At 41.8% G+C, this 143,852-nt stretch overlaps 7 protein-coding genes across 10 annotated transcripts; 5 read left to right on the forward strand and 2 right to left on the reverse strand.

The window, feature by feature from the left end:
* Nucleotides 1-44,570: 44,570 nt before the first annotated feature.
* On the reverse strand, nt 44,571-46,715 carry tmem53 (transmembrane protein 53). Its single transcript, XM_086273199.1, has 3 exons — nt 46,396-46,715; nt 46,064-46,167; nt 44,571-45,917 (listed from the first exon to the last, which is right to left on the reverse strand). The coding sequence occupies exons 1-3, from the start codon at nt 46,448-46,450 to the stop codon at nt 45,216-45,218; spliced, it is 861 nt and encodes a 286-aa protein (XP_086129325.1). The 5' UTR covers nt 46,451-46,715; the 3' UTR covers nt 44,571-45,215.
* A 1,418-nt stretch (nt 46,716-48,133) lies between these two features.
* On the reverse strand, nt 48,134-51,777 carry toe1 (target of EGR1, exonuclease). Its single transcript, XM_086272184.1, has 9 exons — nt 51,630-51,777; nt 51,403-51,550; nt 51,245-51,285; nt 51,047-51,143; nt 50,666-50,824; nt 50,209-50,322; nt 49,715-49,863; nt 49,137-49,299; nt 48,134-48,941 (listed from the first exon to the last, which is right to left on the reverse strand). The coding sequence occupies exons 2-9, from the start codon at nt 51,514-51,516 to the stop codon at nt 48,186-48,188; spliced, it is 1,593 nt and encodes a 530-aa protein (XP_086128310.1). The 5' UTR covers nt 51,517-51,550; nt 51,630-51,777; the 3' UTR covers nt 48,134-48,185.
* A 175-nt stretch (nt 51,778-51,952) lies between these two features.
* LOC147308984 (uncharacterized) lies at nt 51,953-56,766 on the forward strand. The gene is made up of 4 exons (XM_086272185.1): nt 51,953-52,410; nt 52,651-52,810; nt 53,251-53,426; nt 53,612-56,766. The coding sequence occupies exons 1-4, from the start codon at nt 52,261-52,263 to the stop codon at nt 53,993-53,995; spliced, it is 870 nt and encodes a 289-aa protein (XP_086128311.1). The 5' UTR covers nt 51,953-52,260; the 3' UTR covers nt 53,996-56,766.
* Nucleotides 56,767-58,046: 1,280 nt separating this feature from the next.
* selenop2 (selenoprotein P2) lies at nt 58,047-62,528 on the forward strand. 2 transcript variants are annotated; one of them, XM_086272125.1, is made up of 5 exons: nt 58,047-58,146; nt 58,759-59,017; nt 59,719-59,931; nt 60,250-60,358; nt 61,526-62,528. In XM_086272125.1, exons 2-5 carry the CDS (start codon nt 58,791-58,793, stop codon nt 61,796-61,798), a joined length of 822 nt encoding a protein of 273 aa, XP_086128251.1. In that variant the 5' UTR covers nt 58,047-58,146; nt 58,759-58,790; the 3' UTR covers nt 61,799-62,528. The 2 variants fall into 2 exon arrangements, with proteins under 2 accessions (XP_086128251.1, XP_086128252.1); XM_086272126.1 differs by having other exon boundaries at nt 58,065-58,146; nt 58,763-59,017.
* Nucleotides 62,529-64,019: 1,491 nt separating this feature from the next.
* elovl8a (ELOVL fatty acid elongase 8a) lies at nt 64,020-83,852 on the forward strand. Of its 3 annotated transcripts, XM_086272124.1 has the most exons (8): nt 64,020-64,138; nt 66,964-67,030; nt 67,128-67,303; nt 68,074-68,154; nt 68,842-68,898; nt 68,988-69,102; nt 69,220-69,347; nt 71,079-72,712. In XM_086272124.1, exons 1-8 carry the CDS (start codon nt 64,133-64,135, stop codon nt 71,244-71,246), a joined length of 798 nt encoding a protein of 265 aa, XP_086128250.1. In that variant the 5' UTR covers nt 64,020-64,132; the 3' UTR covers nt 71,247-72,712. The 3 variants fall into 3 exon arrangements, with proteins under 3 accessions (XP_086128250.1, XP_086128249.1, XP_086128248.1); XM_086272123.1 differs by lacking the exon at nt 71,079-72,712 and adding an exon at nt 75,291-83,852 and having other exon boundaries at nt 66,964-67,303; XM_086272122.1 differs by having other exon boundaries at nt 66,964-67,303.
* Nucleotides 83,853-85,660: 1,808 nt separating this feature from the next.
* LOC147308987 (gastrotropin-like) lies at nt 85,661-118,152 on the forward strand. The gene is made up of 5 exons (XM_086272128.1): nt 85,661-85,781; nt 116,809-116,924; nt 117,033-117,208; nt 117,313-117,402; nt 118,019-118,152. Exons 2-5 carry the CDS (start codon nt 116,858-116,860, stop codon nt 118,067-118,069), a joined length of 384 nt encoding a protein of 127 aa, XP_086128254.1. The 5' UTR covers nt 85,661-85,781; nt 116,809-116,857; the 3' UTR covers nt 118,070-118,152.
* On the forward strand, nt 104,117-115,246 carry LOC147308988 (uncharacterized). The gene is made up of 12 exons (XM_086272078.1): nt 104,117-105,905; nt 106,552-106,630; nt 106,936-106,980; nt 108,393-108,437; nt 109,233-109,310; nt 110,166-110,210; nt 111,006-111,050; nt 111,846-111,890; nt 112,686-112,730; nt 113,666-113,795; nt 113,995-114,089; nt 114,292-115,246. Exons 1-12 carry the CDS (start codon nt 105,781-105,783, stop codon nt 114,301-114,303), a joined length of 789 nt encoding a protein of 262 aa, XP_086128204.1. The 5' UTR covers nt 104,117-105,780; the 3' UTR covers nt 114,304-115,246.
* Nucleotides 118,153-143,852: the final 25,700 nt, after the last annotated feature.

A 143,852-nucleotide genomic window follows, 5' to 3' on the forward strand; every position in this document is an offset into this window, starting at 1 on the left:
TAAAAAGAAACACTAGGTACGAGATACATGAGTACCTATGATACGGTGATACTTTTGGTAAACAACCATTTGACTGACATGTGTGTCTCACCTGCTCTTGTTCCATCTCTGTTCTGTCCTCGTTCTCCATCTCCCTCTCTGTTCCTCTCTCTCCCTCTTTGTGCTGATAATCATCAAATATACAGTTGAAACCAGATATTTATGTACTCTTCAGATTAGGGCTGAACGATTATGGAAAATAATCTAATTGCGATTTTTTTTTTTGCCCCAATATTGCGATTGCGATGCGATATGCGATTATTTTTTAAGGTCTTTGTCTTCTGTATTATTAAACAAAGACAAGCAATACATCATATAGTATGGCCAATACTATATTACATTAATTTTAAACTGTTCTTTCCTGGAAGACAGACCTCTGTTATGATGACATGAGGTGATGCATGAATTGATGACTGACATTTTTATTTAACTTCTTCAATCACAACAGTATATTTGAACATACACAATAGTTTATTTTTAGCTTACAAACATCTGAGCATAAAGTGCTGACAAGGAACCCTGGTGTAAACATTAAAATGAAAGTCAGTACAATGTGCAGATTGCAGAAATACACATAAACAAAATCAGTGGCTTTACCACACTCAGTTTTTCGACATCTGTGAACTACTAGACAGTCATTCAATTAAAAAATAATATTAAATAAATAAAACTAATAAATAAAAAATACACACAGCTTACTGATCTCTGCAGTCAGTAACATTACACATAAAGTGCAAACATAATAGCAATTGTATAAACACACACACAATAAAGGCGTGAAATTGGACGGTCTAGCCTTCTGATTAGCTAATCAGAACTAGCCTTCTGATTAGCTAATCAGAAGGCTAGTTCTGATTAGCGTCACCGCTGTCTCGGTGGAGTTTAATAAACTCGGCCGTCTGCTTCTTGCTATCTAAAATATAACCAGACACTGGTGTAAATTCTCGACTGTCTCATACTTCTGTTTAATAAGTTTTCTGTTTGACGTTTAGTCAGCTGTGTGAAAACCAAGGAGGAACCCACCCGGGGGATTAATAAAGTTTTATTTTATCTAATCTAATAACTTTAATCTCAGCCAAACCGATTTACTCACGAACAAACAAAACACTGAAAAAAGCCCAACAATAACATTTTTAGGTTGTCTAAGTGACTTATATATTACGTTTAACCCGAGCAGCGAAACTCCGCGGTGATCTGAAAATGATGTGCCGGGAGTTGTGCCGTTCTCGGCCGCATCAGTAACCCTCGAGCTCCCGGCTAGCTGTCGAGCTGGTGGGTAGCAGACGCCTCTGAAAACGTCGAAGCACTTTTGCAAATATGGGATATATTGATAAACCGAGCAGATATTTGATGTTTACACAACTACTTTCTCGCCTGAAAATATGTTAAAAGTTTATTTTGTGACCCAGAAAGATTAGTATGAGTAATTTTAAAACTTAGTAGCGGCCGCCATTGTTGGAAACTGGAGTTTGGCTGGGCCGCGCTATGAATTCTGGGATATGGTAGTAATTTGGACAGCCTTCGGCGCGTCGCTGTGACGTAATCGGTCTACAAATGCGGCCTCAGGAGGATGCAGCCCATGAATTTGGACATGTCCAGAGTATAATCGCAGCCTTTGCGGTTAGAAAATTGCACTTGATCATGTCGCGATATTATCGCAAATGCGATATATCGTTCAGCCCTACTTCAGATCAAAACACAAACACTTTTTTAATTGTAACATCAAATCAGACTAAATGTTTATTTTTTTAGATTGATAAATATAAAAAACATATTTGTTAACTTTAAGAGTAAAGAGAGAAACTGTCTGTATTTCTTAATTGCAAATGGCACCAAATTGTATTCAAACTGAGCCACACTTATGGAGCTCCATAGTTCTTTTCCTGGTGTTTTGGTTGACATCTCTTGATTTTCCCATGTCAAAGAAACAGGCTCTGTGTTTTGCCTTTATATGCATCCACAGCTGTGCCACCAATTTACTCACATGGACTCTACGAACCTATCAGAAGCTTCTTCAGCTCAGAATGGAATCGTCTGGAGTTTCTTATTAATTAACAAACTTAGTGTACATGTACTCCTAAATTTGATCAAAGTGATAAAAATAGACAGCTCTGTCTCTCTTTATTCTGACATTTAACTAATTCAAAAGATATTTCAATATTTATCTAAAACAAAAGTTTACTCTAAATTGATGTTGTACAGTAAAAATGTTTTATGTTTTCTCCCTAAAGTGTATGTAAATATCTGGTTACAAATGTGAATATCCTGCTGTGTACTGAAATCCCTCTTGTTTTGCATAGAAATATACTGAACAACATACAAAGCATAATATATAAAATAACATTTACCTGAGTTTTTTCTTTGAAAGAAGCCTCTAATGTCCATTCTTATATTTCAGTACATAACTGAAACCGATTTAGTCGGGGAGGGTAAGAACTGAAAATATGAAATAAACACACGTAAGATAAGACTCTATTTAAAAAAAAAAAAAAAAAAAAAAAAAGCATTTGTTCGGCTTTTCATTTCGCCATTTGTTGATTCACTTGAAGAGCGAGTAACGTAATATTGGTCAAGTGATCAGTTTGATATCAATCTTTCGTGATTCACCGTCATATTTACATTATTTGTACGGTATGAATGGTTTGCTTTGGTATCTGGTCAAACTTAAGCTCTCCTTAGTATGGCTGGCTCCGTTTCTCCAACAGCGCACTCACAGGCGGCAGCTGCCCCGCCCCTTCGCTCAGTCGCTTAGTGCCTGAGCTCGGATCATACCAATATCAGGGGGGATTCACCCACAGTCGTAAATTCCCACAGTGTGCACTATGTGCTTCGAATATTGTCTGTACTTTTTGTTTTATACAGTTGTCAGCCAGGCATCTAACTATGAAAAAATTACACTCCAAAAGACTCCGGGCTTCTGACAAAACAACCCGGGCTTAAGCCCAGTAAGCCACCCCCACGCTCCGCCCCTGCGGAGCAGTGGCATATTTGAGATTTAAATCGGCAGAACATGAGGTCCACACTGCCTTTATCATGGCCAGATCACGTGTAGCTCCCCGCAAGAAACTGTCAATTCCCCATTTAGAGCTGTGTGCCGTACTGGCTGGGGCACAACTGTCTAGACTCCTCCTCAGTGAGCTTACTCTGCCCATTAGTGAGACTACTTTATGGACCGATTCTACCACTGTGTTGAACTGGATCCAGTCCGAGTCCTGTCACTATAAAGTGTTTGTAGGTACTCGTATTGCCGAAATACAGGAGCTGACTGAGGCCGCCAGCTGGAGGTATGTCCCCTCGGCTTTGAACCCAGCAGATGACATCACCCGGGGAAAACCATTACGTGAGCTGTCAAAACCTAGCCAGTGGATGGATGGGCCCCCCTTCCTGAGACAAGCATCTGAGCAGTGGCCAGCACGACCTACTGTGAGTACAGACACTGAAGATAATACTGAGTTAAAGAAATCAGCTTTCTGTGCCTATGTCACTACAGATTTGGCACAGTCTGATCCTGCATACAACACCTGGGCTGATTTGGTGCAGGCCACCCACCTGTCTTCTCACGGGGCGGCTGGCCTCCCTATGTCAGCAGCACAACGACTAGAGACAGAAGTTCAAATTCTCAAACAAGAAAGCTTCCCTGTTGAAGTACACACCCTTAAATCTGGGAAAGAGGTGTACAAAGACAGCAGACTGAGCAACCTTTCTCCCGAATATGACAGTCAGCTTGGCCTCATACGAGTAGGTGGACGTCTCCGGCGAGCAGAGCAGATGGATGTTGACACTCTGCATCCTATCGTGTTGTCACCAGACCATCCTACTACTCAGCTCATCATCAAAGACTATGATACACGTCTCCTGCATCCTGGCCCAGAACGTGTCTTTGCCGAATTGAGACGCAGGTATTGGATTTTAAGAGGCAGACAGGCCATAAGGAAGCATCAGTATCGCTGTTTGGAGTGTAAGAAGTGGAGAGCCAAGCCTGTTTCACCGAAGATGTCTGATCTCCCTGCTACCCGCTTGCGATTACATCAGCCGCCATTCTGGTCCACAGGAATTGACTGTTTTGGCCCTTTCACTATAAAGATAGGCAGGAGACAAGAAAAACGGTGGGGCATTATATTTAAATGCCTTACGACCCGCTGCATTCACCTCGACCTTCTCACTGGTATGGACACTGACTCCTTTCTCATGGCTCTGCGCAGATTTATTGCTCGAAGAGGAAAACCCTTTGAAATACTGAGTGATCAGGGCACCAATTTCAGAGGAGGAGACAGAGAGCTGCAGGAGGCATTCAAAGTGATGGAGCCACGACTGCAGGAGAAGCTCAGTGAACAGAGCATCACTTTCCACTTCAACCCTCCGCATGCTCCACATTTTGGGGGAGCCTGGGAACGGGAGATCCGTTCAGTCAAATCTGCACTTCAAGTTGCCCTCAAAGGTCAAGCGGTGCCAGAGGATTTGTTGCTTACTGTTCTTATTGAAGTAGAGGGCATACTTAATTCCAAGCCACTGGGATACGTTTCCTCGGATATTGCAGATGTTGACCCGATCACGCCAAATATGTTGCTCATGGGGCGGCGCGATGCTTCCCTTCCCTTCCCCAGGCAGTATATGGCACCAGAGAAGAACTTGGAAGGCGAAAATGGCGTCACAGCCAAGTCATAGCGGACCGGTTCTGGACTCAGTTCATTCAGCGCTACCTGCCTGGACTGCAGCCTCGCCAGAAGTGGAACCAGACTACTCCACCTTTGAAAGTGGGACAGACTGTCATGGTGGTGGACTATCAGCTCCCACGGGCTTCCTGGTCCATAGGACGGGTAACACAGGTATTTCCCAGCCCGGATGGACAGGTGCGAGTTAGGGCTGGGCCATATTATACCGTTCACGGTAATACCGGTATAATGTTAGGCAACGATAGGAAAATGAAATATCGTGATAGAATGGGAGTAAAACGCGCGTGCGCAGTGCCTTTGTTTTCATACGCACATGGCCGATTGTTGAGTGAAACAGATGAACCAGAATTGGTTTGTAAAAATGGTGCAACTTCCGTGATGTGGAACTGGTTTGGTGTTTGTCCATCAGATACACAACAAAGCACATTTTTTTGCAGAACATGCAAGCGGCCGTTGTTATTGTCGTATTTGTCGGACTAAGATGCTCTTAAATCTGGGAGTAATCTGGGTCCTAAACTCCGTATGCTTCAGGTCAAACAACACTGCAGCATCACTTAGAGTTAAAAACTGTCTAAATTCTTTCATCTTTAATAAAACGATCAGCATTGCTGCTTTACCAGGTGTAACTATGAAGTTTAACTTCCAGGCATCCATGAAAACAAAAGTTATTACATTTAACGGAGTTAGAAGTTAGCAGGAAGCTAGCGGAAGTTAGCTCGCTAGTTTCGCTAGTTACCTAAGCATGATATTGCATGTTCTGACTGAGAGATTTCTGAAAAAAATCAAACGTACAGCTCTGCTATCACTTCCAACATAAATGAAGACGGGAAACTAAACAGCAGTGACGTTTGTAGGGTTACTGAAGTTGGGCTAGCTGGTATATAATGATGTGCTACGTGATCGCTAGCGACACAGCTATGTTAGCATAACATAAACAGTGAAGCTGGAGGACGAACACTAACACTTTTCCACTTATAAAAGTTAACGTGAAGGTTCTTCATGGTTAGAGACAAATGCAATCGCATGGCAGGATGCTGTAAACGGACCAAACTTCAGTCAGGAGAACAACTGAGATAATCCATCCACAATACGAGGTTAGTCATTAATATACTGCAACAACATGGGAATAGAGCAGCTGCCAGAGAATTCAACATTAATGAATCAATGGTACAGAAGTGGAGGAAGCAAGAAGAATGAGTTTAATAAAGTTTGATTTATCTGACTGCTTTGTTTCGCTTAATGTGCCTTATAATCCCGTGCACCTTATGGTCCGAAAAATGCGTACTGCACACTGCAGTTTAATGTTGCAAAGCACCTCTTTTTAACTTCAGTGGATATTATACATGGTTATGCTCAGGATATGTCAGCCCATTTCTACTGGAAATGCCTTTTGGTTAAACTTTCAGCAAGGAATTTGCATTTGCACTGTTATATTTTTATAAAGCTTTAATGTACATAAAAACCAGCTTCTTGTTTAAGTGAAAATAAATGGAAGGTTGTCTTTTTGCGCTAGTAATGTTGTGGAGTTGTATTTTGTCTCGCATCAATTATATCGTCGGTTATATCGTTATCGCAAATTTTCAAATATATATCGTGATAAATATTTTTGGCCATATCGCCCTGCTCTAGTGCAAGTAGCTGAAGTCGCCATTGGGGAACATAAATACCAACGGCCTGTGTCAAAACTTATCACGTTACCTGAACTGTCAGCTAAACGTCCTTAGTTATATTCACATGGGTTTTTGATGTTTACTAATGTGCTATACACATTAGGGGGCGGCTGTAGAAAACCCCTGTGATTTGTGTATATAGACTGTTCCACGGACCCCCTCTAACCACTGCTAAGATGGTACATTCCTCCCATCCTTTGTTTGTGTTTGCGCTGGTTCACCGTGATAGCGCTGGTGGAGCTGGGCTGTTGTACTGAACATGTGTCGTGCGTGTGCGTGAATGATAAGTAAGTGCCTTGTATTTGTTTGTTCTATGGTTGTAACTTATCATACACTTGCCTATCTACATTGTGTGATGCCTTTATAGAGTTTTCCAGCGGTTTGTGTAGCCACGAGACACTGTATATTCACGCTGATTTGACCAAAATGGCGCTACCCTTGTGAACTGAGCTGCCCAAAGTAAAGATGGAGTCTATCCCTGTGCAGCAGCCCATTTGTGTCCACCAGGGGGTGGTGTTTAGTCATTTCTGTTCAACCCTTTCTGTATTATTTAGACCAGTTTGGTTGACTTTAATTGTTTGCTAATTGTAATTTCTGTTATTTTACAGAACCACACACACATATACATATACTCACACGAATTCACTTCTGGAGATGTTTGGATTAAAAGAACCCTAATTATCATTGCTGTGGACCCTCTCTTTCATCATATAAGTCACCTGTGCCTTCTGACCGAGAATAGGAAAATCCTGCTGTAATTTGCCAGTCTATTAAGCACACACATGTCCAGTTCAATATAAGTTATTTTTGGTGCTTAAATGTGAAAAGAAATAGAGAACTATATCCTGTTGCTAGGTGGTTGCTAGGCCATTGAAGTTTTGCACATATGTGACCACTAATCACTTAACTTATTCACAGTTTTGGATGTGTGAAAATTTTTGTGACAATGGAGGATCAAGAGATAAGTCCCCAATCACATAGGCCTATAGGGAATGGTCCAGCAACCATGTGCCAACCAGGGGCAGATCTAGAGAAATTTTCCTAGGCTGGCATGAAAGTGGCATGGAAATCAAATGGGGTGGAAAAGTCAAAGCCATTTTTTACCCATGCTGGTGTTACCTCCTGTAATGTCCATTTTATATGGTTAAAATACAACCAAATACAGTAAGTATACACATGTTTCATTTAAATATAGTCTGTAACTTTATTTTCTTTAGCCCAGATAATTAAACAATTCAGTTACATAAAACATGTGAATTTTGATGTATGTACTGTATAGCCTGTAAAATAAATAAGTATTTAGGTAGTGTAGAATCCAGAAAGCTACACAACATGGAGCGGTTCATTTGGTCCAAACCAGGGCCGTGCAGAGATGTTTAAAGGGGCCAGTGCTTAAAGTTAAAAAGGGGGCACATAGAACCTAGCTGAAGAAGAACAACCCACATTCATCAAAAATCTAAAATCACATCAAACTATATCACTGGTGGGGACAATGCAAACCAAATGTAGCCTATGTTTTACCTGATGGGGTACAATGTTGCAGTTGAGGGGTTGCTGCTGCTCCTGTTACTGATAGAGCTGAAAGGCAGGGCTGTGGTGATCTGAGATTGTAGACTGTAAAAAGTCCATAGGAGAGATGGTAGCTGATTAAACATGTGTTATGAGATAATAATAAAACACAAAGATTGGTGACAGCGCTTGGAACCATAAGGCAACAAAACTGTGAGAAATAAACTAAGCTCTGCCTGTGAGCCACTCTTTGCCTCTCTTCCTCCTTCCATCTCTTCATCTCATCTATCACTCTCCACATGGCGTCCATCTGAGAACAAAGTACAATTTGCTATTGCATTAATCTATTATTTAATTATCCACACTTAAAAACTCTTGCACCTAATCCATAATAAAGTAATAATAGAAAAATGTTATAGAACTAAAACATAGTGTTTATTTTTGTTTTTATACTTGAATACCTCTGCAATGCATAAACTGGTACATGTGTTATTGTTACCTGTGCTCTTTTTAATCCAGCTGCTGAGGGATCCACTGCCTCACACAGCTCCTTTTGTCACTGTTCCTCCTCATGTCCTTACAAGGCATGTCTGGAATATGTTATATCATGAGTAATAATTAAAAAAATCTATACACATAAAACACGCACACACGTACACACAGTGACATTTTATACCTTCTCCAGAATACTGTATATAATATGGCCGCAAGTTTGCATCATGGTGCTGATCCAGAATCCTTCCCTTATTATTTATTCATAGTGCTGTAATAATAAAGTAATTCAAATAAAAGAAAATTAAGTAATAAATATAAAATAATGTATTTATGATGATTCAATTTGTTATTCTGCTTCTTAATGATTTTTTTAAAATACAGTGTTTTTTTCATAATATCGTAATTATAATAATCCATAATTATGTGGGTATGCAAATCAGATAGTTTTTACCTCCAGAAAGGCAAAGAAAAGCCCTGTAACTTATGTCTGTGAAGGTTCTCAGTCATCCAGGTCATCGTAGTCAAAGGAGCTTGCAAAGAAAAGCGTCTGGACTTCTTTAAGTTGCTTGAAGACGTTTCACCTCTCATCCGAGAAGCTTCTTCAGTTCTAAGGTCAAATGGTGGAGAGTCCCAGATATAAACCTAGTGGGAGAGACCCCCCACAGAGGGACAAAAGGACCCCCTAATGATCCTCTAATCGCCTGAGCCAAGGTGGGAAACTGGGCGTGGGTCCCAATCAGCCAGAGTTTCGGGTGTGTTCATTGTGAAACCTGGCCCCACCTTATCATGCGAATTCCTGAGGTCAGATGGCCCAGGATGTGAGTGGGCGTTAAGGCGTCTGGGAAGGGATCTCAAAACTGGATTATAGATGGCAGAGAGTTGGTGTAGTAAACCCCCGCCTCTGTTCAAAGATGGTCGCTCACAGTGGACATAGATGGCTTCTTTCACTCCTCTATCAAACCATCTGTCCTCTCTGTCCAAAATGTGAACATTGGCATCCTCGAAAGAGTGTCCTTTATCCTTAAGATGCAGATGGACTGCTGAGTCTTGTCCTGTGGAGGTGGCTCTTCTGTGTTGTGCCATGCGCTTGTGAAGTGGCTGTTTGGTCTCTCCAATGTAGAGGTCTGAGCATTCCTCGCTGCACTGTACAGCATACACCACATTGTTAACCCTCCTGCCATCCTTTAAAAAACTCACACCCATCACCCTAGGGACCATTCTCAGCCACGCCATAAAAAGACCATATATCCATATTTTATTCCACTTTAAATTAGCCAACCTTGTAAAACCACCTCTCCCTGAAATATTCATGTAAAGTTTTAATTATATTTTCGTTGTTTTAACCCTTCAAATCCCAGTGTTATTACATGAGCGCCCTGTGTTATAAGCCCCAAATTCCAAAAAACGAAACTAAATATTTCCACAAAAAACCAGTTGAAGTAATATGTGATTGTCATTATAAGTAGGCCTTTAGATGGACCAAAGATTGGCACCAACATACATTTTGACCTGCCATTATTTTTTTTGCATTTTTTTTGCAATTTAAAAATTAAAACTTCAAGGCCCTGAGTCTTCATTGACATCCAAGAAAAGAAGAAAAAATAAAATCATATGATGATAATTTGGGGTTGAAAAATAGCGTTTATAATGGAAGTCAATGGGCAGAAAATGGTCCCCAGGGTGATGGGTGTGGGGATTTCTGCTGCTCAGCCATTTTAGGCTGATTTAAGGAATTCACACTGGAATATTAACATTGACAGGTAAAAACTATCCTGTGGCAAGTTTGGTTATATTCCACTGAACACAGTGGAAATGGCAGCCATTTAACACATAGCAGTGGCACAAAAAGGTCCCAAGAAGGCAGGAAGGTTAAGTTTGTGTTTTGGCGTTTTGTCTTTCGGGTGAACCAGTTTCTGTCTGAGCGTGTTGCTGGGTCTGAAATACACTGGGATGTCATGCTTGGAGAAACTTGAAACCTGTAACTTACAGTGGGGCAAAAAAGTATTTAGTCAGCCACCAATTGTGCAAGTTCCCCCACTTAAAATGATGACAGAGGTCAGTAATTTGCACCAGAGGTACACTTCAACTGTGAGAGACAGAATGTGAAAAAAAAATCCATGAATTCACATGGTAGGATTTGTAAAGAATTTATTCGTAAATTAGGGTGGAAAATAAGTATTTGGTCACCTCAAACATGGAAAATCTCTGGCTCTCACAGACCTGTAACGTCTTCTGTAAGACGCTTTTCTCTCCCCCACTCGTTACCTGTATGAATGGCACCTGTTTGAACTCATCATCTGTATAAAAGACACCTGTCCACAGCCTCAAACAGTCAGACTCCAAACTCTGCCATGGCCAAGACCAAAGAGCTTTCTAAGGACACCAGGAAAAGTATTGTAGACCTGCACCAGACTGGGAAGAGTGAATCTACAATAGGCAAGCAGCTTGGTGTGAAAAAATCAACTGTGGGAGCAATCATCAGAAAATGGAAGACATACAAGACCACTGATAATCTCCCACGATCTGGGGCTCCACGCAAGATCTCATCCCGTGGGGTCAAAATGATCATGAGAACGGTGAGCAAAGATCCCAGAACCACACGGGGGGACCTGGTGAATGACCTGCAGAGAGCTGGGACCAAAGTAACAAAGGTCACCATCAGTAACACACTACAACAGCAGGGAATCAAATCCCGCAGTGCCAGACGTGTTCCGCTGCTGAAGCCAGTGCATGTCCAGGCCCGTCTGAAGTTTGCCAGAGAGCACATGGACGATACAGCAGAGGATTGGGAGAATGTCATGTGGTCAGATGAAACCAAAGTAGAACTTTTTGGTATAAACTCAACTCGTCGTGTTTGGAGGACGAAGAATACTGAGTTGCATCCCAAGAACACCATACCTACTGTGAAGCATGGGGGTGGAAACATCATGCTATGGGGCTGTTTTTCTGCCAAGGGGACAGGACGACTGATCCGTGTTAAGGACAGAATGAATGAGGCCATGTATCGTGAGATTTTGAGCCAAAACCTCCTTCCATCAGTGAGAACTTTGAAGATGAAACGAGGCTGGGTCTTCCAACATGACAATGATCCAAAACACACCGCCCGGGCAACAAAGGAGTGGCTCCGTAAGAAGCATTTGAAAGTCCTGGAGTGGCCTAGCCAGTCTCCAGACCTCAACCCCATAGAAAATCTGTGGCGGGAGTTGAAAGTCCGTGTTGCTCGGCGACAGCCCCAAAACATCACTGCTCTCGAGAAGATCTGCATGGAGGAATGGGCCAAAATACCAGCTACTGTGTGTGCAAACCTGGTAAAGACCTATAGTAAACGTTTGACCTCTGTTATTGCCAACAAAGGTTATGTTACAAAGTATTGAGTTGTATTTTTGTTATTGACCAAATACTTATTTTCCACCCTAATTTACAAATAAATTCTTTACAAATCCTACCATGTGGATTCATGGATTTTTTTTTCACATTCTGTCTCTCACAGTTGAAGTGTACCTCTGGTGCAAATTACTGACCTCTGTCATCACTTTAGGTGGGGGAACTTGCACAATCGGTGGCTGACTAAATACTTTTTTGCCCCACTGTACTTTAAAACAAAATATGTTCCCTAAAACGGTGGACAGAGCTACAGACCCACGGCACCCTTACCCAGTTCTAGCAGCTAGGACCAGAACTACTTGTGAAGTTAATAAAAGTAATGTTTGTCGATCTGTTGCACACACAGCACGCTCAGTTGTTTCAATTCGTCAGTTGTCACAAGACAACTTACCAACGTGTACATAATAAGCTAATACTCCTGTGTGCTATAGACTACAGTGTACTCTGTACACCTACTTACTGGTTTTTGTTTCATCAGTCTGCGTCTCCCAATTGTGTTTATCCTACAGCTCCGCACCGCTCAGACGGCAAAATAAACGCGCATGCTCTTTCCGAGCTCGTTCCCGGCTCGTAACCAGCGCGCTCTGACGGAAAGGGAGATCATTGGTTAATGGTAGTCATGTGACTGATGCACGCCAGATTCTTTTATTGAAACTGTGATTAATAGTGAAATATTATTGTTGAGGGACACAGGCACGACTTCACACGCACACACACATAAAAAAAATTAAATAAAAACAAAAATTTGCCTGAAGAAAAGGGCACTTGGGGCACTCATGAGGAAAGGGGCAGGTGCTCAAGCCCCCCCGCACGTGCCTTTGAGGGGTTTTTTTGAGATGAAGATGCAAAGAACGTACTTTCTCCCATTTGGCTCCAGCAGGCAATGAGGTGCGCTTACTGTGTCTCTGTCAATTTGAGTTTCATGAAACCGTGATAAACAGGTATTTATGTTTCTACACTTTTATTTGCTGGATTTATTTTAATTGCAGTGTTATTGCAAACCATATCACATGATGGTTTAAGTTATTTAATTTCAGAACTTGTCAGTGTGGTGACTGACGGGAGTAAAAGCGACTCGTGAGATAATTAACAACTAAAAAATACATCTATATTTGAACAGTCAATGGGGGACTAGTCCATTGTTCTTCAATCGGGTAGAGAAGCGTTTCTTTCTTGATCCCACAAGCACCACTGAGAGTCTGCCTGCTGCATAGAGCCGACTGGAGGACCTGTGTCTGTCAGACCCCGACACAAATCCCCGCCCCAGCTCTCAACTCCGCACTCAACAGTTTCCTTGTTTCATATACTAATAATAATAATAATAATAATAATAATAATAATAATAATAATAATAATACATTTTACTTATTTTATTTTTTTTTTTATTTCTATTTTTCAGTTTTATTTCTCAAGATTTTGTGGATTGTCTTTTGTTATAACTTGGCCTACCCTTTATAGTTTTGTTAATATTGGCAATATTGAGAAGTACTATTGTTGCACTATTGCTGGGTTCGAATAAACTTAATATAGGCCATCCAATTAAGGTAAATGTCGTGTTTTTAGTTGTTAGAATCTGATGAGCAATATTTTATTTTATTGTTTGTTGTTTTGTTTTTCAGTTTTCCCCCTGAGGGATTGCCACCTTAATGTGGTCAGGGGGTTTGCATGCCCCAGTGGCCCTAAAAGCTAGATCAGCAGAAGCTTAGCCTTCAGGTGGGGCACCCAAGTTGGTCAGGTCTTAGGGCAGAGGCCTGACAAAGTGCAATCCAATTACATGGCAAAAACAGTTATCCAGAGCACCCCCACCCCTTTTCCGCCTCCATTGCCACCATGTGTCTGTGTTACATTTCTGCCTGGCCCTTCATATACAGTGGCTAGCAAAAGTATTCGCCCCCCTTGAACTTTCCCACATTTTGTCACATTGCAGAATTCCACGTGAAAGACCAAAACAAAGTGGTGTACACGTAAGAAGTGGAACGAAAATCATAAATGATTCCAAACATAGGCAGCACCTTGGCACGGTGGTTAGTACTGTTGCCGCACAGCAAGAAGGTCCTGAGTTCAATTCCACCATCAGGCCGGGGTCTTTCTGTGTGGAGTTTGCATGTTCTCCCCGTGTTTGCGTGGGTTCTCTCCGGGTACTCCGGCTTCCTCCCACCGTCCAAAGACATGCAGCTTGTGGGGATAGGTTAATGTATTAATCCAAATTGTCACTAGGTGTGAATGTGCGAGAGAATGTGAGTGTGAATGGTTGTCAGTCCCTATGTGTTAGCCCTGCGACAGACTGGCGACCTGTCCAGGGTGTACCCCGCCTTTCGCCCTATGACAGCTGGGATAGGCTCCAGCGCCCCCCGCGACCCTGAAAAGGATAAGCGGAAGCGAATGGATGGATGGATGGATGGATTCCAAACATTTTTTACAAATAAATAACTGCAAAGTGGGGTGTGCGTAATTATTCAGCCCCCTTTGGTCTGAGTGCAGTCAGTTGCCCATAGACATTGCCTGATGAGTGCTAATGACTAAATAGAGTGCACCTGTGTGTAATCTAATGTCAGTACAAATACAGCTGCTCTGTGACGGCCTCAGAGGTTGTCTAAGAGAATATTGGGAGTGACAACACCATGAAGTCCAAAGAACACACCAGACAGGTCAGGGATAAAATTATTGAGAAATTTAAAGCAGGCTTAGGCTACAAAAAGATTTCCTAAGCCTTGAACATCCCACAGAGCACTGTTCAAGTGATCATTCAGAAATGGAAGGAGTATGGCACAACTGTAAACCTACCAAGACAAGGCCGTCCACCTAAACTCGCAGGCCAAACAAGGAGAGCGCTGATCAGAAATGCAGCCGAGAGGCCCATGGTGACTCTGGACGAGCTGCAGAGATCTAGAGGTTCTGTCCATAGGACAACTAGTCGTGCACTGCACAAAGTTGGCCTTTATGGAAGAGTGGCAAGAAGAAAGCCATTGTTAACAGAAAACCATAAGAAGTCCCGTTTGCAGTTTGCCACAAGCCATGTGGGGGACACAGCAAACATGTGGAAGAAGCTGCTCTGGTCAGACGAGACCAAAATGGAACTTTTTGGCCAAAATGTAAAACGCTATGTGTGGCGGAAAACTAACATTGCACATCACTCTGAACACACCATCCCCACTGTCAAATATGGTGGTGGCAGCATCATGCTCTGGGGGTGCTTCTCTTCAGCAGGGACAGGGAGGCTGGTCAGAGTTGATGGGAAGATGGATGGAGCCAAATACAGGGCAATCTTGGAGAAAACCTCTTGGAGTCTGCAAAAGACTTGAGACTGGGGCGGAGGTTCACCTTCCAGCAGGACAACAACCCTAAACATAAAGCCAGGGCAACAATGGAACGGTTTAAAACAAAACATATCCATGTGTTAGAATGGCCCAGTCAAAGTCCAGATCTAAATCCAATCAAGAATCTGTGGCAAGATCTGAAAACTACTGTTCACAAACGCTGTCCATCTAATCTGACTGAGCTGGAGCTGTTTTGCAAAGAAGAATGGGCAAGGATCTCAGTCTCTAGATGTGCAAAGCTGGTAGAGACAGACCCTAAAAGACTGGCAGCTGCAATTGCAGCAAAAGGTGGTTCTACAAAGTATTGACTCAGGGGGCTGAATAATTACGCACACCCCACTTTGCAGTTATTTATTTGTAAAAAATGTTTGGAATCATGTATGATTTTTTGATCCACTTCTCACGTGTACACCACTTTGGAAGAGTTCAAGGGGGCAAATACTTTTGCAAGCCACTGTATGTCTGTCTAGACTTGGCCCAGGGTATACATAGGTTTAAGAGATAGGTAGGTATATATATATATATATATATATATATATATATATATATATATATATATATATATATTGGTTTTTTTTTTAAAAGCTTCAGATATTTTTGTTTAAACTTTAATACCTTTGAAGAGCAAAGACTCTTAACTACATTACCAAAAGGGCTTGAAGTTTTCATTATTTGCACAGCCAAAATAATGATGAATCATGTCATGCAGTCTGCTCTGTGTGTGGGTCATCTTTCAGTATTTCTGCCCTCCATGTTGTCTGATGCCAGCTGCCTTCTCATCTTCCAGCAGTCTACAAATTTGCATACAAATGAACATCTAAACGGGCTCAATGACATAATTGACTCGCAATTAAAAATTTTCTTGAGCTGGTCACTTTGCACTGGACGGACCAAGTGCACAAAATGAAGAAGGACACATACACACATAGGAGAGAAAATTGCTGCTATTTTGCATATTAATGACAGTCATTAGATGTCGCTTGGCAATAGCTGACAAGGGGACTTATTTATGCCCTGGCCCTCAATGCCTGACTGGGGGAAAAGTGTCCACTTCAGCGACCAGCGCTAATTGTTTCTGAGCATGTTGTCCGGCCGATCATCATCATCATCATGGGAAATTAGGCTTGCTTCAAAAAGACGACTTGGCTGACGTTGAGCATGGCCTTTTATGATAACTCTGTGTAAGCTTTTAACTTCTGGTGCTCTACAAGAGCCAAGCTTTTAACTTGGACCCATTAAGGGCCTTGTATCTTGCTGTTTCACCCCCAGTAACAACTATTGAATCCAAAAAGCTGAAAGACGAGCCAGAACAGGAAGCCATTATGCTAATATTTTGATAAATCAAAGTGGGGACGTTGTATGACTTCCTCAGTTCTGCACAGAAAACAAGCAGAGTGCAAATATGTTAACTTAGACTGTTTCAAATCAAATACTCTGGTGTTAAATCTCATTAGACTGCTACAAAAAACCTCTCCAATCGATTACTGAAGTCCTTCACAACAAAATGATGCTGTCCATTTGCTACCTGCCAGCATTCATGACAGCCCAGCAGAACTCTTCTGTGACATCTGTCAGTGATTTGTTTCCATTCAAAATGGTATACTAAAAAGGACTTTAATAATCGTATGCTTGAAAATAGGATGAAGACCAAAATAATCCCATATTATGGCAGTCGTTTTTAGCACTGTGTCATGGGGTTCTGCTTTTGCACTAAGAGGGTAAGTAGCAGCGAGATATTGATAATCAAATGAACTCAATTGATCACCACCGAGTGTGATCACCTTTATGAAAGCAGACATTTTAGCAGTTTGCTGGTCTGAAGCATTCAGGTGTGTATTAACACAAATGACAGAGTCTTCCCAGAAAATTAACATTTCACGGATTTACCCCAAAGTTGGACCATGCAACGCTCAGAAAACTTGCAAGAATAAAAACAAAAAAAACCCTAAGTGAGCATGTTAAAAGTTAAAGTCCTTAGGTTAACATTAAGTTGTTCTTTATACCTAAGAAAACATGAATATGAAGCCATCTATCTGAAAAACATTCCTCTACAGTAATGTCAGAGACTGAAAAAGTTATACAGAAAACAGTCACTTAATGTTAAAGGTGGTTCTACAATTGAATGATGAGGTATACTTAATTTTTCATACACATGAGTCCTGTCAGATTATTTTATTGCTGTACATGAAACGAATAAGCCCCATTGTCTTGATTAAGGCGTATCATCATGCTCCTTCCTCTTTCCAGTATTGTTACTTCATATAAAAATTTACTTTAGCTGTTCATCCATGGAAGAAGGAAAGTGCCTCTTGAACCTAGCATGAAGACATACATGGTCAGGTTTATTGCATTCTTTTTATCACGTGGATGAGTAAATCCAAAATGTTTAAAGCAGGCAGTTATATTACATCAGACACAAATTTATAATTAAAGAGTAATTTTTCATGAAACTGCCCCTCAATTTGCAATCCAGTTGTGATGAAAAATATTTCATTAATTCATAAGAAACTCCTCAACATTTCTGATTTGATTAGATTTTGACCCTGTAAGTCATCACTGGCCTCTTGCAGTATTGTAGCGCGAATAGGCTTCATAAATCCACTGTGACCATAAATTGGATAAGGGTACAGGATGGACAGATGAATGGATTGATGGGTGAATGGAATTCATCATAGGTAGAGTACAGGTAGGAATTGCCCTAATCCTACTCTACCATAACCCTGATATTTTTGGAGAAAGGCTAAATGGAATGTCTTCTGATAGTCCAGGTTAAAAGGCAGCGCTTGGCGCTACTGTCAGTAACAAATGGCAAAAGCCAAGTTTCCATTTCCAGCATGCAAATACTTATATTGTTTAATTGGCATTCTAGATATATGGCTCTTTTGCTGTTTTGTTGATACTCAGCCAATCAGGTATGTAACAAAAACTAACTAATTTGGACATGTTACATTAGTGCATGCAGATTGTAGTGCTAAAAACACTCGTGTGGCAAACAGAATGTCACAGGTTTGATTCCAGACATAAACTCCCTTTGGGGTTGTGTCAAGAATTGTATCTGATGCCAAATAAAACATCTGGAGCTCCCAGCTTTGGTGACCCCTTATGATAATGGAGCACCTTTTTTAGGTTATTGAAACTTGTCATTGGCATTTTCTCTATTTGTAAAAAAAAAAAAAAAGTAAAAAGATGTATTGATAAAGTCAACTAAGCCCCTGTTCTAATACACAAAATATATCCAGACTTTCTTAGCTTCTTATGATCATTTTTATTGTGTATGTATATTATCTAATGTCTATCTTACAATGTGTACTATGTGTGCCTGTATATCTACATTTTAGAGGAACCACTAACATGTAGGTTTACAGGCTGAAAAGGTCTCTTTCCTCCTCTGTCTCTCTCAGCTGGAGTGCCAGGCAGGCTGCTCTGCAGCGACCCAGAGATGAGGAGTGTGACAACAAAGAGGTGGAGGACAAGGAGGTTTTAATGCACACACACACACGCACACACATACAGCAGTGAGCAGTAGTTATGGTCTCGACAGCTTTAGCACCCCCATATTGTAAACAGAGGGGTGGTGACCGCCTCCCTGTGCTTGTTAACATCATCTCCGTCATTCAGCAGACGCGGCACTGTCAGCACCTTGCTGTGCCCCGACACAATCAACATTAACTATGACACACACACATACTTGCACAGACACACTGACTATGTACATTGATACAACAATGCATTCAAATTTACACACACACACTCCCAGCAGCAAATTTGTCCACGTATACTGTGATAAATTTACACACAAATATTCACACACACACACAGAACTGCATATATGGCAGACCCCATGCAATCAGCATTATCCATGTGAGCTCTTTAATGGGCACCTCGTAAAACACACGACAGCTCTGCTACCAAGAACATCCACAGGAGAGACAAACTACCTGTGCTGACACACACACACACATGCAGCACAACTGTGTGTATATTTCTGTATGTGTGTTTTGGCTATCATTGTTGTACTGTAGTTACACTACTACGTTGTTAACCGAATTTAAAACCTTTCGATAGCCATATGTTCTTCTCATCTTATCTCTTTTCACTGTGTGAAAGGTACTCGAAAGGACCACCATCAGTGGCAGTGACAGGTAGTGTTGCCAATGTTCCCAAATCTCAGTAATAATTTTGGAGAGAAGTGGTTGATCCGGCAGTTAGTACTTATTTTTTTTAGATTATTTTTATTGTGACAAGGCAGGCATTATGAAGCCTCTTTTATTTTATAATCAAAATAATAAGTTTTGTTTTCATGGACCACAGCAGAGCATTTTGAGACAGGCAAAAATGATGATTATCAACTAGTAAAAAGTACACTTTTAAAATGTGTTGTGACATTCGCTTTCCCACAAGCCAAAATTAAAAGGCGCAGGAAGGACAGAAAGTCAGCACCAGTGATGCACTTCAAGGCCCAGCTGAGTGGAAGATGCTATCAGGTAAAGCTGGTCCAGCACCACCTGGTGTGTGTATGCTTGTGTGCTATGATTACTTTGACATCAAAAGGAAGTATGCCACCCATGTCAGATATGTTGCCCTTTTTGGTAACGGCTCCAGAGGCCAAAGAGGCTAACTGCCGTTACTGCCCCCACCTCTGTCACCCACAACCGCGCATAGCCTCAATCCCATTGTCCAATGCACACTCACACACTGAGGCATGCTCAGGGCTGGCTGCAGCCCTCACAGTGATGGTCATTCTGTCTCCAGCCAGCTAGCGGCGACGCTTTTGCCGCAACTCAGAGTGCATTTGACCTTTATCCTTCCAGCCCTAATCAGATTGTGTCCCTCTTTATGAAATCAGACGCTAAAGGTCAGCAGGCTGTTTAACATGGGATGGAGGCCCAGAGCTATGGAATTTGCCTTGGCAGTAAATTACCTTTATTATGTTTGGTCCGTGTGATTCTATACCCTCCCAAAGGCCGTAGGGCTGTGGATGTGGCGATACATGGAGATGAGTTACATGGCTGCAGTTTTCATCAAAACCCCAAAGAAAGACTTCACAACAAAACCCGAGCTTGTGTTTAGAGTGGTGATACACAGTGGCTTACGACACACTAATTGAAATATATTCTTTCACTAATAATTACAATCAACAAGTTAACAACAATTTAGTATTGTAAATGTAGCAGCTAATTATATGACATCACTCCGGGAAAACTCCAAAGATGGAAACTTTCAACAGAGATCGATGTGGACCATAGACTATATAGAAGATAGGTGTAGCCATCACTGGTTTGTAGACTACTATTTTTAACCCAATAATTCCCTGCTTTATCATTCATTCATGTTAAACAGGAATACTGTCTATTTGTTTTGTTTTTTGGAACACCCTGCTCTATTAACTAAGATTTTTAACTAGATCAAAAGCATAAACTCATGAGGGCATTGCTTGCTGTGAATTTAAATCAAGTGAGAAGGAGTTTTCTTTTCTCATAGGCTTCTATAGATTGAGTCTTCATTTTGCAACCCAAGAAGTTGCTCCCTGCATAGAATGGATGTTTAAGGAAGCTTTGGCTTCATTTCTTCATGCTACAATTGTTAGTCTGTGGGCCTGATGTCATCTTAGCATAGGAGATGGATGTTTGATTGGAATTCCAAATTATTATTAAAACAGTTAAAGTAACTCCCTGATAAAAAGCCACACAGTTTGCCCAAAACATTTGCTTGAAAGTGTTTCATCAGTAATAACGTAGAGGCTATAGGTTAATTATATACCTAATGTTTTAAATGCTGTTTAACAAAGCTGCCAACTTCCATTGGATCTGCTTTATCATATATTAGCACTTGCTATCCCAAGACTAATTTGAAAAGAATCCTCCATTCACCAAATTTCACATTAAAAAATTCCATTTCATCCAACAATTTTTTCTTTAAATACTAACGTGACCTGCCATCTTTTCTCACACTCACATAGAAAGTTAATTGATATAAATGAATGAATGGATCCTGGATCATGGCAGCCACATGTGCAGTCTCTGTGGATTTTGTGGACCTTTTGTTCTCAAGCATTGCTCCCCAGAGTTTGCAGACTATGTTCTCTAGACAAAGTTATGTGCCACCGACCCTTCCCTCACATCAACTCTGAAACCTCACAGTCATTAGCAGCCGATTGATGAGGGAAATGGTATTAGTCTGGAAACATTTGCAGCTCATCCTGAGAAGGAGCCATTTTTACAATTGGTTTAGGGGGTTATGAATGTGCACATGTTCTGTTTGAAATAGGCAATATTCATTTTTTATCTGTAATTGTTTCTGTAGGAGGCTTTTAGTGAGAGATGAGTAAAGATTCTATTATAATCCACTATCTGCTTTCTTTCTTTCTCGTGCTCTTTTTCTTTAAAAAAAAGAACAAGAAAAGCCCAGTTCTTTTTTACTAATTAACAAGATAAAATAACAAATATATGCATATACAACAAAAAAAAATCCAAATATAATTAAATCAACCACTGAACATAGGGATAATGATGTTTTACATAATAACTGTTGTCTTCGGTAATGCTCATCAGCATCTGGCTTCTTTTATGTTACTCACTGTGCGTAAAAGGCCTTGAAAAGGTTTCCGCTTTGATGTCTGCACGTATCGGTTTCATCTCCATCATCATTCTGTTAGTGGCCCGGAGTGCAACAAATGTCAACCTAAATATATAAACCTTATCTGTTCATTCGTGACACAAACACATGTATTGTGTACCACACACATACATATGTCCAGTTTAAGGTAGGTACAATGTCACGTGAGTGATGATCACCAGGCATGAAGGGATGAGGTATAAGGAACTGTCTTGTGTGATGGATCAAAGGGTTACATGACAACCAGGCAAGGACTTTCTGCTTCACGGGAACATTTTTCAAATGGACATCACGACAAATCAGACATGATGTGTGTGCATGTGAGAGAAACAGATCAGCCCCTAAAATAGACAGAGTCCAGTATCTGGAATGATGTGTTTTCTTCATCTCAGGTCAGTCTGTCTGTCTGTGTCTTCATCACATCTTTCCTTTTGTCTCTAAGTACAAATACACACATGTGTATCCCAGCACATTTGACATGCAAAACTGTCTTTTTGGTATCATTTGAAGGTCCATGTACTTTGCTGGTCAGCTGGACATGTTTTTAACCAGTCACTAATACTGCAAGCCATAAGTAGCCATGTGACAGTTTTATTTAACGGGGAAATTGCAAGTAGTTTGATCTCATGTAAGCCCTACAGTATGTATCATTTTCAAAAAGCTCTGATAAACAATCACAGTGAACATTTTTGTTTTCTAGCTTAACCTCTTAAGCACACACGCACCCAAAGATGGGCGGAAAAAGCGAGGAGATTGTGGAGATCAGAAACCGCTTGGGGCTTAGCAGGTTAAAGGGCGCCGAGTCCTTTTGGACAAATAAAACGATTAAAACCTATCTCTTCAAACCAACCTGATTCAGATGTAGGGGAACATTTTATCACCATTTCTGAAAAAAAAAAATCTGTCCACACTTAAAAATGTATATGAACATTCACACAGTGTGTGTTGGTGTAAATGGCAGTAGAGAATTGGTTGCTTTGTTTTAGAAATTACTTTGAAAGAAGAACAACAATAAAAAGTAAGGCTAGATTTTGACAACCAGATTTTGACAATGTAATTTCATTTCCAGGCCATCAAATACTGTCACTAAGGTGTTCTGTGGCTTTGGCACCATAACTACAATACTGGGTCGGTGGCACAAGATTGTCAACCATGAGGCCACCGTTGATGTCTTGTGTGGGAGCTTTGTTTTAGACATCCCAAAAATTTGATTCACATCATCTGGAGGTTGCATTTCCAGTGGGAGAAATTCATCACTCATCCAACTGACTTCTTTAATCTCAGCTCACTGCAGGTTTCCTCAGTTGGATAACGATCCAAACAGATACCATTTCATAACAATGAGCCAAAAGATCAGTTTCATGATCACTGATATGCAAATTGCCATGACCCATAGTTTGTATGGAAGATACCAACTGGGGAGTGGGGAGTGCAATCACTGTATTGTAAGACATTAAAACTGTTAGACCCTTTCCTCAATTCAGAGATAGCTGTTTCATTTTTGCCTAAATGGACTCCTTGACTCTTCGCACAATCTACCTTTACTCCCAGTCCAAGAGGTGTAGATCCTCATCACTGAAAGAGTGGCCTCTAGGTATAAATAGATGGCAGTCCTGGACAGTTACTTCCTCTATTTTCTCCCATCCACTTAGCCAGAGGTCGTTTGGTTTCCCCAGTTTAAAATTCACAGTAATCCCCTTGACAGTCAACTCTGTACACTATTTTGCTCTGTTTGTGTCAGGACCAGTTTCTAGTGTAGTGGTCACATGCCACATACAGGATTACCAGTGTTTTTTGTTTAGGCAGCGGTTGTCCTTCTTCTCTCCTGGATCATCTGGAGCATTACTTAGGAGTCTTCCCTGCTTTGACAAATGTCCAGCTGGGATAATTACATTTACAGGGCCCCTGAGATGACTGACTGTGCATCGCTTTACTTGCTGTTTTGTTCGTGCTTAGGCACTACAATTAGTTGGTTAAGTTTAGGAAAAGGGTTTGGTTAAAATGTTAACAATGCACATTGAGAAGTGACAGTAAAGAGTGCCATTTGCTTTTAGGTCATATCTAGGCTTTTACAAGGGCCTTTGACCTATTTTGCAAGTCCAACGGACAATCTTAAGACTGAAGAAATTTAAGGCCAAACTACATTTAAGGCGGTTGATTTAAAGGGTAACATTTTATAGTAGAAACTATGCTTATTTAATGTGTTTAATGTGTAAAGTGACAGAAGGTGAAAGCTTCTCATGGTGACAGAAATCCAAGATATCATGAGTCACTTATGAAAGACCAAACCATGAAGCCAACGTGTGTGTCCACACCACCATCTCCGGTTTCTGCCAATACAGGCTAAAATGCGTTCATGTTAAAGGTTTTCCAAAACAGTGTCGGCATCACTTCCACGAGTGTCAGTTTATTATGTCCTTCAATAGGACACCATAATAGGACACAAAATTCTAGCTAAGGTTATGTGTGGAAAAAATGAGTACATATGAAACTGGTCACAGAAGGTGATGTTGTCAGGGTCCTGGGTCCCCTGACCCAGCGTTTTTAGTTCTTTGTGATTTTTGTATTATTGTACTTGTGTGTGATTTATTCTATGGTTTCTAGTTTTGATCCCTTGCCCTTCATGTCTCTCTGTGTCCCCTCTGTTCTGTGTAAGTCTGTGTCTGCATGTTTGAGTTTCCCTCTGTGTCTTTTGGTTCATCGAGTCCTCTGCCTTACTGGTGATGTCTCTGTGTTTCTTAGTTGCTGTCTCCACCGTGTCAAGTTCGCGTCTCTGTGTGATACTTCCTGTTTTACTTTGAAGGTCTGTGTCTTATGTGAATGTGTTCAGTTTACTCTTCCTTGTCTCGTCAGTTCTGATTTCCTCCAGCTGTGCTCTCCTTCTGTGTCTCATGCCCCTCATTACTTCCCAGTGTATTTAAACGCTGTGTTTCTCTGAGTCAGTGTCGCGTCGTCCCTCATGCTGCGTGGATCTCCCTGTATCTTACTGTGAGTTTTAGTTTGTTGTTTCCCAGTTTAGTTTAGTTTAGTTTGTATGTCTTTTCCTGCCAGCAAATAAAGCTGTGATTTTGAGTTCATCCCCTGAGTCTGAGTCCTGCACTTTGAGTCCTCATCTCCTGCCTGCCACACAGCGTTTCATGACAGATGTCCCCAAAATCTCCTTGTGATTGCTTTAGTTGCTAGAAGATTGCCTAGCAGACTGTTCTCTAGACCTGTGCAACTGAGGCCTTAGTATGGTCATAACCTGAAACGATGGCTTCACCGAACCAGTCATCCCTGCAAAATTCAATAAATTACAAGATGCTTGGTTTTTCTCTCTCAGCACTTCACATACAAGTTCTTGAACGATCAGGCCCCATCACATCTTAAAAACCTCATAGGACCATAGAAACCAAATAGAGCATTTTAATGTCAGACTGCTGGCTTACTTGTGGTTCTGAGCATATTAAAAAGTAGAATGGGAGGCAGAGTCTTCAACTTTGTGGTCCCTCTTCTGTGGAACCAACTCCCAGTTTGTAATTCGCAGACAGACACCCTCTACTTTTAAGATTAGACTTAAAACTTTCCTTTTTAATACAGCTCATGGTTAGGGCTGAATCCAGTGACTCTGAATCCTCTCTTAGTTAGTCTGTTTTCTCTATTGTAGGGGCTCTACCTTATATTGAAAAGCACCTAGAGGTGATTGAATTGAATTCAATTGCTTTCAATTGAATTGAACATGATCTTTGCTTTGACTAGACCAGTGATTCACAGCCTAGTGCAGGAACAGCAAATGAGGCAGAAAAAGTTTGGCAAAGCACAACAAAACACTCATTAGTCTGTTTCACTCATAAAACCATAATACTCTAACTTGAATTTGAAAAAAGCTCATTTACACATTAAACACTCTACACTTGTTAAGCTTGGACTCTGTTATCATTACAAAGTCCACCACTTAAGCCTACAACATAAATACAACTACAGCGGGCTGTACAGTAGACACTTGAGTGCATATGCCTTCCATCAAAAATTTATTTGAGTAGCTTTGATAATTATACAAGGGCGTAAAATATTTAACAGCGAGTGGTGGGAGAGCTGTTTAGGAGAGCTAGGATGAACATCAACTTCATCCAGAACAATAATAATTACAAACTTCTGACTGCTCTCTCTTAGCCGCTGTGCATCTCACTGTGTCTCACTTATTCAGCTCTGGTTCTCTCGCTCTTTGGTTCTCTGTGGACATGACTCTTTCGGCACCTTTCTATTTGCATCTCCCTCCCGCTCTGCAGCAAAGAGGCGGTGGGTGGGGAAGGGAAGGAGATGATTTAAGGTAATGAGAGGAGTAAAACATCATTAGTGCAAATTAACTTTTGTCAGCTGAGGTGATCTTGGTGGGGGCACTTCTGCCACCGGCGGCAGCTCGGATAATGGCAATTTATGCATTAATGTGTGTTATAGTGTGTGCGCGTATGTGTAGGTGTGTGTGGTGACGGCCACCAAGGACGCTTTCAGTCTTAAAGGGCAAGTCCAATCTTTTCAAAGGCCCTTCTCAGACACCCTAAATGTTTTCACGAGAGTTTCTAATTCTCTAAGTATTTTCCACTCTGTTAGTTCCCATTTTATAATATCAGTATTCCTAAGGGGGCTTTTTTAAGTTTAAATATGTTACCTCCCTTCCTGCTCTCAGCACTAAAATGCCTTGTGAATTATTTATGTTACCTTACAGCACCAGTTACAAGCCAGCTCTTGCATTGCCACATTTTGTGAATATGAATCGTAAGCCGACACGGACTCATGCCTGCAACTTAACTTAAGCCAGCTTTAAGCCAACTATAAAACCAGCTGTAACCTCTGTGGCTAAAATGTGAAGCCAAAAACTGCAGTTCTTCAGTGGCTGCAAAGCAAGCTAATCACCATGGACTCGCATGTTAAAACGTCCAACCTAAGCCAAGCAAATAACATGTTTGCCTCTCTATGACACAGATGGTATACGTTTATACTTCACTTATTTAGATTCTGCTTAAAGTTTAAAGTTTGAGGTGTGGTCACCAGAGACCACTGCAGTGGAATTTTTTGTCATTTAATTTCTTGCTGTGTGGTACAACTTGTCCAAGAAGTTTCAGTGTTGGTAAGTGAAATTTTAGGAGTCTGTTATTTAGCATTTGCATCTTTGTATTATATCCGTTCAGCTTTTAGATGCGGTTTGCCAACTATGTCAGCTGATAGCTTATTACTCCACCCTCTAAATATGATCATTTCTGCTGCTTCTTTTACGCACTCAGTCTGCACAGTACAGTTGCCTGGAGAGAAAATACCTAAAATCATTATGCACTTCTGATATTCAGAATCAGTTGTTGGCATTTGTATTCCCTCTTTTACTGGAAACGTAACAGGTTCATGTAGTTCTGTAATGTTGCTGCTCTCTCTTGCTCTTGGTCTCCCTTACTCCCTCTATCTCTCTGTCTTCCTGGCTTTGGCAGCACAGGGGAGGCACGGTCATGTTTAATGCATGTAGTTTGTGTTGCACTCAGTGCTGGAGAATGGGCTCCAGTCCATTAATTAGTAACAAACGGCTGTTGGAAACAAGACAGGCCCAGCACAGGTCAACCAGCTCCAAGGTCTGGAAGGATGTGGACACTGATGTCCGCCCTGGGCCATCCACTGTCTGCAGCTGTGCTTCATAGCAACTCCTTAACTCAATAACTTACTGGTGCTGTATTCATTTGCGCATGTTTACACGCAGCGAACGGTTGAAGAGACGATAATCTGCTGTGTGTAAACCGAAAACAATTAAGTAAAATACCAACTAGGCTACACATACACAACATACACATGAAAATGTAGATTAGGTGAAATGGAGGGATGTGATGAAAATGACTTCCATCTACATACAAAGAGCAGGACTGGGGCATACCCATTGCTAAAAAAATCAAGTGATCAAACCTCTGCTTAAATATGGTTTATATGCTAATGTAGTCATTTTCGAATTTTTAAAATTTCTTTTCTGTTTCAATTTGAAATGGCCGTTAGGATCTGGGCTGTTACAATTAAAAGCTTTTTCTTTTGGCAAAATCCTTATTCACCCACTTGAATAGAGAAGGGAAAGATTCCTTTATTCAGTATTGTCTACAATAACCGAAACGCAGGGTCAAGATGAGATCATGTGACTGACGTGGACTTTGAAAAACATTTCTTTGTCTTGAGAAACTCTTGGGTTGTTTTTGCAGTATGCTTTGGATCAGTTTTGCAACATTTAGCTAAATTTGAGCAGAATGTAGACTTCAGTATTCATTTGGCTGCTTCTATCTATCAGCAGTCATATCAACAAAACACACTATTCACCTGATTGCGGTGACAGTCACACATGCCTACCATAACACTGCTGCCTCCATATTTCACTATAACACATATTACACATACCGTATTTTTCGGGCCATTAGGCCCACCGGATTATAAGGCGCACTGTCGATGAACCGGTCCATTTTCATACATGAGGCGCAGGCGCATTAACTGAAAAAAAAAACAAAAAACAGTCAGATAAGTCAAACTTTGCTCAACTCATTCTTCTTGCTTCCTCCACTTCTGTACCACTGATTCATTAATGTTGAATTCTCTTGCAGCTGCTCTATTCCCATGTTGTTGCAGTATATTAATGACTAACCTTGTATGGATTATCTCAGTTGTTCTCCTGACTGACATTTGGTCCGTTTACAGCATCCTGCCATGCGATTGCATTTGTCCCTCACCCTTGGGAACCCTCGCGTTAACTTTTATTGTGTGGAAAAAAGTTAGCGTTCATCCTCCAGCTCCACTGTGTTTATGTTATGCTAACATAGCTGTGTCGCTAACGATCACGTAGCACATCATTATATGCCAGCTAGCCCAACTTCAGTAACCTTACAAACGTCACTGCTGTTTAGTTTCCTGACTTCATTTATGTCAGAAGTGATAGCAGAGCTGTACGTTTTAATTTTTTCAGAAATCTCTAAGTCAGAACATGGTATATCATGTTTAGTTGGAAACTAGTGAGCTAACTTCCTGCTAACTTCTCTGTTAAATTTAATAAATTCTGTTTTCATGGATGCCTGGATGTTAAACTTAATTGTTACACCTGGTAAAGCAGCAACGCTGATCATTTTATTAAAAATGAAAGAATTTAGACAGTTTTTAACTCTCAGTGACGCCGCAGTGTTCGTTTGACTTTGGGACCTGAAGCGGACAGTTTTGGCCCCAGGTTACTCTGCGAGGCTCCTGACTACAGCAGCCGTAATGCTCCGACAATCCATCAAGAGTAGTTTACCAAAGTCATACTAAGATGTTTTTTGACAGATTTTTGAGCGCTGTGTACCACATAAAATCAATTTGAGGTCAGTAAGCACAAACAGAATTCATACATAAGGCACACCGGATGCACTGTCAATTTTTGAGTAAATTAAAGGATTTTAAGTGTGCCTTATGGTATATAGTGGCACATTAGATGTTTTCTGGCCTTGGGGTCTACTATTTATTTTGGCCTGTGTAGGCTGACCATCTTTGGCTAAATTAACCTCTGATTGGTTCTTTGATTGAGTCAATGCCTCCGTCTTTTTTAAAAGACCGTTTCTTTTCTTTTAAATTTTTTAATGGCTCAGGTTAAATCACTGAGCTGCCATAAATATCTAAATTACCATATATAACAAAACTTAACGTTCATACATGCAAGCACAGGTCTTAAGTTTTTACCCCAAATTTAACAAACATATCTCTACTCTGGGCTACAGAAAGTGTTTCCTTTATTCTCTACAAAGAACGTGGGTTCATTTACCAGTGAGAATAAATTATTTGTAATTATCACCACAGGAGCATCGTGCCGAGAGAGAAAGAGAGGGAGATAAAATCTTGCGTGTTAATCAAGCCATGATGAATTGTCCATGTTCGTACAAACACAGCCTCTTCATGAGTCCCCTGTGCATTCTTCACACACACACGTAACCAGTACAACAGAGTGGGCGGAGAGGACAGAATTAATTCTATGAAGTGAACTGGCAAAGAGACAGTGTATGTAGATAAGTGGCAGGAGTGTAGACTGCGTGTATACGCTTCTATATGTGTGTTCAAATGCAAAGAAAGTAAGGGATTAACTGAGCTCTGAGTGTGTGTCTGTGTGCGAGTGGGGAGAATGCCAAGCAGAACTGTGGCTGTGGACGATATATTCGGCAATATGTTACGTTCGGTCTGTGACTGTGTGTGTGTCTGAGAACATAAGGAGATGTACTATTGTCATCCTGGTCGCGGTGGCAATGACATATCTTAATCTACTTAGTTAGCGGCCAGGGGTCTTTAGCTAACGGATTATCAGCCAGATTTGAGTAATAGACTCCTCATTTAGCTTTAATGCGTTTTGCATAGAGAGCAACCTTCCCTCATCACTCTTTAAGATGAATCGGCTTCCTGGCTACAAGATTAAGGAAAAAAAAAACTTCTAAAGATATTAGTCTGCCAGCAACTGCATAAATCATAACATTTTGCTAATGCAGACAAAGTTAAAACTCTTACATAGCTTTTGTAGTGTACAAGCAATACAATATGGGAATTTAGGTATTTCCCAACCATAGAGTTCTGCCCTTATATACAGTCTCAAGTTAAATATAGCAGCAATGCTGGTTTTAAACTGTAATCTCTCTCTTAAGCTCTCACTGACCTTCCAGGTGAAAATCTCTCCAGAATCTAGCCTTCACTCCACAACTGTAATTATAAACTCTGAAATGAATAATTTGATATTTTTAGCTATATATATTTTTCCACTTTGATGCTCAGAAGATGCATATTAATTTGATATCTGTACAATTAATATACCGTAGGTCAAGGTTTAGCAGTAAGACTTCACCAAGGAGAAATAGCTAGCCTTACACTATCCTCTGTTTTTCCTTCATAGGAATCTACTGTAACGGAATTTTTTTAATTCTTTTTTTTAAATTGACAGCATTTTGTGCATTGAAAATATAAAATCTTAAGATTAAATGGCACAACTGGCAAAATAGTACTAAGCTAACAGGGGGTTTAATTCTGGCACCTTGTGTTGTGTTTGTCTTTTGAGGGGGATCGCCTGTGTTTCAGGGGAAAAACATGACTATGGCAATATTACACATATTAGAATCAAAGAAAAGAAAAAAAATACAATATTCTTGTAAATGTTGTGATCACATGTTTAACTTTTGAGCTTGTTTAGCTGATGTTTCTGATAAATCTATTAACGATACACAGCAGGAATTCAGGCTTGAGAGCCTGTAGGACGACTCTGGTTCCTGAATTATTCTAAGCAGGGATGCTACAACATAAAATGCACTAATGTAACTCTTGATATGAAAAAGCACTATCAAAACTAGAATAAGAATAAAGAGAAACTGGAACACTACGATTCACTATAGTGAATTGGTCAAATTCATTTCAGTTGATTATCTTAAATAAATAGTCTAATTTTGGAGGATTTTTTTTTCTTCTTTTGATTATGTTTAGTCTTTGTGGGGTTAAACAGTATTTAATACTCCCAACACAAACACACACACACACACAGCTGGACATCCGATAAATGATGAAGATTCCCCATATGACGGCGGTATATATATACATCTATGTCGACTGCCCACAGGAGAGAGGTTTCCTTTTTCTCATGATTTATCATCAGATACTCTTTTAGACTTCAGTAGGAGAGTTTTGAGTTCATACTTTTGCTTTCTTATGTTTTTCAGTTGGGCAAAATTTACAGACTGTAATGTAAGCATTACTGCTTATGTCCCATATGGAAAAAAATATAAATATAAATCTTATAAAGTTTGTATCTGTCTTGTGTGAAACTTGTATGAAAAGCATACAAGAGTGAGAACAGATATAAGATCCCTTGAAAAATTACATAAATGAAACTTGTATGTTTTGGATTCAGATGAGTAAATCGTAAAAGCCTTATATGATATGAAGTAGGCCAAATCTTATGCAAGTCTTTTATCATTTTTTTCTATTTCTTTTCCACATGGGGTATCAAAAATAAACTGCTGGTTATTTATGCAAAACATCATCCTTTAGCAGCCTGAGGTCAAAATGTGTACACGTATTTTACACTCTAGTTTCATAGTATCGTATATATTTTTCTTTTTAGATACATCAGCATCCTCAACCGCAGTAAAGTATGTATGTATTTGTTTACTGCAAACAAGCAAAATATTTATGTAAAAAAAAAAAAAAAAAAAAACTACTGCAAAATCCCAGTCTTTCTTTCTCATGTATATGAACACACACACACACACACAGACTTTCACCCACCACACAGACAAACACAGACAAAGCAGCCCTAGGCCTACCACTGTCATCATACATGGGACTTGGCCTGTCTGTGTGAGACGCACAGTTTGTTTGGTAGTTTTAATTTGACAGGGCTCTGAATAGAGCCTCTGAAACACACACTAACGCTTGCACACACAGACCTACACACACACACCTTTAATTTGACAGCGCTCTAACAAGAGCCTGCTGCTTGTCAAATGTTCTCCAGTGGCAGCAGGGATGCGCAAAGCCGAGGGGTTTCTGTTCAAGGACATCTGTGAAGAAGCACACACACTCCTTCAGTAGCACACACTCGCTTTGAATAGGCTGAGAGAGGCAGCCCGCTGTACGGCGTGATGGGAGAGAGGCTGCACACACGCTGAGGGGTTTCTACACTGCTGTTCCTCTCACTCTCCATCTTCCTCTCCCTCTATGTCTCCCTGTCCTTTTTTTCCCTCTTTATCTAACATTCCATCGTTCTTTTTTTTTTTTTACTCTTTAGGTCTTAAGTAGAGGGCTGAGGAGCTGAGATAGACCAGGGGAGATTTTGATGACGGCTCCCCGTATGGTCCAACAACCGCTTCCCTTCTTTAACCACACACACGCACTTACACACAGACACACACAATATTCTCTTCATTCTTCAATCCAAACACCATGAGACCTTTTAAAGTTACTCAAAGGCAGATGGGACTTTGGTCCTGATCCTCTGGATTTCATCCTATTGAAGGTGTTTGTTCGCACACATGACGCACTCCTTCTTGCGTGTGCATGTGTGGGAGCTCCCATGCTGTCTCGGACTTGGCGTCCACAGGATGCTTTGCTCATTAGAGGGAAGAGAGGGTGACTTGAGTGACTTCTATTCGGCTCCCCCGCTCAACTTGATCACAAGGCTGGTCCCGCGGAGCGAGAGAAAAAAGCAAGGTTTCAGCACCACATGCGTTACACGGCGAAGACAGCACAACCCAGCGGAGCACGGTGTGAGGAAGATGCAATAATCACTGATCAAATTAATACAAAATCTGGCACAAGCTCCTATTAGTGGAAACATTTAACTTTCTCTTTGTGCTACTTCACTAAAAGGGAACACCACCCCCACCCCAGAGAATAAAAATCACTGTTATCAACTGGAAAGATAGTATGTCAGACGTAAAATCAAAATGTCAAACATTATATAAAATCAGTCCAAATCACCAGAGAGGAAGCCACAAAGATTTGCCATTAGATGATATCTCAAACAACGTGTATCTGTGGGTGTACGTGTTCCTGTCAGATAAAATACTGCACATCCCCATCCAATGATCTAGAAAGCGGGTTCACAGGGTTGCATCCAAAATGTCAACATGTACATAAATACAAACATTTCCTTTCGATTCAGAGTGACATTAAACGGATGGGAAATTGTTGCCGAGAATAAACCGAATCACCGAGACAAAGTTCAATGTTTGGCTTTGCATGATAACCAGCAATCCAAAGTGCAGAAGGGAAGCATTCGATTGCATTTTCTGATAAAACCGGCACTAATGTGACTCCATACCGGAGATGCTCGCAGGTTTTTTTCCAATGATGAAAAGCCGCTAGGATTATTTGAATCCTGTAAATCACAGCTAAAAGTCAACGTGTAAAGCCAAGGTCTATGAAACTATCAGCCCAGAATAGAGAACACAGACGATATGTTACCGCATTGCCAAGTGCTACCACTTAATACCATTAATCTTGGTGCTCTCCCCCTCATCTCTCACTTCATTTCTGCGTTGGAGTGCTCGATGTCCTCTAAAAGTATGGATCTTGACCGCAGCCATTTTCCTCGGAAGAAGGAAAGGCTAAAGAGAAAGCGCTGACCCCTCTTCACTGCAATTTTCCCCTCATCAACTTGTGAGACTTCATTAACTTCCTTGGGGTAATTTCGTCTTTCAGTGCGTTTCTGAAAGGGTAGCATGACGTTTTCCTCTCACCCTCTAGCTATTCTCTTTTCTTGCTTTTATCTTCCACCCTTACCACAAGCGATTTCTCTTGAGAGTCAATTGTAATCTCTGAAAAAATTTAGAAAAGAAAGGGGGTAGTAGTGTTTCAGGGATCTGATGTTGCCGTTCACCTGCAGAGGTCATTCCAGCACCAACAGTATCCACTTTTATTCAACTCAAAGCAGTCCCAACATGAACTGAAGTAGCTTCTGAAGATAATGTTCCCCTCAGGAACCAAGAATAATATATCCACTGTACTCTAGTTGGCTTAGTGCAAAATTCAGGCTTTACTGAGAAGCTGCAGCATGGAAATTGTGAGACAATGCTGCCCTCTTCAGGAATATTTGTGTCACTCCATGAAGCAAAAGGCTTGCAGGTTTGCCTTATGAATATTGCGAGTTTCCAATTGTCATTAATGCATCATTTACATACTGTTGATATTTTTTTTTTTGTTAGTTTTTATTTTTATACTAAAACAAATGCTAATCTTAACCTCAGCTAATCAGTATATGCCATGTTTCCTTTTATTAAATTGTTCTACTAATACCAAGCAGTGGTGGTTTATGTTGGTAAATGTCATTTTAAAATTGGTATGAAGATTCTTAACTGCCAATGTGGTGGCTGACAGCAGCTGTGGTTATTCATGTTAGGAAGGTTTAGACTGCTATGATAGCACAGAAGAGTTGGAAATAAAGGCAAATACTCCCTTGGTTTTTTTTTTTTTCTTAAACCAAAGGGGGTATAAGCATGCCATGAAAATTATTTTTTCTTATATTTTTATGCCATCCAGTAAGAAGGTTATGTCACAGATGGCTCAAAAAGTTATGAGTGGGTTTGTGGGTTCAATTGTGGATTCTTTACCATTAAAAAACTGGGACATTTTTTAACGTGTCAAGTCATATCCTCACAATTACATAACAGAAAAAAATGGTCCACATTATCCTGACATTCTCAAGAAAGTATCTCAAACTAATCTTATAGTATATTGTTGCTAAATGGCTAAAAAAAAAAAGTTTAAAAAAAGAGTAATAATAAGACAGCATCCTCCTTGCAACTTGTCATCAGAGTAGAGGTTAAGCATGCAAGACCCTCAACCTCAAGCAAGCAACTTTCAATTTCCTGGTGAGAGGCCACCTGTTTCCAAACAACTGTGGTTTGACTCCAACTGACTTCAATCACTCTCAGACAGACTCATTTGCAAATACATGCTGTCTAATTTTTGAAGGCAGGCAGATTGCCAATAGGTTGCAATCAGTTTGAGTCAGTCTGCACCACTGAGCGCAACTCATCTGCGCTATGTCTCTTTGTAATATCGGACTCGACTGGTTGTCTTCTATACTTTTATATAAAAGCATTGCTGCTGAGCCCCAGTTTCATTTTGCAGTTAAATTGCTGGCCTGCAGCAACTACATCACTATTTTGGAAGGATTATCTTTTCACATCTATAAGATTTTGGCTGAACGCTGAATGTAAATAGTTCATGTTAATTTTTATCAATGTAGATGTCATTCAATTTGCAGTTTTTGCAGATTTATTATATTTAAATGCTATATTATCACAAACAGATTATAAGTAATGTCCAACTTAACCCAGGTCAGTTGCGAACTGATAGTCGACTAATTGTGTCTTATTGCAGTCTTGATGCATCAAAGTTGTTTAAAGGTGGCGACTGACTGTGAGTGGTTGTGGACCAGGTCTCTGTCTTTAAGACAACCAATTTAAAGGCAACGAGATTGCCAGTTTAATGCACATGGTTGCATTCTTTTTGGAATCGGTACTATCAGAATAGCTCTACCATTCTCAAATCTTCTTGTCAATGTTTCTGAGGTCATAGAAATACAGTCTACGACTGGTGTTGATGTAACTTTGAGAAAGAGAAAGTGAAAATTAAATATCACAGCATTTTGACTCAGAGTTATCGAGGCAGCCATTGCAGGACATCAGAGAGAGACTAACAGCGGATCAGAGCGGCCTGTCTCACAACGTGCACTCCAGTAAGCGATGTTCATCTGTCTGTGCCGATATGTAAACTTTCCTCTTTCTCCCTTTCCTCCAAGCAGTTCTTCATGATACATGAAGTGCCAGAGCCTGGCCTGGCGCAGAGACAAATGCCAGCCACTTGCTCTTTCAAATGTCAAATCTGACATGTCGTAGACATTCAATAACCATCCCTGCCGGACCATTTCAGAGCCGTGCTCTTCAAACAGGCCCTGATGTCTCGTGACAGCAGTGCAGGTGAAATGGTTGGATTGCATCTGATGTCCTCCCTTCAGTAAGCCCTGCTGATAAAGTTTATTAAAGTAGGTTATCTGTTCTTCACCAAGTACAAGAGGTGAAGGAATCTGCAACTGACATAAGACAGCCATCTGAACCACTCAAAGAACGGTTTCTCCAAATTAAAATCCCCTATAATAATCAGTTTTGATAACACTGCGATTAGGATAACATTTTACATGAATAATTCAATCAGAGGATGTGATTTATAGGTGACAGGAAGGACTCATCGAGGGCCTGGGTGCAGACAAAAAAGCCGACCACCTTCCTGTAGAGGACTAAAACACAGAGTGTAAAATGACCACTGACCATGCAGCTGTGGTGTGTGTAGCCATTTCATGTTTCCAGTTAGGGGCCTTGCAGATTCTTTGGATCTCTTTGTTTTATATTCAGCCACTTTTCTTGCCCAGTGCCTTCTCTTTATTCAATGCTTTCCTAAAAAGTGGCCATGCCACAGAGAAGTATTCAGGCTGGTGGTGAATTTCTGTACATTTAAATTGGATTTATATTCCTCAATTTGGGCTGGTGCTCTAGAGGGCCAACATTGAACGTCGTTAACCCATCAGCAGAACCATTATCTGCTCCTTTGTGCAAAGAGGAACTGGATGAGCACTGTCAGAGCTACAAAATGACCTCCAGCAGGACACTGGTGTTAATGTCTCTGACCAAACAATTAGTAACAGTCATGAGGGGGGCCTCAGGGCCCAACATCCTCTAGTAGGCCCTGTGCTCACTGCCCAGATTCAAATTATTGATTCAAATTCAAATTATTATTATAGAAGAGAGAGAGAGAGAGAGAGAGAGAGAGAGAGAGAGAGAGAGAGAGAGAGAGAGAGAGAGTGTGTGTGTGTGTGTGTGTGTGTGTGTGTGTGTGTGTGTGTGTGTGTGTGTGTGTGTGTGTGTGTCAAACAGGAAGTCTGAATACAGCTGGTGAGCTGGTGACAGACGTTGCAACATGAAAACAGAGGAATTAGAGACTGAATGTCTTAGAAAGTAACAAAATGATATTAATTACATGTTTTAGTGTGTCAATACAGGTGGACTCTTCTCAACCTAAAAACATGAGTGCAGTGGCAAAAGGATAGATTAACAGAATTGGGAGGAGAAACAGGCCAGGCTTTGGCTTGAAATTTTACAGCTTGACCTCTCGTTCTGTCCTTATCCTGAGAAGAAGCTTAAAGGACAGTCGATCTCCTGATGAAGACAGAAGACAGACAGAACATCGTGGACTTGAAGAGTTGGCAACTGACCTAAAATTTCAAATTCAAATTTTATTTGTCACATACACAGTCATACACAGTACGATATGCAGTGAAATGCTTAGACAACTGCTCGTGACCTAAAGAAAAAAGAAAGGGCTATGAATAAGATAGGAAATAAATATGAAAATTAAAAAGGGTAAATTTAACTAGGAAGGAATAAAATAAAATATAAAAATTAAAGTTAAAAATGAAATAACTGTACAACACAAATTAGAATGAAGGGTAAATTTAACTGGGAGAATAAGATAAAATATATAAATTAAAGTTGAAAATAAAATAACTGTACAACAAAATACACAATATAGAACTATATAAGAATGTATGAAGAAATATAAATATATATATATACACAATAACAGCAGCTGTACAAGTATTAACTGGAAATGAAGAATACAGTTACCAGTGTTGTGCAATCCACATTATGTCTTGTGCAGTGCAAATATGCTTAAAGTGATTTAAGTGATGAAGTGAAAACAATGTCTAGAATGTCCAGTGTGTGTGTAAGAACTGTATGTGTGGGTCAGTACTGTGTGGTGGTGTGATTGAGAGACCGTATCGCCTGCAGGAAGAAGCTCCTCCTCAGTCTCTCTGTGTTGGTCTTCAGGGAGCGGAATCGCTTTCCTGACCTCAACAGAGAGAACAGTCTGTTGTTGGGATGGCTGAGGTCCTTCACGATCTTCCTGGCCTTGGTCCAGCACCGCCTGCTGTAGATTGAGTGCAGGTCAGGGAGCTCGGAGCGGATGGTGCGCTCAGCTGATCGCACAACCCTTTGTAGAGCTCGTCTGTCCTGCATGGTGCTGTTCCCGAACCAGGTTAAGATGTTTCCCGTCAGGATGCTCTCTATGGTGCACGAGTAAAAGTTCCTGAGCACCTTGGAGGGCAGTTGGAAGTCTCTCAAGCGTCTGAGGTGGTAGAGACGCTGTCGGGCCTTTTTCACCACGGTGTTGATGTGACAGGCCCATGACAGGTCCTGCGTGATGTGAACTCCGAGGTATTTGAAGCTGTCCACTCTCTCCACTGGGCACTCATTGATGACGGGGGTCTGGTAGTTCCTCTCCTGCTTAGTGCTGAAGTCCACTATCAGCTCCTTTGTCTTACTGACGTTTAGAAGGAGGTTGTTCCTCTGGCACCAGTTCTCCAGATTCCTAATCTCCTTCAGGTAGGCCGTCTCGTTGTTATCAGAGATCAGGCCCACCACGACGGTGTCGTCAGCAAACTTGATGATGGTGGTGGAGCTGGTAGTGGCCACACAGTCATATGTGTACAAAGAGTACAGCAGGGGGCTCAGAACAAACCCCTGGGGGGCTCCAGTGCTGAGAGTGGTGGAGGCTGAGACATGTCCGCCCATCCTTACCGCCTGTGGTCTGCCAGTTAGGAAGTTGGAGATCCACTGACACATAGATGAGCTGAGTCCCAGATGCTCCAGCTTGGTGGTGAGTGTGGAGGGAATTATGGTATTAAATGCAGAGCTGTAGTCTATGAAGAGTATTTTAACATAATTCCCCCTTCTAGTGTCCAAGTGAGTAAGTGATGTGTGGAGGAGATGAGAGATGGCATCGTCTGTGGAACGATTTGGACGGTAAGCGAACTGTAGTGGGTCCAGTGTGTCTGGTAGTGAAGAAATGATGAAGTCTCTGACCAGGCGTTCAAAGCACTTCATCACTACTGAGGTGAGGGCTACAGGGCGATAGTCATTGAGAGAAGCAGGGTGGGGTTTCTTCGGGACAGGAACAATGGACTCTTTGAAGCATGTGGGGATCACCGACTGAGATAAAGAGATGTTGAATATCTCAGTGAACACAGGAGCTAGCTGGTATGAGCAGTCTCTGAGGATACGACCTGGGATGCCGTCTGGTCCTGCTGCTTTCCTGGTGTTCACTTTCTTGAAGGCTCTCCTTCAAGACCTATAACACTGAAGGGTCAAGCAGCAGCATGTATGAATACCACTGATGGAAAATGAGCTTTGAATTACAAGCTGGAAACTTGACGAGTGACATGACTGTTTGAAGGCACTGGACGTGATATTTGCCATGCTGGGAGTTAACCTACAAGAAAAGACTGAAAGATCAACAGAGAAGAAACAGAGAAGAAGAAACAGCTGAGTGGGACTGTGTTTGCTGGAGATTTGAAGGCCACACAGGACACTGTGAGAAGAGGGACAGGGACCAGTGAGAGGTCAAGCCTGGACGAGTTCGAGTGAGAGAGTACAGGATATAATTGGATTGAAAATGGAAGCTGAAATCATGGAGGTTTAGAAATGTCCACCACATCACAACAAAAAAAAAGAAAAGAAAAAAGAAAAGACCGAGAAAAATAAATACATGAATTAACAATTACGTGAATGAATAGAAAACACACATACACAAATTGTTACATGTGAAATTATTTTTGGAAATAATCAGAAGTGAGACAGTTTGAATCCACAGCTCAGTGCAAAGAGGCATGAATTAAACCTGATTAGAAAATACACATGCAATGAAGAAGCAGCTTACACTCGACATTAATATGACCACATAACATAAATGCAATGAAGAACACGCTTACACTTAGGAATGAGAATACTTCTCGGTGCAAAGCAGACCTGGATCAATTTTCCACATGCAGCAGTCGGAAGAAAGTTATAGGTTAACATCACTGGAAACGTTCAGGCAAGTTTCTGGTTGAAGTGTTTACAGCGCAGTGTGTCACTAAACCTCACCAGTGAGCTCTAACTCCTGGCTGAACACAGAGGAATGCTGTTATTTAATGTGGGAAATCAAAATTTGGGTTAGCAAATTTGGGAAAGAGAAAACTGACTGTTTAGTCTGAAACACTGCGAAAAGAAACATATACACAATCACACACAAACAGAAAGTGCATTAACCTCATGAAGCTCATGAAGATTAGACAGCATCTTTAGCACGTGAGAAATAAAAATAATTTAATAAGGTGGTAATGTTTAAACATGCATTTCTTTTGACACGGCAACTTCTTGAGAGATGACTTAGTATGCAAAGTAGTTGAATGACTCGGGACAGGAAAAGAAAAAGAGGAACTTGAGTTTCCTGTCTGACTGTAGGCGTGAAGCTTGCACTGGAAGAGACACTGTGACTGTGTGGCGTTTAACAAGATTTTCTGTGTATTGAGCAGGTGAACATGTGGCAGGTGATTTTGTTTTGTGCTTTGATGAGCTAATAATCAGCTCTCTTTTTTCTCATTTTTGTTCTAAGCAGGCCTGCAAGATTGAATTAACAGCGCTGTAAAAATTTCCGGGAGAACAAATATAAGGTGACCTTTTCCAGATTACAACTGGCTGAGGAGAAGGCTACCTGTGGGAACCTGATCAGGTTGTAAGTCCTTGTCTAAAAGGATTGCGGTCAATCCAGTCCAAGAGCATAAAGAACTCTTTTCCTAAAAAACAAAATAAAACAAATGAATGAGCTCATGTTGCTGAGGGTGGAGAATCTGATTATTTGCGCGGGAGTCTCCACTATCAGCAATATCTCGTGTGAATGCGTGTGAGTGAATGTGTGTGACTGGACCAAGGTTAGGATGAATAAATGTGGACAAACAATTTACCATGCCAGCAAGAGAAAGGGGATGCTTTGCTTTGTTTTGCTTTTGCCATGAGGAGTGGAAGACTTAATTCTGGGGATGCTGGTGTTTGCTTTGAGAAAATTTCTGGGGTTAGATTATGGTATTACATTATATTGTTGGGAGAATGCCAAATGCTAAAGGGGAAACATTTTTTGAATATAACTCATGTTACCATTAACTGAAGAAACACATGACTGATAACTGTCCTGTTTTAGGTTTTCTTTCTTATAACACAGATTGGATCATAAGTGGGGAAAACTGAGTATGAAATGTGAAGATCAGGTTAACACACAGGTTTTGTTTCTAGGAAGTTCCAAGGATGCTCGCTCTGGATGGAGCCAGGAGTTCGAAAAGATTTGACATGATGATTAAATTGATTTCATCCCTTAAACACATGTTTGCAGGCCTGGAGCAGATATACCTGAGAGGAGGATCGCTGATGTGTTTAGTCAAATAATATGACTAACCTTTTTTCTTTTAATTTCCTAAGCTCTGGTGAAGCATTTTCAGTTTGTGACACATAAGAGGTGTCAAAAGGGGGGAATTTCAGGTTTAATTTGAAATAATGGGTTTTTATGATTCAGGTGCGGTAAAACTTATGCATAAGTGATTGCTTATATGCTTAAGCTTAACTGATTGAAAATCTCTGACTTGGGTTGGATGTATTTTAGTAGATTAAGCATTTTGTAATCATTGTATACATACATTGCATGATTGTGCTCATTAACAGAGTTGATGTTCAGTCCATTTAAGGTCATAAGCTTCAATGAGCGCGATGTCTCAGTCGATATATTGTGTAAGTGACTTGGAGCATAGAAGGATAAACTGCGTACACGCTTACAAACACACGATTTAAACATAGGCCAGGCCAAAGGCCTGGAATTCATTAAGCTTTTAACTGTACAGCTTTTAACTTGCAGGTATGGCGTGGAGTGTAGTGAATGAATGCATAACAGGCTTACATACACAAACATCACATAGGTTTATTTTCTAGGGTAAAGGTGGAACACATCTTGCTTTGTCTTTGCTTAGCAACTAGTGATGTAGAAGGTGTTAAAGATAAGCATGCCATGAATAAGTCAACAGCAAACGTGTGGGGGTGAGACGGCTGAAACAAAAATGTTGCAGAAACTTGTCTAACTGTCTTAACTGTAACTTTTGCACGTTATGTATCTGCTGGAAGCAAAAAGAGGCGTAAATCCTGATAGACAAAATTTTGGAGTGTGCTTTCTAGCGGAGATTTATGCTGATATGAGGATGGTGTATATTTTACCCTAGGTGTGTTTAATAAAATTAAAAGTGTTGCTCACACACATAAAGAGCATTGAGATTAAGTAAATTAAGATTAAGTAAAGTTAATATAAAGGATAGAGCCCAGAACATGATATTGTGAACCAACTTTGAATAATTAAAGGACCTTAGATGAACACAGTAGATTAGTGAGGTGTAGCAGAGAGAGGCGTTTTGTTTTCTATCCTTTACAGGAGAAGATTTCAGGACCACAGCGACACAGGGGTGGCGAGAATCCTGGAAGCCCGAGACCGAACGGAACCAACCAGAGAAAGGGGAACCCCAAAAAGAAGAACAGAGCACAAAGACACCTAGTTGTTTACATTGCAAAGAAGATCAAAAGCTTGTTAGACACAGGTTATAATGGGAGCATAAAAGTAATGAGAGGGACTCTAGGAATTGTTGCAGGATTTTTATATTATGTAAATTGCCCAAACACAGTGTTCAGGCCGGATAGGTGCTACCCGTTAAAGGGGGCGAAGAAACCAGGCCTAAGTTTAAAGAAGAAACGAGGTAAATTTTTAAAGAGGAAGCAGGTTAACTTTATAGAGGCTGTTTCCAAACCAGTGACGAAAGTAAAGTAGGACCTTTTACCAGAAAAAGCTAATTGTATCTTTTGGAGTTTACAGTGTGCACTGAGGGAAGTCAGGAGTGGTTTTAAACTGGCATTGAAAGAAATTTAAACTGGGATTCTAGTTGAAAAGGGGGTGTCGGAAGTAGGTTTAGGACAGCTCACAGCCCGGCGTAAATGCAAGGTGCTGTCTCACACCCTGATTTATTTGTTTGATTTATTAATTGTGGATAGAAGTAATTATGACAAAATAATAAGGAAACATTGAACACATACAACCCGTTGAGGGGACAGATAGGGTTGGGCAATTGAAAGGTTTCATTTTGTTTAGCATAATCACTTATGTTATACCCTAGGCTTTTAACATGTAAGTAAACTTAATGGGATAAATAAGGAATTAGTTCATTTCTCAAGAGAAAAATGAAAAAGGAGGACTGTTAAGAATTAAACAGATATTTTTTAAGGCTTATCTGCTCATTAGAGTGTTTTATGAGAGGCCCAGACTTGACTAGGTCACAGGCTGACCAGAAACTGCATGTTTTTTGTAGAATATGAGGAACAGAGTGAGACTAAGTCTAGACAGGTTGCCCTGGCAACAGACCTTAGAAAGGGGAAGTTATTGCAAGCTGCACAGGAAGTTTTAGTGCACAGGCATACTAATAAATCAGACACAGAAAAGAGGAACTGAGTAGAAGGAGTTCGTTTGTAATGAAACTGTGTGTGACGTGTGAAGTACCGAAATAACACCATATAAGACACATGTGGAGCTTCAAATGTTAGAGATCCTGCAACTGGCGTTTGGGCTGTGCAGGGGTCTCTCTCTTCCGGAAGATGATTGAATAAAAAGAAATATAAAATGTTTTGACCACTATTAGTCGGGTTTTCTCTGTTCTATCATGGGGACAAATAAATCGGGGCTAATTACCTAATGATGTTCTTGGGGATTGTGGCTGATCCACCACTTTTTCCATCATCATCTCACTCCATGAGAAAAGATCTTGCATGGAGCTCCAGGATGAGGTTAACTGATGGTCATTTTATATTTCTTCCAATTGCACAAGCAATTCTCACCTTCTTGCTGATGATCTCGAGCCCATTCTGGCCTTGTTAGGGTCTACAACTTTATCTCCAACATCCTTTGACATCCTTGGTCCTAAAAATGGATTCTGTGGACAGGTGTGCTTTAGACACAGAGAGGTGAGACTAAGAGTTCGTGTAATTGATTGATTTTAATGTGTGCATCATATGGACACAACCAATTTGGGGTAGCAAGAATTCTGGCTTGGTTGTAGGGGATCAAATACATTGCTTTGCATCATTGGGAGAAATAGCTTTTATGTAATGTGTCTTTCTGGACTTTTGGTGGATGTTTTGTCTCTCACTGTTAAAATGAAACAAAAACAAGTGAACAGAGACTTTTCATTTCTTCGTGGGCAAAGTAAAATAGTCTGCAGGGGGATCAAATTATTTTCCCCACTGTAGAGGTTTCATTGCCGGCTTTTGTTCAATGGAACATGCTGCACTATGGCCACCATGTTGCTCAAGAGGAATCAGGCTTCATAATGGTTTGTAACATGTAACAACATCGTTATGTCATGAGACCTATTATTTGGCAAAAATAAACAAGGCATCTTACCAAAATAAATTTACAACATGTTCTGAGCATTCAGGTTTATTGAAGGCACGTCAGTTAAAAAGAACACATTAGTTGCAGAGGACATATACATTCATTGTTAATCAGCTTTGTCCTTCAATTAAATTCATGTTAAAACTCACATATTAGGGCTGGGTATTTACTTTTTTTTCTTGCACAGGAAAATAAAAGGAATTTACTCTACGTGGCAACAATTTTCAAAGTTCCATTAATGAAGAAAACATTCAATCACATTTAAAATCTGCCTTCCTTGAAGCACCCTTGCATTCTCATTCAATATAAAACCATTAGAATATAACCACGTATATATTAAATTTAATAAATCGGAGATACAGATCAACCAGATTTTTCATTTTCAAAACTGCTTACCACTACCGCTAATCTACAATAAATCACATTTCACATCAATATTAAATATATTTAAATTATCCTAAAGGATAGAGTTCAAATTCTCCAGTGTATAGCTACTGATTGGATTGTATTCATCATCAGGTTCATGTGGTATATAACTGCTTCACATACTTCATCAGCATGTGAGTTAGTGTTTGATAAACTGGCAGGATTTCACACCCTAGTGTCACACTGACTGACTCAGCAGTCTGGTTTTCTTCCCTTTGTCATCTGCATACGACAGCTTTGCAGAAATTTCAATGACTTTGAACGTGTTGTCTCTTTTTTGTTTCGGTCCCTTCCAACTCCTTCATGCAGGCAACCAGGAAGTCATGGCACTTAAGAGTATACTCTTCAGGAAAATACCGGAAATGGCCAACATGGGAGCTGGAGACAAAATCAAAACTGTCCACAGGGACACCTTTCTGCTTCAAAGTCTCCAAAAAGCCCTCAATATCTTTGTGCCTAATCACCTGGTCATCCCTGGAGTACAGGAAGAAATGAGGCCAGGCGGGCGGCCTGTCCTGCACGGCATCGTAGTGGTTCTTGTGAATGTACTTGGTCAACGGGTACAGCACGATTCTCAGAAGGAAAACAGTCACAGCAAAGAGAACTAGGAGGATGTACCTTAAAACAGGACTTATTTTTGGACCCAAGGTGGCCGTCAGTGCACGCAGGGCCCCACGGACGTTCCCGCTACCTGGAGCACTGTCCACGATGGCCCCGACAACAGACAGCGAACTGAACTGTTTGTCACTGTGTAGCAGTTCTACAATGTAGCGGTAAAGCATGAAGCCACCATTGCTGAACGTGTGAAAGAAAATAGGACTGTTCTCCACCTCGTAGTCATAGAGGATCTCCAGCAGTTTGAGAGCCGTGTTTCTCAGCTCCTTGTATCCAAACGACTCAGAGATAAAGACAGTCTTCAAAGGAGCTGTGTAGCGGATGGTGACGCAGCCCTGCAAGCATGGAAAACAAAGACAATGAGCATGAATGAGAGAAGTGGATGTATAAAAAACTGGCCAGTCCTGTGCAACATTTATAATGGCACAATCCTCATGAAGGGATGAGAGCAGGTGATTTGCTCGTGTCATATAGTTTGAACCTGTTCATTATAGATGGAGCTGTATTTCGAGAGGTGCTTGTCTTTGCATCCAGCCCAGCCCAACAGTATCACAACTGGTTCCTTTGTCCCCTGCCAGTGTCTCTCTGAAAACAAGGCACACGATTAAAACACACACAAAACAAAGAAATAAAGAAAATAAATCAGGCAAACAGTTACAGAAAGCTAGGCTAAATTAGCTCCAACTGTCCAAACAGTTGGAGCTAATTTGGGGGGGGAAAAACACATTTTTAACGCGGCTTTGTAATTCACAGCTAGCGTGTAGGCTAAGCTAACAGAGGCATGAGCATACAGTACAATGAAATGTTGCTCACCCGACGTCCCTGCATCTGGAAACACGATGTTGTAGTCTATTTCATCGGCTGCCATTTCTGATTGCTAGAGTATCAGCTGCGGTTCTCTGACGTTAACGTTATCTCGCTCATTTGGCCGTTACAGAAAAATAACTGTAACTGTGCCACAGAGCGCTGAGGTGAAGCCTGTGTGAACCAAAGGAGACACGCACACTAAAGGTCCGCTGACTGTCACCAGCTTCTCCACTACACACACTCCTTCCTCCCGAACAGAGTGTTTCTTCTTCGTTGCTTTTTTTTCAGCAGCGTCAAGATGACCTTACTGCCCGTTACCGCCCTCTTCTGCATGCCAGGCGTAATTGCGTCTACAATTTTGCTTCTGCTCGTTCAGCTCGTCTTTCATGTCATTTCTCAGTGTGTGTCCCATAAACGAAAAACTACTTGAAAAAGAAAGAAAAAAGTAACAATTGTGCATAAAATACTGTTTTTTTTTCAGATAACTTGTCATTGTAATAGGTTTTCAAATCCCCTTATAATTTCTGAGGAAAAAAAATCTAAGAAGTAACACAATCATTTGAAATATTAATTTTAAATTAAGCTAAGTTCAGTTCCTAACTACTGATTGTTCAATATTTCATTATCATTCATTCATTTATCAAACTTAACTCTCTATGTGTGTTTAACTGAATGGCGAAGTCCATATATGTTATCATTAAGTAGAACCTAAATGCATAATTTATCAGTTCACTTATCACATTTCAAATTGTTCATAGATAATCACCCACAGGATGTTATAACTTCAATTATTTAAAGTAGTAAAAATCTGATTAGATGATTTGGGGCCTGTCTTATTGTAGCTCAGCTAATAGCACTTAAGAAACCCAACAGATTTTCTTCTTCTGACAACTCCTTTAGGATTGCTACAGTACGTTTGCTTCCGTATCACCCTATCCTTCTCATACCAACCTTCTGCATGTCCTCCTTCCCTGCATGCATAGATCCTCTCTGTGAGCTTCCAATGTTCCTCCTGCCTGGCAGCTCCATATTCAAAATCCTTTGTTCACTGTATCCACTATTCCTCCCCTGTACCTCCAAACTTCCCTTTTAATTATAAATCACACACCCATGGATTGTTTTTATCTTAATTACTGACGATTGCCAACTCACATTTTAAGAGCAGAAAAACACATTTAATCTTTTAATCAACTGTAAGCATAATATGGGATATTTTTTCAAACGCAAAGCTGCATTGATTTTAAGAAACTGGGTGCTCATTCACCATTGTTGTTATAATTCCTCGATACTCAAGGGATCTTAAATGTAATATTTGACAAATGGATTAATGATTGCATTAGAAGGTGGTGCTCTATGAGAGTTTGGTCAGTGGTATCAATTCCTCCATCCTCCAGGAACATTTCCCCATTAGGATAAAATGATGATTACACCAGAACTGTCCTCTCATTCACAGTCAGGAGTCAACCTGCCGTCCACTCACAGCTTAGTGCTGCTGTGTTTAGGGCTAAATGCTAACTGCATATGCCTAAATGCTGACAATGACTTAGCATGCCAACACTGAAATAACACAAATTAAGCTGAGGCTGAAGGAAAAACTAATATATTGACACTGGTTTCATTTGATCTGGACAAAGGTTTTGACCAAGTATGGAGACCACGTGATTTGGGTGAACCATGGCATTTACAGAAGGTCAATTACAAGCAAATATATTTCAAACAATAAACATCCCCAATGGTCACTGGATTCAAGTCCAAGTCTGTGGGATTTATTCCTTACAAACCAAGAGAGACAAAATTTAACACCTTCTGCCCCACACCATCTCCATCTTCTGCATGTGGGCCTTGGACGACTTGGAGAAGGTACTCTTTACCACATTGAGAGGCGCTACCTTGCCGCTCAGATAGACCTTGTTAAGACAGGTAGGAAGCCACGACTGCTCCTCCTCCTCCTGCTCCTTGTCTGCTTCTCCAGCTTCTTCCTTCCTGATGACGGTACAGGAGTAGGCGAAGATGTATCCTGTCATAAAGGCGTCAAATCCTGCCCGATGTGTCCCTGCGTCAGCATTCTTCTTCTGGGTTTCAATCCCAGCTGAGCGGTCATTCGTCTTTTCTCTCCCTGCTCCTGTCCCACTCACTTCGCCACTTTTTCCATCATTTGTGTTGTTTTTTGTGTTCCGGCTGTCATCAATTGAGGCTGTTGTTATGTTCTCATCACACACACTGTTCCCCTTGCTGTCAGTCGCCAAGCTCTTTCCTTCACTCTGTGGGGTGTTTCCATCACTGTCCATTGCTGGCAAACCATCTGGGCACATCTCAGCAACTGTCCCTCGCTGGTTTCCTGGCGGATCTTCTGGATCCACTTCCATGTTGGGGATTTTATTTTCCGGAGAACCATCAAAGATGGAGGAGCCCTCTCCTTCACTTCTCTTCTTCTCTCTCTGTCTCTTCCTTTTCTTCCTCTTGTCATCCTTATTTTTCTCGTCCTGGAAAATGATGCGGTCTGTGTCATGGGATAACGGACACTTTGTGCCATTCGGACACCAACCAAATGCCTGGCAGACAAACAAACAAACACAAAGTTAGGTAAATTAGTAAAAACACACACAATTTCATGATATCTATTTGGCTCCTGCATTATAACAGACATACAAAAATAAAAAATAAAAAATAAAACACACACACAGGAGAGAAAAGAGCACTTTAGTTTTCCACAACTGTACAACTGAAGATCCAAGGTTGAAACTTACAGAGAAGCGCTGACAGATGTCAGTCTGTTCCTCAACAGAAGCGACAGCTGGAGACTCCCTGTAGTCCACATAGGTGGACATGTGACCAGCATACTGACAGAACTCTATGTGAACATGAGGTCCATTTGTTCCGGAGTCCACACTGCGACCATTATCCAGCTTACTGGGAAAAAGAGAACATGATATGAAAGAAGAGGGACAGATAGCTGATTTTGTTTGGCTTTAAAGGACAAACAGGGTTAATGTTTCAAAGACAACGTACACTGACATAATTATGGACACCAGACTTTTCTGCTCTACTCCAAATCTTAGCACCTTCATCATCGACTTAGCCAACAGGTTACAAAAAAAATGAGTTATCAATTATTTTAAGAGGTGTTAAAGGGCTTTGTTCTTTGGTTTTACATACTGGTAACTGCTGCATTACATCACAGAGGACACACGTGGAACTGTCCTGTTTACCTTTTAGAGAACTTAATTAGCGTCAAGTTGTGCAAATTATATCAGTGGCAAATTAATGTCCACTATAAAATTCAATCAAAACACAAAAAATAAATAAATAAATAAAAATTACTCACCATTTCTTGTAGGCGTACTCAAGATAGGAGGCAGAGAGTCGAAGCTCAAATTCTGTGACATATTTGGTGTCGTATATCCCAGCGGGAAACATCTCTGACAGGTCAGCAGTGAAGGTGGCCAGGCGCTCGGGCAGGTGAGCATAGAAACTCTAACAGAAAAAAAACACAAACATTCGTCAATCTTCTCAAACATCTCTTTGACCAGGAAGTCATTAGAAATGTTGAATCAGTTTTGTAAAACATATCCAGGCCCAAGACAGGCAGCATTAACCTTGGAGTTTTTCCTTTTATTGTAAATGTACACTACACAGACGTGCTCTGGCTGTGAACCCAGGACCATCTTGATGTGAAACAACAGTGCTAAACATCAGTCTTATAGAGTAAAAATAAGAGTTCTATTATTATAAATACTTTATAAATGTTAAAGGTATTTAGAAAATGTCATAAACAGATTTCACATCTTAGGAAAGTGAAAACAAGACAACAACTTGCACCTGGTACAGAAAAGCCATGTCAATGAGACCATTGTGTAGCACCAGGGGCTTCCGAGCACGCAGCAGCTCAGTGAACAGTGCTCGGATGTGAACGCCGCGGTCATCTGCACCTCCCTTACGAAGAACAAAGAACAGAGAGGAAAATGAACTGACATCAGAGGCAAACCTACTACTCCTCCCTGGCGTGATAAGTTAGACACCTTTTATTTTATTTATTTATTTTTTAAGAAAAAGGTCAGCAGATGTAATATTATTTGAAAAAGTAAGTACACCTTTTGACTGAGCAAGCTCTACATCCTTGTAGAGCTTTTGCATAAGTGCGTGTTAGTCACTGTACATGTGATGAGCTGGACAGAACATAGTCGTGGTAAATAACAGAGAAAAGCAGCAGAGTGAACACAGCGGGTACAGAACACTCAGAATGGACGACACAACTCAAAGCAGCAGGAAACTTTACCTTATTGTTGCCCTTGCAGTACGGGATTCCGTGGCCGTACTGCTTGTTGAAGTCAAATCCGTGCTGCACCAGGAAATGCACTGACTGGGGCTCTATGATGTACTCCTCTGAACATAGAAGGGTGAGGTTATACACCTGCACCAGGTACGAGTCTGCAGGCTGGGGGAAGAGAAGGAAGGATGAATCACCTGTGGCATTTGTGAAATCTGCAGTGGCAGTTTCTGTAATTTGATACAGATCTAATAGCGTTATTTAAATGTGTATAACAGTCTAACTGGCACTGCTGTACAAACATGTTACACTTATGAGTACGGTGTAATAACTGGTTTAATGTGTAGTACATGACAACATTTAAGCCACTCTAAAAGGATCATTTTGCACCTTTTGATCAAGTTTCTTGTAGCAGGCGATTCCCAACGAGAGGATGGAGCGGGACCGAGCTGCATGACATATAGCTTTGTATCTGTCCTCAATGGATCTGAAATATTACAAGAGCCAGAAAAAATACAAGCATCTACTTCCCAAGGCTTCTTGCACAACCTACTAATACTATTTCAGCTCAGAAAGACCTTTACTCACTCAGCCAGCAAGGACTTCCTGTTCCCAAGACCGCTCAGCTCCTAAAAAAACAGGAATGTGAATTTTCTGCAAACTCCCACATTACCATCTGTGCATCTAAAGTGGCGAGAAACCTGGAAGAAACCAAATTCTTTCAACACGTAAGAACTTGTAATTACCGTGTCCAGTGCAACGAAGGACGCCGTTTTAATAGCCACGACCATAGCAGGCCAAAGCTCTTTAAAGTTTTCATTCTGGACATCAATGACAGGAACTACCAGCGAAGATGCCATGCTTGTCTTAAACTGCAAAGTTGCTGACGACTACCTGAAACATGAGCTAGTTTATCTCAGGAAGAGTTGTAATTAACAGCTGCTGGATTTCCGAGACATTACTCGTCGCTTACTTGTTACAGTGTCTTTAAAATCGCAGTGTTTACTTTAACTACTGTTGTTTTTGGGAGTATTTAAATGTATCAACCGCTAACAACTTCCAAAAACATTTCAACGTGCTTCTTTGGGTCCTGTGACAAAATATCTCACAGCAGTTCGACTGTTTCCTGACTCCAAATAAAGAGCACTTGCCACTAAATACTTGCAAAACAAAAATTAAAATTAGTTAGCGTAAAACGTTATCAAGCGTGTGTGCTTTATGTTTTCATTTGACCGCTTCTGTTTCGCTTTTTGCGCGGTACGTGGTATTTTCAATCAGGCATTCCCGACAGACGCATACAAACAGTGCGTCACTATACTTGACCACCGTGGGGAAGTACGCCATTTTGGCTCAAACAAAGTCAGCTATATTTTATCCCCGTTAAGATGATATAAGTTGTTTTCGTGGGGTTTTTTTCTGTTAAAAATCTACAGGGCATGACTTTGCTTTCCACAAGTTAACGTTTGATGCAAGTGTAACATTTTCTCGTTTTTAGAGCGTGCACGCAGTTAGTAATGATTAAAAGTCACAGCTGAGCTGTACTGTAAGCCAAGCTAACTTAACATTTAGCTGTGCTGTTGCTGTTTGTTGTGACTGTGTGTGCAATGGGTGGCTGCTCCGCTCCAAACTGCTCCAATTCAACCAGCATAGGCAAGCAGCTGTTTCGGTTCCCCAAAGACCCTGTGCGGAAGAAGAAATGGGTGGTGAACTGTCGACGGGACTTTGAACCAACTCCTCACTCCAGACTCTGTCAAGTAAGTTTACAACATAGTAATAGAAAAAAAGTAGAACCAAATCTAAACAGACTAGAATCATGGATTAATTGAATAAATAGAATTAGGATTTATATATTTATTCACCGGATAATTATCTTCTGAGTTCAGCTAATTGTCAATCTTTAACCTTTTGTCATAATATCTATAATTCATGTCTTTTGGTTTTTCATTATTTTGATTCAGTGTATGTCTTCTTTGCACTTGCTTCATTTCTTTAAGGACCATTTTGAGCAGAGCCAGTTTGAGGAAATAGCCAGGTCTCCAGCTGGGGGGAAGAAGCTGAAACCTAATGCTATCCCCACTCTGTTCAATGTTGGAGAACCTCCCTACCCCGCATTCACGGTTCCCTACATCCTGCACCCTTTGAAACCTGAGCCAGGTACTGGAAATCTAAGGTGTAAAGTTGCTCTGGATCCTTTTTACTCTGATTAGAATTGAATTCAATGGATGGATTTTTGGTGAACTACAAAATGCTTGCTGTGTATGAAAGGTCATGACACTTACTGTATAGTTGTCTGTTATCTCTTACTTTTCACATCATGAACTGCTGTAGAAAGCATTTTTATTGGAAAATACAGTAAAAACAGCCCAACAACACATTGCACATAAGCAGTGTTGTCTGGTTGCTCGTAAATGTAGATGAGCATTTTGCAGAAAAAATAGAAATGTTTGTCTCAACAGAAAAACCCAGAAGTTCTATGTACAGTTATTGCTCCATGTCTGCAGAAATATTTAAGAAGATATCTTCTTGTTTGGATGTTTTTCTACTCTAGTTCTCAGAAATTTAATTCCACTTTTTTCCCTTGTGTTTTGGTGTAGTGGAGAAGGAGCTGAATTTCGGGGATCATGGCTATGCCAGACGCACCCCTTTGCCTGGCTTAGAGGAGGAAGATGCGGACAGAACATCTGAAGATCAGCAGCCCTGCACACATTGCCAGCTGCTTAGGAAACAGCTGGAGCAGGAGATGCAACACACTGCAAGGCTACAGAAAGAGGTAGGACAGCTGATGACTTCCCCTGCAAATCAAAGCCTGGTCTGTTGGGCTTCTTTTTTTTTTTTTTGGAGAGCATTGTAAGGTTTTATTGCGTTATGCAAATTATTATGAAAGTTGTTACAAAATAATGAGTGTTATGTGCAATAAAATGGCCCAAACTAACCATACACTCCTGTTTCTGTCAGGCTGAAGAGATGAAGAAGCGTCTTTATCGACTTGACCGGCTTGAAAAGGGTCTTCAGAATTTTCTGTATGAGGATCAGATCCGAGCCCTGTCACTCACCAAACGCTCCCGACGTGCTGTCTGGTCTCCGGAGACAATCCTGAAAGCCCGGAATATCCGCTGTGCAGTTGGCACCAAGGGGTACGAGTACCTGAGAGAGATTGGTTACCCGTTACCCTCCTATAGGACTCTGTGTAACCGTTTGGAGACTAAGATCATGGTGACGACTGATATGAGCTGCGAGGAGCTGGCAGAGCTAGGCCTGGGGCTCATGGCCACCTGCGACAGTCCCCCTGAAGTTGGAGATAATGATGAGGAAGAACTGATAGGTGTTTTGTCTTCTTAGCAGTTTGTGTGAATTGCTAAAGACTAAAGCTGAATTATTGTGCTTTGTATCTCCTCCTTGAATGACTTGACGTGAATTTGCTTTTGTTATGTCAACTGGTTGCACTCTCAAATGCTTATATGCGTGTGATCAGCTGATAAGAGATGCTCAGGCTAGCCTACAGTTTTACTTGTAGTATTTTCTCCCCACCCTGCTGTTATCCCATCTAGAATCAGATACAGATTTTTTTTTTTCAGGTCCCTGATGCCAAAGAGGTATTGATAAAAATATAAGCTTTGGTGTTGGTGCGTGGCATTAAGAGAATCTATTTGAAACAGCTTAAATCTCAGCTTCCTTTAGCTTGACTAAAATGCAGAATAGGTGCTCGGCAAAATCCAACTACCATCATGAGACCAGAGGTGGTAGGGGAAACAGTGAAGCTTATTACAAGTGAAACAAGACTTTCCACCAGAAGACTGCATTTCCTGCTTTGGAGCTAGATGTTTACTAATGAGTTCAACATAGGGGAAGATTGGGTTAAAATCAAGTGAGCCCTTAACAATGATAAGCATACACATTGAGACGTGGGGCTAAGAGTATAGTGTGCATTAAAATCTGATATGTCATGAGTTGTTAAACAATTCTCGATATAAAAGCAACTGAGAGCAACGAGCACCAAAAGCAAAGGACACTGATACGGCAGAACAGCAGGAAACAGGGATGGACCTCTGAAAATGCTGACCCACTGTGAGCTTGAACATGTGCAGAGCATGTGTACCATGTAGCTTGTTACTGATTGTAGTTGAGAATTGTTTAGAGGAGTCATTTGCGCAAACCCTGACAAGTTTGATGCTTGTGTTTTTAAAGTCAAGTGTCTCTGAGCTTGGCTGATATTTCCTGGCTCTGTTTACATGTATAATAAAATTAGCATTTGGAATATTTAACTTTATTTAAGTTTCATATAGACACATCTCATTACAGAGTGTTCCCTCGACATTGTGATTTTTTTTTTTTCTTATTTATTTTCAATCTTTTTGTTTTGGTTTGTTTTTTGTTTTTTTGGGTGGGATGTAAAGCACATGATTTATGTCTTTAACCATAACATGGGTTTAGTATCAAACTATATTGTTCAATCATACCTCTCCAGTTTAAGCATTAATAAAACTGAATTTCTGTACCTTATTTTGGTCACATGTACACAACTGAGACCCTCGCTGTTTTTCAAGAAGGTTCCAAAAACGATGTATGGAAAAGGAAATAAGAGTAAATCCTGCACTGGTGAATAACCTAATTTTGCACTACAGTGTAAATTTCACTCTGAGAATTTCCCCTTTGCTCTGTTTTGAAGTGTTCAAATTTTCTGGATAGTTTAAGTCAACCTCAAAATTTATACAGAAGCTTGAATATATACATACTTCAACTAATATTTTATTAAATGTCCCTTAGCAAGTTGTACCTCAACCAGACAGCTTTGGTAGCTGTTTCCATTGGTACGGACATGACTTTTAATCCACAAATTGTCGATACTGTTGAGTGTTTTGGGAAGGCCATTCTGGCAGCTTAATGTTGGCCTGCTTTGTGTGTTTGAGATCATGTCATGTTGGAACAACCAATTATGTCCATGTTTCAACCGTCTAGCTGTTAATTTGTGATGTTGAGACTCCAATACATTTGGGTCCATTTGGAGGCAGTCCTCTCTCATTATTCGGTCCACTTTGTGCAAAGTACCAGTACCACTGGCAGTAAAACAAACCCAGAGGATGATGCTACCATCACCATACTTCACCACTGGTACAATGTTCTTAAGTTGAAAGTCTCTCCTTTACTCCTCCAAACATACCTCTTGTCACTGAGGCCAACAGGCTCAGCCTTTGTCTTGTCTTACCATAAAACCTTTCTGCAGAAAGCCTCCATTTCTCATTCATGAGTGAGGCTCAAGTTGCTGATTTTGAAGCAGAGGCTTCTTTCTTGGTTGGCATCCACTCCCATGGCAATGTAAAAATCTCTCCTCTGTGCACAGTGACCCCGGTGTTCCAGCAGTTCCCAGTTCATAGCAAATGCGAACATTAGTGGTTCTTAACCAGTTTCCTCTCATTTGAGGGGGACAGTTTAGGTCTACTATCAGACCTTAACAAAGCAGTCGACCAACTTCTACTTTTGATAGTTGTTTGCGAGGTTATTATAGTTCACTTAAACTAGATGTGGAAACACACTTAACAATTTTATTAACTGAAACAGAAATAAAAACTTGCAAAAAAAGATTAAAGTAACATGATTTTGTGAATTTGGAAAACTAGCTAAAATATAAATAAAAAAAACAGGAAAATACTTAGTTTTGGTACGTTACTGGTAAAACTCGACTATTGAGGTATTGGATGGAGGTCTGTGGGTTTTTTTGTGATACTCATTTTCCTAAATCTTGCCTCTGATATATACCCTTTATACAATAATAACAAAAAAGACTACAAAAACTAATAAAAACTCAATTAAATTAAAAGCGAAAAGTTAAAATAAAAATAAAACCTAATTTATAAAATACATAACTATAATACCTGAGTTCCTGAGACCTTCTGGCCAATACAGTAAACATTACCTTTGTACACCGGCAAAGAGAAACTCCCAGTTGTGCTCAATTATGATCCCCAACAAGAAGTCGAAAGACATTGTAGAACCTTGAGCAATACTTATTAAAAGATTTAAATGAATGCATGTATCTATTTGAGCCTGTATGTATAATTTTGATCCTGTGTGGATCAGAGAAAATCCAATAAATTTAAACTTGTGCACCGGAATCTTTTTTTTCTAAAAGTCATTAAGGTAATGCTGTAACTGTAAGATCATCCGTATAACAGTTCAAAGAAGTCGTTAAAAGCCCCAAATGACTATGACATTCATGCTCATGAGTGGATGGAAACTTCTGACTGCAGCTATACACGTTCTCCATGTCAGGCAGCTCACAGTAACAGTTAACATTGGATGCTAGAATAAAAATGAAAGCATATTAATTTACTAGTGATAAAACTTAAACCCAAGTCTCATTAAATCCCATTGTTGTAACTTAATCTCAGGTCATGTGTGTTACTTTTCCCCACATAAAACAAACAGCTACCCAGGTTGGACTTTGAGCAAATCGGTAACATAAAAGCCAATATATTTATTTACATTGCAACTGGCTTGTTAACCTTCAATGGCAAGAAAACTTTAAGTCAGTGTAAACAGATGATCTTGTATTTTTCTACATTTTTGAAGATTAACCATCAACTTTGCAAAGTTCACACAAAGCATGGTCTTCGTGCTCATCCCTATTTATTGATCAAACAGCTCTTTTTAGTAAATTTTTTCAAGTTGAGTCTTTCATGTTGATTATCACTGATTTTTGGCCTTTGAGCTCTTTCTTAAATGGTGCCCTGTGTTTGTCATGGTGGCATTCACCTTTGCACACTCTAAAGCTTGGCTCGCATAGGTAGGTAACTATGATTGAGCAGCTGAAAAACTGCATGTTTACTGTGTTCACCAGCTTTTTATAGTGTAATGTGGAGTTAACATCTGATATTTAACACCACACACAAAGTACAACAGAGGTGGGTGGTAATGTTTTCGGTTTTAAAGAGTAAGAGTGGGCTCAGTAAAAACCTTTGGATACCCTTGTAGCACCAAGGGTAGATTTCATTCTCAAGGAAAGTCTGCACTAAATCTCACTCATCGTAACTAAATCTAAATTATCCAAATATTATTTTTACATTTTTTCTCAAAACCACATGATCTTCACATAGTGCTACAGCCTAGATGAGTCCGTGCTATAGCCTAGAAGTCGAATTACCAAAAATGTGCAGGGAATCGAGGAACCATGAATATCATGTTTCATATCGGTCCACTCAATAGTTATAACCACCTAATCAATAACTGCTTGTTCAGTCAACAAGGTAACCAGAATTTTGTGGTAGTCCATTAAATTAATAAAGAGTGTGATTTTACTCAAATTTACTTGCATTCAAATAAAGTCCTTTGTTTAGTTTCTCTCTCTCACACATACACTCTCTCTCTCTCCCCCCTCTCCTTCTGTCTCTGTCTCTGTTTGATTTGGGGGAAGTGCTAGTCAGCCTCAAAGGCTTTAAAAACAACAGGGGTTTACTGTCTGCATGTGTGGGTCGCAGAACAGAGAAAGAGAAAAGGTAAGATCATCTTTTTGGGCTTAAAGTGTTTGTTTTTAAGGCTTTAAGTCTTTTGTTCTGAAGGTCAAACATATTAACTATTGTAGGGGTGTATTTTGTGGAATTCCAACTAATGCAGTTTAACCACAGAGATCTGTTCCTGTCTTGTACACTTTAATACTTGTTATACATCTAAACATTTAAATTAGGAGAGGAAAAGAAATGGCGACCCGAAAAGGCTTTAATTATCTAACAAAAGTGATCCAGATCACGTTGAAACAGAGAGACAGTACACTCTGAGTCTGTCTCTGTCTGTCTTTGCTTTGATGCTTGCATGTTCTCCATGTGCCCCAAAATACCTCTGTGCCCGCTGTTTACCCCGGCTCTTTTTGCAGATTATCTTCGCATGTAAAGACAGACACAATGATGTTTTGCTCTTTTAATTATTTTTGGATCAGACTGAGCGCTACTGATTGAACCCCAGACTGCCTAGTCTGCATGTGCTATCTCCTTTTCCCTGACTTTGTGCCACAAAGCCTTGGAAAAGATTTTTTCTCTTCACTTCTTCACATCAGGTGCAAAAAAATTGTTGTTTTTGTTTTTTCAATTATTGCACAATGTCTTTCTTGTCAGGTAGATACAGTCCAGGCTGCCAGGGAGAGACAATGGGCTCTCTCTTGATGTTGTGGCTGTTCGCAGCATTGCCAGGCCTGCTGTGGGCCTCACACAGCACTCTGATTGTGGAGGGGGACAATGATGCCTCCAGGATCTGCAAACCTGCCCCCCAGTGGGACATTAAGGGATATGCACCCATGCGAGACCTGTTGGGAAACGTGGCTGTGGTGGCGCTGCTGAAGGCTGCCTGACAGTTCTGCCTCAGGCAGGCATCCAAGTAAGAAAGTTGTAATAGTTAAAACTCCTATTTTTAAGTTTTATTTTGAAGAGTAAACCCATTAACCAGTTGTATGTATTTTTTTACTGGCTTCTTAATAATACAATTTTCTCTATAGTCTTGTTATTTTCTGAAACACTATTTCCCGATAGTCCTCAAATTTGTATTTTAGTTTAAAAAAAGTCATTTTAAATAGACTTCTAGATAGCATTTTGTTAAAGGAAAAACAGAAAAGGAATCCACACCATCTTTATACAGACCTTAAATTTCTCATGTGTTTACTGAAATTGCTCGGATACAACATTACAGTATACCAATATTAACAATATAAGAAGAATTATGTATTATTAGACCATATAATCCGAGCTGATTTTTTTGTCTTATTTTGAAGAGTAAAATTAAGAAAAATGTAAAACAAACATGATCTTTGTACAAAAGGTGTTCTTGTGGAGAGACAGTTGCTCAGAATTCCTCTTATAAGCCTCTGAACATGATTCTGCTGCACAATTAGTGTAGTAAAGATTTATCATCCTTTTATTTTTTTTCTCTTAAAACTTGAAGACAGACAAGCCCTCCGTGTTCCTTGAGTCGAGGCTTTGACGTCCTGTGATTCTAGAAAAACCTTTTCCAACTGTCCAGATTAACAGCGATGTGAGATTATACCCAGCTCTCTATCTTCTCTTCCATCTGTTCATCCGTAGAATTGGAGGCCTGCGTGATAGGCTGAATCGCAGCAACATGACTGAGGTGTCTTTCATAATAGTAAATGAGCGTGACGCTCATTCCAGAGCAATGTATTGGGAGCTGAAGAGAAGTGCTCCCACCGGGGTCCCCGTGTTTCAGCAGCAACCTCTTCAAAATGACGTGTGGGAGGCTCTGGACGGAGACAAAGATGACTTCCTGGTTTATGACAGGTGAGATGAACCTGCCCTCATGACATTTACCTCATATTTTTGATTTTATTTAGGGCAAAACACTTTAAATGTTTGAACTTTGCTTTAAATCATGCATGTGAACGGTTACATAGATAGCAGGACTTAAAACAGGGTAATGTAGATAATGGTATGATGTGTACATGAAGGAGTAGAGGAGAGAACATGTATAAAACCCCATGCAGACGGAAAAAGTTGTTCTTCCTTTAGTTCCACACACATTTCATATTTATATGCATCATGTGGACGTTATGAATTTGAGTTTCAATTCTCCCTCTCTTTCTGCTTCATTTTCTCCAGGTGTGGTCTCCTCACCTTTCATATAGTGATGCCTTACAGTTTTCTGCATCACCCATTCGTAGAGGCTGCAATCAGAGCAACTTATCAGAAAAATATCTGTAACTGCACTGTGAGTGATCAGTGGAAAAATGTGTGCGAAATGAATGAAGTCCAATGTTATAGTTCACAGAACTAATCAACAGACCCGGGCGTACCCCGTCATTTATCCTATGACATCTGGGATGAATGGATGCATGGAAGGATGGATGGATGAAGGAATGGAAGGATAGATGGATGAAGGAATGGAAGGATGGATGGATGGAAAGATGGGTAGATGGTTGGATGAATGGATGGATGAATGAATTCATGGAACGATAGATAGATGTATGAATGAAAGTATGGATGGATGGATGGATGGATGGATGGATGGATGGATGGATGGATGGTTTAATGAATGAATGGATGGATGGATGGTTTAATGAATGAATGGATGGATGGATGGATGGATGGATGAACTGAAGGATGAATGGATGGATGGTTGGACGGATGGATGGATCGTTGGATGAATGGAGGAATGAATGAATGAATGAATGAATGAATGAATGAATGAATGAATGGAAGGATAGATAGATGGATCAATGGATGGATAGATGGATGACTGGATGGGTGGATGACTAGATGGATGGATGAATGGATGGAAGGATGGATGAATGGATGGAAAGATGGGTGGATGGTTGGATGAAAGGATGGAAGGATGGATGGATGACTAGATTGGTGGATGAATGGATGCCTGAATGGATGGATGAATGAATGAATGGATGGAGGGATGGATAAACTACACAATATTTTTATGTTCTGTAATGTTTCCTTTTCATAGTGAGGAACTGGCAAGGAATTGTTGGTCAGCTTCACATTAACTTGACTGGGATTTATTGGTAGATTGGCCTCTTGTAGTTAGTTGAGTTGTCTTGAGTTGGCCCTAAATATTGGGAATAAAACTGGTTTGATTGAAAAAAAAAAACAGGAAAAAGTAGAAATTGGGTTTTAAGAACAGCAGAGCATTTCACAGAAATGAGGCTGACTAAAAACAAGGTAGAGATTATTAATCAGAAACATTAGCTAATGTTAATGATAGCTAATAGCAAGTTGATAACATTTTACTACATCAGTGTTGTGCCATTACTTCAATATGCTGCCGCCAAGTGGCCGAAATAAATGTGACAATTGTGAGTGTGATGCTTTAACTCAAGAATAATGAGTTAAAGCGTGTGTGTGACTGTGTATTCCTCTTTTCCAGCATAATTCTACTTCATCTGTCGGTGGTAACAACATCAGAAAGAATGGCACAGCTCAGCTTGTTGACGAAGGTTCAGAAGTGGCAGACACAGCTTCTGGAGGGACTCACCACCACCACAACCATCATCATGATGACCCCCCCTCTCATCAACACCACCACGATCAACATTCCAGTCACCAGAATCAGTCGCTACATCAGCAGGATCAGGGTGATTCTACTTCTCATCACCACCACCACCATTCCCCCCATCAGCAGCACCAACATGATCATTAATCTGGCAGCAGCACTGATAACTAACATTTGTAATTTGCTTTAGTGTAGTTTGATTAGAATCTGAATGTTTTTTGTGCATTTTTATTTTATTGTATTGTCTAATTAAGCAGTGATTATACTGTGGTTTGTCTCCTGGCATTTCCACACTCCACATCTCTGTGTGGATAAAGTAACCATTCTCCACCATCTCCTCACATTAATGAAGTCCGCAGTGTAAAAGCTGCTTGCAGAAAACTGTGGATGGATGTGTGTGGTGAGATGGGATGGATCAAGAGTTACTGTCACCCACACAGAGCCAGGGGAGGGTGTGCAATGCTGCTGAGCAAACCTCTGTCAGATTACTGTTTAAAGGGGATATTACTACCATTAATAGCATGATTCATGATGAATATTTGTAGTGATTTGTGTGTGCTAATTGTTCTTTGCTGCAACTTTTCATTTAAGGAATACAGGAGGTTATTTAAAACTGAGTATACTAATCATATGTAATTATTAGACACTGTGTTGCATGTAGAAGACATTCATAGTATTCGCTTCTGTTTGACCCACCTTATCCACTACAGGCTTAGCCCACACTGTTATTCACTGCATGTTTGCTGTGTGACTCATGTTTCTTCTTATGAATTCAGAGTGTGGAAAGAAACTATAAATTGTTTTGTTTAAAAAAGCAGATATAGAGACCAAGTGATTTTTATTAAAAATTAACATTAAAATTGACTCTTCTGTCTTACGTCTATGGTATGTGTCCTTTTTAACTTTAGTAATTACAAAAACCTGGCAGTAGCAAGGCAGTGTTAAATGGATTCAATTAATTTAGTTTAACTTCTTCTTTTCCCTTAAACCAGTGGTCTGTTGCTAGTTATGTAGACACCGAGTGATTTATTATTTTATCTATTAAGTGAAAATTCAAGCTGTATATTGAATTTATTTGACATTTTGTATGATACATTTTGTATCCTATGATTTGTATCCTATGCTCCTATGATACATTTTGTATCATAGGAGCAGAATCGTCTTCTGCTCCTCTGTCATGTGGTGTCCCACAGGGCTCAATTTTAGGGCCACTGCTCTTTTCTCTGTATCTACTGCCTCTGGGTTCTATCCTTAGAAGGCATGGGATCTCATTTCACTGTTATGCCGATGACTGCCAAATTTATTTGACACTAAAACGCAAGGATGCCATCTCCATAAAACCTCTCTTGACATGTCTAGATGACATTAAAGCTTGGTTGGCTCGAAACTTTTTAAATTTTAATAAAAAGAAAACAGAAGTGTTGGTGTTTGGACCCAGTGGTCCCTGTGAGTCCTCCTCTGTTGTTTTAGGATCCCTGGAAGTCTATTTTAAATCTGTTGTTACTGACCTTGGTTTTAAGTTGGACAGTGATTTTAAATTGGACAACCAAATCAGAGCAGTGGTGAAGTCCAGTTTTTATCATTTAAGGCGACTGGCAAGACTAAAATCTTTTCTTTCGAGGCAGCACCTTGAAACAGTGATCCATGCTTTTATTTCTTCCCGCCTGGACTACTGTAACTCACTTTATGTGGGGGTCAGTCAGTTATTGCTCTCACGTCTGCAGCTGGTTCAAAATGCGGCTGCACGACTCCTAACAGGAACTCGAAAAAGAGAGCATATAACCCCCGTGCTGGCCTCTCTGCACTGGCTGCCTGTGTCTTTTAGAGTTAATTTTAAAATTCTTATGTTTGTTTTTAAATGTCTACACAGTCTTGCCCCGCCTTACCTCTCTGAGCTTCTTCATCCCCACATACCCTGTCGGTCTCTCAGGTCAGCTGACCAGCTGCTCCTGGAGGTACCGAGATCCAGGAGGAAGCTCAGAGGGGACAGGGCCTTCTCTATTGTGGCTCCAAAATTATGGAATAATTTGCCCATGCATGTTAGAGAGGCCCCTTCACTGTCCACTTTTAAATCACGTCTTAAAACCCACTTTTATTCCTTGGCTTTTAACCTCAGTGAGACTTAGTTTCTTTTTTAATGCAGTAGTTATTTAATTAATGATTTCACTCTTCTTTTATTTGTTTTTTATCTATATCTCATGTAATTTTATTTTACAGTTCCAATGTACAGCACTTTGTGTCAGCTGTGGTTGTTTTAAAGTGCTTTATAAATAAAGTTGATGATGATGATGATGATGATGATATGATTTTGAATTTTCTTCAGTCACACTTGCAGTAGCATTTTCAGATAGGATTTAGCTGGCAGTTACACACCGTAGTACACACACTGATTGACTCAGTCCTGCTTAGGACTTGACTGAGATGCCGCATGCTCTGACAGGACAGAGCTGAAGAGAGAAATCACAGCTATAGACCATCACAATGAAGGTAAAGTGAATGTTATTTTGAATGTGAATGTTATTTTCAGCTGTGTTTACTGTAGATTCTCCTCACATTGTTGGAGGCTGCTGTGGTTAAAAGCTGTTATCTTAATGATAACTGCTGCATAAATGAAGATGCATAGGCTCATGCTGTTATTTTGAAATACTGTATATTTCTGGTCTTGAAAGTATCTTCTTGTAACTTTCCCTTCAGTACTACTCTACACGTTAAACCTTAGCACATAGGAGTTCTGTTCAGCTCTGTTAGGGATTGTTTTCCGTAAATCCTTATGAGGACACAGGTAAGGCTTAACTGCTTAGCCTAGCTTTGGCCACACAGCCTGCTGCTTCTAAATAGTGCTTTAACTTACATGAAGTAGCAGAGTGCATTTAATATTAACAGACTGTTAAAGAACAAATTTATCTCCTCACCGCTGCATATTATTGGTTATTGATGAACAGTGTTGGTCAAGTTACTTGAAAAAAGTAATCAGTAACTAATTACTGATTACTTCCCCAAAAAAGTAATCCTGTTACTTTACTGATTACTTATTTTCAAAAGTACTTACTTAGTTACTTAGTTACTTTTTAAAAGCAGGATTTACAACCTGAAGAGGTGATAAAGATCTTTCAGTCCAATTCTACTTTTTCTGCATAATCCATCATACAAAATGTAATCAAATGGAAAAGTCTCTTTTTTTAACTTGTTTTATCAGTTCTAATCTTTTAACTTTATGCATCAAGCAAAAATTTAATTATATGCAACATTCTCTGACTTGAAGACATTAGTTTAACATTTAAACCTATTTTCTACACATTCCAGCACATAAAATAAAATATTTTTTGTGTTTACACTCAGTCTTTCAAATAGATGCAAGTAAAACACAGCAGAAAATAAATAAAGTCAAAGACTAGCGGTCCTTTTGCTCTATTTTCACCTGTAAAGCAGGAGTAGGGTAGGCGGAGGTTTACCCTGGTGCAGGTGTGCTACAGCGGTCAGTGGAAGAATCCGCGAGTTTCTCTGTGAATTTCCCATTACGTCGTTGCGCACTCGGTGCTTGTTTAGGGGTTTTTTTCGCTGTAAAAATAAGTTTTCTTCCCACACACAACGGACACTAATCGTTTTGTCACTTTTTATGGAATCAAACTCAAAGTAAGGTCAGTACTTCCACGCTTTAAACGCTGCATGCTCATACTCTCTCCCGTACTCCATATATCATCCATTGTTGATCTTCACACAGCTGTTGTCACAAACGTTGCACTCGCTTACATCACTGTCATGAGACATTCTCGCAAAAAATCACGGTTTTAGTAACGCAGTAACGCAGCGTTCCTACGGGAAAGTAACGGTAATCTAATTAAGGTTCAAGGTTCAAGGTTCTTTATTATTTGTCACATGCATAGTTATACAAGTATAACACACAGTGAAATGTAGCCTGACACGCTCCTCGACATGTGCTGGTGATGCTGTTGGAGAAGCACCTGCCCACCCATTACCGTTTTTGCAATAGTAATCCCTTACTCCCCACTCCCATGAGAGTGCCATGCAAAGTCATCAGCTAAGGCTAGCAAGCTTGGCTAACAAGCTGCATCCATCAGCAGTATAGGTGCAGCACAAAGACATGAAAACTGGAGCACCAACTTGCTGTAGCCACATTATTTAGCTTAGAATTCCAGTAAAAATACTATTAAAGGCACCAACACTACATACATGCTCAAATTCAATACCAGTATAGTTGCCAGGCTGGATACCTGTTATTTTAATGAGTGACATTTTAACATGGTAGTCTAATGGGACTGATACTCTTTGGAAGTCATTAGAAGAACTGCACTTTCGGACTCTTCGGCATTGGCTTCATTGATGGTGGATGAAGCATGTGTTAGCCTGGAAAAAGAAGGGTTGTTAATTTATTTCCATTCTTTGATCCCATGGCAAAGTCCAGTAGGAGGTTTATACAGATTTCCCCCTTCTTGTATTTTTTTTCCCTTTTTTATATATATAATAGTGAAACTAATGAATAAACTCTTCTGAGACATAGCAGTTCAGAGTAGTAGTGATCCAGTTTATCTGTAAAAAGACTGTATATTTCTTAAGTTCTACCCAAGCCTGAGGCAAACATGCGCAACACCACAAGAGGAGTCTGATGGTGAAGTAAAGAGAAACACACCTGCTGTGCACGCAACTTTCATCTTCAGACACTAGATGGCAGCACTGTAATACACACCAGGACACGTGTCACCCTGTCGTCCACATCAGTCAGCCAGTCATCAAGAGGATTATTAGTCAAGAGGATCCATTATCAAAAGAGATACGTTTGGATTAGTGCACATAATCCTTAAATTGTAATCCAGATTATCTCCTGGTAGTTTAATCAATTTTGCAGCGAGGTGTTGTTTGTTGCAAAGTACTTTTTGAGAAGAGTACTATTTATGAGCGTGCAAAGTGCTGGGAACAGTTAGTTGTACTGATATAAAAAAGTTTATATGAGTACATTTTGTGGTTTGTACCAAAAAACCGGCAAATGACTTTATGTGTAGTCATCATCTTATGATGAGGGTTTTGAAACCAGACCTCGTCCAGTCCAATACAACAAAATGAAACTTTAATGCAGTGACAAATCATGTTTGGCCTTTGCAGAATGAACACAATATTAGAAAAATCAATAATGTAGAACATTATAAATGCCATATAAGCAGGTGTGATCATTATACCAAAAAAGGTGTTTGATGTTTTCTGTTTTTTTGTGAGAGACTTATATTATTTCATTTTAAAACGTTAGTGTTTGCTTCAGCTTTGCAAATCAAAGTTTCTCTTGTTTTTTTCTGTTTCAGGATTTTCAAGCGCTCACTGTGTGGCAGAAAGTCCAGTTATTTTACCATGGGATTTTGGAAAAAGGAGGCATGTAAATTAATTTACCCATTTTTTTTCTCAGAGATTAGCAGTTTATTTTTTTCTAAAGGTCTTTCTGCTTTTCTCTCACCTTCTTGTCATTTAGACAACTGGCTTCTGGTCTATTCTCCTGTGCCAATTAGCTGTGTCTTCCTGTGTTACTTGATCATTATATGGGTGGGGTCAAAGCTAATGGCAAGGAGGCAGCCAGTCAACCTCAGACCTGTCTTGATAGTTTACAACTTTGCCATGGTCTGCCTGTCTGCCTACATGTTCTATGAGGTAAATACCATACTGCTTGAAGGAACTATCGGAAAAGACAACGGGGAGCGGGAATTCAGAGCAGCTAAAAGGAAGTCAGTATAGGATAATACAACTTCCAATGACACTAAAACCACCTGCTTAATGTTGTTTAGATGTTACTCATGGGACCAAAAGAGCTCTGATGTTTTGGGGGATGGACACAGAACCACTGGGGGTGTCCTTCAATCCCTGCTGTATCTCTTCTGGGTCCAGTTATACATAAATGCCAACAGAACCTTCCACTCTTCTGAGATAATCACTGTAACTCACTTCACTTCCCAGTGGTTTCAGTTTGTAGCAGTTTGTAGCTGGTGGATTCTAGTACTTGCATGTCAACTCTCTTAAAACCGTTATTGGCATATAAAACACACAGAGCAAATAGATCATAAAAAAAAATAAACCGTCCAAATGGCTGTCAAAGTTTGTGAATCTGTAAAATCCTAATGTGAGCTATAAAATAGTTTAATATAGGTAATTTTGGACAGAAACACCGCCTAAAGCAATCCACATCTGTCGGAGTGTAAACAGACATGTTACCATCGGCTCTGTTTGGGAGTCTGTGCTGCGCATCAGTGGCTACATTTTCACCGTGTACAGCATGATTTAAAGATCAAATAGTCCCGCATGGTTCATGTGTCCTATTCCTTCACGGAATATTTGGTAAAGGATTTTTACCTATTTAATGAAACGTCATTTTGCTAAATGAAAGAAAAAACAAGCAGTGATGAGAGCATCTTTTCTCTTTACAGTTTACAACCTCTTCCTGGTTGGCAGGATACAGTCTGCTGTGCCAGCCAGTGGACTACAGTGACAGCCCATTGGCCATGAGGGTAAATGTTTTTCACTAAATTAATTTTGACATGTACACTACTGTGAAAAAACTGTCGAGCCATTTCTTTGGATTTTGTTTCTGAGCAGCTAGACTGTTTTGCAGAGCAATAGCTCTCCAGGCTTTCTGAAGTTTATCTTTGAACATTGGCTGCTTTTTCACTTATTTTCAGTCCAGTCCTTGTACCTGACCATTTTCAAAAGAAAGTTTTTTTGTTTTTTTAACCCACTTAACGCCAACTGATGAGACAGTGTTTTGTCTACACATAATAGACAATTTAGCAAAGAGCCAATTTTAAATTGGATCCTTTGTTACTGACATCATGTCATAATAGAAGAGGTGGCAGGCCTAAAAAGCTGTCTACATCAGATAAACAGCATTTGACAGTCCTGTCTTTGAGAAGTAGGAAACATTATAAGAAAGTATCCTAAGAGAGTTGAGGCTGTGTTTAAGAATAAAGGTGTTCATAAAGTTGGACTTTGCAGCTCATTGGAATTGTACAGAATTGTTTCCATTTATGTTTGCATATTTCAGTAAATCTCTGCATTTCCAATTTTCATAGAGAACTGTAAAGAATGCTCATGGCTCAATATTTTTTACAGAACTGTGTGTGTATATATATATATTTAAAATTGTTTGAACTGCAGTGCACGAAGGTTAATAATGTACTTTTTATAATTTTGGACAGATGGCCAGAGTGTGCTGGTGGTTCTACTTCTCCAAAGTTATAGAGCTCTGTGACACTGTGAGTTTCAAGCAAGCTTATACGAGCATGTGTTTTCATGGCTGCAAGATGCTTCTGCCTAACTGTCTTTGTGTGATTCTGTGATTCAGATATTTTTTATCCTAAGGAAGAAGAACAGTCAACTGACCTTCCTCCATGTCTACCACCACGCCACAATGATCTTCAACTGGTGGGCTGGGGTTAAATATGTGGCTGGTGGACAGTGTGAGTACAACCCACTAGTCCAGTTTTACAAAATGTTGTGAATAAGAGTCTTTGAGCAGCAAACAGAAATATTCAAGAAGATAATATATGGTTCTCATTCAGAGTGTCTGTCTACAGCTTTCCTGATAGGTCTGATTAACTCCCTCGTCCATATAGTGATGTACATGTATTACGGCCTGGCAGCTGTGGGACCAAGCATGACCAAATACTTGTGGTGGAAACGTTACCTCACCACCCTACAGCTGGTCTGTATGCATCTCATTCACATTCATTTTACAGTGATCATCCTCTAACTTAAAAATGATCTCCTCTTAATTTTTAGCTCCCTTTTATGTTTTTGGATAGTTCATTATGGTTCATTAAGCCGTCAGTCTGTATTTCTATCTGTAGCATAAAGGCAGTCACCTTCCTGATTCTGCTATGTGTACTTTAGAAGCTTGTACAATAACAACAACTACTAAGCCATCAAAGGTGATAATCCTGAAAAAGCCAGAACTGGCTTTATGGGGAAAAAATATAAAAAGTGGTGGATGTTTGTCAGTTAGAAATATTTTCTTTGTTCTCTCACACTTAAATAAGACCAAAAAGTCCTTATTCTGATAGGCTTAGTCATCACCAACGACGACTTAGAGCTCAGAGGCTTAATAATTTGGTTTTGATGAGCTTAACGTGTAGGCTTCCTGATTGGTTTGTCATTGTTCTGACTGACTGCTGGCAAAACGAGACAGATTAGCAGCACTGATGCTCCTCAGCTAACTACTGGACCATCTGTTTTCTACTTATAGTCTAATGAAAAGACAATGCATCCTGTATTTTTTTCTTTCCCTTATGGCTTCAGCTTATATAGGTCAGTATGGTGCCTGACTGCCATTCTGTGACATGAATTGCACTGACCTTCAAAACGACCCCCAAGCCATCATTAACACTTGTCTTTACAATTTAGTTAACTGAAGCTGAGGTAGTTCACTCGTGACTAGCTTTATGAATCCAATGGACACCTTCACATGGTGACTTATTTTCTTTTTTTAATGAGTACTTTTGCCCGTGTTACTCTCTGCTGACAACCCTACTCTGTTTTTATAAAAGAGAAAGAAAAAAACAGTCATATTGCATAGTATCTAAATGATATGTATATGGTTACACAAGAAATATCAACATATGTTACTGAGAAACGACCAAAAAATCACCACATACTGCAAGATAACTAATCTTTACTATTTTTGTTTCCATGTGAGCATCACTGGGTGTAAGATTAATAATGACATTATCAATATTACATATAATTTCATTCCTTTTTACGAGTAACTAAAGAATAACTTTGGAGTCATTTCCATAGACTGTATGTAAAAGATGGGCTTAAGTAAGCATTCTTTTTAATGGCCAGCAGAGGGCAAACTTCTCTGGTTTCTGTAAAGGTCAGTGGGAAAATAACTCTTGCTTGTCTTTTCTGGGACAGTTTATGGTCTTAACCACTGATTTCCAGTCACACTGAAGACAACTCAATTTTAACTCAGGTTTTTTTTATATAAAATATAATATTATATATAAAATTGTAACTTATGGTCCAGTGAGAGAGTAAGCTTGCCCATGTGTCTGGCATGTCACTACCCTATAAGCAAGTAGTGCCCCTCTGTTTCACTCCTTTCTTGTCGTTTGAAAACAGAAAGGTAAAAGAGCCCCTTCAAGACAACCATTCACTAATTCATTATTCATTATTCACTAATAACTTGGTAACATCAACATGGCTTTGTCCATTTTCTATATACAAGACTGTGGATATTTCTCCAACCACTCTACACCAAATATACAGAGGAACTTGCTGAAAGTGTTCAAGCCTTATAGCTCATATAGCAAGTATGAAAATTGCCTAACTGTTATCCCCTACTGCTTTCATCTCTTACGTGACCATCCTCTTGTAATTTTCTTGTACTCAGTGCCCTGGAAGTCTACCATCATGCTATTGTTTCTCTTTACAGCTCCAGTTTTTCATAGTGACTATCCATACCAGCTACAATCTGTTTGCTGACTGTGACTTCCCTGACTATATGAACATCACTGTTTTGGCATATTCTCTCAGCCTCATCATTCTCTTCAGTAACTTCTACTACAGAAGCTACCTCGTCAAAAAGAACAAGAAAACTTAACTCAAACTCAAAACTGTTATGAGAGAGGGAAAAAAAGTAAATAAAAAGAAACAAAAATCCATCTCTGTTTGTTTGCTATCCTGATCATTTAATTTTAGCGACTGTTTGGATGGTAATTCTTATTATGTATGAAAAACGGGATATAAACTTACAATATAATGTAACACCAGACAGGTGAAGCATATTTACCCCCATAAAGAGATGTTTGCTTCACAACAGTGCTGGTTACATTCATGTGCAGTGAATAGTCCTATTTTTTCATCTAGCAAGATCCCAAACACACTTAATACACGTTAACTGTGTTTCCTCCCCCAGCTGCTATTAGAAAAATACTTTTAATCTCCATTCGAGGTTTTACACCCACTGGATGGCAGTCCATACAGTTGTTGTCCATACAGAATGGCACTCCATGCTCTCTATATATTTATTCTACTTGTGTTTGCCTCCAAAGTTCCCAGCACATAATCCTCTCTTACCGATGGGGAGACACCACACCCACCACCTACTTATCCACCCCATCTGTCATGATGTAAAAATATAACTGGGCAGACAAGCGAGACAGTTCCATTCTCCAACCTTTGCAGACAGTAATGAAAGGACCATTAAAGGAAGAAATAGATTAGCCAAATATGCAATACCTTATAATAAATTCTCAGACTAGCATATCAGTTTTGACTCTCCTATGTTTAAACTCAATAGAGATGACAATGAACATGAAAAAGTTGCTAAATCAACATTACAAAGGCAACATCTTAGCTTGTTATTAGTGATATAGAATCTCACATTTTTTGTGTTTTTCAAAGGAATATAACAGAAAAGAAGCAGAAGGGAAACAATTGCTTGCTACAAAGGAGAGTTTTAAAATGCAAAGCTGATCCCCGATCAATATTAAAAATTAGAAATTATTATAGCCACAAAATTGCATTAGGCAGCAATTGATCACAGGCTTTTTAAAAATGATCTAGCCGCAGCTCTAAACACTTTAATGAAAGAACAAATGATGCTTTTAGTTGCACCATCGTTTCTCCACATGCCTCTGTTATCAGCTTTACATTTTCACAATTAAACGCCTATTTATGTCCAAGTATGGTGCAGTTTCAGTACATATATTACCATCTGATGATGGTATCATTCCTACAAAAACTACCAAAAACTAAGGTGGTGATGCAGACTGTTGATCATACTCTTAACTGTACACCAGCAGCATGAATTCAAACTTTTCACTTGGCCCACTGAAACGTTGCTGCAGCATTATGGTAAGTGCTGCAGATAACCCCTTGATCCTTCAAAGAACAACAGGCTTTTCCATCTGATTAAACATGCACGCACACATTTCTAGAAGGATGGGGAGAGGTGGCTCCTTGGCAAGGTCCTGCACCTGTTACATTAATTGTGAATGCATGATTAGATTGCCAAAAGTATTAGTGTAAAGTGCATTAATGTGGAGCATTTTGCTGAAGTTCTTATGGTGTATTTCTACGGTTCCTCTGAGAGGCCAAACGGACTGCAACTTAAGAAAACACCAGCAATAAGAAAAACGCTGCCAAAGCACACAAAACACAACGGAAATAGGAAAAATGACAACGGAAATAGGAAAAAACAGATTCCCAAGAGCACAAGGGAAGTGTTTCTGGGGAGACAATAACCCAACGGATCAGTTGCAGGAACCAAAATATGCTAAGAATTGCGCTGGGAGACACTTAAAAGAAGTGGAGGATCTATCGGTTTTGTGAGGAAAGAAAAGATGGGAGGTAAGTGTGTTAGCCTAACTATTAGCCTAAAAATCCGTCATCAGTATTATATGAATCATGATAAAACACACCTAGGTCGTGTCCAAATTCATGGGCTGCATCCTCCTGAGGACCCAGCCTTCGCGGTCTACGTGGGTTCCTCAGAAGGTCGGGTAGACCGGAAGTAAACGGCTGTGAAATTGGACAGTCTAGCCTTCAGATTTGCGTCAGCGCTGTCTCGGTGGGGTTTAATAAACTCGGCTGTCTGCTCCTTGCTATCTAAAATATAACAGGACACTGGCGTAAATTCTCGACCCTCTCACACTTCTGTTTAATCAGTTTTCTGTTTGACGTTTATTCAGCTGTGTGAAAATCCCGGAGGAACCCACCCAATGGATTAATTAAGTTCTATTTAATCTAATAATCTAATTATTTTAATCTCAGCCAAACTGATTTACTCACGAACAAATAAAACACTGAAAAAGCCAAACAATAACATTTTTAGGTTTGCAGCATTTTGCTTATTACTGGTGTTTTCTTAAGTTGCAGTCCGTTTGGCCTCTCAGGGCCACTGTATATTTCACTGGAACTGTCAAAAACCTGTGCTTATGTTCAAAGCAGAGCCCAATAAGTCAAGTTCAAATGTCAATAAGTTTACATGAAATTAAAACACTACATAATCGTTTCAGAAATCCTAAATAATCACAGTGGCGATCATTGTGTGCTTCAAAGGTAGGAGCTTTTAAAATGCAGAAGTCTTATGGGGCATTGTTTGTGTGATGCACGTGCAATGCATTTGTTCCTACACTGATTGACCGAAGCTGAAAAGAAGACTACAGACAGAAAGCACACATTCAAATTGGGTGGTATTAAAGACACTGGAAAAAAACAAAAACAAAACATAATTCTCACAATGGCACCAGTACCACCAGTGGTGAAAGTAAGTATGCTGCAAAGGGTAAATAACATTGCTGTTCATCCCTACAAGATGCAAACTGAAGCAGGTCGAGAGGATGTTTCACTTGTAAGTTAAGTCTGGCAAGAACCAGTCTCTTGACCTTCATGACCTTTGACATCAAGGTAACTGGTGGGGTGGTTTTCTTTGGTACCGGCACTAAACATGATGTCTTCCATAGCACCAGCACCTGTGCTGCCCAGCTGTCTGGCATCCTGCAGCATCTCTTCACCCTGAGTCTGCTGCAGGATGCCAGACAGCTGGGCAACTTCAGCACCCGGGGACTGATGTGACCAGGACCTCCAGACTTTGCCCTGATGTAGTTGCTCCATCTTCTTTGCTAGCTTAAGCGGTGACAAGACAAGTGGCGACTTCCATCACTCGTCTTGCAGTGGTATGCTTTTAATTTAGCCAAGAACATGAAAGTTAAAATAAGTCAGTGGAAAGTTTAGAACTAAGAGCTAATGGCAAATGGCTGTTAATAAATCACCTGCATTTAAACAATAAATTATGGAAAATTGGTTTTGCTATTGTTTGATCGGGAAGAAAATGTGTTTCAAGACATCTGAAGATATAACAGACTAACCTCACCTACTTAAGAGTGTATCACCAAAACTATTCTAATGACAAATGTTTTAAGTTTGTATAACCTTTCAACAGTTGTATGATTTCTAATATCTGACAAGCACAGTACTGAACTGAGTGTGGTTCTCCATTGGCAGTTGGCAGACTATAGTGGACTGCAGAGAGCATCTGTTGCCAGATAGAAACAGCGTCCAAAGTATATGGTACAACCGTTCTGTGGGCTACGTTTGCTTGTGTTGTCATTGGTCCTTGAAGAAAATATAATCTGATCAAACATTATTCAGCTTTAAATATTGTTCAGCTTTAAAGTTACTGTGCAACTGTGTAATAAAAATGTGCTCACGACTTTGGCCTTGAGAGCGATAAGAAGCGATCGCCTCATCCTGCAGGTGCAAGATATCTGCAAGCGAAGAGACTAGAACACCCAAGGCCGATTTCCTTTTATGGAGTTGTTTTTCTGTTAATGCAGCACTTTCCTCACAACCCCCTCCTGTAAGTTTTAGAGAATATATACCCATCCTCACAGCAAATATTAGGAATCTCTTGATGTGAGCTGTGTTGAGAGGTTGTCTCTGTCTCAATAAAAGTTCACTGATTCCCCATCTGCAGCAGGTGTCCGGTTGTCTTCATTCTCCGCCAGCCTGGTTAAGTCAATTCCTCCTTAACATCTAAAAGAACCTATTTAATGAAGGAAGACGGGTTCACTTTGTGTTTAATATTATTCTATTGCTGTTGTTGTTTTTTTTATATCCTTCAATTGGCGTCACGGAACAGGATCCGCTCCAGGTCAACTGGAACGGATGGGAGGACATCGGCAGTGGTCTGAGTGAACGGAGTTTGGACAAAAGCTGTGTGCACACAAAAACAAGGTAAGCAGACCTTTTATTTCTGCTATATTGAACACTATAAAAATACTTAGTGTCCAAACTCCTAGTAATTCATAACCAAAATTGTCTGGCTTACTTAAGGCTTGTTGAGAATCAGACAAGTGAATAAGAGATAAGTGAATAAGAAATAAGTGAATAAGTGAATAAAGATAAGAGTGAACTGAGGTCTGACCACGGTTGCAGCCGACGGGTTGCTCTCCGGTGTCGGATATATACCTCAGTGCAGGTCTGGGACCTTGAAAGGGTTTATTAGTAACGCCTTTCTAAACAAATTAAAAGGTTAAAGGCCTTGAGAATATTTTTTAGTAATATTCTCTAAACTACAGAAGGGTTAGGAAGGCCCAGAGGACTTTATTAGAAAAGATCCTCTAAAACTTAAAAAGGAGAAGTACTGGTTGGAGTCCAAAGGAGGGGTCCCTTTGATCAATAGGAGAAAACGGATCTCTTCTTAAAACCCCGATGATTTTAGTGTTTTAAATGTTTTGATGTTCTGTTTGATATTGGACACACATAAATACACGCTGAATGCTTGCTGTGGAACACTGGGCAGGACAGTTTGGTTCTCCGTTGTTCACAGATTACACAATTAAAGGAACTAGGTTCCTCTTTTGGTTAAAATAATACACCACACATAGAATTTTTTTTACACATTTATTACATACATAAGGAGGGTAATGAGTGACTGCAGGTAATGTATGAAGTGTGAATGAGACGTGTGAACAAGGTGACAACCAACTAGCACCCCTATCAGGAAGCTCTAGGCAAGGTTACCCGCCAGACTCCGGTTTGGTAGAAGCTTGGTAACACCTGAAGGGATATTTCAGTGCTGACTCACCTTTAAAGCAGCGCCCCAGCTGTTAGTGCCTAACAGAGGCAGAAACCCAGCTGGCCCAAATTCTCCTTTAAAATCAATAAAAGAACACTCCTCCATTGACAGTAAAATGGATGGAGAATTAGATCGACAAACTAATGATGATGGTTGGGGTCCCGGTGTTATTCTTAGCACATTGGGAGAACAATTAACATGTGTTGAGACAGTCATCAACTCCACACACCAGCCTAAAGAAGCAAAAAAGCAGAAAGAGTCATTGAGGAAAACAGCTGAAAGGTTAATGAAAGAAAAGGGAAAGGACGAGGGGAGTAGTGGTAACTGGGGAATAATTTGGCAGAATAAGGCTATGCAGGCAAAAGAGAAAGAGGAAGAAGCCAACTCAGCAGCAGCAGGTGCAGGTGTGATGAGCGGGGTGAGACACAGAAAGGAAGCAGATAAGCACGCAGGCTGCAACCCTCCTCCTGTTTGGCGGACTCTGCTGACATCTACTGGGCATTATTGGAAGTTGAAACACCTGCTGAACCAGGAGTTTGGACTGCTTTTCAGCAATGGCGGCCGTGGCTCTCACTCCTACATCCTTATGTCCCTCCCCCTGACCCACCTCATGTTACACTGTTTTATGACAGGCATGACACCACCTGGTACCAGCACATGTTCCAAGAGCAGTGTGAGGGGCGGGCTTGGTCTCTGAACATGTCGTGCATTTTTGCGGCACCGGAGGGAGTGGCAGCAGCGGTTACTTTAACAACAGATCAATTACAGTGGTACATGATGTCTGATGAGGCAGCTCCCCATGTGTCACTGGCCTTACATCCTGGACACCAGGCTAAGGAGCTGGGTGGAATGGTTAAACGTTCCCTTGCGGCCACTGACTGGACACCTACAAAACTCCCACAGGTTTTGTTTTCTCCATCTACCAAGACATACCAAATTTTAAATGATTGCTTTAATTCCTCAACACTGCAACATGGAGTGGTCAGCGGGTCACATGGCAGAGAACACACAGACCACTGTGATGCTGCGCCTTTACTCGACTCTCTTCCAGATTGTTTGTGGTCCCTTGGACCCACAGATGTAGGTTTAGTTGATGTGGAGCCAGTCTCTTTTCAACTGTCATCTGCTACCCCTTTGTGGCAGCCTCAGTACCCACACAAACCGGAGGCTGAGGCTGGGATTGCAGAAACAATTTCTGGTTTGGTCACTGCCGGTGTCTTGGAGCCCTCCTGCTCTAAGTGGAACACGCCCATCCTACCCGTTGAGAAAAAAGGCACGGGGAAGTTCAGAATGGCACATGATTTGAGAAGGATTAATGCCTTACTTGGCACTCCTACTTTGCCTGTGCCTAATCCTTATGTTGCCTTGACCAACCTCCCACCATCTCATGCCTGGTTCACCTGCATTGACTTGGCTAATGCCTTTTTCTGCCTCCCACTTCGTGAGTCACTGCGTGACATTTTCTCATTTACATTTAGAGGCCGACAATGGCGTTACACTCGCTTACCACAGGGATTTGCCCTCTCCCCAGGACTGTTTAATCAGTGTTTGAAAGAACTTTTACAAACCAGCCCACTACCATCTGACTGTATGTTAATACAATATGTGGATGACCTTTTGCTGTCTGCCCCCACGGCTGACATCTGTTTGGAGGCCACCAGAGTGGTACTTCAACACCTGGCCAACACAGGTTTTAAAGTGAGCAAAAACAAACTACAGATTGCAAGAAAACAGGTTTCTTTTCTAGGCCGCATGGTCTCACAGTCCGGTATTTCCTTGTCCCCAGAACACAGGAACTCCATTTTGCACCATCCAAAACCTCTAACTGTAAAAGACATGTTGTCATTTTTGGGCCTGACTGGTTACAGCAGGACCTATGTCCCAGACTATGTTGGCCTTACTTCCCCTTTGCGCGCTTTGGTAAATGAACAAGGCATGAGAAACCTCTCTGCTCCCCTCTCATGGACTACAGAAACAGAACAGGCGTTTATAAAGTTAAAACAACAGCTTTCTGTCGCCTCTGACCTTGCTGTGCCAGATTATGCTTTGCCTTTTCATCTTGATGTTTCTGGAACTGGAACCCATATCAATGGTATCCTGTTCCAGAAAAAAGGGGGAGAGAGAAAAGTGTTGACATATGTAAGCGTAATGCTTGACAACACTGAAAAACGCCACCCACCGTGCACACAACACGTTTCTGGACTTGCAAAAATCATTCAGAAAACAGCACACATAGTGATGAACCACCCACTAAAAATTTTGACATCACACAGTGTGGTGGCCTACGTCTCCTCACAGGCCTTCACACTCACTTCACTCAGGCAGAGACGCCTCAGTACCATTTTGGAAGCACCACACATCACCTACTCACATGAAGGCATAAACATGGCTGATCACATGGGATCAGGGGAACCACATATGTGTGAAGAGGTTGTGCAGGTACAGGAGAAAATCAGGCCAGATTTGCAGGCAGAACCTCTAATGGATGCAGAAAAAGATTGGTTCACAGATGGATGTTGTTTCAGAACTGAAAGTGGAATGTTGAAGGCTGCATGGGCAATAGTGGAACAGACAGACATGAGATGGAAAACAGTGAAAGCAGAGCAGTTGACAGGACAACAGTCTGCACAGAGAGCTGAACTGAGAGCGGTGATTGAAGCCTTAAGGATGGGAAAGGGACAGAAAGTGAATATATACAGTGATTCAGCTTATGCTGTGGGAGCAGTGCATGTGGAGCTCAAGCAGTGGCTAAGAGCTGGTTTTTTGACAGCCAGCGGAAAGCCTATTAAACATGAGATAGAAATGAGGGAATTAGCGGAAGCACTGTTGTTACCTGTTAAGGTGGCAGTGGTAAAATGCAAAGGTCACAGTGCCGGATTGGATTTAGTGGCATTAGGTAACAAACAGGCCGACTTAGTAGCGAAGCAGACAGCTGGTTACTTACCCTCCCTGATTATGGTAATGGACCCAGAAGCCACACCCCCTCCAGAAAGACCACCCATACAACTAGGCCTAGCCACAATCAGAGAGTTACAGGACAAAGCCAGCCCCCAGGAAAAATCATTATGGGTAACAAGAGGGGCCACAAACACAGATGTCTGGCGTGGCCCAGATGGAAGGCCCATTCTACCGCCAGGGGTCAGACAGACAGCAATGGAAGAGGCACATGGAGTGGGGCATGTGGGACCTGCACAAATGATGAGGAACTTAGCCGCCTGGTGGCACCCTTATCTAAAAGACATGACAAAATACATGGTTAAAACCTGTAAGGAGTGCAACCAATTTGGAATCAAGCCCGCCTTCAAGCCAATAGCAGGGTACTTCCCCATCCCACTTTGCCCAGGGAAAGAAATAATCATTGATTACACAGACATGGTGGACAGAGTAGGTAGTTACAGGTACCTGCTGGTGGCTGTGGATGCATTTTCAGGTTGGCCAGAAGCCTGGCCGACAGCAAGTGAAAACAGTAGAACTGTGGTGAAGTGTCTGATTAATCATTATATACCACAGCATGGGTTTCCCGAGGTCATAAGGTCGGACAATGGTTCACATTTCAGGAACCACGATCTGCAGAGGGTTGAAGCCGCATTAGGTTTGAAACATAAGTTTGGCTCAGTTTACCACCCCCAGTCCCAGGGGAAAGTGGAAAGGATGAATCAAACTCTAAAAACTAAATTGGCTAAAATCTGTGCACAGACCAAATTAGATTGGGTTAAGGCATTGCCTCTTGCATTAATGTCCATAAGATGCTCAGTAAATCAAACCTCTGGTTACACTCCATTTGAGTTGGAGCATGGCAGGCCTTTTCCTGGCCCCTCCTCTCGCCTGTTAATGTCGGATGAAGCTGATTCAGACCTCGATCCGAGGACATATTATAACATGCTCCGCAGTTTTGTTGCCCAGTATTCCTCACAGGTCGCTGAAAGAAACCAGCAAGAGCTGAAAGAGGCGGCTACACCTGGAACGGACTACGTCCTCCTGAAAGTCACAAAGAGAAAGTGGGCTGAGCCTCGCTGGACAGGCCCTTACCGCATAACAGAGCGGACCTCCCACGCTGTCAGGCTCGAAGGGAAAGGTGACACCTGGTTTCATTACACACAGTGCGCTGCTGCCACCGAACCAGGAAGAACCTTGAGAGAGGTGCAGAAGGACCTGTCAGAAGGAGCTGCAACAGCATCACCAACCACTTGAGGGAGCCAAAACTCCACCTACAAGCCGGCTGGTTACAAAAGGGGGTGTTCTTCATACTGAACTAAACATTTTTTTATTTTTAACATCTTTTATGACTTTGCTTTTATATTGGCTTGAGTTTTTAAGATTTACATTTTACATTGCAATAGTTTTAACCGCTGAAAGCTCATTTAAAGTTGTGTCACTGATACTTTTTGTTGCTCTTTAACTCCTAGAACACGCCCTTGGCGAGGTGGGGGGAACTGGACCACCTTTCTCTGCCCCATCATCCTCTATTAGAAGACATCCAAGCTAAGTAAACATGTCTTGGCCCTTTCCCCCTGAAATGACAGGCAGGCAAAGATGTTGCGTCTTTGTTTGCTTCCTGGCCCTGGGTCTCATTCCCATTGGCATAATCCTGATCTGTGAAGGGCCCCCGACACTTCTGACACCTTCAAGTTCAAAAGCTTCGCCCCCTTCTGACAGTCCCAATCTGACAAATGTAGCCCCTAGGGTCTTGCCCACCACTTCCTCTCCAGTTTTGCCCACGCCCGCTCCATTTAGAAAGAAACGACACACGGTTACCTCCTGCACCCCAAGTACGACTAGAATGATTACTCTCTGTGTCCCCAACAATAAAAGTTGGGTAGTCGAAATAGATTTCGCTAGCTTCCCAGTCACTCCCGTCACCAAAGACCAAGGGGGGGATCTTTTTAACCTTGCAGTACATCTCTCCTCCTCAGTGTGGTATATAACCCTGGGAGGTTGGCATCAGTGGAAGTGGTCCAGTTTAGTGTCAGAAACGGACCTCGATTGGTCCAAGCACTCTAGGGGTCAGGCTTTGCACTGGAGAAACCAAAATATGCTCAGAATAGCAAAAAAACCGGATCTTTCAGGCTTAATTTTTACCCTAAAGGATCTGGCCTTGACCTCCTGTCAACAATTTATACTTGCCCCTTGGACTGATCGCACCGCCCTGTATTGGCAAATGGAAATATGCCCTAGCGTTGGTGCAGCTCCAAGCTCTGTAGTTAAAGATGATAACCCCACCTTTAATGGCCCTCCGGTGACATATACAAACGGGGGGAGAAACGGCCGAATACGCATTGTAGACACAAATAAAATGTCTAAAGATGACCTCTTCCAAATTCTAACCGGTATTTCTGGAGCAACAAACAACTGGTTACTACTAGCTGAACAAGCTGCTGACAAGACGGCTTCCGACTGCATAGTGTGTATGGGAGCCCGCCCCACTTTACGAGTTGTACCGGCGCCAGTCAATAGTGCATGCCTCCTGCATCTTATGAACAATACAAAACGAGGTCATTGCTCATATCTGGAAAACCACTTTCCTAAAACTCAACGCTCGGTCTCTAATAAACCACCTTTCTTTTCTTCAGATGTAGCTGTGAACAATTTCACTTGTATTAACCTGACTGGCAATGCAGTAAAACTAGGTAGCTTGAACTCTTCTTGGTGCACTGAGATGACGGTTATGAAACCAAACTTCCGACCTACGGCTAGGGCTGATTTGTGGTGGTGGTGTGGCAATAACAAGTTATATGATGGTTTCCCTCGGGATGCGTCAGGTCTTTGCGCTCTCATAACTCTTATTTTACCTGTTTTAGTCACTCCAGTAGATCTCTCTATAGAAGTACACGAAGTTGGCCTCCCATCCTCCTCTGAACGCCGCTCTAAACGTTCTCTAATCCCAGGTTCAGCTCATAATCCAACCTATATTGATGCTGTAGGTATACCCCGTGGGGTCCCCGATGAATATAAACTGCGAGACCAGGTTAAAGCAGGATGGGCCTCGATACTTTGGATGGTTGAAATAAATGCGAATGTAGACAGAATTAACTACATTCACTTTAATGTGCAACTGTTGGCTAATTACACTCGAGATGGTTTTGAAGCTGTGCATGCACAGTTATCTGCCACTTCCCTAATGGCTTTCCAAAACAGGGTCGCAACGGATTTTCTCCTCGCAGAAAGAGGCGGAGTTTGCAGCCTTTTTGGTCAGGAGTGCTGTACCTATATCCCCAATAACACAGCTCCTGATGGTTCCCTCACTAAAGCTATTACTGGTCTCACAGCTCTTACTGTTAAAATGAAGGAACACTCGGGCGTTGATACTGCCATGTGGGACTCTTGGCTTAACATGTTTGGCAAATATAAGGCCCTTGTAGCTTCCATCCTAGTTTCCATCTCAGTTTTTGTTGCTGTCCTAGTCACCTGCGGTTGCTGTTGTATTCCATGCATTCGATCCCTCTTCCAGAGACTGATTGTTACAGCTCTCACTCCTGAGGATAAGGATCTAGCCCGGCAGATGCCTTTATTGGCTACTCAACTTCCCACCTCCTCGCCAACGGATGATGAAAACTCTGATCGTGAGGGTGACGAACATTATCGTCTTTCTCTTGTTTAAATGCTTCTAGAATGGTTGTTTCTCTGTGGTGTTTTGTATTCGGCTTGTTATTAATTGTTTCCCTCACCCACTTCCTCTTGAAGGATATATCTGGTTGAACTGTGTCTGGTCGGGTTGTGAGGGTTAAGCGATGTTCTCAGGGTCTCCGGACTTAAGCCTGAGCGAATGTGTATTCCCACCACTGGATATAAATTGTTTTTTTCCACACCCCTTCCTCACGTTTTACCATGTTCACTTTTGAATGTCCTTAGCAGTTACCGTTCTGAGTTTATTTTACGGTTGATTTATTCTTTCACATTTTCACGTTTATATCTCTCATTATTATAGTATACTCTGTACTCTCCACATTTTTATCATTACTTATGTTTTTTGGTTGCTGAGTTACAGGAACTGTTAATTTTGTGTCACTACCCTGGTTGCACTAACTCGTTGTACCCTTGTGTGCAGGACAGCTGTTACTGCTTTCGTCGGGAACCGAGACTGCTTGCAGCCGACCCCTGGGCAGGGTGGTGCCTGGACTCTTTTCTCCTCATCTGCAATGACAGATAAAGACAAATGATAAGACCCGAGGAGTTTTTCGAGCCAGGCTTCGACACGTCTCTGTGTTCCTTTGAATGTTACTTATTTTTGTGTGTTGACCCATTTAAGATGGGTCAAAAGGGGGATTTGAAGAAAATATAATCTGATCAAACATTATTCAGCTTTAAATATTGTTCAGCTTTAAAGTTACTGTGCAACTGTGTAATAAAAATGTGCTCACGACTTTGGCCTTGAGAGCGATAAGAAGCGATCGCCTCATCCTGCAGGTGCAAGATATCTGCAAGCGAAGAGACTAGAACACCCAAGGCCGATTTCCTTTTATGGAGTTGTTTTTCTGTTAATGCAGCACTTTCCTCACAACCCCCTCCTGTAAGTTTTAGAGAATATATACCCATCCTCACAGCAAATATTAGGAATCTCTTGATGTGAGCTGTGTTGAGAGGTTGTCTCTGTCTCAATAAAAGTTCACTGATTCCCCATCTGCAGCAGGTGTCCGGTTGTCTTCATTCTCCGCCAGCCTGGTTAAGTCAATTCCTCCTTAACATCTAAAAGAACCTATTTAATGAAGGAAGACGGGTTCACTTTGTGTTTAATATTATTCTATTGCTGTTGTTGTTTTTTTTATATCCTTCATCCTTCAGACAACCACAGAAAGAACACACAAAGAACTGAAGTGAAGCCAAGTGTGAAAAACAATGAAAAGTATCCACTGCAGCAACAGTCTGTGCTTTTCATGCTCTTCTGCTGTCACTGCCTTTCTGTTCCGGCCCACTTGTCAAGCAATCAGCATTCAGCCTATGCAGAGGGTCATCCATGTTGAGCTACATGCTGATGTATTTATTGGACGACTGCATAGAAGCACGTTTGTGTAGGCTGAAAAGCCCTCTCTGTAGGCCCTCTGAAGGCAAATACCTATGTAAAGTGACACAACCACGGTATCATAAAACACGCAGATTTTGTTTTCTGAACAATCAAACCAATGCTTTAAGAAAAACTAATGAATCTACTGAAAATATAGACTGTGAAACAGAAACTTGATGCTGGAGGTCTGCAATAAGGTTTCATGTGGAAAAAGGTCTCCACAGGAATTTAAAAAAACTGGAAAAGGATAGGCAAAAGCTGCAGTACCACTAATCAGAGTCACAGCAGTTTTAAAATCACAACACTGGCAGTTCTCTACATGCACAATCTTGCAGATGGACGAGTGCTGCAGACTTGGCACAGGGGTTATCATTGGAAATCAGAGTTTGTCTGAGAGCTCAGATTGTCTGAAGGACATTGCAATATATCAATGATTTGGACAATGTCCAAGAAAAAAAAACCTGTGGTTGCTCCACAAAACCTGAAGGTTAAACTTTGCAAAATAACATGAAGAGAAGCCTGGTGAATATCAGGAGCACATTCTTGGGTCTTATGACCCAAATGAGAAATCAGGGAAAGAGAAATCCCCATTTCTTCCAGTGGTTAATGTTTTTGTTTCATATATGACTTATGTCTCATACAATCACTTACTCATGGAAGTGGGCCCAGGTCAGAGGGAGCTCAGCATGTTCAGCATGAACCTGAACAAGTCCATAGTGAAAGGGAATAGTCAAGAGCACAGTACCAATGAAAATGGGAAACTGGTGTGTAATGAGGCTTGAGAGCAGAAACTTCTGGGCAAATGACATTCATAACTGTTGCCTGTGGATATACCGAATACTGGGTGATGAGACGACTCCCAGTAGCAGATGCCTGGAAGAAGGGGAATAGTGAGACATTACAATGAGCCATAGCCAAAGCTACAGAAGAAAAAAGTGAAACTATGACCTGGCCAAGTATATCGCTGATTTGAATCCCATACAACACCTTCAGTGTAATTTAAAGAGAGCAGATATAAAAGGTTTTTGAAGAATTTGCACAATTTCTCTTCCATTCTGACAAAGATCGATTCTATCATTAAATTTGCACATATTAAGTATTGGGAGAAAAAGCATATTTGGATCTCACTATGAATAGGCTGCTTTTGCTGCATTGAAATGTTACTGTGGAGCCTGTGTATTGTATTTGGCAGACTTTACTGTAGATTCTTTATTCTTATTTCAGACAGTAGCAAATGCTCTGTTCTGTGACTTAGAAAGGACGGAGTAGCCTGCGAGCTAGTTCAGGCAGACAATTTGAGATGCATTACATCATGCACACTAACATGTCTCACTCTCCCAATTTGGCATTTTCTTTAAGCTGCAAAATCTCTTCCTCTGACATGCCAGTACTTCTGCTACCCAGCATTGCTGTCTGCTATTCCAGCCCCTCCACCACCACAACGTCCACTAGCAGGGTCCAAAGGGACGTTTACTCGCCGCTCCCTAATTTTACACGCATCATATTTGCGGTATGAAGTTGCAGGCTGGAGATCAAACTCTGTTTGCACACAGGTATGCTAACTTCTTGGTGTTATATGTTTGATTTAATTTTCATTGCACATTTTGTCTACTACGGTGTGACAGACTATAAGCATGTTATTGATGTGCATATGCACGTGAATATGAGTGTCAACAGCACTGTATGACCAGTACTAAAATAACAACACACTTGTGTAACATTATAAGCCATATTTTGCTGCTAGCAAGCACTTAATCTGCTCTCCATCTCACCATAAGTGTGTTACAAGCACACACACACACACACACACACACACACACACACACACACACACACACACACACACACACGCACACACTCAGCTGATTGCCAGCAGCCCATTTAAAGACTGATGTCCCCCGGCCTCGCTGCAGGCATAGCTCCAGGTTGATTACTGCTGAGTGCTGTACAGCTCAGGCATGACTGACTTTCTGGCATGCAGTCGCTTTGATCAACTTGCAGTTTTGCGAGCAGATGATGGGTTTCATCTTGAGTGTTTCAGGAGTTATGGCACTTCTGAGATTATGCCAAACTAAAATAAGAGGTGTCAACTGGTCGTTAACACTTTTCACTTATATATGGCCTGATTGCATAACTTTTGATCGGCATGGCTCTTAATTAAAATACTTTAACCGCCACCGTTCAGAAAGACGCGAATAGACAGGAGGACTGTGAAACCGCATTGCCGTGAATGCACTCAAATGTGTTTTTGCTGAATCTTGTTTGTGAATGACTTTGTCTCCTTGGTAACTGTGCCAGACAGTGTTTGGGCCGCGGTCAGCTAGAGGCAGACTGTAATTAATAATCAGGTTACAGTGAGAGGATATTGAAGCGCTCTCAGAGTGGCTGCTGCTAACTTCCTAGCTAGTGAGAGGGACTAAGACACACACAGTCACAGACACACAAATACACTGTTGTGCACGCACACACATGCTGACATAATTGTTGGTAGCAAGAGTGGTTTGGGAAGAGGAGGCTGGTAAGTGTGCTTGAAGGTGGGCCACTGGGTAGTTTCATACAACGAGGGTTAACAAGAGGCTGTAGCAATCTCAGCTTGATGGGAACACACTCAGCTACAAGCAAGATAGCCTTAATCAGCCAACCAACCAGCTAATAGCCCTGTGTTAAGAGTGTGCATGTAATGAGCAACCGTGAAAATCTTAAAAAGTAGATTTTTGAGAAAAGAAGCTGTTTTTCCTCCAAATTTTGAACCTCTAGAATAAACCCTGTCTTTTAAAAGGCGCTGGATGGACAGCTTGTGTGTGTGTACACATCTTTTTTAACAACAAGAGAAACCCCACTTGTGGCGTTACGACTACAGTCGTGTTTGTTTCATTATGTGTTTCCTGCCATGAAGACGTCTGTATTGTGGGGAGAAAGCATGCTAATTGCACTGTGCAGGTGGCCGCCTGGATGGAAAGACTACAGCGTACACATGACTGGCTCCAGCTCAAGGACTACAGCCTATATAAGGAGCCAAGATGGCTCCTTATATACCTGCTGAGGATCATTTGCTTCCCTTTCAACCAAACAGCCACATAAGTGCTTGTATTAGCTGAATTTTGATCTGTATTTAGAATGAGTAAGTAGAGATGAGTTGCCGCTTCCTTCTGTAACCACTTTCTCCTGTTTTTTTATATGTTTAGGGAGGTAAACTCTTGTGTTGTGTGTCCATTACTTTTGGGCAGGTTATCTAAGCCTAACTGCCAAAAAGAACCCTCCTTTGTATACTGGGCCTTATTGAAACTGCTCATTTCATCCACAGTTGAACATGAGCTGCTTTAATGTCCATCCATATTTTTGTCTTTCACATTGGCTGCCCCTCAAAAACAAAAGGTTTGAACAGCAAGTGGATGGGGCATCTTGACTTTTATATACATGTATTATAGTTCTGGTCTATAAAATCAATGCATATACAAGTCCTTTAACATTTAAGATGAGGCAATACACACACATATACACACAACTAGGCGGCTGGGTCAAAACATCTCCAAAATGCAGCTCTTGTGGGGTGCACCAGGTCTGCAGTGATCAGGATTTATCAAAAGTAGTGCAAGGAAGGAACAGTGGTGAACCAGAGACAAGGTCATGGATGGCCGAGGATCACTGATGCACATGGGGAGTGAAGACTGCTCTGAGTGGTCCGATCCAACAGATGAGATATTGAAGCTTAAGTTGTGGAATAAATGAATGCTGGTTCTGATAAAAAAAAGTCTCAAAACACACAGTGCATCACACTTTGTTGTGTATGGGGCTGAATAGCTGCAGACCAGCTAGGGTGCCCATGCTGAACCTCTGTCCACTGCAGAAAGCGCCAACAACGGGCAAGTGAGCATCAGAACTAAACCACAGGGAAAAGGAAGATGGTGGCCTGGTCAGAATCATGTTTTCTTTTGGATTGCATGGATGGCCAGGTGTGTGCATCCTGATGCACTATAGGAAGAATGCAAACCGAATGCAAAACTTTGAGTCCTGCCATTCATGTGGATGTTGCATCGACATGTACCACCTACCAAAGCATTTGAGTATCATATAGATCCTTTCATGGAAATGGTATTCCCTGATGTCTGTGGTCTCTTCCAGCCCTGCCACAAAGCAAAAATGTTTCAGGAAGGGTTTGAGGAGTGCAACAGTGAGTTAGAGGTGTTGACTTGGCCTCCAGATTCACACAAATCTCAGTTCAATCAAGCATCCGTGGGATTTCCAGACAAACAAGTCTGATTCACGGAGGCCCCGCCTCACAACTTACAGGATTTAAAGGATCTGTTGCTAACATCTTGGTGCAGATACACAGCACAGCTTCAGGAATCTAGTGGAGTCCATGCCTGGATGGGTCAGGGCTGTTATGGCAGCAAAAAGGGGACCAACACAATATTAGCTGGTGTTTATAATATTATGCCTGAGTGTGTGTGTGTGTGTCTACTCGTTACATGCTGTTTCCCATTTTCAAAACTGGAGAGAACAAACAGAAGGCATAATGGTGAAATGAATGACAGGTGATGTGAACTCACATTAATCATGGATAAGGGATTCAGCTCTGCAGTTTGATTGCAAATTCAAACTGATTTGAGCACCTTCACTGTTTACTCTGTTTCATTCATAGTTGATTATTTTAAGATGGGCAACACAATAGCCAAGGTTAGGGTGTGTACCACCTTAAGCACAAATTACATTTACATTTACGCCTGAGGTTTGATATTAGGTATTTGAAGCATTTCATATTTTATTTTTTTCTTTGTATTTTTTCAGTAAATGTTGGAGGTCAAACAAGTTAAATTTAGTACATATGACACTGAAAACTATGAAGTGCAAGACATTTTAGAAGAAAGCCTTGAATCAATCACCAGTCCAATTACTCTTCCAAACTTGTGATATGATTCTTTAATCACATCTATCCACATTCAAAAAAGGGGAGGTGGAAACAGGTGTCACACACAGTTGCAACACACAAACCATACTTACACAAACCATACTGACTATAAAACAAACTGTGGTTTGTCACCAACCAAAGAAGAGTTCACATCTCTGAGGCCTCTCGCATTAAACTTGAGTTAGATGATTCATTAAGCCATAATTCATTAATTCTGCAAGACACAAAAGCCAATGAGCTACATCATTGCTGCATTTGTCACAGCAATGGTGTGTAAAGGGTTTCAGTAATTATGGCAATAACTGAATCAAACCGTTAGGATGAAAATATTGTTTTTACTCAAAATTAGATTTTAAAATGAAATTTTTGGTTTGTACTGAAAAATGGCCCGCGTGCAACCACACTTCCATTGTAAAACTAGCTTCTTGGATCCATATCAACCCTCATCATGTGGTATTGTGTGAGATTTGCAAGAATCTAATTGGGAAATTTGAACATTTGAAAGGTATTTGCTGGATAAAACTATTATGAAGCAAATGAGGGGGGAGTTACTGTTGTAAACTTCCAAATTAATATTTTTAATACTCGTTTCTGTGCATGCTTGACATTGTATTTCAAAGGCATTCCTTCTACTATGGAGACAAAATGTCAAATTAGGCTCTTTGTCCATTGGCAAAGCCTGGCTTACTTCTTCACCTCTCTGCATTATTTAAAGCACAAAGGTATTTCCCTTACCCCCTTTCTTCTCCTCCCTTCTCCTCTTTCCCTTTACTTTTTCCTTCCTCTCCTGTACTTTCATCTATTCTCCTAATCCCTTATCTCCAGACTCTCCACCACTTTCATGTCTTCTTGCTCCTCTTCCTGCCTCATCTTTGTTGGCATCCACATATCCTCCCTTCCCCATCCCTTTGCTCATCTCACCTGGTCTCGCCTCATCTTTTCCCTCGGCTCTCCGCTTCTTGCCTGACTTGCCTCACTTCTTGTCCTCCTCCTTCTCCCTCATCTCCTCCTTTTCTCCTCCTCTTCCTCTCCTGCTCTCACCCCTCCTCCCTCCACGTCGGTTCGCCCTCTGATGATTGCCGAGCACATTTCATTTGACATAAAGACAAAGGGCTGAGTACACATGTGGTTTCTCTTGTGTAATATGAAATATTAATGCAGGCATAATTTGGCTCCCTGGGTGAGGGGTGGAGGTGGGGGTGGTGGGCTCTCCATAATCACCAGTGACTGCTGTTTCCTTCCCCAAAGGATGGTAAGGCTGTCAGGAAGGATTGAGAAACAGCAAAGATAACAACAACAGAATGCTAAGTGTTGGCGGCTACTGTGGCCTATTTCTGTCCTGGTGTTTAATGGTTATATTGGCTCATTGCCTGAGTTACTGAGGCAGCTCTCCCTCTCAGGCTTTTCAGAGTTAAAGGTGCCATGTGCAGCATTTTCAACCATCAGTGGTCATGCTCAAATTAGTGGTGATAGACTGGTATAATTACCATAAACAATTGGTAGTCTCTCTTGCGCACCAGTGATATTGCTAGTCCTGCTTCTCACAAACACGTTTGCTTCAGAGAAGCTGTTTCTGCTTGTTCCTCACTCCCTTCTGTTTGCTTCACTTGTTTTCCTGAGGATAAAAAAACTTTATTGACTTACTAAATCTACCCTGTGTCCTTGTGAGATGCTGTTCTGTTATATAAAGCAGTAGAAGGTGGAAAATATATAAGTATATTTAGTGCTACACTAGAATATAAACTACTACACAAATGCATTTCAAATGGAAATATTGTACCTTTTTACCCCTCTATATTACATATAGTTATATATTAGGATTGCAACGATACACAAAATTCACGGTTCGGTTCGGTTCGATACTTTGGTGTCATGGTTCGATATTTTTTCGATACAAAAAAAATGTTCATGCCCTTTTAATTTGTCATTTATTAAAATTATAAATATATATTTTAACTCAAAAGTACAGTTTTTAAATTTAACCCTAACCCTTGTGCGTGTTTTTTATTTTGACAGCGAATGCGCACCTGCGGACCACTTATGTGCAGCCCTGGTTATTTAGCTCATCATATCGCAGCCACAGAAATTATTTTGTCCATGAAACCATAAAGCTGCACTTTCTTTTTGCCTTATAGTCTGATTTGTCATAACTTCTCCGTTTTGTGGTAAGCTTTTCTTTGGCTGTCACTTCTTCACCCTGACCTGTCTTATTTGGCTCAGCAGAACTAAAATATATATCTGTCTGTGAAGGTTCTCAGTCATCCAGGTCATCGTAGTCAAATATATATCCTGCTGCTTTTACACACGCACTCACATAAGCTCAGCGATTCTCTGCGCGATCAACCTCTCACATGTTTAAGCTTGCTGCGGGAGATTTCACTTGTCATGTTTGCATAGTAAGCTAACAATTAATAAGACGATGTCGGAGGAATTGGTGCGCAAATTATCATCACTCACAGATCAGTGCTGTCGCTCTCTATACACAGTTCGCACGATTGCAAAGTGAAAGCAAAAAACAAGCGCAAATTCAAACGCGACTTCAATATGTCACATATTGACAGTGGCTCACCGATGCCAATGACATAATTACCCAGCTACATTTCTGAAAGAATGCAAAAGCATTGACATATATTTTTCCTTCCTACAATAGCCCGACGGGCAGGGCAGAGATCGATTTTGGTAGCCCGACTGGAAAAAATCACTAGCCCCAGGACGTCGGGCTAGCGATATTGCGAGCCCTGTATCTGATTGAGGAATCACTCATCTTTGGAAAAGAGAGTTCATTACAGAGAAATGTCTCTTTCCAAAATAAAAGCTATACTATCCGCTTCTTCTGGGCTATATTCTCAGCAGCATATTAAACATATAAGGAGAATCATGTGCTAACAGCTGTCTAAATGACTCGGCTAAAGTTAGTAGCATGCTTGCTTGTTTTTTTTTTCTGCTTCCACTTGTCTTTGCACTAGGATGATGTCGGCGTAAATGTGCAGTCATATTCGTTGTGTTCCCACTAGTGCTTTCAGGTTAATCTCGTTGAAATGACCTTAAAGCCACAACACGGCAAATCTCCGTTAACGAGCTACCGCCGATCGCCCCGTGCATGGGGCTAGACGGCCAACACGTTAACGAGCTAACTGCGCTAACACACTAGTTCCCACCCATGTAATTGAGCATTGCATGGCACATCCAACATACTGTTTTACTTTAGTCCATGACTCGCTTACCTTCAGGGTCATACGTCACATGAAAACCAAAATAATTCCAAACGCCAGATCTGAATGAGGGTGGGGGAGGTCCATGTTGCAAGGAGAGCTTAACTTCTGTCTCGCTAGCTTGCCCTGCGCTCTTCTTTCTGACGATGCTGTCTGTGTTGAGCGCTCAGTGAATCTGCATTCGACTACTCCGCCTAGGCTGCACTGTCGAGCCTAGGCAGAGTAGTCGAACGCAGATTCACTGAGCGCTCAACACAGACAGCATCGTCAGAAGGAAAGTTGATAAAATAAATTACAAATTTTGTATTGTTCGATACATATGCGTACCGAACCGAAAGCACTGTATCGAACGGTTCAATATCGATACGAATATCGTTGCACCCCTATTATATATATATGATTTTAGCATGCAGTGATCAAACCACTGAACAGTATGTGATTCACCCCAGTTTTAGTTTATATTGTAATGTAAAGATTTTGACTGGATGATAGAAAGAAGTAAAACAGTTCCTTTAACAGGAAGAATCCTCCAACAGAACCAAGCTCACTGAGGCCAGCCCTCTGCCTCGGCTGGAGCAGGTTATTAGGCTATGTTTTAAAGCTAGGTGAAATTCTTCTAATTTAGTGGAACCCCACTATTATGCTTTTGCATTTCCAAACAGAAGTTTTCACTGATCCATTCAGCTTTCATTTTTAAAGGGTTGCCTTTTTAAAACTGTACAGTCGACGAGATGATCCCCTTTGTGTGGGTTTAGGCTGAAGCCATTCATTTTGTTAATTTTTGATACTGAAGAGATAAATATCACTTATGTAAATTTGATTACAAAAACAAACACTGTAAAACAGACATAAATTCACAATTCAACTGTTTTGCATTTTCCCCTCAGTTTTTGTAAATTCCAACGTAAGCAAATGTGTTTGTGTTATTTTCTGTCTCTACACCCTTAGTGATACCGGGTTTGATGATAACACTGAGCAGGATTGTTTACATCCCAAAATAAGAAAGAAATGTCTGCAAGGTGCATGTGGATTAACACCCTTTTATTGACATATAAGACCATAATGACATTACATTTTTGGCTTATATACAGTGGGGCAAAAAAGTATTTAGTCAGCCACCGATTGTGCAAGTTCCCCCACTTAAAATGATGACAGAGGTCAGTAATTTGCACCAGAGGTACACTTCAACTGTGAGAGACAGAATGTGAAAAAAAAATCCATGAATTCACATGGTAGGATTTGTAAAGAATTTATTCGTAAATCAGGGTGGAAAATAAGTATTTGGTCAATAACAAAAATACAACTCAATACTTTGTAACATAACCTTTGTTGGCAATAACACAGGTCAAACGTTTACTATAGGTCTTTACCAGGTTTGCACACACAGTAGCTGGTATTTTGGCCCATTCCTCCATGCAGATCTTCTCGAGAGCAGTGATGTTTTGGGGCTGTCGCCGAGCAACACGGACTTTCAACTCCCACCACAGATTTTCTATGGGGTTGAGGTCTGGAGACTGGCTAGGCCACTCCAGGACTTTCAAATGCTTCTTACGGAGCCACTCCTTTGTTGCCCGGGCGGTGTGTTTTGGATCATTGTCATGTTGGAAGACCCAGCCTCGTTTCATCTTCAAAGTTCTCACTGATGGAAGGAGGTTTTGGCTCAAAATCTCACGATACATGGCCCCATTCATTCTGTCCTTAACACGGATCAGTCGTCCTGTCCCCTTGGCAGAAAAACAGCCCCATAGCATGATGTTTCCACCCCCATGCTTCACAGTAGGTATGGTGTTCTTGGGATGCAACTCAGTATTCTTCTTCCTCCAAACACGACGAGTTGAGTTTATACCAAAAAGTTCTACTTTGGTTTCATCTGACCACATGACATTCTCCCAATCCTCTGCTGTATCATCCATGTGCTCTCTGGCAAACTTCAGACGGGCCTGGACATGCACTGGCTTCAGCAGCGGAACACGTCTGGCACTGCGGGATTTGATTCCCTGCCGTTGTAGTGTGTTACTGATGGTGACCTTTGTTACTTTGGTCCCAGCTCTCTGCAGGTCATTCACCAGGTCCCCCCGTGTGGTTCTGGGATCTTTGCTCACCGTTCTCATTATCATTTTGACCCCACGGGATGAGATCTTGCGTGGAGCCCCAGATCGAGGGAGATTATCAGTGGTCTTGTATGTCTTCCATTTTCTGATGATTGCTCCCACAGTTGATTTTTTCACACCAAGCTGCTTGCCTATTGTAGATTCACTCTTCCCAGTCTGGTGCAGGTCTACAATACTTTTCCTGGTGTCCTTCGAAAGCTCTTTGGTCTTGGCCATGGCGGAGTTTGGAGTCTGACTGTTTGAGGCTGTGGACAGGTGTCTTTTATACAGATGATGAGTTCAAACAGGTGCCATTCATACAGGTAACGAGTGGGGGACAGAAAAGCTTCTTACAGAAGACGTTACAGGTCTGTGGGAGCCAGAGATTTTCCTTGTTTGAGGTGACCAAATACTTATTTTCCACCCTAATTTACGAATAAATTCTTTACAAATCCTACCATGTGAATTCATGGATTTTTTTTTCACATTCTGTCTCTCACAGTTGAAGTGTACCTCTGGTGCAAATTACTGACCTCTGTCATCATTTTAAGTGGGGGAACTTGCACAATCGGTGGCTGACTAAATACTTTTTTGCCCCACTGTAACATAAATTCGGTCATGTTTTTGCACGACACGACACGACATCTCAAAAAGTTTTGCATAAATTCTGATAAAACTTTGTAGGGCTGTAGAGTGCAGTACAGTGCCAGGTTATAACCATTTAAATAAATAACAATTTGAACACGTGTGAAATGTTCCTCGATAACCTGAACACGAGTTATAATCACTAAACATTTGGACGAATTGAACTAAAAGATGAAATCAATGCTCCACATGTACTACACCATGTACACATTTAAAAAAATATTCAAGATTATTTCATGTATAATAAAATGGGTTTCAGTCCAAGTACTGCCCAGAGAGTGAGCTGCATTGGTGGAGTTTTGCACTCTCACAGCGCTTCTTGTTTATTGTGTAAATACCATATTGACATGTTACCATGTGATATCATACAAACAGCATCCTATTTGCACATCTATCAACTCAATATTCCCTCTCCAATTGGGCTGTTTTGATTTTCACCAACTCCTGGGAGAGCTTGTAAGCTTCCACATGCTCTACTAGTTAGAGACTGCTGGTTGGTAACTGCAAAACACATCTCACATTTTTGTTTATGTGCATTTTATAACCAAATATTCCTCCTGCTGCAGCAGTGAGCAAACCTTATGCTATAGTCACACTGTGGTTTGAGAAAGCAGACATTATTTTGGCAGTGTGTACGTTGGGATGGGATTCTGGGTAAAGCGTTGCACTCCTTCTTTGAGTAAATGTGTACCTGATCAAACCACGTGGCTCAATGTTATCTGATAATGTGTGAGCATACACCAGTGTTCCTCTACAGAAGCATTTTTCACAGAGTTTTCATTTCCCTGTACAACATAGCACAAAACTTTAGCATCAAAGCCAAGCACACGCACGCACTCACACACTTTCTCCTCTCATGCCTGCCGCATTTACTCTTCCTATTCATCTCACACTGGATGACATGCAGACAAGTTCATGAATTGTCTTTCAAAAGTTTAATTCTCTCTCTCTCTATATATATATATATGCATATATATCTATATAACCATCTTTGTCTATTTTTCCAATTTTCACATCGAACAATTGCAGACCGCCACTTTACTCGCATTACACATAAACGCACACACTCACGCACATAGGCTCCAGTTGCATCACTAGTGAATTACCATGCCGTTCCGCGTTATTAAACATGACACTCGGCCCAGATAATGGAGCCTTTCTTCATCTCAATTTGGAAGGCTAATCTTATTGCTTTGATTAGCAGGGGCTTCATTTGCATATCAAGGCCTCCCCTCCTTTAATTCCTCCATCGCAAATCCCCTCTTTAGAGCTGTAGATAAAAGGAATCTATCTATATGTATCTTTCTTTAGAATCTTTTCTTCCTTTCCTCCTCTCCCCCTTCTTGTTCTTCATTAACTACTTGTTCGTTTGTTCATATCCTTGTTTTTTTCTCTTCTTGCATTTAGTATTCATCATTTCCTTTAAGTCACCTTTATATGTGCCCCTTTCTTGTGTATATCGAAAGATGCCTTTCATAAGACAAGAGGAGAGGGAAAAAGTAAAGCATGACTTCATCGACATGTGATTGGACATAATAACGTAATGGCCAGTAATCCTAGTTACTTATTATCTAGTTGGAATCGCACTTGGGGGAATTAGGGAGGAGAGTGGAAAAAAAAGTTTAGGCAAAAGTTGAAATTACAGCCAACTATTAAAATGTAACCAACACAATTGCAACACTGACAATAAACTCGAGAGACAAGTGCACTTTGCTCACTATTCACTGTGAATTGAGAATAAGTTTGACCTCGAGACAGACGGGCAGAAACCGGCTGAAATCTTTGTTTTGTCTGGCATGTTCTGCATAACATCAGATTTTAGTGGCAGGAAAAATTAGTACCTGACATTGCAGTTTCTCACTGCTCGCCACACTGAATCACTGCGATGACTCAAAAATATATTTAAGATTTATGTGTCTAGCACGGCGTCTGCAGATAATAAATGGCTATATCTAATGCTACACCATGTAATGTATTCAGTATAATAATGTGAACATCGTGATGGTTTATTTCTTTATTTGAATTTTTGTGTGTGAATTTAAATCCAAAGAAAATCCAGAGACTTTGATCTGATAGCAGTTATCCAAAATCAGAGAACTTAACAACTTCTCACAGATTTCTAGTCCTTTTCCACCAACGTGCTGCTGGTTCTCAATCTGGAACTATTTACACACATTTCCATCACCAGTGCGCCACCAAAAAAACTACTTTACCAAAGTTGGAACCATTCTTGCTAGTGGCTATTAGAGGGGCTAAAGTAAAGAAACTCATCGTGATTTTCTTTGTTTCTTAATAGTTGTCTAAAGAGCGACAGTTTCATGAAGACGTTTCACCTCTCATCCAAGAGGCTTCTTCAGTTCTAAAACTAAATGGTGGAGAGTCCCAGCAATTGGTAGAGTCCCCGGGACTCTTCACCGTTTGGTTTTAGAACTGAAGAAGCCTCTTCGGCGAGAGGTGAAACTTACTAATGAAGTCCAGTTGCTTTCTTTCCAAGCTCCATAGACTACCATGACCTTGATGACTGAGAACCTACACAGACATATTTCTTAATAGTTGGTTCTTAAAGACTTGAGCTGGTTCTCAGAAAGCACCAGGGTAGAACTGGATCCACACCAGCACTTACACAGTGTTACATGGTGGTACATGTTCAGCTTATGACCAAGCCATATATTCTATATTGTAAAATCTTCCACACTGATACTAAAACCCCGAATTCAAGTGTATTGTAGGCTATTAAAACGCCTATCAAAGACCATGGAGTGCAGTCCCATTGTGCAGTGCTTAGGGTGCAGATTAGTGCAATCGGGCAGGGAGAGACTGAACTGCCACTTTCTCCGTTTCCTGAACTCATATTTTTTTTCTTTCTAATGTCACACTTATAAGTCAAAGCAAGCTCTCGATCATGCCTCCTCTTCAGTGTGTTTAAAGTGTGTAATGATGTTATACATTTATGATGACTATTCACTTATAAATATGCATTTGTAATGATAAAGATTCAGCAGGTTAAATTCTCATGACAAATATCGACACGTGTGTGTTTTCCCTTTTTTTTGATCTGGATTTGATCTGCTTTTGCACACTGATTTGTGTGTGTGTGTGTGTGTGTGTGTGTGTGTGTGTGTGTGTGTGTGTGTGTGTGTGTGTGTGTGTGTGTGTGTGTGTGTACTTGTTTTCATGACATCTTAGGACAATTTTATGATAACACACTCACAAAATGAGGACGCTCAGAAAAATGAGGACATTTTTGAGGTCCTCATTTTTCTGAGCCTTCTAAAGTGTTCTAGAGGCTCCCAACATGCTCCCAAACCAAAAATCTCGAAAGTCCTGAAACATCACAATTTTATGAAAAAGTGTGTTTAAGTGTGTTTAGCGTTTTTGCTCACTTTCAGTTTCGCCGCCTACTGGCCAGTTTTGGAACTTAACACACTTTAAACACACTTTCAGTGACGTCACTCTGCGAGTCCTCATATTGTAGGTGTGTCAGACACAATAACACATTTGACCCAGGTTATACCCTTCTGGGGCTTAGCGGACACATGCGTTGGCAGCACCTTTTAGTTCTTATGTCCAAAGTCGTATTCAATGTTGAAATGGAGGTGAACTTTATTTCAATCATTCGTGGAATAGTAACAGATGAATTTTGAGGCTTCTGAAAATTGTTCGTTCAAACCTTGCCAATTAAACAATCATTCTAACACACATCAAAAACATATTAAGGTGAGCTATAAGCAAGGGTAACAACAGTTAAATCAGGCAAATCTTGACAAAAATGAAGGTCTTTAGATTCAGTTATCAGTACCTGCACAGCTTGGTTTCTTTTGTTGTTGACAAAATGTATCGAAATATAAAGTTTCAACATTTGTCTAATTATATTACTATTAATTAATGAGTCTTACTTCTCAAGATCAATGCACAAATTGTCTGACCTTCACTATGCAGAATGATGTGTGTGCAGATTTTGACCCTTGAAGAGTTTATATTAATCTACATTAATATAATTGCATCTGCAATCTGCAGTTGAACTTGGAGATTCCTGCCGCTGTCATCTGATTCAGTATGATCATCAGGCTCAGTCTCGACTCTGTGTATCTACAAGAATTGATGAAAAAAGTCAACACTTTATTAATTATATTTTAAATTCAACTTACCTTATACTTTTTACAATATAGTATAAAATGCATATTGTTTCTTTAAAAACTAATAACACACTATTAAAAACTGCAGAATGCACAATTCCAGCTTCATTTAGTAATTCAATTAGTAAATAAAAGTGAGTAATTAAGTCACTTAATTAACTAAGCAACTGTAAATGTCACAGAAGTACAATTCAATTTCAATTCAATTTTATTTATATAGCACCAAATCTCAAAAAAAGTCGCCTCAAGGCGCTTCATAGATACAGAGAAAAACCCAACAATCATATGACCACCTATGAGCAAGCGCTTTGGCGACAGTGGGAAGGAAAAACTCCCTTTTAACAGGAAGAAACCTCTGGCAGAACCAGGCTCAGGGAGGGGCGGCCATCTGTTGCGACTGGTTGGGGTGAGAGAAGGAAAACAGGATGAAAGACATGCTGTGGAAGAGAGACAGAGGTTAATAACAGATATGATTCAATGCAGAGAGGTCTATTAACACATACTGAGTGAGAAAGGTGACTGGAAAGGAAAAACTCAATGCATCATGGGAATCCCCGGCTGCCTACGTCTATTGCAGCATAACTAAGGGAGGATTCAGGGTCACCTGGTCCAGCCCTAACTATATGCTTCAGCTAAAAGGAACGTTTTAAGCCTAATCTTGAAAGTAGAGATAGTGTCTGTCTCCCGAATCCAAACTGGAAGCTGGTTCCACAGAAAAGGGGCCTGAAAACTGAAGGCTCTGCCTCCCATTCTACTTTTAAATACTCTAGGAACAACAAGTAAGCCTGCAGTGTGAGAGCGAAGTGCTCTAATAGGGTGATATGGTACTACAAGGTCATTAAGATAAGATGGGGCCTGATTATTTAAGACCTTGTATGTGAGGAGTAGAATTTTGAATTTAATTCTGGATTTAACAGGAAGCCAATGAAGGGAAGCCAAAACAGGAGAAATCTGCTCTCTTTCTAGTCCCTGTCAGTACTCTTGCTGCAGCATTTTGGATTAGCTGAAGGCTTTTCAGGGAGTTTTTAGGACATTCTGATAATAATGAATTACAGTAGTCCAGCCTGGAAGTAACAAATGCATGAACTAGTTTTTCAGCGTCACTAAGAGACAGGATATTTCTAACTTTAGAGATGTTGCACAAATGAAAGAAAGCAGTCTTACATATTTGTTTAATATGTGCATTGAAGGACATGTCTTGGTCAAAAATGACTCCAAGGTTCCTCACAGTATAACTGGAGGCCAAGGTAATGCCATCCAGAGTAAGAATCTGGTTAGATACCATATTTCTAAGATTTTCAGGGCCGAGTACAATAACCTCAGTTTGATCTGAATTAAGAAGCAGAAAGTTAGCGGCCATCCAGGTCTTTATGTCTTTAAGACATTCCTGCACTTTAACTAATTGGTGTGTGTTATCTGGCTTCATGGACAGATAGAGCTGGGTGTCATCTGCATAGCAGTGAAAATGTATGCTATGTCTTCTAATGATACTGCCTAGGGGAAGCATGTATAATGTAAACAGAATTGGTCCTAGCACTGAACCCTGTGGAACTCCATAATTGACCTTAGTGGGTGAAGAGGACTCTCCATTTACATGAACAAATTGTAGTCTATTAGACAGATATGATACAAACCACTGGAGTGCAGTACCTGTAATATCTACAGCATGCTCTAATCGCTCTAATAGGATATTATGGTCAACAGTATCGAACGCTGCACTAAGGCCTAGCAGGACAAGCACAGAGATGAGTCCACTGTCAGAGGCCATAAGAAGATCATTTGTAACCTTCGCTAAAGCGGTTTCTGTGCTGTGATGAACTCTGAAACCTGACTGAAACTCTTCAAATAAGCCATTCCTCTGCAGATGATCTGTTAGCTGTTTGACAACTACTCTTTCAAGGATTTTTGATATGAAAGGAAGGTTGGAGATTGGCCTGTAATTAGCTAAGACTGCTGGGTCTAGAGATGGCTTTTTGAGTAAAGGTTTAACTACAGCCAGCTTGAAGGCCTGTGGTACATAGCCGATTATTAGAGATAGGTTGATCATATTTAAGATTGAAGCATTAATTAATGGCAGGACTTCTTTGAGCAGTTTTGTAGGAATGGGGTCTAAAAGACACGGAGGATTGGAGGAAGTAATTATAGAAGTTAACTCAGAAAGATCAATTGGAGAAAAAGAGTCTAACTTAACATCAACGGTACTAAAAGTAGCTGTAGATAATGTTACATCTGTGGGATGATTATTGGTAATTTTTTTCTCTAATGATAAGAATTTTATTTGTGAAGAAGTTCATGAAGTCATTACTAGTTAACGATGGTTGGCTCAAAAGAGCTCTGACTGTTTGTCAGCCTGGCTACAGTGCTGAAGAGAAACCTGGGGTTGTTCTTATTGTCTTCAATCAGTGACAAATAGTAAGATGTTCTGGCTTTGCGGGGGGCTTTCTTATAAATCAGCAAAATATTTCTCCAATTATGATGATCCTCTAAATTTGTGACACGCCATTTCCTCTCCAGCTTACGAGTCATCTGCTTTAGGCTACGTGTTTGAGAATTATACCACAGAGTCAGGTACTTCTGATCTGAGACCTTAGTTTTCACAGGAGCTACAGTATCCAGAGTCATATGTAGTGAGGAGGTAAAATTATTATTAACAAGATAATTGACCTCTGTTGGGGTAGCGTTCAGATAGCTGCTCTGCTCTGTGTTGGTACAGGTCATTGAAGATGATAACAGTGGGTGGATTACATTCTTAAACATAGTTACAGCGCTTTCAGAAAGACATCTGTGATAAAGTCTACTCTCCACTGCTGTGTAATCAATTATTGTAAATGTAAATGTTATCAGGAAATGATCAGACAGGAGAGGGTTTTCAGGAAACACTGTTAAATGTTCAGTTTCTATGCCATATGTTAAAAACAAGATCTAGAGTGTGATTAAAGTGGTGGGTGGGTTCTTTTACATGTTGAGAGAAGCCAATTGAGTCTAATAACAGATTAAATGCCATGTTGAGGCTGTCATTCTTAGCATCTACATGGATGTTAAAATCACCCACAATAATTATTTTATCTGAGCTGAGCACTAAATCAGATAAAAAGTCTGAGAAATCAGAGAGAAACTCTGTGTAAGGCCCAGGTGGACAATTAGATGATAACAAATAAGACTGGTTTCTAAAATTTTTCAGCTGGGGTGGACAATGCTAAGCATCAGGCTTTCAAATGAATTAAAAGTCTGTCTTGGTCTTTCATTAATTAATAGGCTGGTGTGAAAAATTGCTGCCACACCGCCCCCTCGGCCTGTGCTTCGAGGTTTCTGGTAGTTAGAATGACTCGGGGGTGTTGATTCATTTAAACTAACATAATCATCCTGCTAAAACCAGGTTTCTGTAAGGCAGAGTAAATCGATTTGTTGATCAATTATTAAGTCATGTACTAACAGAGACTTGGAGGAGAGAGACCTAATATTTAATAATCCACATTTCACTGTTTTACTCTTTAGTTAGGATGTGGATACTGTATTGTTCTTTCTTTGTAATTGTTTATGTTTAAGTTGTTTGTTGCTGGTTTTTAGTTTGTTTTTTGTCTTTTTGGAAGCTGACACAGTCTCTATGGAGATGGGTTTTTGGGGGGGTAGCAGGAGGAGAGAAGCTGCAGAGAGGCGTGTAAGACTGCAACTCTGCTTCCTGGTCCCAACTCTGGATAGTCATATTATGGGGGGTTTAATTAATTTGTCCATATTTCTAGAAATGAGAGCTGCCGTCTCTCCTTATAAGACCAGGTTTCCTCCAGAAGGTTTGCCAATTATCTATGAAGCCCACATCGTTTCTGGGACACCACTCAGACAGCCAGCAATTTAAGGAGAACATGCGGCTAAACATGTCACTCTTGGTCTGATTGGGGAGGGGACCAGAGAAAACTACAGAGTCCCACATTGTTTTGGCAAAGTTACACACCGATTCAATATTGATTTTAGTGACCTCCGATTGGCGTAACCGGGTGTCATTACTGCCGACGTGAATTATGATTTTACTGAATTTACGTTTACCCTTAGCCAGCAGTTTTAAATTTCCTTCAATGTCGCCTGCTCTGGCCCCTGGAAGACAATTGACTATGGTTTCCGGTGTCTCTAGCTTCACATGTCTGAGAACAGAATTGCCAATTACCAGAGTTTGACCCCCGACGGGTGTGTCGCCGAGTGGGGAAAAACGGTTAGACATATGTATGAATTTGAGGAGTGGACCCAAAATGCTGACACAAAGGAACGTGAAAGAAAATTTGAATATTAACAGAAAGCAAGCCGTTTATTAATCTCTACTTTTAAGATTAGGCTTCAAACTTTCCTTTTTGCTAAAGCATATAGTTAGGGCTGGATCAGGTGACCCTGGATCCTCCCTTAGTTGTGCTGCAATAGACGTAGGCAGCCGGGGGATTCCCATGAAGCACTGAGTTTTTTCCTTTCCAGTCACCTTTCTCACTCACTGTGTGTTAATAGACCTCTCTGTACTGAATCATACTTGTTATTAATCCACAGCATGTCTTTGTCCTGTCTTCCTTTTCTCACCCCAACTGGTCACAGCAGATGCCCGCCGCTCCCTGAGCCTGGTTCTGCTGGAGGTTTCTTCCTGTTAAAAGGGAGTTTTTCCTTCCCACTGTCGCCAAAGCGCTTGCTCATAGGTGGTCCTATGATTGTTGGGTTTTTCTCTGTATCTATTATTGTGCGATCTACTGTACAATATAAAGCGCCTTCAGGCGATTGTTGTTGTGATTTGGCGCTATATAAATAAAATTGAATTGAAATTAAAAGATTACAAAACAAAAGGCAGAGGTGAAGCTAAACAATAACCTAACCTGGGGAAAATATTTTTTATTAAAAAAAACAAACAAACCATGAAACCTGACATGGATACAAAGATACCTGGAACATGGAAACGTGGCACCAAAAACAACAGATGACCTGACACTGAACAAATGAGGACAGGACTTACAGTGGCTTGCAAAAGTATTCGGCCCCCTTTAACTTTCCCACATTTTGGCACATTACAGCCACAAACATGAATCAATTTTATTGGAATTCCACGTGAAAGACCAATACAAAGTGGTGTACACGTGAGAAGTGGAACAAAAATCATACATGATTCCAAACATTTTTTACAAATAAATAACTGAAAAGTGGGGTGTGCGCAATTATTCAGCCCCCTGAGTCAATACTTTGTAGACCCACCTTTTGCTGCAATTGGATTCCATTAAAATTGATTTGTGTCACGGCTGGGAAGGCGAGCCGTGTGGTGTGGAGGAAGGAGGACCCAAGATGCAAGCAGTGGATGAAAATGCTAGTGAAGTTTATTTACAAGGTGTAGTGGCAAACAAGCAGTGGGGCATGACAAATAACTGAAGACACCTAAACTGGGAAGAACTAAAATAACAGACCTGGGTGCATACGACAAAGGGATGCGCGGCAGCCGCCGAGCAGGACACCGAGTAACAGGCAGGAGAACACACAGGGCTTAAATACACACACCAGTAATCAGGGGATGAGAGACAGGAGGGCAACACGGCTGGGAGGAATCAGAGCTGACGGGACAGGGGAAACGTAAACTGAACACACTCACATCAGACAGAGACCTTCACAATAAAACAGGAAACTCAGACACGGGGAACCAAACAAGACACAGAACTAAACAGACAGATTCACAAACAGACGGGGTGACAGCATAGACAGAGACACAGACTCAGAGGCAGACCAAATATAACACATAGAACTCAAACAATAATAATCATCATCATCATCATCATCATAATAATAAACTAAAAGCGCTGGGTCACCGACCCAGGACCATGACAATTTGTGTTTGTGGCAGTAATGTGACAAAATGTGGAAAAGAGGGACGAATACTTTTGCAAGCCACTGCAAGTACACAGAGAGATAATGAGGGGATGAGGAACAGCTGGGACAAGGGGAAACAAAACTAGACTCACTGCATTTAGGACAAAGACTTTCCCAATAAAACAGACATCACAAGGGTAATCTAATAAACAAATGAACTTAGCAAACCTAAAGAACTTATAAATAAACATCGACATCTAAACAAACTAAAACTTAAAACGCTGGGTCAACAGACCCAGGAAAGTGACAGTAAAATCATTTATTATACACATTATACTTATTTTCTTAAATTGCTTATCTATTATCTGTATTTTAACTTGGGGGTCTAGGGGTGCTGCATGTTTATGATAACACACTGACAATATCAGGACAATTTTAGCCTTACTCTATCAGTGAACAGCATGCCCATGCTAACTTAAACTAGACCAGCAAGCTAACCCCATGTGTATTAAGTGTTACTTCAGAATAGGAACCAAACAAATTAACGGAACGAAATTAACTGTAACAGCAGTTTGCAAAACATTGTGACAGTTCTCAAGTGTTCCTACCTCAAATCCAGCACGTGTTGCTGTGTTTTTGTTGTTAAATGGACGAGGAGAGACCGTGGCTGGTGAGAGGATGCAGCATTTCGTCAGTGGAGCATAGAACGACGTCTCTGATTGGTCAAAAAGTGAGTAAAGATGCATCTGATTGTTCGAAAGCGTCAACCAAAGAGCTGCTGGTCACGGCAAGATACAAACTCGCCGGAGCTCTGCGTGAACGGCACATCCGGGACCTTCAGCACTCAGGAGAGATTTATCTTGAGGTATGTATTTACCTTTGATATCCATGCGTCGACGAAAGCTCCGCGAGGTAAAGTTGTATGTTTAACAAGCTAATTAAGGTTAGTTAAACGGAATTAAAACAATACACAACCGATTTGAACAAATTGAAAGTGGTGAATGATGATAAATGCTAAAAAATTACTTAAGATTTATCTTTAACAATAGATATTAGAAGTTAAATTTAACTGTTTTTAAATTCCCACCGGAGTTAAAGGGACCTGCGGCCTTGCATGTGCTCTGCATTTTCAACTGCAGAGACAGTCAGTCTAAGCTCAGTGTAGCTAACTGCAACACACTTTTTTTTTTTCAACACAAGATATGCTTGGGGGGATTTAAATGATAATATTAATGTTTTCTTATTCAGCACAAATCAATAATATTATAGTTATTTGCTCACGGTCTGGGTCTCTGGCCCAGCGTTTCTGATGTTATTCTAAGGATTTTGAGTTTCTTATGTTTAATGGCGGGTTAGTTGAGTTTGGCTTAACGTTATTAATATCGTTTTAAGGAGTTTATGTTAGGGCTGTATATTACCACGTTTGTATTTTCATGCCATGTTTCCTGTTTTATTTTGAAAGAGTCTGTTGCGTTCAGTTCATTAATCTCACTTCCCTGTTGTGTCAATAGAATCATTTGTGCAAGCTACTACCCTGCTGTCCCTCTGTCGTGTCTCAACCTCCAACAGGAAAGTAGAAGTCCTCATATGGTAGGACCAGTGATTGTAGTGTGTGTTACACTGTCCTCATATTGTTTTAAGCTGTGAAGGACAGGAGTGTGTTTCAGTTGCCTTCCTCATGTGGTAGGACCAACAACTCTAGTGTGTGTTACACTGTCCTCATATCGTTGGGTAGCAGAACCGTACAGTGTTAAGTTTCTATAGAATCTGGTATAAGGAAGTCAGATCCTTCTGTAATAATATTCACTGATACAAATATGATCTGTAGTTAATTAAATAGTCGGGATTTATACTAGAGAATGTTTCTGACGTTATATTGTTGTCTTTTGTTGCAGACACCAGGTGCCGAGGTCCTGTCTCAACCTCCTTCAGACCAATTGGTGAGTGACACACCCACTTCATTCTTCCAACAGGTGAAGATGGATGTTGCAGACAGGACATATCCTAACTTTTGCAGCCGTTACGATAATAACGCGCTGTTTGCACGATGAGCACAGCTTCCAAGCTCCCCTAAATTGACCGTGCGCTTCGTGTTGTGTGTGCGTGAGTCTGTGCATTTAGTGGCGTCTGTGCAGAAATGACTAGTAAGACAAGGCTGCAAACTATTCTCACAGACTTCAAGTGTGCACTTGAATCCAAAACGATCTCTCTCTCTCCCTCCGGCTCTGTTGAGATGCCACTGGGAGAGTAACGACTGCCCCTCCCCCCCTCTGCTCAGCAAACAGGTGGCTGTTTTTGCACCCCTCCCCCTCTGCTCTGCAAACACGTGGCTACTTTTGCACCCCTCCCCCCTCTGCTCAACAAACACGTGGCTGTTTTTGCACCCCTCCCCCTCTGCTCTGCAAACACGTGGCTACTTTTGCACCCCTCCCCCCTCTGCTCAACAAACACGTGGCTGCTTTTGCACCCCTCCCCCTCTGCTCTGCAAACACGTGGCTGTTTTTGCACCCCTCCCCCTCTGCTCTGCAAACACGTGGCTGCTTTTGCACCCCTCCCCCCTCTGCTCAACAAACACGTGGCTGCTTTTGCACCCCTCCCCTCTCTGCTGAGGGCAAAAACAAGGCTCATGTGCAAAGTGAAGCAAAATAACATTGACAGAGGTTCAGAGAAAGGAGAAAAAAACGGAGCAGGCTCCCGTTGTTCACTTCAAGGAGGCGGCTCTACGGGCCGTTTTGTTTGTGACCGACACACACAGTATATATATATATTCTCAATCACATTCACACCACTCTCTTATATCAGTTCCACTACATCAAGACTATTTTATGGTGGTCAGCTGTTTTATTGTCATGTATTTTGCATAGTAAGATAACCATGTCCTCCATTCAAAAGCACTGAAAATGTCTATGGTGGTGCTGTACCTAATATTGTGCTCATTTGATCCAAAACCTATTTTTCCTTTATTTTGAAGGCTGAGGCTTAGATCCATTAGGTATTCACGAGAAAGGCATTATCGCATGTCAGGATTACAGTATATCGAAAATATGTGATTATAATGGGAGTCAATGGGGCCCAAACGGATACAAGGGTAAAAGGAGGTAGTACATATGTGAATCTTCTTTACTATACACCACACCATAGAGGGGATCATTGAATTTCAAAAATAATCCTAAAACACACATCCTGGCCAAGTTTCATGCAACTAGTCTTTAAAATGACTGATATATTGAGAATCAAAAATCCAAAGTTACCCAAGCGGGTCCCTTTTTTCGCTAGGGTAAAACGAGGGTTAAATAGTCGGGATTTATACTAGAGAATGTTTCTGACGTTATATTGTTGTCTTTTGTTGCAGACACCAAGTGCCGAGGTCCTGCCTCAACCTCCTTCAGACCAGTTGGTGAGTGACACACCCACTTCATTCTTCCAACAGGTTACACATTATTTTTTTGTATTTGGCATCAAGTATATGTGTCAGTTGGGCCTAGTGCATAAATGAAATGCACTTTAATTGTACTAAAACAATCAGTTTTAGTCGAAGTTAACCAAAACCAACATTAGCATTAGGATAAAGTAATTGTCTATACCATTTGTTAGTCCAAACTTTCCCTTAAAGCATCAGCTTGATCTTTATTCTGACAAAATTTGATATTTTTGTCGTTTTACACATGTTTTTGTCAAAATAAGCTCCCGCTGATCAGTTTACATGATTTAATTTCTGGGGAAATAGATGGCTGTACATCAGTGTTGGGTTTAGAGCTTTTATTGACAACAGCAGGAGAAGTTAGAGGTCAGGAATGTGAACTCTACATGTGTTCAGTCGTCATGTCCTCATATTGTTTTAAGCTGTGAAGGACAGGAGTGTGTTTAAGTAGAAGTCCTCATATGGTAGGACCAGTGATTGTAGTGTGTGTGTTACACTGTCCTCATATTGTTTTAAGCTGTGAAGGACAGGAGTGTGTTTCAGTTGCCTTCCTCATGTGGTAGGACCAACAACTCTAGTGTGTGTTACACTGTCCTCATATCGTTGGGTAGCAGAACCGTACAGTGTTAAGTTTCTATAGAATCTGGTATAAGGAAGTCAGATCCTTCTGTAATAATATTCACTGATACAAATATGATCTGTAGTTAATTAAATAGTCGGGATTTATACTAGAGAATGTTTCTGACGTTATATTGTTGTCTTTTGTTGCAGACACCAGGTGCCGAGGTCCTGCCTCAACCTCCTTCAGACCAATTGGTGAGTGACACACCCACTTCATTCTTCCAACAGGTTACACATTATTTTTTTGTATTTGGCATCAAGTATATGTGTCAGTTGGGCCTAGTGCATAAATGAAATGCACTTTAATTGTACTAAAACAATCAGTTTTAGTCGAAGTTAACCAAAACCAACATTAGCATTAGGATAAAGTAATTGTCTATACCATTTGTTAGTCCAAACTTTCCCTTAAAGCATCAGCTTGATCTTTATTCTGACAAAATTTGATATTTTTGTCGTTTTACACATGTTTTTGTCAAAATAAGCTCCCGCTGATCAGTTTACATGATTTAATTTCTGGGGAAATAGATGGCTGTACATCAGTGTTGGGTTTAGAGCTTTTATTGACAACAGCAGGAGAAGTTAGAGGTCAGGAATGTGAACTCTACATGTGTTCAGTCGTCATGTCCTCATATTGTTTTAAGCTGTGAAGGACAGGAGTGTGTTTAAGTAGAAGTCCTCATATGGTAGGACCAGTGATTGTAGTGTGTGTGTTACACTGTCCTCATATTGTTTTAAGCTGTGAAGGACAGGAGTGTGTTTAAGTAGAAGTCCTCATATGGTAGGACCAGTGATTGTAGTGTGTGTTACACTGTCCTCATATTGTTTTAAGCTGTGAAGGACAGGAGTGTGTTTCAGTTGCCTTCCTCATGTGGTAGGACCAACAACTCTAGTGTGTGTTACACTGTCCTCATATCGTTGGGTAGCAGAACCGTACAGTGTTAAGTTTCTATAGAATCTGGTATAAGGAAGTCAGATCCTTCTGTAATAATATTCACTGATACAAATATGATCTGTAGTTAATTAAATAGTCGGGATTTATACTAGAGAATGTTTCTGACGTTATATTGTTGTCTTTTGTTGCAGACACCAGGTGCCGAGGTCCTGCCTCAACCTCCTTCAGACCAATTGGTGAGTGACACACCCACTTCATTCTTCCAACAGGTTACACATTATTTTTTTGTATTTGGCATCAAGTATATGTGTCAGTTGGGCCTAGTGCATAAATGAAATGCACTTTAATTGTACTAAAACAATCAGTTTTAGTCGAAGTTAACCAAAACCAACATTAGCATTAGGATAAAGTAATTGTCTATACCATTTGTTAGTCCAAACTTTCCCTTAAAGCATCAGCTTGATCTTTATTCTGACAAAATTTGATATTTTTGTCGTTTTACACATGTTTTTGTCAAAATAAGCTCCCGCTGATCAGTTTACATGATTTAATTTCTGGGGAAATAGATGGCTGTACATCAGTGTTGGGTTTAGAGCTTTTATTGACAACAGCAGGAGAAGTTAGAGGTCAGGAATGTGAACTCTACATGTGTTCAGTCGTCATGTCCTCATATTGTTTTAAGCTGTGAAGGACAGGAGTGTGTTTAAGTAGAAGTCCTCATATGGTAGGACCAGTGATTGTAGTGTGTGTGTTACACTGTCCTCATATTGTTTTAAGCTGTGAAGGACAGGAGTGTGTTTCAGTTGCCTTCCTCATGTGGTAAGACCAACAACTCTAGTGTGTGTTACACTGTCCTCATATCGTTGGGTAGCAGAACCGTACAGTGTTAAGTTTCTATAGAATCTGGTATAAGGAAGTCAGATCCTTCTGTAATAATATTCACTGATACAAATATGATCTGTAGTTAATTAAATAGTCGGGATTTATACTAGAGAATGTTTCTGACGTTATATTGTTGTCTTTTGTTGCAGACACCAGGTGCCGAGGTCCTACCTCAACCTCCTTCAGACCAATTGGTGAGTGACACACCCACTTCATTCTTCCAACAGGTTACACATTATTTTTTTGTATTTGGCATCAAGTATATGTGTCAGTTGGGCCTAGTGCATAAATGAAATGCACTTTAATTGTACTAAAACAATCAGTTTTAGTCGAAGTTAACCAAAACCAACATTAGCATTAGGATAAAGTAATTGTCTATACCATTTGTTAGTCCAAACTTTCCCTTAAAGCATCAGCTTGATCTTTATTCTGACAAAATTTGATATTTTTGTCGTTTTACACATGTTTTTGTCAAAATAAGCTCCCGCTGATCAGTTTACATGATTTAATTTCTGGGGAAATAGATGGCTGTACATCAGTGTTGGGTTTAGAGCTTTTATTGACAACAGCAGGAGAAGTTAGAAGTCAGGAATGTGAACTCTACATGTGTTCAGTCGTCATGTCCTCATATTGTTTTAAGCTGTGAAGGACAGGAGTGTGTTTAAGTAGAAGTCCTCATATGGTAGGACCAGTGATTGTAGTGTGTGTGTTACACTGTCCTCATATTGTTTTAAGCTGTGAAGGACAGGAGTGTGTTTCAGTTGCCTTCCTCATGTGGTAGGACCAACAACTCTAGTGTGTGTTACAATGTCCTCATATCGTTGGGTAGCAGAACCGTACAGTGTTAAGTTTCTATAGAATCTGGTATAAGGAAGTCAGATCCTTCTGTAATAATATTCACTGATACAAATATGATCTGTAGTTAATTAAATAGTCGGGATTTATACTAGAGAATGTTTCTGACGTTATATTGTTGTCTTTTGTTGCAGACACCAAGTGCCGATGTCCTGTCTCAACCTCCTTCAGACCAATTGGTGAGTGACACACCCACTTCATTCTTCCAACAGGTTACACATAATTTTTTTGTATTTGGCATCAAGTATATGTGTCAGTTGGGCCTAGTGCATAAATGAAATGCACTTTAATTGTACTAAAACAATCAGTTTTAGTCGAAGTTAACCAAAACCAACATTAGCATTAGGATAAAGTAATTGTCTATACCATTTGTTAGTCCAAACTTTCCCTTAAAGCATCAGCTTGATCTTTATTCTGACAAAATTTGATATTTTTGTCGTTTTACACATGTTTTTGTCAAAATAAGCTCCCGCTGATCAGTTTACATGATTTAATTTCTGGGGAAATAGATGGCTGTACATCAGTGTTGGGTTTAGAGCTTTTATTGACAACAGCAGGAGAAGTTAGAGGTCAGGAATGTGAACTCTACATGTGTTCAGTCGTCATGTCCTCATATTGTTTTAAGCTGTGAAGGACAGGAGTGTGTTTAAGTAGAAGTCCTCATATGGTAGGACCAGTGATTGTAGTGTGTGTGTTACACTGTCCTCATATTGTTTTAAGCTGTGAAGGACAGGAGTGTGTTTCAGTTGCCTTCCTCATGTGGTAGGACCAACAACTCTAGTGTGTGTTACACTGTCCTCATATCGTTGGGTAGCAGAACCGTACAGTGTTAAGTTTCTATAGAATCTGGTATAAGGAAGTCAGATCCTTCTGTAATAATATTCACTGATACAAATATGATCTGTAGTTAATTAAATAGTCGGGATTTATACTAGAGAATGTTTCTGACGTTATATTGTTGTCTTTTGTTGCAGACACCAAGTGCCGAGGTCCTGTCTCAACCTCCTTCAGACCAATTGGTGAGTGACACACCCACTTCATTCTTCCAACAGGTTACACATTATTTTTTTGTATTTGGCATCAAGTATATGTGTCAGTTGGGCCTAGTGCATAAATTAAGTGCCCTTTGATTATATTAAAATAATCAGTTTGATTGAAAGTTTCCCATATTCAACATTAGCATTACTTGTTTGTGAACATCTTAGGAGAAAGAAATTGGCATATCATTTGTTAGTCCTAACTTTCCCTTTAAAGCATCAGCTTGATCTTTATTCCTACTAAATTTGATATTTCTGTGTTACATTGTCCTCAGATTGTTTTAAGCTGTGAAGGACATGAATTTGTTTTTTTGTTTTTAGCCTTTCTCAATTGGTAGAACCAACAACTCTAGTTTGTGTTACATTGAAACTGAACAGCAGGGATGTTTGTCATGAAGATAATAACACTCTATCCGATTTCAAACAATCACACTGTGATGAGTATTATTAGTAGATTATGTTCACATGTAAAATATTCATATCAAATGGTAAATATCCTATATTTATATAGCGCTTTACTAGTCCCTAAGGACCCCAAAGCGCTTTACACATCCAGTCATCCACCCATTCACACAGACATTCACACACTGGTGATGGCAGCTACATTGTAGCCACAGCCACCCTGGGGCGCACTGACAGAGGCGAGGCTGCCGGACACTGGCGCCACCGGGCCCTCTGACCACCACCAGTAGGCAACAGGTGAAGTGTCTTTCCCAAGGACACAACGACCGAGACTGTCGGAGCTGGGGCTCGAACCGGCAACCTTCTGATTAAAACTCTTGAGCCACGATCGCCCCTTAGCCCCTTAATGTAGAATTACACACTGCCCAACGCTGACTTTGCCTACAATGCAGAGAAAAAAGCAAACAGACCTATTGCATGCATTGATTCTCATATTTCACTGTTACTTTTCAAAGGCTCAAGGACCAAGTATTCCGGGGGTTCCAAGCCACACGCTTTACTCAGCTGCCCTGGACAACATGAAGGGCACCTCTGCCTCAATCACCCTGGACAACAAAAACATTAGCAACACTTCACCAAGAAGGGGTAAAGGCACCAAAATACAAAATGTTTTAGGTTAATATACTTGTGATCAAAGAACAAGTTTGTTTTCAGACATGACACTATTCAGAGCTTTTATCATAAATCATTTCATCTTATTTGATTCCCAGCAGAACACAGCACTTCAAATGGTTCATTCCAAGCATCCTTAAAGGAGCAATAAGCAATATCTTTTCACTGCTAGGTGTGCTGTTTTGCACTGCCTGTGAACCAAACCAAAGTCTATGGCTGGAGATCAACACAGAGAGAGGGATTGTGACTTCATGCTGTACTCCAGATGTAATTACACCTCTAGTTCTTCACATAGTCATTTTTAATTCCTTCAACCTAAGTATGATGAATTGTGCTTATTGCTCCTTTAAAGTGCTCCAGTAGAAAGCAAGGTTTAAGAACATTTTGTATTCACATTATAAACTAGAATATTTTCTATCTTTTCTTGCATTCACATTAAGATATTTTCTTTTGTTTCCATTTATGACAGCTGGGACGGTGAGAAGCAAGTGGACAAATGATGAAGTGAAGGTTGCTGAGCGGCATGTTTCACTTCATAAAAAGCTGCAAAGTACCAGGTAAAAAGGAATGTGACTGCTGCCTCCAAGCAGAGCCGGCAGCTCTGAAAGGCAGAGACTGGGTTGTCATAAGGTACTACAGCCACAACAGGATCATAGCATTAAAAGAAAGATGCAAGAAAAAAAGAAACAAGCAAGAGAGATACTTTGTTACTTCCACAGTTATGTCAGTATTGCAGTTTTCTGTATTGCATTGTTCTTACTCATAAATCTGTGGTTTATGCTGGGTGCTTTTTGCAATTAAATGATAAAAAAGGCAGATAATGTTCCACGTTTTTATTCACATGAACATTCACTACAAAATGAATTAATGCATTACAATATCAAGACTTAAAAAGTAGACTGACCACATTTGACCCATGTCTTTTTTTTTTTAAAAAGTCTTTACACAGCTCAGATTTACTGTTTTATTAACACATAAATGTCTGATATTTCTGTCAGAAGTTACCCAACTGATGAGCATTACTATTGTGCATCCATGTCTATTATATTGTAATCTCAAAAGGAGCCAAGCTAAAAATGCAGAACCTACCGTTACCTGGTCCTTATAAGTCATGTATACTTGAAAATTATGTGTTTCCATGGGCTTCACAATTCACCTAAACATGAAATATCTGTGTGTGACCTTATGGTACTCATAAGTCACATAAACCTGACAGTGTCCTCACAAGTAGCATTAAATTCAGGTTTGACCAAAATTTAGCCCTAGCCAAAATCTCAACAGATGGGTGTGTTCCTGGAAGCATGGGTCAAATTTTTTGAGATCCCCATGCCTCTAGGACCTTCGGAAAGGCACGTTCCCATTTGTCACATTTTTGTCATACGTACTGATATATCACGAAAACACGTATGTGTGTGTGTGTGTGTGTGTGTGTGTGTGTGTGTGTGTGTGTGTGTGAGAAAGGGCAGAGAGTGACAGTGAAATAAAAGAAAGAGATAGTGGGTGTCTTTTATAGGATGTTGGCCAATATGATGTTTTATGTATCTATAAAGAGCTCCAAGGCCAAGTTGACTTTTCATGGTTTAAAAAACGCTATCAGCGATCTGTGGAAATGGCTGCATTGTGTGAGATCAAAGTGCAGCGTCAAAAGCTTTTACCTATTCAGTTTGTCAGAACTGAAAGCCCAGTGTGCTTCAGTCATATAGTCACCATAATGGACAATTTTCAGCCACCAACAGCATAAGCAACACTTTACTGTAATTGTGTTAGCACTGTGGCTATGTACTTTTTTTTCTTTAAGAAAGATTCAGGAAGTGTTTTTTGTCACTGGTTTACTGCTTTCATCTGTTTTGCTGTCACACATCTGTCAGAAGCCTTTCAGTCATCTATATGGAGTAATATTCCACTAATAAATCAACATATCTCCTATAATGAGATTAAGTCACATCCTACACTGACAACGAGATGACATTTTTATGACTAAATATGTTTTTCTTTTTGTTTTTCTTATCCAAAAAAGCAAAGATGCATCACATATTTATCAATAATTCATCAAAAAAATAAAAACAAATTAAATGCACTTATTTACACAAAAGTATTTGATAACTACATGGAAATTAGCTTCCATACTGTACAGCTTCCTTATTAACACAAGATGATTCAAATCTTACCTTTAAGTCAAGATGCTATACTTGGTGACTAGGTTTTATTCACAAGAACAGGTTAATAACTACATCATTAACTGTGTTTATTGCGTGTTTTGTCTGTACTTTGGTAGCCCTGGGTTTGGGTCTGAATTACAAAGAAAGGAACTGAGGAAATGTGCTGATACATTTTACATTTGGTAAAGGAGCTCATCTGCTAGATGAAAGGATTACAGTATAAAGCATTTGAATTTACATGCAAGATGTTATAATTGATTGTGTGTAAAATTCTGTCTTAATGTCTTCAGACTTTATACTAATGCGATGACTCTGTAAAAATGACACCTTTAAAATAGTGAAATGGCTCCAATGGCATTAGATCATCTCGAGCCTTCCCGGTGCCAGACAATGATTATAGCCTTTTTATAGGTAAATGATGACCTGATTACACCCCAGACAGTTTCCATTTTGGACATAACAGTGTACTCTGAAAAAGATGGATCGTATCTTGAAATGGAGCCTTTATTGTCTTTTTATTTACTTTTCGAATCAGCAGCAGTAAAAGTGGAGGGTATGTCCGTAAAGCCATTGCAGGTGAGTTCACTGACCTAGAGGTGAGCTTGCAGCTCACCCAGAGAGCAGTCAGCGTTTTACTCCCTGCCTGTGAACTCCATGAACACCTGTTTATGCTTTTTATTGGCCTCTCCCTCGTAGCCTGTTGAACTCATCCTATTCAGTTGTAATTGCTCTCTTGTGTCATCACATGCAAATGAAGGAGGTGGCAAGAGATCTAAAGTATATAAACGGGGAATATTCTTGGTCTCAGTACCTTGCTCTTTCCTCAGCTTGCCTCAGCATCTCTGATCTCACTCCTCTACCCTCAACATTACCAAAATGGCATTCGCTGGAAGATGGGAAACCGAGACCCAGGAGGGATACGACGCCTTCTGCAAGGTGCTAGGTGAGAACGCAGGCTCAAATTTTCCACTTCCTCTGCTTCTGAACTCCATTGTTTTCTGCACATCTTTGGCCTTTTTTGACCTTGCATCCTCTTCCCGTCCCACTATAGGCATTCCAGATGATGTCATCGAGAGGGGCCGTGACTACAAGTTGATCACAGAGGTCACCCAGGATGGCAAAGATTTCACCTGGACCCTCTTATATCCTGCCAATGCCAAGGTCACCAACAAGTTCACTATCGGAAAGGAGGCCGACATGGAGACCATTGGAGGAAAGAAATTCAAGGTTGGGAGGAAATGATCCAAAGCTTCACTTTAGCTATAGCTAGCAGAAGCATAAAGCTATGAATGCTACTCTCCTAACTGGTTATATCACAATTTTGTTTACAGGCTACAGTACAAATGGAAGGAGGCAAGCTAAGTGTGACCTTCCCCAACTACCACCACACCTCTGAGATCAGTGGTGGCAAACTCATCGAGGTAAACACACTCACTTAGGCTTTTAGAGGTGCGAACGTTGGGCAGTGACAGCAGTTATTACACTCAACTCCCCGCAGGGATCATTAGAGTCATCAAAGTTATACTTCTGCAGCTGGAGACCAGGAACAGCTAATAAGAAAAAAACTCTCTGAAACACAGAGTATTGCTACTGAATGCACTTTAACAACCAATTCATTCCCATATTTAACCTTTTAATCCTGAGAATTTATACGAGACACTTCTCTCTTTGCAGGTTATCTCTTTTTGGTTTCCATTTTATAGTCTGCTTTTCAGAAATTTTCAACACTTCACACTTTCATTTTGAGAAAAACAGCAAAAATGTATCCAGTTAAAAGGAAGCCAAACACAGTGGAAAATTCAAAATGAAGACTGTTTCAGCTGACTGACACAATTGCTTAATTTATAATTACTTAATTTGCTAAAGTCTGCAGTTTTCAGGTGTCAGGGTTGGTCAGAAGCGGACAAGTATAAAGTTACTGTTACAGTGGTATTTTTTCATTTGTCTGACACTTCAAAAAAAAATTTTTACAGCATAAAACCAGATGTAAAGAAGCACTGCAAAAGCTGATTGAAGTCATTTCCTGTCTTTCTGCAGACCTCCAAAGCCGGCTCTGTAGTGCTGAAGAGAATCAGCAAGAAGATCTAACTCTCATCTTTAACAGTTACAATGGAGACCTCGGAACAATATTTGTGTTAATTAATAAACTATGGTGATCGTGCCAACTTGAACCTGTGTTTCTGTCTATGTTTTCTACTCTGGGGATACGATGTGACTTCTAGATTATATAAGTTTAAACTCATGCTTTTTTTTTTCAAACTACAAGAGTTGATGACAAAGAATCAGGGTACGATAAAGACACAACTGTGGCTTCAGACTTTGCAGGGGATAGCAGCGGCGTGACCTTTAAACACATCTATTAGTTTGTTAGTTTTCTATAAGAAAAGAGCATTTGCCAGATTGACAGAGATGGGAGTTTAAGCAGAACAGTGACAGTTTGACAGCTGACTGACAAAAACACTAAAAAAGATCTGAACTTTTCTCAGCTACAGGTAGTAGATGTTTCTGTAAATTGCAAGTGCTTGCATTGAAATTGCTCTCATATAAGTGTTTCTAAGAAAAATACCTACTTGCTGTCATTTCTCTTAGAAACTGGAGGAAGGGGATAATTTAAACTTTTATCTCAGACAAAGAAAAACTGAAGTCTGACTAAGTGCCATGCCTCTCAGCTGCAATGTTTATATTGCAACCAGTGGTGGCTCAAAGCCAGGGTGCAGTAAACACTCATCTATCTTCTGCACACATGGCCTGGGCTGACTTTATCAATACACATGGTGATCAGTCATACTGGTCTGGACTGAAATATCTCAACAATTTGAATAAGTATTGGATCACTGTGAAATTCTTGGTTCCCAGAAGATGAATTATTTCATGTACAGTGATGCTGAGTTTTAATTTAACAAGTAACAAGTACAACTTTTCAGTAGCACAGTCAGAGAAGCACTGAAGCATTGAAAGAGGGCCTACAAAAAGAAGATGATGTACTCAAACAACACTCTCCTACATGTATCCCACCTCTTTAAATTCACTGAACTAGAATCAAGGTAAACAAGATTTGTAAAGCAAATGCAGGTCGCTCTGTGGGCAGTATTTACTTTGAAGGTAATTGTATTGCCCTGTGATCCTGATAAGGGTAAGTGGAGGAGAATGGATGAATGGCTGGATGGATGGAACAGTATTGTATTTTCTTTATACTGATTTTGTTTTCTTTGTTCGTTTAAAACATACTTAAGGAAGTTTGTAGTGCAGTAAAAATCAGATTAGAGTAGCATGACACATATTTACTTTGATTATACAAACAGTATGTCGGTGTATGTCTAACTAGGCAACTCATTCGCTTTGTCTTGACTACCTTTAATTATTTTCTATTTATAGGTTTTTGGTACATGTTAGCAATACACATCATGCTTGTATGAATCAGGCTTTTTGTCAATTCTCGATCTATAAATCATTAAACCCTGACCTTGAAGCCAAATTTGAATGGATTGTTAACATTACACCTTAAATCTGTGATGTGCTCATGGTGCAGATGTAAATATAGTTTGTGACAAAGTACATCGTTTTATCAGAATTTATCCATTTCCACCCAATAAATGATAACGTTGACCTTGAAGACCTTGGAGGATGTAAGGCAAAATTTAATGGCCTGTCAATCTGACCCCACTCTACAACCTACAAAGTTTTATTAGAATTAACTCAAAACTTTTTGAGCGATCGATTCACATACAGAATGACATGCACGCACACAAACGCTGCCAAAAACATAACCTCCTGTGCGGAGGTAATTGGGTGATTAGATGATGATTATTGACTTCCCAAGGCAGGGGCAAGTTTGTCCTGTATATCAGATTTAAATCTCTGACATCTCAGGTTTGCTTTTCTTTTTGTTATCTAAGCGTGCGGTGCCATCAATCTAAGATTAAAGAGCTCACCCATCAAAAATGATGAAGGATGCCTCTGAGTCTGGTGTGGTATATATAAGGTTCTCCACAAGTGGCCCATTTCATTGTAAGAATTCCATTGTTTCCAAATAACTGCATATTTTTTTAGGATAGTGTGGCAGGGCGTGGTCGGCGCCGCAGCTGAGCAGCATCTGCAATCACGCCTTGCCGGCGTTCTGACAAAACTGTCCTACATGTTGTTACTGCGCATGCGCACAACTCAAAATGGTGTGTTTTCGGTGTGAATAGTACACGCATATTATTTGATCCTACCCCGATCTTGTGCGTGCGAAAAAAGGTTAGTATTATATGTTTTACTTCTATATTACAGTTGATACTTTTTTCCTTAAGCTGTTGTCAATTTGTTAACTTTTCAAGCTAACATGCGTTTTGTTTTTTTGTGCAAAGATACTCCAATTTGGTGTCTCAATTAAAGTCATATTTCAAGTCTTGATTTAGTACTCATAAACATCCGTTAACTGGCGTACAGCGTAAACCTTGTCAATTAATTTTAGTCCTCCTGAAGTTAGTGGACACCACGCTCCGTTGTTATGTTAAAGAAAGTAATATTGCACTACATACTTGTTAACTGAGTGATAACATTGTTTAATTTGTAAGAACCTTGACATTGGTCATTTTATTTACTGTATGTGCGTTGCATCTTACATAATGGATCCCATTTCTCCTTGTATTCTGTGTTAACATTAGATGAATGTGTGTTGGAAGCATGTTTTGATAGCGTGATTTGGCCATCAGAACATCCTACCTATAGATATGTATGATGATGGCATCCACTAAGTAAGGTAGTATATTCTGATAAGATCGCATGGATTGATAGACACGACTATAAATTTACGCTACGGTAGGATGTTTTGACAAAGTAGGACGTTTTGTCAGAACACCGGTTTTGTTGTTGAGCTTTGTTGTTGGTGGTGTGTGCTGGTGGCTGAAATGCTGCAGCCGCTTGTAAACAAGCAACGGTAATAAAGAAAGTATGCTGAAAAGCAGTGAGCTGTGGTTGGGTCTGTCGTGGGTTTGTTACACTGGTGCCAAAACCCAGTATGGGGGAACGGCAGACCCAGGACCGGGCCAGCCAGGGAAGGCGCTGGCCCAAATGGTGGCTGAGCTTGCGGCCACGCAGAAGGAGCAGGCAGCGGAGGCACGCCACCAATGGGGAGAACTGTGGGACCGGACCGACCACACAGCGCACCAGCCTCAGGTGGAAGTGAGGCCGGTGTGTGGTCCTGTCCGCGGGCCGCTTACCAAGCCGCCTGGGAGCCTCGGATCATGGGCTCGACTGCTACGCCACTGCGGCCTGCAGACCAGCATCATCGTCACTGCGGTACAAGTGGCCAACCCCCAGAACCAACACATCCCCACCACTGGGCCATGGGCTGGGGATGCCGACGGTCTGGTTTGATTCTGACGGGGTAGGTTCGTCCGGGGGGAGGGGGACGCACCTGAGTGACATCTGCAATCACTCCTCGCCAGCTAAACTGGGTCCTGAGCCGCATGTAAACAAGCAACCGTAATGAAGAAACAATGCTCAAAAGTGGTGAGATGTGGTCAGGTCTGTCGTGGGTTTGTTACAGATAGCTATTGAGCACAACATGTTCATGTAAAAAAATAAAAGTCTTGAAGAACCAAGAAATGATGACATAGGGTCTGCAGGTCTTTTAACTGTTTATGTGACACTTCATGCATATATCCACGATTAGAAAGAGAGTGCTGTCTGGAAAGAACAGCTCGCCAGCAAACAACAATAAAACCGCCATAACACTGGAACCATCTAAGGTTAGGTCACTATAAAAGCTCTGAACCATCAGGTCACGGACATGGGACTTCTGGGTGTCCAGTTTTTATGATTTTAAAGTTTTCATTTATAGAGAAGTTCTCGTCTTTAAAGATTTCAGTCTCAAAACACCCAAGAAGTTACTTCTGATAAAGGAGGTAATACTAGCATCTCCCGCTGAAGGTCTGTTTTTTGGAATGAATAATATTATTTTATTTATTTTTAATTTTTTAGAAAAGGTCCTTGTTTGAAACACCCAACCTTTGCCTACAGGCAACGTTTCAAAGAGGATCACATGTTTCCGAGGTCAGACGTGTGTTTTTGGTGTCTGGTAGTAAGCCCTCCTAACTTTGGTGATCCCCCAGTTTTTCCCATAGCATCACCATGAAATTGAAATGTAAAATGATTCACAGCCATGAAATTTGGTACAGACATTTGTATTAATGTTGTTTCTCTCAGCCTCAGCTGTACCTTCAATTAGCAATCGCAAGCACAAAAGACAGTTATTCAACTCAATTCAATTCAATTTTATTTATATAGCGCCAAATCACAACAAAAGTCGCCTCAAGGCGCTTATCTGTTCAGCATCCACATGTTAGTTGAAATATGAGATGCTGCCCTTGAAGCTTGTTTCCTGTGCTTTTCTATCCTCTCCCCCCGTTTTCTGTTCTATTCTTTGATTCTCTCTTACTGCCCCCTGACCACTTCTGTGCTCTCTTCTCCCTTTCACAGCCATTCTTTTCCATCCTCTCCCCTCATGCACCCTCTTTTCATCTCCTTGTCTCGCTCCACATCCACCCATTTTCTCTGTGGCTCCAAGCCAAGCAAACAATCAGTTAATTAACCAGCTCAGTCCCAGGATCATTGTAGCAGCTCTCAAAGGAGCAATGTAAAGGCCCTCACGTCTCTAAATTTACAGCTTCATTAAGTGGACTGGAGTAAGGTACAAATCTTTTGAGTAAAATTGCCAGACTACACCCTCGGTGCATGTACATGTGTGTGAGTGCGTGTGCGCCTTGACTCGAGAGCCGGTGACTCAATAGCTCCCTAATGAAAACAAAATCTCTGTTTTTTGCCTCTGAGGTGGCGATTGTTTTGGTGTAATAATGAGACGTCCTCTCTCGCCAGCACAGATGCAATCAAGATCTCGCACTCCTGTGAAATTAGGGTTGGAAGGCAACAAGCAAGGTGTCATTTGAGCGTGTTTGTGTAGCTCGGCGCTGGCGCAATCACTCTGCAATATCGCTTCCTTTGTCCTCACAGACAAACAGGCCTAATTGGCTATTTCCAAGGCTACTGTTTCTGATTGGCCATTCTGCCTTTTTCTGATTGGCCTCCATCTCTGCAACCAGAAGTGGAGAGAAAATGGCTTGTTAACATCTCCATATTGTGTTTCTCTTTCTGTTTTTGTGATCTGCACCTTCAAGTGCTCTTGGAGACAAGTCGCAATATGTACTTGCATGTCCGTGACGCAGACTGTCAACACAGTGTTGTGTTTCTACCTAAGCTGGCAACGTGTTATTCAAGTATGAACAAGCATCACCAAGCATTGTGGATGTTAGTAATTAGCACTGTGCCCCTAAAAATACTGCAGAGAGTAAACATATTCAGTTTTCAGGCCCAGAGACAGTTTACTAGTTAAGGATCGTGACATATTGCGACTTGTCTCTAAGGAGCACGTTCATCTTATTCTCTACACACAGACGGATGGACAGCCTCTCAACAGCGAGTTTTTGGATAACATCCTGAAAAACAGGTCAGCACGGTGGCACGGCGGTTAACACTGTTGCTGCACAGCAAGAGTTCAATTCCACCATCAGGATGGGGTCTTTCTGTGTGGAGTATGCATGTTCTCCCCGTGTTTGCGTGGGTTCTCTCCGGGTACTCCGGCTTCTGCCCACAGTCCAAAGACATGCACTTTGTGGGGATAGTTTAATTGAAAAATCTTAATTGCCCACAGGTGTGAATGCAGGAGTGAATGTGAGTGCGAATGGTTGTCTGTCCCTGTGTGTTAGCCCTGCGACAGACTGGCGACCTGTCCAGCGTGTACCCCGCCTCTCGCCCTTTGACAGCTGGGATAGGCTCCAGCACCCCCCATGACCCTGAAAAGGATAAGCGGAAGCGAATGGATGGATGGATCCTGAAAAACACCGAGACCAAACAAGCTGACGTGTATTCTGTGCTGTTGTGTCCCAGGATGTGCATTTGTGAAAATCACGTGGTAGGATTAAATTGTGACAAACTGGAGGAGGCATTTGCACAAATGCAAAGGCGAAAAACAAAACAAAAAAACCCCCTTTGCTATCACTGCTATTACTGGTTGTGGTGGCATTAAACATCAGAGTCGTAATTAAAAAGCCACGTGTACAACCTGATTTTCACTTACTTCTTTTTTACCAAGTATAGACGTAGACACTCCCTAATTTCATCTTTTGCATACAGATGTTGAGCTTGCTCCCGCCCTTCGACTGCTAAGATAGCCTCTAGCCCAATTCACCCCTGAATTGACTAAGCAGAAGGAAACTAATGGCTGGTTGGATGGGAAAAAGAGAATTTTTGGTTTCTCCATAACAGAAGAACCTGGCATAAAATGAAAGGAGCAGTTGAACTACAAACAAGAAGCAAATGAGTGACTCAAGAAGCACTTCTACTTCTTCTGCTTTGTTCACGTGTGCTACACATGTCTTCACAGCTGCACTGGTAATCTGCCATACCCAGTGGGCTGACCCACTCATGTTGCCCAATCAAATCTCATGATACAACCAGCCCTGCCCTACCTTTCCTGCACCTTGTAGAACAAATTCATTCATGTGGAGGAACTGTTTGATAGCGACGTGCGATACCCCTGATTTCCATTCCGATCTAAAACCAAGTAAAACTCAGGCTGGTGTCGGCGATACGTGGTACAAAAACGTGTTTGGAAAATCTAAATTAAAAGCTGTGTATTTCAGATTATACTTTCATAATGAATACAAGACATCAGACTACTTGTTGTAATTGCTTAATTATGAAGAATTATCATGCAAGAAATAAAAAAGAAACCCTTAAAAGTCAATACCTACATTTTATTTTTAATATTCTATTAACCATCACTCAAAACAAATGTGACTGATTAAAAATAATAATACAGCTGCGAAACATTTTATAGATAGTACTGCAAGTACACTATATATTTTAATGATTCCTAGCCTATGTTAATCTACTTCAAATGCTCTGCTGTACAACCTTACCTGACTAAATCAGGCCAACTGAATTGCTGTCAGGTGATCTCGGGGACACACACATTACTTAAAGCTAAACTCATACATACATACTATTTAACGTAGCATGTATTTATTTCATTACTTATTTTATAAACATATTTACGTATGTAAATTTAAACAAATGGGATAACATAGTTTTAAGGATGCAGGGAATTCCTGACCTTTAAACATCAACACAAAAACCAAGTAACTTTCCAAAGTTTAGCAACAGTGCTACATGTCGCTAACAGCTTGGCATTTTCACCCTCTGTACCAGGATAGTGCCTGCATGCAGCACCAAAGAACTCCATGAGCGACACCTGTCACTCCTCTTTACAAGAAAAATCCAACAACAGGAATAGTAGAAATCCCATAAGCAACAAGAGAAGCTAACGAGGAACTGATAAAGGCAAAGGAGAGTAGGAGCTCCACATCATAAACTCCTCATCATAAACTCATCACATTCTGTGTAATGATTTACTTTTGTTTATGTTTGACAAGGTTTGTAGCCTTGGCGCATGTGTCACAAACTGCGTCTTAGCTGTTTATGTAGCTGAAATAGCTCAACTAAGTGAGTGAGCACACGTGACGTATTTATACATTTCATATATCCCCATGGCAGGCGAAAGAAGAAGTAGTTCCTACCAATCATTTAGACAGTCTCAGTAGTAGTAGTAGTAGTAGTAGTATAGTAGTAGTATAGTTACTCTCCACTGTGTTCCTGGAAATGACAAACTACAAATTGATCCAAAATGACTAAAATATTGATATTCTTTTCTATGAGAATTGATTCTAGAACATAAATACCTGGTATCAGCTTGGGCACGTTGAAATTTGGGTAGCCTCACAGGATTTAACCCTTTCAGGCTACTTTGCATAAGTTTTTGTCCTTTGTATTATTTCTACATTGACTCCAGAGAAGCGAAATTTCATCCCTGCTATAAAAATGGCTTCACATTAAGGTTTACTTGGATCCCCTAAGACACAAAGAATCAAACAATTTTTATTTTTTTCTTTGTAGGATTTGTGTAGAATTTTTGAAGGGAGGCTACATTACACACACACACACACATGCATATATCACAAACAGCAAAACCAACATTGGATGGTTTGTTGTCATGGCTACTTTTGGCAGAACATAAAGCACCCTTTGTATTCCTTTTTTTTTTCTTTTTTGTGTCCCGTTTGGATCTTTACCCATCAGAATTGTTGTCTTAAGGCCAAGAAAGATGCCAAGCGGATTTATTTTACCAAGTGGATCATCATGGCCTTGCCATATTGGTCCATTTGACTGACCTTTGTATTCCTGAGATTAACCCTAACTAGTAAACTTAAAGCAAGGTGGATCCAAATATGTTTGTGTTTCTTTTTCAGTCTCTTCAACAAGATTTTCTGTTTGCTGCCAATGAACTGTTTCTATCTTACCTCAGTTCCAGTTTCAATTGCAACTGCTGAAATCACAGTGTTTTACAGAACTGAATAACAAGATGCAGAAAAAGAAAAACTAATTTAGTTTGGATGAGATGGGATTGAGACAATAAGAAAAACTAGCAACAACCAGAGAGCGAAAGTACTCAGGAAAGGATAATGAATGGGTGACATACCACAATGTGATTGGCAACCTAGGTGTTAATAACCCAGAATTACCTGAAACAACTGTGGTAACCCTGGTATTTTGCTGGAATTTCCCTCTGTGTTGGTGAAATCTGGTTGGTCCTACCTGATAATGAAGAAACCCACGTAGTTCTGTCTACATATCAAATTAGTATCAACTGCACTTCTTTCCAAAAGCACTTTGTTATAGCATATGTCACAAAATCCAGCCATTTCCTGCTGTTCTTGATGATAGTGTTGATTAACGCCACACCAATTTGGAAAATCCGTGTCTAGTTCTAAGAGAATCTTCCAAAATTCACTTATTGCATAATACCTGACCAACGCAAACATGACATTCTTCAAGATGAATTTGTCAGCTATATGTTCATGCAACTGACAAAAAATACAAACACATTTGTAAAACATAACCAAAGGTGTTCTCTTTTTTTTTTTTTTTTGTCCCGTTTGGATCTTTAGCCATCAGAATTGTTGTCTTAACGCCAAGAAAGATGCCAAGCGGATTTATTTTACCAAGTGGATCATCATGGCCTTGCCATATTGGTCCATTTGATTGACCTTTATTATAATTATGAATTTATTTTATTTTCAGTTGCTACAAACGGGACAGGACAGGGAGAAAGAATGAAAGAAAGAGAGGGAGAGAAAGAAAACCAAAGGGGAGAAGAGACGGTGAGAAGGGGGGGAAGAAAGAAAAAAAAAACAAAAAAAAAACACCTGGGTCACCTGTATGGAGAAAAAAAACAGAAGAGAAAGCAAACAACAAAGAGCAACATAATAAAAAAAAACAGCACCATCACAATAAACTAGCTAGCAGTAGATATCAGTAGATACTAAATAATAAACGATATTGTGCAGCACGCAAGATAGACAGCGCACAATGTGCTTTGAGGCAGCAGCGAAGAAAGCTGTAGTCCGCGTCTGTGAATACCCGTGTGTACACCTGTGTGCACACCTGTGTGGATCAGCATGCTTGCATTCCAAAGGTTTCTCCATGTAACGATCTGCTAGGGAGTGTGGGGAGCCACAGCCCCGTCCTCCAGGGTATGAAGCAGGTATGGAGGAGATCAAAACTCCAGACATCCAGAGGCCCCCAGAACACAAGAGACCAAGGAAGACCAACAGAGGGGCAGCTGCGCCACTGTCCCAGTAAGAGCTGAGGAGAGTCCCAGATGAGGGCTCACTCAGCAGCCGCGGAGCAGAAGCCAGGGGGAGTTGCAGTGACGCGCCCGTGAGCTCCGCCGGCAGCCAGCCGTGCCTGAGTGACCGAGCCCCAGGCCGAAGGCCGGGGGCACCCCACCTCCGAAGTGGCCCGAGCGAGCCCCAGGCTCCAGGCCCCGATAAGCGGCCGTCAAGGAGTGAGCCGGTGTGTACCCGGACGCCCACCCCCACACACAAAGAACCACCAACGCACCGATACCTGAGGGAGTCCGCCACTGGCAGGGGAAGTGGTGGTGGGTGGAGATAGGCCTCCAAACCTTGGAGGGCCTGAGATGTCCCCAGAGAGGTGGCGTCTGATACCCAACCTGACATATAGACACAGACATACAGGCACACTAAGACAGAAACATCCATTCCCACCCTCATGCTCTCATATGCACTTACTCCACACTCAACCAACGTGGAGACAGACATAAAGAGACGCTGTACACACGATCACACTCCCCAAGCGTACTCTACAAACCGGGTCTAGGTACCCTTGCCCCTGGAGGGGGGAACTGCACCCAGACCCAGGTGGTGTTACCCTTTTGGGGAGAGGCAGACCGCCCCGACTCCGCAGCAGCAGGGAGGCCCCACACTCCAGACCGCAGTCGGACGGCCAACTCCTCCTAGCCCCCCCCGCTCCAGCAGGCCGCAGAGAACGGGGGTGAGAGAAGACTCCAAACCTCCCTCCACCCGCTCATTGTAGTGTTGATGCATGTGTGTTCTAAGGTGCAATTAAAACCCAGGAGGGCATGGAGCTACCTGCCAGAGAGCAGCAGGTAAGCGCATGGTCCCTCCTGCTAGCCCTCAATGTCTACGTGTATTTAACCTTGAGAGGTGGGCAATGACGCCAGGGGTGAGGTGTACACCCTGATGGTAATTTGGACTCCATGTATCGTGCCCACCCCCAAGATCCTATATGTATGTTGTAACAGTTGCTATCGTAATGCAGTGTATCACCACATGGCGGCGCCTCCTGTCTCACGACTGGTGTCACCCCCTTTTTTGTTCTTCTTCGCACTCCTCCTGTAATGGATGCTCCCGTGTGTACGCGGACTAGTGTGCTCTTCAGTAATGTGTGGTAGAGGTAGCACTTATTTTTGATATTGTAAATAAATGAGTACTTTTTGGAAAGTCAGAAGCTGTTGCTCATTCGCTATCCACCTGCACACCTCCGCGGCTGGCTTCATCTCCACCGCACGTTACAACTGGCGCCCGAACTTTTTCCCCTTGGACTTCAGACGATTTTTGCATCCCGCCGAGGATTCTTCTCTTCTAGCACGTGAACTGTCTCGGAAATCCCCCAAGTTTTGCGGACGCTCGGACGTTTTCTCCAGCCATGGCTGCAGCCTCAGCTCAGGTGGGACCCGACTAATTTCTGGATACCGCGGTGTGCCGCTGCTCTGCTTGGGAGAAAGAAAAAGAGAGAAGCTGACTCCGCGACGCGAATGGACTCCGTGGATTTGTTATTTGGACGTGCTGTTGGTTTCGTCTTCTAAGGATTAATTCTTCTGTGGAGAGCCTGGACATGAACATTTCTGCTGGCTTTCCATTCCCCTTTCCCTCTGCTGAGACTGACTGTAGCACATGTAAGTGAGAACTTGGCCGACTACAACCGTTGGTGCTGGTCTTCGGCTCAGTATAACGAAACGATTTAAAATTAATCTTTGCATTTTTGTCTTTCTAGTCTGATCTGACTCTTTTACTACTATATCAATAACTACACTGTGCCCTGGAGCGGCTTAATTTTTTTGAAATCACAATGGCACACTGCCCAGACGACTCTGACTCAGACATGGAACTTACCTCGTTACCTATGTGCCAGATAGTTGAAAATGTGACTCCTAGCCTTAGCCAACAAGTGGTGGAGTTAAGAACTGAGGTGAATAAGCTTAGTGATTGTTTACGTGACTCACTGAACACACAGCAGAGTTTACTAAGGCAGTGGGACCAACTCACAATGGGGAGCTCTCCCCCTCCTGCAGTCCCACAGTCTCCTGTTTTCCCAATGGCCACATTGACACCTCATGTTCCTGCGAGAGACAAAACTGAACCCACCAACAGTACCAATCCGTTCCTGCCCAGCAACCCATTTCAACCTACAAATCCTTTTCTCCCATCTCACTCACTTGAGCTCAGCAGCACTTCCAGAGTGATTGCGGCAGCTTTACATCACGCAAAACTGGAGCCTCCTGTGTATGCTGGGGACGGCAAAGTGCAACCTGAGGACTGGTTAAATGCAGTTGGCACATACAAAGCCTCATTGAACCTAACCGATGGGCAATTGCTAAACGAACTGCCACACTTTCTTGCAAAAGAGCCCGGGAAATGGTTCAAGGCATTGAGCTCCCACATCACATCATGGGCTCAATTCTGTCAACTGTTTAAGACAGTTTTTCTGCCCTCCGACAACCAAGAACGCATCCTGAGAGGAATTTTAGATCGTGTTCAGGCTCAGGACGAACCACTCCCAACCTTTGTTGCCCACATGTTGAGTGAGTTTGACAAACTGAAGAGTCCTCCACCTGAAAAAGACAGAATCGACCTAATTAGTAAACATGCTCTTGAAAAATACAGAGTTGCCCTGTATGGCGCTAATGTCACTTCTGTAATGGACCTGCTGCTACGTGCTCATGAGCTTCACTCAGTGCTTGGACCACAAAGACCACAGCCTGCTTTATGTAGCAAAGACAACTATAAGCCTGAACCTTACTGCTTCAAATGCTCTCAGCCAGGGTTCACCACACGCACCTGCCCAAACTGTAACACCCAACCTCATTTGCCACAACGAGCCTCGAACACCGCTAGGCATGGCCCAGTCCAGCCATTGCCGGCACCTGGCCCCTCTGACCCTGGCCATGAAAAGGTGGAATTAAGCAGCACCACATCCCAGCCACAATACAGGCAGTCGGGAAACTACAGGGGGGGGAGGACATTTCACAGAGGCCAACCTTCCCCCAGTTACTAACGGAGCCTCACACGCCCGATTCACTACAGGGTGGACACAGTCTTGGACACTTGGAAGACAATTTTTCACAAGTCCACTGGAATACCCCACTAAGAACGAAAGTGAACTTCAATGCTTCATCTGTGGATGCTACCCTCGACACGGGTGCTTCCCTCTCGGCTGTACGAACAGATCTCATTCAAGTAAATGACTCTCACCCTAGAAACACAAGTGAGTGGAATGGTCCTGCAGTTAACCTTGCCAATAATGCTCCCTGTATCCCTGACGGTGTTATTTGGCTCAATATTGGATTCATGAACAAGAACTTTTACCAGCGTTTTGCAATAATACCAGATTTGTCCTCTCCTTTCATTCTGGGAATGGATTTTATGGCAAGAGCTTCTGTTTCTATTCACATTCCCACTAGAACCGTCTACATTGAGGACATCCCCTGCCCACTCGCAGACGATGAAGAGGACCTTCAAAATGATTACTCACATTCACCTGGAACACTGATGTCTTTGGACTTGGTTCGCTCAGACTTAACAGCCAAACTGTCTGAAGCAAGTCTCTCAGAGAACAACAAGGATGCTTTACTCAATCTGCTCAGCAAGTTTAGCTCCTTGTTTGATGGTCAACTTGGTCGAACGGCTCTCACTGAGCACGCCATAGAGACTGGCAATGCAACACCTGTCAATCTCCCACCCTATCGCACGTCACCTGCTAAGAAACGTGTGATTGAAGAACAAGTACAACAAATGTTGAAGGACAACATCATTGAACCTTCCACAAGCCCTTGGGCAGCTCCTGTAGTCATTGTAAATAGAGCGGCCACGGAACCAAGGTTTTGTGTGGACTTTCGAGGGCTCAACCAAGTTACCCGAAAAGACTCTTATCCCCTGCCTCGTGTAGATGAGTCTTTGGACTTTCTGGCAAGAGGAAAGTTTGTCTCGACATTGGACTTAGTGCGAGGCTATTGGCAGGTTGCTGTAGCAGAGGACTCGAAGCCTAAAACTGCCTTCATCTCTCACTGCGGTCTCTTCCAGTTTCGGGTGCTGCCCTTTGGGCTCTGCAACGCACCTGCAACTTTTCAGAGACTCATGAACTCTGTGCTTGCTGGCCTCATTTACAAAACGTGCGCAGTCTACCTGGATGACATTGTTATCGCCTCACCTACCTTTGAACAGCACTTAGTGGATCTTGAGGAGGTGCTGGGCAGACTCCAGGCTGCTGGCTTGTCATTGAAGCTCAAAAAGTGCCAATTCTGCCTCGATGAATTCACCTTTCTCGGGTACCGCATCACATCATCAGGTGTTAAGCCCGATCCAGACAAAGTAAAGGCGGTTAAGGAGTTTGATACCCCAACCTCAGTGAAACACGTCCGTCAGTTCCTTGGCTTGACTGGCTATTATCGACGCTTCATTCAGAATTATGCCCGCCATGCCGAACCTCTTCACGCCATCACCAGAAAGGACAATGCTTTCCACTGGGACGACAGCTGTCGAAGGGCCATGGACACTTTGAAGGATCATGTCACATCAGCCCCGATCCTGTCATTTCCAGACTTCAACCGTCCCTTTTCCATTCACGCCGATGCATGTGACATTGGTCTTGGGGCAGTGTTGATGCAAAAGGATGACAAGGGTCGTGAGTACGTTGTGGCTTTTGCTAGTCGCTCCCTTCACAAAGCTGAACTCCCCTACTGCACTTCAGAGAAGGAGTGCCTCGCTGTGATATGGGCTCTGGAACACTTCCGCCCGTATGTTGAAGGTGTTCATGTTACTATCTTCACTGACCACAACAGTCTCAGGTGGCTCATGTCTCGTCAAAACCCAACGGGCCGACTCGCCCGCTGGTCACTTCGTTTGCAGGACTTTGATTTCACAATAGTGCACAAACCTGGTGCACAGAACTAAGCTCCCGACGCACTGTCACGCAACCCTTTGCCTCTGACCTGTGACAGGCCGACTGATCTTTTACCAGATCATGCTGTTATGGGCAGCCTGGACATTCGTACTCTGCCCCCCGTCATTCTGGCTGACCGTTCACAATTGAGACAGCTGCAGTTAGACGATCATGTCACAGGTCCACTCCTCAGAGACATTGAAGCAGACTCTCTGAACAGCTCGGACAATGCCACCTTGTTACAGTATGTTGTGTATGACTCTCTTTTGTATCACAGAGAACCCAAGTCCACATGTGCTTTGCACCCTTTGAAAGAGCTGAAACTGTTTGCCCCTACTTCCATTAGAGGCACCTTGCTGGACTATTACCACGACCACCCCACAGCAGGTCACTTGGGTGTTTCTAAGACATTGGCTAGACTGCGTTTTAGGTTTTTCTGGCCCAAAATGGCAGCTGATGTGAAACACTATGTGATTTCATGCTCAGTGTGCCAACTCACCAAGCCAAGTCAAAAAAAAGCAGCCGGTCTTATGGTTCCCATTGTCCCCCAGAAACCCTGGGAGTATGTGGGTGTGGATTTTGTTGGGCCACTTCCCCGCACCCCCACTGGTAATGCTTATTTGATCGTGTTTGTTGACTATTTGACTAAATGGGTTGAAGCCAGTGCTGTCAAAGAAGCTACATCTCAGGTAGCAGCTGGTAAATTCGTCACTGACATTTTTGCTAGACATGGTACACCCACTTACCTGATTTCTGACAGAGGGTCTCCTTTTGTGAGTGAGCTTTTTGAACATGTTGTTTCTGCATTAGGCTCGGTGCACAGACTCACTACGGCATATCACCCTCAGACAAATGCTACTGAACGCGTCAACCGGACTCTGAAAACTGCAATCCGCGCTTATGTAGGTGATAAGCACACATCATGGGACAAGTTTCTCCCTCAGATTTGCTTTGCTCTGCGCACCGCCCCTCATGACAGTACAGGTTTGACTCCTGCCATGATGCTTTATGGTCGTGAGTTAGACACCCCGCTTGACCTTATCACTCAGCCTTCTACAGCAGGTGTTGATGAACCGGGTGTGCCTTACCCTGAGACTCTGAGAGCCTCCCTGCAGGAAGCTCACGACCACGCCAAAGCAGCTTTGGACTATAGCCATGACAGACAAAAACATTACTATGACTTGAGACATCGACATGCCACGTTTCGTGTTGGTGACCTTGTGAGAGTTAAGACACACCCCAGGTCAGATGCTCAGTCTAACTTTACTGCTAAACTTGCACCACTGTTTCAGGGACCATTGTGTGTATCTCAGAGACTCAGTGATGTTAATTACAGGCTCACTTGGGTGGACTCCGGTGTGGATGCAGGTGTTTATCATGTTGTGAACATGCAACCGTTCCATACCTGGGACTCTCTCACTTCCAAAGAACATTCTGTTTCATCGCCTGCCGAGAGAGAGACCGCAGAGGGTCTGAACTCTGACTCTCAGGCCCACCCTGGCCCCCCTGCAGACACTGACATTGGCTCTGAGCCATTCCCCTTTGATTTACCGGACATTGACTCTTCTTCTGGTGTGGGCGCTGTTCCAGAGAGTGTTTCACCCAGATCTGTCCAGCACCCAGCTGCTGGTGGACATTACAATCTCAGGCTCAGACGTTGCCCCAGAGTTACGTCTGGCTGGAGCAACAAAAGATGGACTAATGATTTTCACACAACCAGGCTTGATCTGAAGTGAAATGTTCTGGTTAAACCTGTTTGATGCTGTCTTGTTGCATTGCTACTTTGAGTCATGATATGTAGATGTTTCTGTTTGCTCTACTTAATCCAGTTTTATGGCTCTTTAGTGCGTTAAGGTTCATTCTTGGCATTTACTTTAAAAACAAAAAAAAGGAAAAAGTGAAAAAACTAAGAAGACTGATTTTCCACTGTACATGTTCGTCTTATTTTCACCAATTTCATTTTTAAATGGTCTTTTGCCCTGTGTGTGCACTAATCTTAGCTGTAACCTCTATGTATAGGGTACTGTTAGGTGTGGTGTGTGCTTTTCCAGCTGTGTATGGCTGAGGACAGCCTTTTTCTCACCAGGGGGGGACTATGTAACAGTTGCTATCGTAATGCAGTGTATCACCACATGGCGGCGCCTCCTGTCTCACGACTGGTGTCACCCCCTTTTTTGTTCTTCTTCGCACTCCTCCTGTAATGGATGCTCCCGTGTGTACGCGGACTAGTGTGCTCTTCAGTAATGTGTGGTAGAGGTAGCACTTATTTTTGATATTGTAAATAAATGAGTACTTTTTGGAAAGTCAGAAGCTGTTGCTCATTCGCTATCCACCTGCACACCTCCGCGGCTGGCTTCATCTCCACCGCACGTTACAATGTGTAATGAGAGTGTGAGTAATGTGAATGCCTAAGTTGTGGGATAAAATTGAGGCAGAGGCAGCCAGAAGGGGACGGGGGGGGGGGGGGGGGGGGTAGCCTCCTCTGCACCCTGGTGACATACCCCTACTCCAAGGCCCTGCATGTGTGGGTGGTTGTGGTGGAGTGGGAAGAGGGAGGCAGCTGGAGATGGGGAGGGAAGGAAGGGAGGGGCAGGTGACCCCTCCCTTGAGCCAGCTCCCCCGCTGCCCCCAGTAGGCACTCCCATACTCCGCGACCCGCCAGGGAAAGGGGGCCCAGGCCCATCCAGACCGGGACCCAGCGCAGCAGCGCCCCCCGGCCCCACAGAGCCCGCGACAGTCCACCCAACCCCACCACAGAGAAAACTGCACCCACCCCACCATCCACTCATCTTCCAGACTACATGAGACAATAGACGCCCAGGCTGAGATCTTCCTCCACCTCTCCTGTATCTCCCCCTCCTGCAGAGAGAGTTCCTGAGGAGAGGAAAGCTCCTGCAAGGTGTGACAATCTCCCCCACCAGTTGAAGAGCCCCCAGGTGGCTCGACGCACCCTGCGCCAGGGATGGGCCCCCATGCATTTGGCCAAACTGTGGTTGGAGATCACAGCAAGACCAAAACTATTCAGCCATGTGTAATGAACTTGTGAGTTCACATGTACGGAGGAGGAAAATAGTAGAAGGATGTACAGTTTTTTAGGAAATGAGATATGGGCTATACTCAGGGGTGCACATAAGTGGTCCGCAGGTGCACATGCGGTGTCAAAATAAAAGACGCGCACCAGATAAGAAGTTGCAACGCACGTTTGCGTACATGTTTGTTGGCATCAAACAAATGCCAGCTCTCTTCCTGCAACCAGTTTTCCGACAATATTTTGCGGTTCGGACTCCTGACATTTCTTTGAGGGTGGAGGAACACCAAAGTAATTGCTTAAAGGAGCTTGCTTCTTCTACATCTCTGAGAGTTCTAAACAAAAATCTTATGTACGCAAACACGCGTTGCAACTTCTTATCTGGTGCGCGTCTTTTATTTTGACAGCGCATGCGCACCTGCAGACCACTTATGTGCACCCATGGCTATACTTGTTATTGCACATAACAATGTGAGTATGACGGTGAGATTTCAAGACGGAAACAACTACATATTTCTGCTAAAACAACTCTGCTTGTTTTCAAACATCTTCACTGACAGCATGCTAACACAAAGCTAGCCAAAAACCCAGAATGATGTTAAAGCATAGTGTATAGCAACACCAGTCCAGCAGCCAGAGCCTGAACTTCAGCAGGTAACAAAGGCAGTGATGAGCAGTCAGGCTTGCAGCACAGTGGCCATCACTCTGAAGTCTCTAAAGTGGGTAATTAAGTGATCTACTGAATTACTTTTTGTGAAAAATAATGAATAATGTACTTTTTTTTCTTTGAGCAACGGCACCAGCACTGATTAAGAAAGTGGTGAAACAATGAGACAGAGTCAGTTTGCTATCAATCTGTGTTCAGTGTACAACTGGAGTGAAGTTACACACAGTCTGTTTGTGATAAATACAGTAATTAACAGCGATAAATAAGTGAAACTTAACTCCAGATCTGCTGCTGTCTCCATTCACAAAAATTCACATTAACTGCTGCCTCTTGATTGGTGAAAGCATGCTGGTTACTTCACCTTTCAGTGGCGCTACAAAGAACAACGCTGTCATGAAAAATAACTCTCTTGTAATCCAAGCATGCTAACACATACCAAAAATACATATCAGTTTAAAGGTGGGTAAGGGGTGAGGGCTGCTTAGGAATAATAAAAACTTATGAACATGATAATATAAATTTTTAGCATTTACTTATTTCCGTGTCTTTCCATGTGTTACAATATTATCATCTGAGGCATGTTTGGAACCATGTTTACTACAGTCATTGGTCTCTGCCTATTTATGAGGGAAATGTTGTGTTTTTTGGTGTTTTTATCTGTTATGTGCATTGTTATTTTCATCAGCTTGTCCCTAACTGTGACTGTTTAGTTTAGTAGTGAACTGGTTTGATCCTTTCATCTTGTTTTGCATTGGAAACAGCTGCCAGCTGTGGCCGAAAGTGATGAAATACCAGCTAAAATAATCATGAGAATAAACAGCTAAAGAAAAAGAGCTCCATAATTTTGCTGCAAATTTGGGTGTTAGCGAATCAGCAGATTCATCGGCACAGATAATGTCATGAATCGCTGTGCGGCAGGCGGGAGTTGGACCCAAAATGCAGGACTCACAGACTCGAGGGAATGAACTCAAAACACAGCTTTATTTGCCGGTAGAACAACCATACAAACTAAACTAAACTGGGAAGCCACAAACTAAGAACTCACAGCGAGACACAGGGAGATCCACACACAGCATGAGGGACGACGTCACGCCGAACAGAGGGAGACGCAGACAGAAATACACAGAGGGTTAACGAGGAAAGTGGGAACACACGGGGAACACAGGTGACACTGATAATCATAACGAGACAGGGCGGGGTGAACTGAACATGACATGTACGGGCGTGAGAGTCACAAAGTAAACAGGAAGTGCACAGAGGTTCAGACAGGAGGAGAGAGAGCACGGGGAAAACACAGACATAACGGGCTGGGGAAACATGAAACAACCACAAAGGGAGACGAGGACTCATAAATACACAGGGCACACGGGGGGGGGGAGAGAGAGCACGGGGAGAACTTGGACATAATGGGCAGGGGAAACATGGAATAAAACATAAGGAGAGACGAGGGCTCACAGATACACAGAGGGGCACACAGGGGGTAAAAGCCATGAAGGGAAAACACTTAGGGAACAACACAACAGGGCAACTCAGAAAACATGGCCTAAATAAGGAACAAAATACAAACATACAAGAAAACTAAGAACACTGGGCCAACATGGCCCAGGACCATGACAGTACCCCCCCCTCAAGGGCTGGCTCCCGACAGCCCAAACCCGAAAAAACAAAAACAGAAAACAACCCAACCAGGGCTGGAGGCGGGGGACCAGGACGGAGGGACCAGAACGGGAAACAAAAACAAACAACAGAAAACACAGGAGCACATGACTATAGTCCAAATAAGGTTCAGGGGGCCGACCCAGAGCCCACAGGCACAAGAGTTCACGGGTCACACGGTCGGGGGGCCGACCAGGTGGGTGGCACAGGTGACAGAGCCGGTCCGGAGGCCGGCCGTGCGGAAGGCAGCGGCGATGGCGAAGGGGACGACGACGACGGAGCAGTTCAGGGGGCCGACCGCGCGGAAGGCAGCGGCGGCGGCGAAGGAGACGACGGAGCAGTTCAGGGGGCCAACCGCGCGGAAGGCAGCGGCGGCCCTCCAGTCTCAGGCGTGCTGGCCATGGCCTGGTGGGCACAGGACCAGTCGAGGCAGGACCAGACGAGGCAGGACCAGACGAGGCAGGACCGGCCGGACCAGGCGAAGCACAGGCTGAGGCTGGACCAGACGAGGACGAAGACTCGGAGGCCGGACCAGACGAGGACGAAGACTCGGAGGCCGGACCAGGCGGAGCTGCAGAGGCCGGACCAGGCGGAGCTGCAGAGGCTGGACCAGGCGGAGCTGCAGAGGCTGAGGCTGGACCAGGGGGAGCACAGGCTGAAGCCGAAGCTGGGCCAGGCGGAGCAGAAGCAGAAGCCAAAGCTGGACCAGAAGCAGAGGCTGAGACCGGACCAGGCGTAGCAGAAGCAGAGGCTGAGACTGGCCCAGGCGTAGCAGAAGCACAGGCAGAGGCTGGACCAGGCGACGACGAGGCGGTCGCAGGTGGCGGCTGGACAGGCTCCTCGGGCCCTCCAGCTGATGCGGCGTGAGGCTGAACGGGCCCCTCGGACCCTCCAGCGGAGACAGGAGGCTGAACGGGCCCCTCGGACCCTCCAGCTGACGAGGCGTGAGGCTGGACGGGCCCCTCGGACCCTCCAGCTGACGAGGCGTGAGGCTGGACGGGCCCCTCGGACCCTCCAGCGGAGACAGGAGGCTGGACGGGCCCCTCGGACCCTCCAGCTGACGAGGCGTGAGGCTGGACGGGCCCCTCGGACCCTCCAGCTGACGAGGCGTGAGGCTGGACGGGCCCCTCGGACCCTCCAGCGGAGACAGGAGGCTGAACGGGCCCCTCGGACCCTCCAGCGGAGACGGGCGGCTGAACGGGCCCCTCGGACCCTCCAGCGGAGACGGGCGGCTGAACGGGCCCCTCGGACCCTCCAGCGGAGACGGGCGGCTGAACGGGCCCCTCGGACCCCCCAGCGGAGACGGGCGGCTGAACGGGCCCCTCGGACCCTCCAGCGGAGACGGGCGGCTGAACGGGCCCCTCGGACCCCCCAGCGGAGACGGGTGGCTGAACGGGCCCCTCGGACCCTCCAGCGGAGACGGGCGGCTGAACGGGCCCCTCGGACCCTCCAGCGGAGACGAGGAGGTGCTGGCTGGGCTCACTGGAACCCCCAGCGGACGAGGTAGATGGCGACACGGGAGCCGCGGAGTGCTGGATGAGCTCATCCGAGCTTCCAGCAGGAGCCGATGTAGAGCCAGAGAGAATTGGGACCCCGGGCTCAACGTTAAGCTGGCTAGAAAACTGCACTGCTACGGGGAACTGGGCCAAAGGTTCAGGTGCAAGCTGAGCTGCTGGACACACGGGGACCTGAGCTGCTAACGGTGGAGAAGTAAATGACTGCACAGGGGACTGAACTGATGTCTGTAGTAACGGTGGTGGTGAGAGTGGAGTAGGTGGTGGAGTTAATGACTTCACAGGGGAATGAACTAGAGGTAGTGACGGTTGTGGTGCTGGTGGTTGAGTGGGTGACTGTGCTAAAGGAGGCTGCACTGGGGACACTGGAGACTGCACTGGGGAAAGCAGGGCTGCAGGAGGCTGCACTGGGGACACTGGAGACTGCACTGGGGACACTGGAGACTGCACTGGGGAAAGCAGAGCTGCAGGAGACTGCGCTAGAGACTGCAGTGATGGTTGTAGTGGAGGTGTGACGGGTGGAGGAGTGGCTGAAGTGGCTGCGGGTCGGGCGGCTAGTGGCTCAGCTACAGAGCATATTAACGGCAGGGCTATGGGTTGAATGTCTGACTGAGTAGCAGCCTGAATGGCTGGGTGTAGTGATGGTGGTGGTGGAAGGGAAACAGGTGGTAGTGTGGATGACGGAACTAAGGGCGACTGAGTGGCAGACCGAACTGATGACTGAAGCGATGGTAGAGGTGAAAATGGAGCGTGTGGTGGAGTTAATGGCTGTGCTAGCGGGGACACAGGAGACGCAGCTTGTAGCTGGGCAGCTAAGAGAGCTTCAGGAGGCTGGGCAGCTGATAAACTGTTCACATTACCGTCCGTAGCACAAAACACAGCCCCTGAACGAATAGTTCCACGGTTCGACACAAAAAAAGAGTCCTTACTCACCACAGCCGGCGATGTACAAGTCTGAATGTCCGGCTGTGGGGTGGCGCGCTGGCGGCGTGGTCGTCGTTTCTTTTTAGATGATGGCTCTGACGGGCCGAGCGGCTCCACATCCGGCCCTTCAGGCAGGTGGGCAGTAGCAGCTGGGGGATGAAGGTGGAGCTCATTTTGGATTAAATCCTGTTCGAGTGGGTGGAGCGCACTGAGTAGCCAGGGAAGACCAGAGATTAAACGCTGTAGTTTGGTTTCCACAGCACAGCGAAATTCCTTCCCCTCATGTTCGAGCCACAGATGCAGGAGTCTTTCCACGGAGTAGATTATGTCCAGACGCAGTTCTTCTGGTGGGTTGAGTGCTGCTGGGTCCATATCTGGTGACGTCGTACTGTCATGAATCGCTGTGCGGCAGGCGGGAGTTGGACCCAAAATGCAGGACTCACAGACTCGAGGGAATGAACTCAAAACACAGCTTTATTTGCCGGTAGAACAAACATACAAACTAAACTAAACTGGGAAGCCACAAACTAAGAACTCACAGCGAGACACAGGGAGATCCACACACAGCATGAGGGACGACGTCACGCCGAACAGAGGGAGACGCAGACAGAAATACACAGAGGGTTAACGAGGAAAGTGGGAACACACGGGGAACACAGGTGACACTGATAATCATAACGAGACAGGGCGGGGTGAACTGAACATGACATGTACGGGCGTGAGAGTCACAAAGTAAACAGGAAGTGCACAGAGGTTCAGACAGGAGGAGAGAGAGCACGGGGAAAACACAGACATAACGGGCTGGGGAAACATGAAACAACCACAAAGGGAGACGAGGACTCATAAATACACAGGGCACACAGGGGGGGGAGAGAGAGCACGGGGAGAACTTGGACATAATGGGCAGGGGAAACATGGAATAAAACATAAGGAGAGACGAGGGCTCACAGATACACAGAGGGGCACACAGGGGGTAAAAGCCATGAAGGGAAAACACTTAGGGAACAACACAACAGGGCAACTCAGAAAACATGGCCTAAATAAGGAACAAAATACAAACATACAAGAAAACTAAGAACACTGGGCCAACATGGCCCAGGACCATGACAGATAATCCCTGTCACACTGTCTGACTATTTTTACATTATTATAAAACTGCTAATTATAGTTGCTTTAAGGTTTATTGCTTTTTGCTCATAACCATTGCAGGAAAGGTCCCGAGAGTTAGCCAGGCTTGTGACACTTTATCCCAGGACAATAATATTACATGTCGGCTTTGAAAGGCCCTTTTATTCTAGTTCAAAACCTCAACACAGGACCGTTTTCAAATACACCCACTTCGAAGAACACTTTTGAAAAGATCTTTCTCAGCTGGTCTTGATGGAAGGTCGAGATAAAGATTTTTTTTTACTTCGCGTTTTCCAGTTAACTCATATTATTGTGAACATGGGTCACAAGCCCCCCAACATACTCTGCCACGTTTTTGAACTCCAAGAATTCCCTCACATCGTTGAGGTGATCTGACCTTTAGCAAAGGCACCAAGCAAAGGCTTGATGTTGCTTGGCTCGCAAGCAACACCAAGCCTTTGCTATTATTGCTCCGGTGCTATGAATCGGCCTCTCCTATTAATAGACGAGCTCTCACAATTGAAAGTCAAAATGAAAAGTTTCAACTCAAAAGCTTTTAAAGATCTATGAATGCCTTTTATGTCCTGCTATACACGCCATATCTTTTTCTTTTCAAATCAGCTCACATGAACTTTTATTTTCGAGAAGACTTCAGTCAACCTTTAAATTTACTTTAGTAATAAAGTGATGTGACTTGAAGGAGCCCTGCGGTAGATGGATGACCTTCGGAGAGCAACCTGTGTCTGACACAGCTGGGTAGGACCTGTCATGTGGCTACCCTGAACTTGTTCCCACTCAAAGACCAGCATTTTCGGATGGCGTTTCTCTTCTATTTCACACTACCGAGAACATAGCTGGTTAAACTCTTAGATAAAAACTCTTTTGTTCGCCACATCAAAGCACACATACTGTTGACTGGAGCTACTCTGTGCATCTCGCCTCTCTGTTAAAGCTCTGTGACAGACTTAATGCAGGACTGAAAGCCTAAAGATGAATGCCAAGCTGTACTGTGCGGAGGGGGTGAACGCAGAACTCAATGCATGACTGAAAGCCGAAAACTCAGTGTAAGGCTGAATAATGTAAAAGTACATACAGGGCTGAATAGCACACTTGTACCAGCAACCTGCAGTCGTCTTGACAGTATGCCTCTTTTATTCTAGAAAAAACCTCCTACCCCTGCTGCCAATTCACTAGTCGTTGCTGTGCTGTGCTTAAATAATAATTCTTTAAAAAGCCTCATATTTTCTTTATGAGTATTTCTGAATAGTATGCAGCTGGGAAAATAGAGGCAGATAGGCCAAGTTCAATAAATGTAAGACAAATACACACAATCTATGAACCTCCAACCGTTTCTGCACATTAAAGATTCATTTAGAATATTAACTCCTAATTAAATTACATAAAATATAATGTGGGTACTTAAATGGTCCACCGCACACACAAGTATTACTGTCAGACATGCCTCTAACCATATAGGCTGACTCCTTGTGCCCTGTAGCCCAGGACAGGGCCTCACTCCAGGGGACAGTAGTCAGCTTTGTTCCTATATCGTGCCTTACATTCCCAAGGCCTTCCCTGGTTCGCTCGCTTACATGCCTTCTCTGTGGGCAAGCAGGCCAGCCAGCCTGCCAGCCAGAGACCCAGCATCCATCCATATAGCCAGTCAGCCATCCATCCATTCATACACAGAGTGGCTGACTTCTTGTGCCCTCCTCCCCACCCCAGAACAAGGCTTCTCTCTGGGGGACAGTAGTCTGCTTTGTTCCCCTCCTCATGCCTCACATTCCCTAGTCCTGCCCTGGGTCCCCCCTCAAGGCACAGGGCACTGGGAGGGGCAGGAGTCTCTGTACACCCCCATTTCCCTTTCTCTTTCTGATAGTATCGCTCTTTCAAACCCCACCACACCATCACATCTTTTTTCCTTTTTTTAAGGCTTCTCCAAGCTTTTACTGATGCCCTTTCTCTCCTTTCTTGTGGCCGGTCATAAAACTGACGGTTAACAGCCTTCCCTCTTCTCTCTCAGTCTCTTACATCAATTCTGTCCATTCCCCTCCCACACACTCACTCACACACACTCTCCATCATCTCCTCTATTCCCAAAGCGCTATAATTTCTGACTCAGTTTTGTTGGCTGGATTGATATAAGGAGGCACGTACAATGCATAATTCTACCTATACAATTATACTTCTCTCTGAAACTTTTCAAGCTAATTGTCTCTGTGTTCTAAAACACACGTTTCCAACCAAACTACAGCTATCAAGCCTTCTGTGATGCAACCTGACCCCCCGAGCTGGTCCAGGATCAGCACC

This window comes from Aulonocara sp. 'chitande type north' Nkhata Bay, linkage group LG18, assembly GCF_057382095.1.
Source record: "Aulonocara sp. 'chitande type north' Nkhata Bay isolate Kocher_YH1m ecotype deep benthic linkage group LG18, A_spYH_male_GT1.1, whole genome shotgun sequence".
Classification (NCBI taxonomy): domain Eukaryota; kingdom Metazoa; phylum Chordata; class Actinopteri; order Cichliformes; family Cichlidae; genus Aulonocara; species Aulonocara sp. 'chitande type north' Nkhata Bay.

What these genes read in the sequence shown, in the direction of transcription:
- tmem53 (XM_086273199.1), bottom strand. Translation starts at nt 46,450, where the DNA reads ATGGCAGCCGATGAAATAGACTACAACATCGTGTTTCCAGATGCAGGG. An exon ending in TCCAGATGCAGGGACGTCGG is followed by an intron (nt 46,168 to 46,395) that starts GTGAGCAACATT and finishes CCTTGTTTTCAG; the next exon opens with AGAGACACTGGCAGGGGACA. An exon ending in GCTCCATCTATAATGAACAG is followed by an intron (nt 45,918 to 46,063) that starts GTTCAAACTATA and finishes CCATGCTTGCAG; the next exon opens with GGCTGCGTCACCATCCGCTA.
- toe1 (XM_086272184.1), bottom strand. Translation starts at nt 51,516, where the DNA reads ATGGCATCTTCGCTGGTAGTTCCTGTCATTGATGTCCAGAATGAAAAC. An exon ending in CCTTCGTTGCACTGGACACG is followed by an intron (nt 51,286 to 51,402) that starts GTAATTACAAGT and finishes CTGTTTTTTTAG; the next exon opens with GAGCTGAGCGGTCTTGGGAA. An exon ending in ACATGGCTTTTCTGTACCAG is followed by an intron (nt 49,864 to 50,208) that starts GTGCAAGTTGTT and finishes TTTTTCTGTTAG; the next exon opens with AGTTTCTATGCTCACCTGCC.
- LOC147308984 (XM_086272185.1), top strand. Translation starts at nt 52,261, where the DNA reads ATGGGTGGCTGCTCCGCTCCAAACTGCTCCAATTCAACCAGCATAGGC. An exon ending in CTCACTCCAGACTCTGTCAA is followed by an intron (nt 52,411 to 52,650) that starts GTAAGTTTACAA and finishes CATTTCTTTAAG; the next exon opens with GACCATTTTGAGCAGAGCCA. An exon ending in CTGCAAGGCTACAGAAAGAG is followed by an intron (nt 53,427 to 53,611) that starts GTAGGACAGCTG and finishes TGTTTCTGTCAG; the next exon opens with GCTGAAGAGATGAAGAAGCG.
- elovl8a (XM_086272122.1), top strand. Translation starts at nt 67,010, where the DNA reads ATGGGATTTTGGAAAAAGGAGGCATGTAAATTAATTTACCCATTTTTT. An exon ending in CTGCCTACATGTTCTATGAG is followed by an intron (nt 67,304 to 68,073) that starts GTAAATACCATA and finishes TTCTCTTTACAG; the next exon opens with TTTACAACCTCTTCCTGGTT. An exon ending in ACCTCACCACCCTACAGCTG is followed by an intron (nt 69,348 to 71,078) that starts GTCTGTATGCAT and finishes TTCTCTTTACAG; the next exon opens with CTCCAGTTTTTCATAGTGAC.
- LOC147308988 (XM_086272078.1), top strand. Translation starts at nt 105,781, where the DNA reads ATGCATCTGATTGTTCGAAAGCGTCAACCAAAGAGCTGCTGGTCACGG. An exon ending in CAGGAGAGATTTATCTTGAG is followed by an intron (nt 105,906 to 106,551) that starts GTATGTATTTAC and finishes TTGTGTCAATAG; the next exon opens with AATCATTTGTGCAAGCTACT. An exon ending in AACCTCCTTCAGACCAGTTG is followed by an intron (nt 108,438 to 109,232) that starts GTGAGTGACACA and finishes CTTTTGTTGCAG; the next exon opens with ACACCAGGTGCCGAGGTCCT.
- LOC147308987 (XM_086272128.1), top strand. Translation starts at nt 116,858, where the DNA reads ATGGCATTCGCTGGAAGATGGGAAACCGAGACCCAGGAGGGATACGAC. An exon ending in CGCCTTCTGCAAGGTGCTAG is followed by an intron (nt 116,925 to 117,032) that starts GTGAGAACGCAG and finishes GTCCCACTATAG; the next exon opens with GCATTCCAGATGATGTCATC. An exon ending in GTGGTGGCAAACTCATCGAG is followed by an intron (nt 117,403 to 118,018) that starts GTAAACACACTC and finishes GTCTTTCTGCAG; the next exon opens with ACCTCCAAAGCCGGCTCTGT.